At 43.7% G+C, this 143,132-nt stretch overlaps 6 protein-coding genes across 9 annotated transcripts in view; 3 read left to right on the top strand and 3 right to left on the bottom strand.

Annotated features, from left to right (window-relative positions):
• The window catches only part of sfmbt2 (Scm like with four mbt domains 2), a 63,787-nt gene extending 13,861 nt beyond the window's left edge, over positions 1-49,926 (bottom strand). Inside the window, exons 1-13 of one of the 3 annotated variants that reach the window (XM_083934825.1) lie at positions 49,810-49,926; positions 37,254-37,435; positions 35,124-35,218; positions 27,935-28,175; positions 24,159-24,179; positions 11,257-11,345; positions 9,001-9,253; positions 7,474-7,571; positions 6,386-6,487; positions 3,767-3,997; positions 1,060-1,186; positions 831-944; positions 697-739 (exon numbers count right to left, since the gene is read on the bottom strand). In XM_083934825.1, coding sequence (XP_083790951.1) covers positions 697-739; positions 831-944; positions 1,060-1,186; positions 3,767-3,997; positions 6,386-6,487; positions 7,474-7,571; positions 9,001-9,253; positions 11,257-11,345; positions 24,159-24,179; positions 27,935-28,175; positions 35,124-35,218; positions 37,254-37,344 — 1,505 coding nt within the window. In that variant the 5' untranslated portion in view covers positions 37,345-37,435; positions 49,810-49,926. Of the gene's footprint in view, positions 1-696; positions 740-830; positions 945-1,059; positions 1,187-3,766; positions 3,998-6,385; positions 6,488-7,473; positions 7,572-9,000; positions 9,254-11,256; positions 11,346-15,571; positions 15,675-24,158; positions 24,180-27,934; positions 28,176-35,123; positions 35,219-37,253; positions 37,436-49,809 lie in introns of those variants that run through there. The other 2 variants (XM_083934826.1, XM_083934827.1) reach the window with 2 other exon arrangements.
• A 7,319-nt stretch (positions 49,927-57,245) lies between these two features.
• On the top strand, positions 57,246-72,164 carry tmem110l (transmembrane protein 110, like). The gene is made up of 8 exons (XM_083935432.1): positions 57,246-57,638; positions 62,954-63,002; positions 63,265-63,360; positions 63,445-63,566; positions 64,488-64,600; positions 64,986-65,069; positions 65,153-65,284; positions 69,800-72,164. The coding sequence occupies exons 1-8, from the start codon at positions 57,443-57,445 to the stop codon at positions 69,926-69,928; spliced, it is 921 nt and encodes a 306-aa protein (XP_083791558.1). The 5' UTR covers positions 57,246-57,442; the 3' UTR covers positions 69,929-72,164.
• A 369-nt stretch (positions 72,165-72,533) lies between these two features.
• Positions 72,534-89,140, bottom strand: itih5 (inter-alpha-trypsin inhibitor heavy chain 5). Its single transcript, XM_083934752.1, has 14 exons — positions 88,910-89,140; positions 88,784-88,828; positions 88,001-88,164; positions 86,146-86,247; positions 83,674-83,954; positions 83,334-83,503; positions 82,978-83,094; positions 80,705-80,876; positions 80,313-80,622; positions 77,395-78,077; positions 76,366-76,419; positions 74,671-74,787; positions 74,217-74,594; positions 72,534-73,036 (listed from the first exon to the last, which is right to left on the bottom strand). Exons 1-14 carry the CDS (start codon positions 89,009-89,011, stop codon positions 72,777-72,779), a joined length of 2,955 nt encoding a protein of 984 aa, XP_083790878.1. The 5' UTR covers positions 89,012-89,140; the 3' UTR covers positions 72,534-72,776.
• Positions 89,141-90,370: 1,230 nt separating this feature from the next.
• On the top strand, positions 90,371-104,200 carry itih2 (inter-alpha-trypsin inhibitor heavy chain 2; the record flags this gene model as incomplete). The annotated part of the gene is made up of 21 exons (XM_083934828.1): positions 90,371-90,469; positions 91,743-91,775; positions 92,185-92,223; positions 93,903-94,075; positions 94,158-94,262; positions 94,351-94,513; positions 94,593-94,700; positions 96,015-96,143; positions 96,238-96,354; positions 96,536-96,704; positions 96,789-96,914; positions 98,362-98,543; positions 98,781-98,966; positions 99,071-99,210; positions 99,446-99,618; positions 100,059-100,214; positions 100,318-100,431; positions 100,647-100,845; positions 100,922-101,094; positions 101,372-101,483; positions 104,053-104,200. The coding sequence occupies 21 exons, from the start codon at positions 90,371-90,373 to the stop codon at positions 104,198-104,200; spliced, it is 2,844 nt and encodes a 947-aa protein (XP_083790954.1).
• A 15,322-nt stretch (positions 104,201-119,522) lies between these two features.
• kin (Kin17 DNA and RNA binding protein) lies at positions 119,523-124,280 on the bottom strand. The gene is made up of 12 exons (XM_083934917.1): positions 124,068-124,280; positions 123,889-123,983; positions 122,854-122,897; positions 122,619-122,741; positions 122,214-122,398; positions 121,483-121,531; positions 121,337-121,388; positions 121,130-121,250; positions 120,922-121,047; positions 120,079-120,178; positions 119,866-119,966; positions 119,523-119,703 (listed from the first exon to the last, which is right to left on the bottom strand). Exons 1-12 carry the CDS (start codon positions 124,179-124,181, stop codon positions 119,644-119,646), a joined length of 1,170 nt encoding a protein of 389 aa, XP_083791043.1. The 5' UTR covers positions 124,182-124,280; the 3' UTR covers positions 119,523-119,643.
• Positions 124,281-124,928: 648 nt separating this feature from the next.
• atp5f1c (ATP synthase F1 subunit gamma) lies at positions 124,929-129,312 on the top strand (the record flags this gene model as incomplete). Of its 2 annotated transcripts, XM_083934951.1 has the most annotated exons (9): positions 124,938-125,008; positions 125,519-125,553; positions 126,548-126,679; positions 126,783-126,990; positions 127,204-127,347; positions 127,523-127,587; positions 127,674-127,829; positions 128,672-128,768; positions 129,172-129,312. In XM_083934951.1, 9 exons carry the CDS (start codon positions 124,968-124,970, stop codon positions 129,173-129,175), a joined length of 882 nt encoding a protein of 293 aa, XP_083791077.1. The 2 variants fall into 2 exon arrangements, with proteins under 2 accessions (XP_083791076.1, XP_083791077.1); XM_083934950.1 differs by lacking the exon at positions 129,172-129,312 and having other exon boundaries at positions 124,929-125,008; positions 128,672-128,772.
• Positions 129,313-143,132: the final 13,820 nt, after the last annotated feature.

The following is a 143,132-nucleotide window of genomic DNA, read 5'->3' as shown; positions in this document are numbered from 1 at the left end:
TGTCTTACGTAAATACAGTATCAGTAACATGCTTGTGATGAGGAAGCGCTTTGTATTAAACGTATCTGTGTGCTGCCGACACAAAATGCATCTAAACTGGAATTACCAGCTTGTGTTTGTTAAGCCTCAGTCGAACAGTCGAGCTGCATTTCACCGTCTGTCGGGAAGACTTTAAAGGAGTTTAATTAAAGGTATAAAGCGTATGTTTGGGGCGAAACGTGCATGTGTTAGGCAAACATTAGGATGTCACAGTGAAGTGGACCTTCGGCTGAACCTTACTCAGCCTGTTGTTCTCTATTCTATTTTTATTTTAAATTGCCTTTCAAGATGAAATGTCGTTTCTTATCAAATACAATCCCCCATAAAATGCGACTTATACTCTAGTTCGACTTATATATGTTTTTCGGCATTTTTCGGCTGGTGAGACTTTTACTCCGGAGCGACTTTTAATCCGAAAAATACGGTAATTGAGTTCTGGTGACAGCGGACTATAACTCCTGATTCACTTCATCTGTATTTATGTTTCTCCGCTCATTTTCTTTTATTTGTCTGCATATTTTCTGGATGAGGCAAATGAAACGGATGCTGCCTTTAAAAAGTGACCAGATTTAAACTCTTAAAAAACGTCAGTGTGAGCCAAACAGTCAAACTCCACCTGTGATGAGTTGTGATGGATGAATGTTTGTGTTTTCTTACTGTTTCTCTGGCTGCACCACCGCTATCTTCTTCTGCTTCTGACCTGCAGGAAAAACACAAAAAAGAGAGTCTGCAAGAAGTCAACACTCAAATATGTGTGTGTTCTGTGTTTGTGTGTGTGTGTGTGTACGTACAGACAGGTTTGAGCGGAGGGGTCAGAGGGTAAGCGTTGGCCTCGCACCAGCCCACGGGGAAGATGTCCATGGAGTCGACGTCCACGATGCACTCTGACAGGGGCTTCGCCACACCTGGAGACAGGTAGACAGAGAGGAGAGAGAGGAGGAGGGGTAAGGGAGCTGTCACACACACACACACACACACACACACACACACACACACGCACACGCACACACACGTCTGTACCTTCCAGTCGGAGCCACAGCAGGCGTCCTCTGACCTGTGTGATCTGAGCCACACACACCTCCGCTGGCCGATGAGGGTTCACCGCCTCCAGCCACATGTCCTTGGCAAAGCCCCTGTTCTGCCATGTCTGCACACACACACACACACACAGAGGAGGAGAACGGTGGAGGAGAGAGCGGTTGAGTTTATTTTATGCTTGGGACATTTATCTCAGCTCCTGTAACGTAAACCTGGACCTGGATTTACCTGATCCACGGTGCAATAACAGAGATTCTGCAGGTTCATTGTGTGTTACGGTGTACCGCAAGGGTCAAATCACATAAATGTCAGATAATGCAGTGGATGTCCTGCTTTAATTAGGCTCTATTTGGTTTATTTATAATATTGTAATCTGTCATCTTCAGCCGCTTATTCGGGGTCGGGTCGTGGGGGCAGCAGCTTTAGCAGGGGACCCCAAACTTCCCTTTCCCGGGCCACATTAACCAGCTCTAACTGGGGGATCCTGAGGCGTTCCCAGGCCAGTGTGGAGACATAATCTCTCCACCTGGTCCTGGGTCTTCCCCTGAGGCCTCCACCCAGCTGGACGTGCCTGAATATTGTAATAGATTTATAAAATAAAACATACAGAATGATAAAGCCTGGAGGACACGTGCTAGTGAGACTTTATATCAACGTTTCATTTGATCCAACAGACACGCCTCTCAGTCCACAGTTACTCAGGGTGTCTCACTTCTTTAAGCTTAAAATAGTCTAAAATGTCTTTACTCAGATTTACTGTAAGTCTGGCCTGATGTTAAAGACGGGTCCCTCACAGTTTCTGTTGCTGGAGGAAGTCATTGCATCATATTAAAGGCCCTTTCCCTCCAGACAAATAACACAACCACCCACAGAACATTGGCCCGTTGCCTCCGTACATAGTGTGAACAAACAGTAAAAACCCTTAAACGTATTATTTTTGCTCATGAATGTGAAGTCAACTGTCGTCCGCCTCTCCTCTGTGCCAGACGCCAAATTCCTGCAGACATTGCAAACGCTCTGTTTGGTCTCATGAGGCAGCGATGATCTGCTTTAGCTGGATGTTCACCAGGTCTAAGGAGCGACGGGAGGTTTCATTTTCAGTACATATTTTCATTCATTAACGTTATAGCTATGAGTTTCCACTATGTGTAGTTAGCAGAACAGTAGTAGTGTTGTAGGGGAGGAACAAGAGCTCGCTGGAGGAGGAGTTTCCATCTCTCAACAGTCCCCCGTCGTCTCTACAGTGTCTTCAGAGGGGTTGAAGAATATTTTAGTCTATATTTTTAATACACGACTAACATAAGGTAACATATTAGTGTATAATAATGCATAATAATGTTTAACAGCCATCAGTATTAAATGTTTTATTAGGCTGTAACTGATCGGAAGGTGCTTGAAATCCTTGAAAACTGCTTGAATTTTGGATAAAGCACTTGAAAATGCGTGAAACCGTATCCTTATTTCTGTCACAAGAAATATAATATAATATATTTTCTATTTATTCTGGTGTAATGAAAGAATTTTAGTCGTTTGTAACACAATGCCATCTCTCTTCACGTGATTTTTAATGAAATTAAAAGTAAATTTAATAATTTTCAGTGTATTCGTAGAAATACGGTAATTTACCAGGACTGTTAGGTGCTGGAAAAGCTTGAAAATGGACCTTGAAAGTGCTTGAATTCGACCTCGGGGAAGGTGTACGACCCCTGTTCTAATTTTTAGGATTGGGGATTTGGGACAGCTGCTCTCTCTCTACGTCAGACAGCGTCTTTGAAGCCGGTGTGCTCTGTTTTATACCCGTTAGCGCTCATCCCAAGGCTCATCTTTGTATCTTCACACACTCGATAACGAACAGATCCACTGTTGCAAATATGAGATCTATTGTTTAGCAGAAGTGTTTTCGAACAGTACGTTTTGATGTTACAACACAAAAACATTTCGAGGAGGAAGACTAGCTGCTTGGTGTGGTAACCCCCACACTTACCGTATTTTCCGCACTTTAAGGCGCATAGAACAGACGCTACAGTGGAGGCTGGGGTTACGTTCTGCATCCATTAGATGGAGCTGCGCTAAAGGGAACGTCAACACAACAGTCAGGGGAGGTCGTCTTGTTGCTTCCTCCACTTCCGCACCATTGATTGGTTCATGTTAAACTCTCTGGCTCCTGCTCTATTCCCGTGTTCTACTGCGTGACTAATGGCCTTGAGTGTAAACTCTGCGTCGTAAGCGTGTCTCTTAACAGGAGCCATTTTGGGCTCTTTACACAAACACTCACATGGAAATGAAACGGCACGCTTCACGCAGTCGTATATCTCAACATGCACCGCGCGTTACTTCTTCTACGGGGGAAAACAGAGTCGGCGGCTGCTCACCGTAGTTGGAGACCTGTTGTGGCTCAATATTGGTCCATATATAAGGCGCACCTGATTATAAGGCGCACTGTCGGCTTTTGAGACATTTGAAGGTTTTTACGTGTGCCTTTTAGTGCGGTACTCATTTTCTTCTGGGTGTACACACAGATGAGCATCATTACGTGGACTTTTGGAACCTCACGTTATTCCCATCATCGCTAAATCCACTTCGATCTGAGCAAATATTATTAACATCATTCAGACCATGTTACAAACACCTGTGTGAGTGAACACGACCTTCTCAAAATCACATGTTCTCTGTTTAAAGAGCTTCTTACGTCAGGGAAGCAGGCGTCGGGCGCCGCCTCCGTCCCGCCCTGCTTCAGGTAGTCGGCCCAGTCAAAGTCCTGGCCCTCGTAGCCCCGGGGCCGCTCCAGTACCACGCCGTTCTTCAGACACCACTGGACGGGCAGGATGCCGGGCGAGTTTGCGTGTCGCACCACAAACTGCGGCTTTGCGTCATGGGAAAGATCATCCAGCGTCACCTGGAAGTAGATCTCATTGTAGACCTGAAGAGGACAAAAGGAGAGGAGAGACTTCTTTGAATCTTTTTAATGACAAAGGTTAAAGGTGCACTCGCTTGGTGTTTCGGATGCTTTTACCAAAATAAAATACTAAAAATGGTTTGCAAAAAGAGCTGCTGTTTACTTCCGGGTATGACGTGTTGGATAAAGGAGGCCGTAGAAATAAGGAGGCGTGAGGGCGACACCATGAACAGGGACCAGGGGGCACACTTGCTCCCCCACACGACTGGGACACCTTTCTCTGCCAGCGGCACCAGGGCGAGGAACGGACACAACTTCAAAATAAAGTTTCCCCGGCCCGGTCAGCTGTTTTCATAAAGCACGTCACACCCGGGAGAAAACAGCAGCTCTGAGGAAGACTGGAGTAAAGACGAACCTGTCCGCTAAGAAAAGGGAAGAGGACGTCCTTACGTAGAACTAACATGTCTGACAAGAAGAAACTTTACAAAACAAACAGTACAGTTCAGTCCTCCACTTCATCCATTAACTCCTGATAATGGGCTTTAACGCTTCCATTTTTAAGTCTTTACAGATACAAACATACATTTATTGTTATAAAAATATATTATAAGTTAAAAATGCAGTGCCAAATGAATAAAAGGCAGCTGAGGAATTCTCCAGGGTCGCCCCTGACTGCTTGATAAATACTGTACATCTTTATATAGTTTATATAGACACTTTAACACACGTTTATGCTGCTAGAGGACACTTTAACACACGTTTATGCTGCTAGAGGACACTTTAACACACGTTTCTGCTCCTAGAGGACACTTGAGCACACGTTTCTGCTCCTAGAGGACACTTTAACACACGTTTATCCTCCTAGAGGACACTTTAACACACGTTTATGCTGCTAGAGGACACTTTAACACACGTTTCTGCTCCTAGAGGACACTTTAACACACGTTTCTGCTCCTAGAGGACACTTTAACACACGTTTATGCTGCTAGAGGACACTTTAACACACGTTTCTGCTCCTAGAGGACACTTTAACACACGTTTATGCTCCTAGAGGACACTTTAACACACGTTTGGGCTCCTAGAGGACACTTTAGCACACATTTATGCTCCTAGAGGACACTTTAACACACGTTTATGCTCCTAGAGGACACTTTAACACACGTTTATGCTCCTAGAGGACACTTTAACACACGTTTATGCTCCTAGAGGACACTTTAGCACACGTTTATGCTCCTAGAGGACACTTTAACACACGTTTCTGCTCCTAGAGGACAGTTTAACACACGTTTGGGCTCCTAGAGGACAGTTTAACACACGTTTAGGCTCCTAGAGGACACTTTAACACATGTTAATGCTCCTAGAGGACACTTTAACACACGTTTATACTCCTAGAGGACACTTTAGCACACGTTTAGGCTCCTAGAGGACACTTTAACACACGTTTATGCTCCTAGAGGACACTTTAACACACGTTTATGCTGCTAGAGGACACTTTAACACACGTTTATGCTGCTAGAGGACACTTTAACACACGTTTATGCTGCTAGAGGACACTTTAACACACGTTTATGCTGCTAGAGGACACTTTAACACACGTTTATGCTGCTAGAGGACACTTTAACACACGTTTATGCTGCTAGAGGACACTTTAACACACGTTTCTGCTCCTAGAGGACACTCATGCATTTTTCAAGGAGTATATTCAAATACCTTGAAAATATAGCTGTTAAAATTAAAGTTATTTAGAATTACTTACAAGACGGTACAATCCCTGTACTTCCTTATTTTGCTATAGCGGCCATTATCACCCAAAGATCCTTAAGATTTCTAATTGTTTGCATTAAATCTGAATGTCACAACCTTTCAAAATTGAGATTTTAAGATTTAAAGCTCCTATCAACATATTTAAACTATTAATTATTGGCATAAAGTATTGACTATGGGCTGCTTTATTCCCAAAACAGAGAACTTGGATGTCACACAGCAAGTCTATGTTTATTATAATGCGATACATGCAAGTACGGGTTAATGCCCCGTCCATTTAGAAGGTCCTTAATTACTGATTATGAGCACCTTGAAGACATTTATCTGTTTATACCAAGGTCTACTGCCAATTCAAAGTAAATTAAGACCATTAATTCATATTTTCATGCATTTTACAAAACAGTGCAGTTCTGTCCTCCCCTTCATCCATTAACTCCTGATAATCAGCTTTATCTCCATCCAGCTTCCATTTTTAAGTCTTTACAGATACAAACATACATTTATTGTTAAAAAAATATATATTATATGTTACAAATGCAGTGCCAAATGAATAAAGGCAGCTGAGGAATTCTCCAGGGCAGAGACTGCGTTATAAATACTGAATATCCCTATATGATTTTATAGATGAGGCGTTTTCAGTGCGTCTACCTTGGTGACAGAAACGGGGCAGATCTGGAGCCGCTCCCACGGAGAAACCATCTCCAGCTTCATCCCCGTCTTGAAGGAGTGCTCGGGCAGGTCCGCGTGGTCCTGACACAGTAAAGTCAAGACTTAGAGACAAATGTGCTCCACTTTGGTTCATGCACACACGTGCGCGCAACACAATGTAGGTCATGCGGACCCTGCTGGGTGGGCGACGTGATGAAAGCTCGGGATGGTGGCGATCATTAGGGCCAAAAATAAATCTGAATTATTGCTTTTGTACTCATGAACTGTGATTCACAGCTAAGCCATGTGGCCACTCCTCATGCCAACCACCTGGTTCTTCTTCCTTTTCGATTCATTGTGAACCAACTGGAAACATAAACAAATGGCTTTCTGTGCGACGGCACCTTCAAAAGGAAAGTTATTTACACGCCGGAGGGAATATTTTGAACTCTTTAAACCTTTGTGATCTCAGTGACAGCCTGTCGGGGTTGATAAAGCACTGGCACTCGTTATTGTATGAATAAGTTGTACTTGTTCCAGCGAGTTCGTTGGTTGGACCGTGTTTTGGTCACGTTTCCGTCATTTTTTGTTCCAGTTTTTAGTCATTTTTTTATCCGTGTTACCCGCGTCACTTTCAGTTTACCTGCATTCTCTCTAACGTCCAGCAGGGGGCGACTCCACTGGCTCCAGAAAGAAGTGTGATTGTATAGAAGTCAACGAGAAAATGATCTTCTCACTTGATTTATTACCAAATTTAACATTTTCCTTACGAGTTTATGGTCTCAATCTTTAGTTTCAAGTCTTCTCCGATACAGCATCATGTTCATTTAGTAAGTTACGCTCCCGTTCAGAGTCAAATTAACGACCTGTCGACGAAGACAGAGGCTTAGCGATGCGTATCAACGACACGGTGGACATTCAAACAGTCGTGAACTTGTATTTGGATGTTGTCTTTGTTATTTTGAGGACATTGACGCTGATAAATCCTGCAGTCGGGCTCTGAGCCAACACACACACACACGCCCACACACACAGAAAAGCAGAAGTGTAGAAGTGTGTGTGTGTGTGTGTGAACTGTAGCGACTCACCTTGAACACCTCCAGCGGCAGCGGGCTCTTCTGTCCGTCGAGTCGGGCGTCTTCCAGAGCCTGCTGCCAGTCGGGGGCGCTCTTCAGAGCCCTGAGCCCTGAGGAGACGACAGATGATGTGAAAAGTTCAGATTAAAATGAGGAAAGTCAACGTCCCCTTGATACTCAGCAATCTCTGTAAACAGTAACAATTATTAGTAATTATTATTATTAATGACGACTCTTTCTACATTTCAAATTTCCACTGGAATCTCTTTTCAAACAACATTGTTTGACATTGTTTAATATATAATTTGCATTATTTTCTTCAGTTCACAGAAGCTTTACGATGTTGATAAAAAATGTTCAAACCCATTCAAAGATGCCCTGATGCATGGGTGTCAAAGTCAAGGCCCGTGGGCCCTCGAATGAATGATCTCAGCCCCCGGGATGATATTTGATTAGTATTAAAACTGGCCCGCTGCCACAGCCGCCTGCTGGTGTTTTCTTTTCACGCACCAAAACTACCTTACCCACAATGCAACGGTAGCCCGCAAACTCACTGCAACGCCGCAAGTGGGCCGCCTCGGCTTCATTATTCATCAGCATTCAGGGCAGATGTCTACTTTTAGCACCCCCCCCCCCCCCCAATAACGGCTAAAGGGAAGGTGGACGGTGAGAACAGGGTGTTTCAAGCTCGGTGGGAGTCCGAGCACATGTTCACAAAGCTGTGCGTCTTTATCTTGATTTTAAGGAACACATTTTATTTTTCCTTTTTGCTGTTTGCCGTTTGAAAATGTTTTCCTTGAAATAACTAAAGTCATAAGAAAATATTGCTTTATTCATTTAATGTACAGGACAAGTTTGTTTTTGTCTGTTGAAAAATGTTTTCACCTGAAATTACTGCTGGAGCCGTACAAAAATATGTGATTATTCATTTAATCATTAAATAAAATACGGTGCACTGTGTTAGGTCTTGGTTCAATAGGTTATATGCATCATTTTAATGTGTTTTAATAAACATTGAACCAGTCCGGCCCTCGGCTTGTAGCAAATTTGTTTTTTTGGCCCTCTGATGTATCTGACTTTGACATCCCTGCTCTGATGTCTATCATCCCGCATTGTGCATCATTTTATACACAACTCTCCCAAAATTGAGCACGGTTACCTTTAGAGAAGATCAGCAAGCATTTGCCACTCGTTTGATCATTCAAGAGAATTATTTAAAACAAAAAAGAGGGCCAAAGATTTATTACTTTTTAGTTGTTTTTAAGTTTTTCATGACAGTAAATGTATTATATTTGAGTTTGTGACTGTTGTGAATCATGTGAGGATTTTTCACTATTTTGTGACATTTTATGGTCCAAACTATTCAGAGATTAATCAAGAAAATAAAAGGCACCTTAGTTTTAAACCATATATACAAATAAATCACATAAAAACGTGGCCAAACAGAGAGAAAAAGGACTCGATCAAAGTTCCTCCTCGTCCCCACAGCAGTTTCAGGCCGGCGGTGATTGAAAAGCTGCGAGCAGATTAGATCCTCACCTGTGGGCGGGTCTAAAGTGAGCTGGTTCTCCAGAGCCCAGCCGAGCGGGCGGAGCCTGACGTCCAGGTAAAACAGCCAGGTGTCCTGAGCCTGGTGGTCGTCGTCAGAGAGGCCGGCGTAGCGCAGACGGAGCCTCCCTCCGACGTTCTGGATGACTCTGACGGGCCAGTAAAGGGACGGACAAGAGACGTCCTGCAGCTCCAGCACCGAGCCCTCGACGATCAGATCCACGGTGTTCTTACCCCGCAGAGGCTGAGAGTCAGAGACGGAGAGAGAGATTTAAAACACAAAACTCAGGACTTTCACCTGGGGGGAACTGAGCCAGACCACAACCTCTTTTTCTAATCTCCACCAAGTCGTTTCGGTGCCTTAACTCAACTGTCACGGTCACGCACCGGTGAAATAGAAAGCCATAAGCCATATATATTATATGAATAAGGTTTTCTTAGTGTATTATATGAGCCTGTCGATGACGATACGTTGGGTTTATTGGTTGAAAGCGCCAACAGGACTGATCCCCTTCTGCCTGGAGACGGTTTTGGCAGCTTAGGGCGGATTTTTGTAATAGTTTTCAATGTTTTGAGTGTTTTTTTCCGCTCTTTGCACTTGCATGTGTTCGCAGGAGTGCCCTGAACATCTCAAGTTGAAAAAACTTCACATTGGAAAAGCGCCGGATACCATTAAGTAACCCCCCCCCCCCCCCGTTGTCTGATCAGATGCATCTTTGTTGCCGAGGGTGAGATGAGAAGATTGATAGCACCCCCATATCCGTCTGTTATATGTCTGTCTCTTATATATATATACAGCCAGCAGCGGCCTGCAACATGTTTACTGTCCAGACGTGAGCGTGGCATCAATCTTATCTTCCAACTTTCTGCAAGAACGGGGGCAAACGTCCCTTGGTTCAGCTTTCTTGCATGTCATTCCCCAGTTCTTCTCATTTCCTGGCATCTTTCTACTGCCAAGGCACAAAATGGCCAAAGTGTTTGGGTCAGAAAGTGGCTTCGATCAAGGTTCGTTTAACTCTCAGTTGTCTTTAATAGTACAGAGAACTTAACATGAAGTATAATCATTTGTGTAAATCCTTCCTCTTTTCTCTCTCAGGAAACTGAAATAAGAAAAAGAAAACTGAAAGCCGTTGTGTTTAAATCAGGCTGGTTGAATTTATTCTTCCTCCTAATTAACAACTATGATAAAGCAACTTCAGGGAGTTTAGTCCCAGGGAGCACTCCCACTGTCCTTCCGTCCCGTGCCCCGTGCTTTAGGGTCCTTGTCCCCCCCTCCAGGCCCGTTTGTACTCACACTACCTGGGCCTCGGAGAATGCTTCTTGCTGCCTATACGTCATCACGCCGTAACACGTCACACGCATTGATGACGTCATGGCGATGCGTGGCTTTGTTTCCAGATCTTTCCGTAGACCTCGGAGTTTTTGTGCGTCTTGTCGACTGTTTTTGAATCTTTTCATCGACCAAATCTGCAGTAAACACTCCACCTCCGCATCACACCAACGTGAACCTTTCACCGCCATTGTTTTAAATGTCCGCGCATGGTCCCTCCTTCTATTTTCTACGTCCCAACAGGCGCACATAAATTACGTCAGAACCGCTGTAGGCGTCAAGCTCGTACACGTGTACATGTGCAAATGTGCTTTACAAAAGCCCACCTCTCTCAAACGGGCAGCTGGCCGCAGTTATGTGCGGAGCGGTTGCACTCACACTGGTTAAACGCACTAGGCGTGACCCAAAAAACCTGTTTTGGCCCGGTGCAGAAGGACAGTGTGAGTGCAGCCCCAGTTTGATATTGATGCCTCTGTATGATCTACATAAGCAAACAAGACCATCAGTGAGAGGGCCGCCTCTATGTAGTTATTGCGTTGATGTCAAAAACATAGTTGACTTTGTTTCACCATCATCATATTACAGTTAGTAATCTCACATTGTCATAAATAGACACATAACCTCATAGCAAAATGGCTTTGTTTAAACAAAATAGCATTAAAGTTTCAAGTTTTTCTTTCTTTCACACGCTTCCAAAACAAATCTTTACAACACGATGCGGTGGTGCTCACGGAAACACTACCACGTTTGTCCACAGGGGGCGCCAAAATCACCCGGAACGCTCTTTGTAATTTCTTGACTTAAACAACAAAACCGTTGTCTTTAACATATTTAACGAGGAGAACCGTAACATTAGCCAATTAAACATTAATGTCCCCGTCTCCCTTTGAGTTATTCCCAAAAGCGACCACACTCACCCCCTCCAGCAGGTTGGCCGGAGCCGTCCTGGAGCCGGTCAAGTCCTGAACGAGGAACTCGGTCCAGTCGCTGTATTTCTCCTTGATGGCTGCAAAGAGACAAACACACAAGAAAAAAACACACACACAGAGGCGAGACTGAGAAACACAAACAATCAAAGAGAGTGGAGAGCGAACGCACACTATTGTGCTGTCGTGTCACGGTGAATTATTAATTGTGAGCCACTACGTTGGACTGTGAAGTGTAGTCACCAGAGAACAGCATGCGTGAGTCAGTGCATGCGTACACTCGCGAGCACAAACACAGCATTTCTACTGGGGTTTCTTTTCTTTTCAAGGCAGATTTATTTCCATTAAAACTGCAGATGTGAGGTATTTTGACAATGAATATCTCTGCGTTTGCACATATTCTGTGTTTTTGGTCCCCTGGAAAAGCCTCCGCCGGCGTTATTCACACTGCAGACATTAATGCTCAATTCTGATTTATGGCTGAGATCAGATTTTTTTTTCACGCGTGCATCTGGCAGGTTCGTGCAGAAGTAAACACATCAAAATGAAAAACACCGACTAACGTATTGAGCAGCGCCGTTTACATGTTAATGTGCAGAATAACAGCTGCAAATTTGCTCATAAAATTAAAAAATGAGGGTTAGGCAGGGAAAGAAAAACAACTTTTTTTGTCTAATGGCTTCTTGAAGAGCAGAAGTGGCTGTTTGTCTGTGCAGAGTGAGATGATCAGCAGCGGGGACAGAAACAGGTTTCATCCAGAATATCTGGTATCAAAGGTTACAGAGCGACTGGTAACTTCCTCTGGGAGCGGTAAATGGTGCGTGAATTCAAACGGCTGTGGAGACAGAGGTCACACCGCCACGAATCATCACAGTATGTGTCAGCATTAAGACCGGATATGCAAGCCGCTTCAATCAGAGCTGAAACTGTCAGATTCAGGCTGACATTAGTGGGAAATTCTGCTCATTTTCAGGTTCAAACTTGTGTTTTGGGTTTTTACGAGAACATATTTAAAAGATTTAATGTCCAAAAAAAACATTACAACGGTACCGGGAGTCCTATTGTATTCTTTAACGTTGAATTTTTAGTTTTGAATTTGTGAACATTGAAAAATAAAAGGTAAAAAAATTGGGAGGAGGCCTCGGGGAAGACCCAGGACCAGGTGGAGAGATTAGATCTCCACACTGGCCTGGGAACGCCTCAGGATCCCCCAGTTAGAGCTGGTTAATGTGGCCCGGGAAAGGGAAGTTTGGGGTGCCCTGCTAAAGCTGCTGCCCCTGAGACCCGACCCTGGATAAGAGGCTGAAGATGAGATGAGATGATTATATTTACTCATCTGGACCACAGACTGTATATAAAGATGCATCCCTGCTTCACAGTGAAGCCAAAATATCCTGGACACAGTCGTCACCGTGTTGTACTTTTGCAGCTAGAGTCGGCGCAGCAGGGACCCGGCGTAGGAGCCACAATCTCAAAGTCCCCTCCATACACATCGTGAGTCAATCCCCGCAGTCAATCGTGGCGTTTCACTCCATTTTGAAAGCATCAAATAGCAAATTAAAACCAAACGGATAAGCGAATGAAGATGAGATGATTATCTCTCTGGCGATGTATAAATGCGTCGTTATTATGAGGTCGTATGATCTCAGAGCCAAAATAAAAGCATGAAATAAAGTATGTTTGCAGAGACAGTATAGGTGAAAATCCTAATCTGGTCGCAGGAAATGATGTTGCACCTGTTACAGATGTCGTCATTACATGATACGGCCCCTTTTTGCTTTGGTGCATCTGTTATTATCTTTATTTGTACGATTAATTGCGTCTCGTCCCTCAAGAACATTGCACATATTTGCAGCGTTCACATCTTGCATTTCCCGTTTTCTAGTTCTCACTGTTGTGGTCGGACACAGAAATACACACAGCTTCTTAAGATCTATATCCTCTGTTTTTTATAGGTCTGTTTTAGTTTTTGAGACTGTTTTTTTCTCTCTCTGTGCCGTTTGATCCCTCGAATGTTCACTGGACGGTCGGTGCAAACGATGGACTCGCCACAGTGAAAATGAGGCTTTTAGGACGTGAAAAAAAGGTTTTTAGAAAATTAGAATTTGAGAAAATTAGAAGAGTTCATTTCAGAGGCAAAAATATCAGATGCTTAATTTCAATGCATAAATATTTAGTGCTAGAAATTCAATGGCTTTTTAATTTCAATATCCAATGACAGATTTACTTCCATACTTTTGTCTCTTACTGTGTTTTTGCATTGAAAAGAAAAATAAAACAGAAGATTATTGTTACAAGATGACGACAATTTAAAAAACCTACAAAAAAATATGGACTTGTGTGCAAAGCCCTTAATTTAAACAACCTATAATATAATAATACATATTGTTTGTGGCTGAAGAGGCCCGGCGTGCAGCGGAAACACGTTACGGTCTTGTTTTTAATCATGCAGCCGTGATAATAAAGGCTTTCCGTCTCCACACGGAGCGTGAACCTCCACGATGTGACCGATACAAGAACACACAAAGCAAACACACAGACCACGTCTCCAGAGTTGTGCTAAAAAGACAACTTCCAGCTCATTTGCATGGAGACGTGTGGTTTGTACGCGCTTCCTGTTTCCCACAGTGCAACAGTGTTAGAAACCCTGCGTTCGTGTATCTTTGAATGACACTCCTCTGATATCGGCCTTCTGTTTATCCCCTAACCTCCCGAAATTTCAGAGCTGACATTCCAGGGAAGATGCGAGACGAGCGGCCTTCAGGGTCCTGCGTGTTTTTCCTGTTAGTCACCAAAAAACAACAAACCCCAGACACTTGTTGGAGTCGGTGAGTCGTTGCCAAATGAGTCACAGTTACAGAATGACTAGGACACGCTGTGTGAACTGACATTCCCCGCAGCGGTGATTAGCATCAAGCTGAAGTGAAAATGAAATGTAGCCCATACACTGAAACATGCTGATAATGGAAATAGGTTGTTTGGCTCGGTGTGTTTGTTAAAAACATTTCTTGTGTTGTTCTGTTTTCCAGAGCCAAGAAACAGAGTACACACGCTCAATGCCGTGTGCAAGATCTTATTTGGACTTTCTCCAAGTCTTCAGTAAACACACAACATAAAATAAACTTTTCAAAGATGTCTGATGAAGGGATAGTTCAAGTACTGTTACAAGAGGTCCGTAGTCGGTGTGTTACCTACAGTAGATGCCTCCAGTGGCACTAAACCAGGGATGTCAAAGTCAAATACACTAGAGGGCCAAAAAAAACGGAAAGTTGCTGAAAGTAGACATCTGCCCTGAATGCTGATGAATAATGAAGCCGAGGCGGCCCACTTGCGGCGCTGCAGTGAGTTCGCGGGCTATCGTTGCATTGTGGGTAATGTAGTTTTGGTGCGTGAAAAGAAAACACCAGCAGGCGGCTGTGGCGTGTGGGCCGGTTCTAATTCTAATCAAATATCATCCCGGGGGCCAAGATAATTCATTCGCGGGCCGAATCTGTCCCGCGGGCCTTGACTTTGACACCCATGTGATAAAGGGATAGTTTAGGTGCTGTTACATGAGGTCCATAGTCGGTGTGTGGATCCTCCGGTGGCACTAAACTAAGAAATGTGCTGCTGTGGACGAGGGCAGCAGCTAAATATATTCCTAGCACCTCAGTGTCATCTTTGTATGTCCGTGGACTCTCTCACTGGCTGACTTTTATTTATAAATCTAATCCTGGCCTACATATTTGTGTTTACACGTACAGACCTCAGCAGATATGTGGCCTGCGTTCTCAGGACTTCATACAGATGCAGGTCCTGAGACTCCGAACTGAACTGGGGCAAAAAGGGGCTTTTAAATGTTCTGCCCCGTCCACCTGCAACCATGTGTAGAAGGACTTGGAACTGACGCGTCGAGTAACTCTGGGGGAGTTCAAGACATTTATAAAAGACAGAGAAATAAGCTCAATTTGAGCGTGTGGTCGTATTTTATCTGTGTCTTGTGTGTAACCGTTCTGCTTTTGTGCAGCCGTCTCGGCAAGGTCACTCTTGGAAAAGAGGTTTTAATCTCAATGAGGTTTTTTTACCTGGTTAAATAAAGATAATTAATTGGTTGATTGATTGATTGAAGTGTACGCTTTATTTAGAACATTTTCGCCGCCTTACCGTTGCTCTCGTAAAATCCACCAGACTCCATTAACAAAAACAGTAATTTAAGCTCACAGAAACACAGGAGTCGCTGCTCTTACGCTTGTTTGTGTCATTGTTGGCGAAGGTATTTTTAAAGGCACTTTAATTAGGAATTAACAAGACTAACGAGCAAACTCACCGGTCGAGGAAGCACCTGAGCAGCAACTCTGTTCCATGGACCTCGGAGTTTTTGTGCGTCTTGTCGACTGTTTTTGAACCTTTTCATCGACCAAATCTGCAGTAAACACTCCACCTCCGCATCACACCAACGTGAACCTTTCACCGCCATTGTTTTAAATGTCCACGCATGGTCCCTCCTTCTTTTTTCTATGTCCCAACAGGCGCACAGAAAATTACCTCAGAACCACCGTAGGCCTCGTGCTGGTGCACACGCTCGTGCTCGTACATGTGCAAACGTGCTTTACAAAAGCCCAACTCTCCCAAACGGGCCGTGGACGACAACCGTACCGCTCCAATACGCTCCAAGATGCACTCCACTGTTCAATGGAGGCTGGTGGCGTTGACGAGAGCAGAAAGACAATGGCTTCAGTTTCCCCAGTGTGTAAACAGGGCTGTCTGACAGCGAGGCAAAGCGGTGAAAATATTCTAAATATAACAAACACTTAAACTGATATTTATAGATGGGCCTTTTTTTAGTCGGCTCAGAGACGTTTAGCTGCTGCCTCTCTCTTCTCCTGTCTACTTCCCTACTGTAGGTAGAAGTACCTCATACAACCACTCTTCTTGAAGTTTAAATATCCCCGCAGTGGGCAGAAGAATCCACTTTAACAGTGTATATCACTAGAAACGAGTGGGTTAAATCTCAATTGAGATATTTTGCTCCAGCTGCATATCTCTCTGCATATCTCTCTGCATCAGTGGACTCATTTTTCCTGCGTTCAGTGCTACTGTTCAGACGACACTTCAGCTTCTCTCTGTGATTACACTTCAAAATAAAAGTGCTGAGCTGTAATCAGTTGAAGGGCTTATTCTGAAGCACGCTTCAAACTAAGTGCTCGTCAGCGTCCGTCCATTTTCATTGCATTCACCTAAGTAAAATAACTCTGGGGGCATTATCATCTAGTAAGGATGAACCCTGGGCGCCTCCCTAGGGAGGTGTTCCAGGCACGTCCAGCTGGGAGGAGGCCTCGGGGAAGACCCAGGACCAGGTGGAGAGATTAGATCTCCACACTGGCCTGGGAACGCCTCAGGATCCCCCAGTTAGAGCTGGTTAATGTGGCCCGGGAAAGGGAAGTTTGGGGTCCCCTGCTAAAGCTGCTGCCCCCGAGACCCGACCCCGGGTAAGAGGCTGAAGATGAGATGAGATAATTATCTCTCTGGCGGTTTATTAATGCGTAGTTATGAGGTCGTACAAGCATGAAATAAAGTATGTTTGCAGCGACAATATAGGTGAAAATCCTAATCTGGTCGCAGGAAACGTTGTTGCACCTGTTACAGATGTCATAATTACATGATACGGTCCCTTTTTGCTTTGGTGCATCTGTTATTGTTAATGTGGCCCGGGAAAGGGAAGTTTGGGGTCCCCTGCTAAAGCTGCTGCCCCCGAGACCTGACCTCAGATAAGAGGCTAAAGATGAGATGAGATGAGACCGTTTTAAAGGATGATAAATAATGAATAACTCAGATTAAAATGAAATTAACAGATGATAGGGTACAGAGACGATAAGAAGGCACTTAACCAGTTGTTTAAAACTCTATATTTCAACTGGAATCGGACGTTTTTAACTAAAACGAGCTGAGCAAACCTCAGAGAAACTGCTTTATTCAGTGTTTTAATCACTTATTCTGGAGCGGAGGAGCCCTGGGTGGTGAAAACCTCCTGAAGGAATCCTAACAGACTGACATGAAGACAGCAATTCCCATGATCCCACGCTGCTCCACCACGTCCCGTCTTTTGTTATTGTTTTGATCAAAGGAGAACCTCTAGAGGCAGATAATGACATATTTAAACATGATGTCGTTTTTCAGCCTTTTCTGTTTCGGAAACAGTTGTTTACAGAAGTTATTTTTAAATCAGAGCTTAAACTAATAAATATTAAAACACAGAGGCCGCGCAGGATTTTAAATACATAATTGACTCATGAGACCAAATCTCTGGACTCTGAAACAAATCAACAACTGTGGAACTTGGCGGCGAATAAATGAGCGTTTTTTTTTTGTCCTGCGACGTGAACAGAGGACGTCTCTGTGGTGCGGTCGCTCTCCGTACTCCTGTTTAATAATAGTGTGTTTTCCTGTGAGACTGTTTTCTTTCCTTGCTGCTGCTGCTGGACTTTGTAAGAGCGTACACACACGCACGAGCGCACACACACACACGCGCACACACACGTCGATCTCGGGTGTGCGGAAATAGATAAACTATTTTTACAGATCCTGCTGAGATTAGTCATGAAGCCATTTAGAGCTCAGCCGAACGGTAGTAGCAGAAGCTCAAACATGCAAACTTCCACCTCCTTCTCTCTCTCTCTCTCTCTCCTCTCTGTCTCTCTTTCTCCCCCTCCCCCCTTTTCCCTCCCCCATCCTGCACTTCCATTATACTGTAGTGCTTTTTTTCATATAAATAATGATCTATTTTTCTTCATTTCCATCCCAAAGGCAGCAGACACACAGAGGTGAACGCCTGACTTTCACATAACAATAAGTGCATAATTAACCTTGAGGGAGGAGATCCTCAAAACACCCTCCCTTCCTCCTCCTCCTCCTCCTCCTCCTCCTCCCCCACACCGCAGAGCTAAACCTCCTCCCCGGCTGCACCAAAGCTTTGCTCCATGCAAATATCAAGCATTAAAAAAACAAATATGAAAATACATGTATGAAGCCTGACATTTGCATATTCTTCCTGCTCCTCGTCTCTGCAAACACTCCCTGCTCTGTGCACGGGGTTCGTTTAAAAAAAGCTTTACTTTAGATAATCAATGTTGTAATTAACGAAGAAGAAGAATCGTCTCAGTGTTTTGCCTTTTTTTTCTGCCGCGATCACGGCAGTGCAACCGATTCTAATCAGAGTTAATGGGAGCAAATTACGCTTGATTCCCCCTCTCCGTCTCCTCCATTCATTACGCACTGGCATGGAGATGAACGGCCCTGAACGCACACGGGGTAGAGAGCCGAGTCAATTCAAACAATTACCTATACTTCCATTTTAACCGGCGGCCTTTCCAAATAGGCCGTGAGCGTAACGACTGCATGTAGAATGGCACGCAGTGTGTGTACGTTTACTGAGAGGGTTGTGTGTGCAGACAGTTTCAGACGCCATACAGTGATTTTAATAGCTCCCTTCATGACGGGGCAGGGCATATTAGAGCAATTTGTGTAAATATGAATTACCTGAGTGATGTGTTTGCATTAAGTGCTAAAGAGCCCCACGGGAACAGAGCATACAGCCAAGGTGTGTGTGTGTGTGTCAGGTTGCCAGTGATGGAAGAAGCATGTTTAAGTTGCAATACTGCAGTGTAGAGCGCCAATATAAAATGTTACGTAAAGCTGGGGTAGGCATTTTATTTCTGGCCTTAAATTAGCAGCGTAGGAGCTTTTAGTAACCGTCCGAAATGAGCAGGGAGTTGTTGTAGAAGACGGGTAACCAGTTTGCCAAGCGTGGTGTGTAAGGACGCTTTCACACCAGCCTTGTTTAGTTCGGTTCAATCGAAGTTGAGTGCGTTTCCACTCGCTACGGTTCGTTTGTGCAGGTGTGAATGCAGTGATCGAACTCAGGTGAGAACGAGAAGTGGACCAAACAAGCGGACCCAGACAACCTCTTCTACCAGAAACAATTGGTGCGATTCATTTGTGGTGAGAACGCGATCTGACGCGATGGGTCCGCATTAACTGCAGAAAGCCGTGCCACCACCAACCCAGCTCCTGTAGGCAGCTACGGGATTTACGTCATGATGAAGTCCCTCCGGTGTCACCGCAACAACAACAACACACTATGTAACAACCGAGGACCAACGCCAAAATCAGTCGTCTCTCCATTGTGACATCACTCATGGTGGGTGCGTTGTCTGTCGTCACTCTGTTTACGTTCTCAGCGTTCTGACCAATCGGAGAGCAGTTTAGGATCTACGTTATTGTGCCCGCCCCCCAACCATCTGACCAATGAGTGAAGTGCTTTTTTGTCCCAGACCTTTATTGAGCTGAAGTGCAGCTACATTTTGGTTCACTTCAGCACGTCATCAACTGGTTCGGACCAGATTATAGATGTGAAAGAACCACAAATATACACGTATATTCATTTTCACATCTGGGGCGGACCATGGAAGTGGACTAGAAACCGACTATCAGGTGTGAAAGCGCCCTTAAAGTGAGTGTAACACTGTGACTATGTTCCAACATGTTGGAGATAATCATTCGGCCCTTTATGCTCAAGTCTGTGGGAACTAGTGAATGTAACATTACTAAGCTGGACCAAACCAGTTTAAACTGAGTTTACAACGTCCTTCTGTCTCAATCTGGTGGGGGTATGTAGCAGCTACCTGGATGTAACCCCACTTCTTTAAGGACGTGTTCATCCCTCTGTTTTCAATATAAAATAGGCCGACATGTTTTATGTGCAGGACCTAAAGAACGACTGTGTGTTGTTCTCTGACAATAATCGTTCTATCAAATCCTCATTTCCCTCATCCAGAAGCATCAATCATCCAAGACAAAATGTTTCACCTAACAAAGGTCACACCCCAAACTAAAGCAGCCCCTTTGTGTCTTTCTGGCCACAATGCGATTGTCAGCCTGAATGCAGCCTCTTAAACACACACACACACACACGTGCGCGCACACACACACGGAGGAGCAGAAGACGGGTCTATCTGGGAGCATCATCTCCAGCAGGCTCTGGCAGGAAGCAGTGTGGTGAATTCATTATGCAAATGATCTCTGTCGGGATCTGTTCAGCAAGCAGCTACCTTACCACATGACCAAACTTGTGATGGGGGCTTTAAAAAGCTCTTTACATGAACGGATGAATGTCTCTGACACACATGCGCACACATACACACACATGAGAGACTGTCTTAACAAGCTCGCCGGCCCTGAGGCTTCATATACAGTCAAAACACCCTCCATATGTTAAGAAATAAATTAAAAAATAACCTTTTCCTGCCAGAGACTCATAGATCTGCCTTTACTCCTCTAAACTTGTGTGCAATTTCCTATTAAAATGGATATTATCATTATGATAAATACACAATAACAGGTTCCCCTTCATCGTATATTCCAGCTGCAGGAGGAGCAGGAAAGTCATCATAGGTGAGGTGGGAAAATCAACGATGGTTACCCCTTCAAACTGTCTTTCAAATGACTTTTTTACTTTTCTAAAAATGAGCAAACGACACACAACAGAAGCGCTCGCGGCCCCTGCAGACAGAGATGCTGATTAATGCGAGCGCCCCTGATTGGATGAGCACAAAAGCTTTGCTGAACGCATCAGTTAACTCAGCAGAGGAGCAGTTAAAGTGCAGGAGCTGAGAGGGAGACCGTGTGTGTGTGTGTGTGTGTGTGTGTGTGTGTGTGCGCGTGTGTGTGTGTCATGAGTGAGTAAGCAAGTTTGGCGAGGGATTTAAGACTTTGTTATACTGTATGTGGTTTGTCCAATTGTCATGTTTTGCACCTACTCCTAGTGCTGTATCGAGGTATATCACAGTTGCTTTGTGCGTAACTGGTCCTTACTAGAAGAAGAAGAATGACTTTATTTATCCCGCAACAGGGAAATTGAATTTTTTCACTCTTATTATTAATCATGTAACACACACACAGGCCCGAAATACACACACATGCACAGACAGGACCTACACATGCAATTAATGGAGAGATGTTAGAGCGAGGGGGCTGCCAGTGACCGACGCCCCGAACAATTGGGGGTTCGGTGCCCAGGAGACGAACTGGCCACCAGTCCACGCTTCATACATGGTCCACACAGGGACTTGAACCAGCGACCCTACGGTTCCCAGCCAAGTCACCTATGGACTGAGCTACTACCGCCCAAAAAATAAGGTTCTACCGAGATTTGAACTCGGATCGCTGGATTCAGAGTCCAGAGTGCTAACCATTACACCATAGAACCTTTCCTGTCACACATCATCAGTGTTGACACGTGGGTTCATCGGGTGTTTCGGGTCTCACAACAGACACCCTCGCCCAGGGAACCCAGCCGGGGTGATCAAGTCCCGGCTTGACTCTTAAGAGCTTTCGCCCACGACTCGTCCCGCTTGGTGTTTTTGATGGCTCTCCTGTTGTGCAGCCCCTTCACTCCTAGCATCTTGAGCGCCCTGATGAGGGACTGGCCAGCGAATCCTCTGCATCCGACCTCGATGGGGTTGCATCAGGTCCTCCATCCCCTGCTTCGGCATTCACCTGCCAGCTCATTATACTTGGCTCTCTTCCTCTCAAAGGCCTCCTCCATCCGGTCTCCAGCAGGACCACTTGCCTTGTGTCTCCGACACAGTCAATCAGGAGGAAATATCTTTTCCAGGGAGAAAAGACTTCAGTGAACGAGGTACGCGCATGATTTCAGGTTCAGAGAATTCTGCTGCGTTGCAAGACAATCCGTCAGCATTATAATGGAAAAACTATGAATGTTCTCATGTGTCCAGGTCGTCGTTATCCTCAAAGCAATTTCAGTCAAAAGCAAATGGACCTCACCTCTCATCCAAGAGGCTTCATCAGTTCATGTACGCATCTGACCAGGCTGGGACTGGACCAGGACCAGGACCAGGCTGGGACTGGGTCGGTATTTCCATGAAACTTAGTTAAAGGGTGCAGAATTAGCCCAAGTAACTGATCCGGTTCACAGGGCCTATTACAGCGTCATACTCTGAAAACAATAAGTGCAACAATACGCAACCAAGGGCTGAAACGCCGCCTCTACTTAACTAAACATGTCCAGGATTTTCTTTTTAGCACCCTAAGACTTGGAGAGAACGCGTGAGCTGTCAGTAAGCGAATGTTAGCTTTGAGTTAAGAAGCTAACGCACTTGTAAACTAGTCTCGCTTTGCCTGATGCATCTCCACAGCGCTGGAGAAAGGTCTGGCTGCTACAGTTAACGCTCTGCCTCGTTTGTGTTTCTTTAAACCGAAGCGATCCGACAGTTTTCCCGTTCTTCCTGCTCATGTCTTATATGTCTTATATCGCCTGCATCCACTTTTGTCTTTTGCAAAAGCTCAGATTTTCCGTTCAGCAGCTGATGGTTTTTCACTCTGTGGGTCGTGCACCCCACCACGGATGGATCTGACACGGAGGCCCCTTTTGTTCTCTCTCTGTTGCCAGATAGGGCACGGCCTCGGCTGAGGTCTCCGCTCTCTGAATGTTTTTATACGATTTTCATTCACATCACAAGCCAAATAATGTGGACTTCCTCCACACATCCCTGACCAAACCAACCCACTCACATCCTTAGAGAGAGGAAAACCAATATACAAAAAGAAGTGAATGCAATACATAACTTTCTCTGCATCTTGTCTCCACAAAGCACCTATAATATAGTTTATCAGAGACTGTTTATGATTACAGACTAATTAAGAGCCGCAACGATTAAACAATTAGTCGATTGACAGAAGAATTTATCAATATTCTTTTTAATAATCGATAAATCATGAAAAATGGAACGATGCATGCAAAAATGGGAGAACTGCTTCTCAAATATGGAGATTTTCTTTGTTTTTTAATCATATTAAACTGAATTTCTTTGGACAAATCAAAGAAATATAAAGACATTATCTTTTCTATTTTACTGTTTTCTATTTTCTGACATTTTATAGAGCGATCGATTCATTCGAGAAGAGAATCAGTAGATTAATCCATAATTAAATGGATCAGTTGCCGTCAGACACCAAAACATCAGCGGTTAAAAGTCTGCGTGTCTCAGGACAGTTTGGTGACGCGTATGGATTTTATCTTCCAACGACACCCATTACACACACACACACACACACACAGACACACAGACACACACAGACTGGCCACGTGTTTTTCTGATGCAGGACACGGTTTGCTTGAGAGGATCTGTCTTTATCAAAGAACCCCATTTCTCTCCGAGCTGCTGCGTTTTGCACTAGTTATCATACGAGCACAGCTTGGCACCAACCAGTGTGTGTGTGTGTGTGTGTGTGTGTGTGTGTGTGTGTGTGTGTGTGTGTGTGTGTGTGTGTGTGTGTGTGTGTGTGTGTGTGTGTGTGTGTGTGTGTGTGTGTGTGTGTGTGTGTGTGTGTGTGTGTGTGTGTGTGTGTGTGTGTGTGTGTGTGTGCGCGCCTGTGTGTGTCTGTGTGTTTTAACAGACGTAAATAAAAGTGAAAGTAAATAATTTTGACTTAAGGACCAACTGAAAATTGCACATGCATGGATATACATATATATGTGTGTGTGTGTGTGTGTGTGTGTGTGTGTGTGTGTGTGTGTGTGTGTGTGTGTGTGTGTGTGTGTGTGTGTGTGTGTGTGTGTGTGTGTGTGTGTGTGTGTGTGTGTGTGTGTGTGTGTGTGTGTGTGTGTGTTCACTCTGCTAAGACACTCAGCTAGACAGGAGCCACATGCAAGAGGAGGCAAGGCAACTGAGCTGTGAGGTCACTTCCTGTAGAGAGGTGAAAAGAGGAAGAGGAGGAGGAGGAGGAGGAGGAGGAAGCACACTGCACATGCAGCTCTGAGGCCTAAACACAGTGTTGAGTTCATGTTAGCCACTAGTGCAGGCGAGTTAGTCAGAGGCACTGTTAGAGCTGCTTACCTTTTCTTAGGTAAATGTTATCTGAGAAACACACAAAAAAAGGGAACAAATAAAACACTGGGACACAGATGTAATACACACACTCTATGAACTTAGCAACACACACACACACACACACAAGGAAATATGCACATGATGCAAAGCCTTGAAACGAAGCAACAAAGTCCTCTTTTTAAAATGCAGAAAAATTGACGGTATCTTGCCGAAGCATCTTTAGGGATTGAAGAACCGCCGTCGTTACGCGGGTTACGCTTCGGTTTGCATCATTACACACGCCGACGTCAGCTGTCCGTCATTATTAAAAGAAAAAAGGGAAATTAAAGTTTTCTGAGCGGCGCAGGAAGAGACGGTTAATAGTAGCTGAGCTCAGCGGCCACTGAATCACTTCTATATGTCAAATAAAAATTTTTGGATCAAACACGAGCATGTAAAACGTACAATATCTCATTCAAACATACACAAAAGCACACTTTGGATGCTAAAGAATATTCTCAGCTGACAGAGGATCATGTTTATTGTTTTATTATTCTGCCTGGAGTTTAAAGGTGTTATACGAAGCGTTACAGATGTATATGAATGTCGTTTTTAAGAGGCCATGTTTAAAGACACCTGCATTTTCACCAGCAACAGTTTGATCATTTGCTGCGCAAAGAAATTAAAGGTCAGGTCCGTTGAGGTTTTTATATCATTCTGTAGATTTGCAGTAGTGTTTCGTGTATATTTGGGGTGACTGCGGCTCAGTTGGTAGAGCGAGTCGGCCAATGTCCGAAGGGTCAGTGGTTCAAACCCCACCCTGTCCTACTTGTGTCATGATTGTCTCATCCTTGGGTAAGACACTTCACCCACCTTGCCTCGTGTGAAAGTGTATGACTGCCGTATGTTTGAGGAGGTGGTCGGAGAGGCCGTAGGCACTGATTAGTTGCCACGCCTCCGTCAGTCTACCCCAGGGCAGCTGTGACTACTACGTAGTTAACCACCACCATGTATGTATGTCTGTCTGCCTGTGTGAATGAAAGGAACCTGGACTCTGTAAAGTGCATTGAGAAAGGCACTATATAAATCAACGCCATAATAATATATTAAATATTTTGGTCGCAGCACGCATGTTTTAGCCTCAAATGCTTTTTCCTTTTAAAAACGTTTCCCCGCGTGACCTGACGTTGGTTTCTGTCTGATGACGTAGCTTCATGTGATCTTTATCATAGTTATTATCCAGTATCACTACAGTGATTTAGGTGGCGGTCCCCACAAAATAACACAACCTAAACGATCGAGGCAGCTCTAGATCAGCAGCGTCTGTGTTGTGTGAGGTAAAATGACTGTTTTTGTCAGTGGAGTCTGGTGGCTTTGAAGAGAGCGATATGAACTGCTGTGGACGAGGGTGTGAGGAAAGTATTTTAGCCAGCTAAAGAAAGGATCTAAAATATCAATATCTGTTTAAGTTTATGCTTTATTTAGAATATTTCCACCGCTTTACCTTGGGAACTGGAGTCGTAACGCTCTCTTCAAAGCCACCAGACTCAGCTTCAGCTAGTGTGTTCACATCCTTCATAATCTTATTGTTTCGCTTACTGCAGTGACCCTACGTCACTGCTTTTTCCTCGGCTGAGCGGGCGAGAAAACCTACATAACTCATCTCTGCTGCATGTAAATGTGAACGCAGACATTTTTTTGAACCGCCTGCTGCGAATTACAAAAGAGGAAGATGCTGGAAAAGGCCGTCGCTGAGTGAAAAGGACATTCAGAGATGGTGTGACGGCGAGGACACCCGAATCAGGTGGAAACGTATCCAGGTCGTCGCCACAACAACGGAGGCGCGCGCCATCCATCAGCGGGGAAGTGTTGGGAAAATATAAACGGTCTGAACGCGGCAGGGGAGGGTGAGTCATCTATCTGAGGACGAGAGGGGCCGACTGCAGGCGGAAATGTGTCCGATGGCAAAGTTGTGATATTGTGAAAGGGACAGAAGGAAGAAGGGCTGCTGGAGGAGCTTTATTTTGAAAGGTTGAGCTCAAGTTTAACGTCACACCCTCGTCATCACCTCTCTTTTAGTCAGAGAAATGACAGTTGAACCGTCGTGACAATCAAAGCACTTTGAGGGAAACCCGTCTTTCCACTCAAGTTGGTTTAAAGCATTCTTTGAAAGATGAAAGTAGGAAGTGTCACGTGTTGCGTGTGTGCGTCGAGGTCAAACTGACACTCCTCAATACATGTGGTGAATCAACTATCGGCCCACTAAGTGTCTTTTCATGCTCATCAACATCAAGATTTCTTGCATTCAGGATGGAAACGCCTTTGAAAAATCACAAGGCACACATCTTTTTTTTTTAATTTGCAAGAAAAAATAAACTTAAGGGTCTTCATTTCATTTTTTTTACAGATTTATGTTGACAAAGCAATTTTCCTTCAAAGAAGAAGTGCCCTTGAGATTACAGCGCTCCTGAACGGCAGCTTCCCCGGTTGCAACGACCTTTGGTGCACAACATTCTCCTGACATTTATACTTAAAAGACGCATTAAAATGCCCCCAAAATAGAAAGTTTATTCATAAAGCCTCAACCTATTCCTCAAAGGGCGGCGTTTCTATTTTATAAACGTGCAAAAGCCTTATTTCCATTCCAAAAGTTCAACATAAACGGATGTAGACACACCCTTAAACTCTGTTTGCGTATTGAAAGTTGTGCCGCGCTCCATCCATTAGACCATGGGTGTCAAAATCAAGCCCCGCGGGCTGAATGAATGATCTTGGCCCCCGGGATGATATTTGATGAGTATTAGAACCGGCCCGCACGCCACAGCCGCCTACTGGTGTTTTTTTCACACACCAAAACTACATTACCCACAATGCAACGGTAGCCCGCGAACTCACTGCAGCGCCGCAAGTGGGTAAAACTCCCCAATAATGGCTAAACTGAAGGTGGACGATGAGAACAGGGTGTTTCAGGCTCGGTGGGAGGCAGAGCACATGTTTACAAAGCTGTGTGTCTTTATCTTGATATTAAGGAACACATTTTATTTTGAAGGACATTTTCTTTTTTGCTGTTTGCCTGTTGAAAATGTTTTCATTTGAAATCACTGACAGAGCCGTACAAAAATATGTGATTATTCATTTAACTATTAAATAAAATACGGTACACTGTGTTAGGTCTTGGTTCAATAGGTTATATGCATCATTTTAACGAGTTTTAATAAACATTGAACCAGTCCGGCCCTCGGCTTGGAGCAAATTCGTTTGTTTGGCCCTCTGATGTGTTTGACTTTGACATCCCTGCATCAGACCTTTCAGTGAGAAATACTGCACGACGAGTGTCTCCAACAGTGCAGCTTGTATTACACACAGTTGTGGGTATTTGTGGCGTCTGAACCACTAATTTATGACTTTTCTTGCTACAATAACTGCGGTGAAACCTCAATCCTAATTATTATTAAACGTCAGGAGGACGATGAATGATGCGTTTATAGCGCTCATGTTGAAAATGACTTTTTCAAAGTGCTTCAGGATCAGATTAAATGGTTATTAACGGGGAGATGATGCTCAAATGTAGATAAAAAGGACGATCAAATGCACCATTCAATCATTTTTTTGACTTGATTAGATTGTGAACACAACAAAACGACAGAAAACAATCTAAAACGTTTCTCAATGAACCCATTCTCCCTTTAAAAATAACACTATGTGTGTTTGTGCGAGAGTGTGTTGCATGTTTTCTGTGCGTACGCCTCGGGTCCTTGTGTGTGTGTGTGTGTGTGTGTGCGTGTGTGTCTTATTCTTCCTACCTTCGGGGGGCATGAGGGTCTTGTTGTTCTGGGTGCACCAGCCCACCGGGTGCAGCTCGGCCGTCATGACATCGCACCAGAAGTCGGCCTTGCGGTCCTCGCCGTAGCCGCTGAAGCGCAGCAGCAGCAGTTGGCCGCACGTGGTGATGATGGTGGCCACCCAGTACGTGTCCGGGCTGCTCTTATTGGCCACTTCCAGCTTCATGCCGGGCTGGAAGCTGCTCTGCAGGCTGATCTCCACCTGAGAGACACGACAGCAGGACATCAGAGGAATATTCTGTCTTTGCGCTGTTGTTATTTTTTCTAAGGAGACGATCAGAGGACGAGTCATAAGGTCATAAGGACGAGTCAGAGTTCGCACGCGTCCTGAAACATCTGGAAAACAGTTGACGAGTTATGAAAAGCTAATCAGCCATCTATCAGAGCTCCATCTGACAGGACCAAGTTCTGTTCAGGATCATTCAAACGTTAGTTAGTTTAGGACAATAGTGTTTTGAATTTACTGATGTGGAAACTTGTCGTACAGGCTCCTGTTTTAAACAAGCGACAAAGACAAACGTGAAGCTACTTTAAAGTAGTTTTTTTGGGGGGGGCTAAATTACATTGGATTGACTTGTGTACACACGGCAGCATTTCAACAACTCCAGCAAAAATACGAATCAAAAAAGCCTGATATTCAAAAATCATGAATTTATACTAAGGCATCTCGTCTCATCTCATCTCATCTTCAGCCTCTTATCCGGGGTCGGGTCTCAGGGGCAGCAGCTTTAGCAGGGGACCCCAAACTTCCCTTTCCCGGGCCACATTAACCAGCTCTAACTGGGGGATCCTGAGGCGTTCCCAGGCCAGTGTGGAGATCTAATCTCTCCACCTGGTCCTGGGTCTTCCCCGAGGCCTCCTCCCAGCTGGACGTGCCTGGAACACCTCCCTAGGGAGGCGCCCAGGGTTCATCCTTACCAGATGATCCTGAACCACCTCAACTGGCTCCTTTCAACACAAAGGAGCAGCGGCTCTACTCCGAGTTCCTCACGGATGCTGAACTTCTCCCCCTCTCTCTAAGGGAGACTCCAGCCACCCTCCTGAGGAAACCTTGTTCTTTCGGTCCTGATATACTAAGGCAGGTCACTCTTTTTATAGTCAATTTTGATCTAATTTAATTATATTTATTACTTTTATATTATATTATTCAAATCTCTATATATTTGTATGTTATACGTATATATGTCTATATTTTAAAACTTTAAAAAAAATGTTTTTCAGTATAATTATATTAAAAAGAAGAATCCACAGTTAAAAAGACAAGTTCAATAAATGCATGATGTTTCCAAAGTCAGAGCGTAATCGTTTTAAATCATCGTGATCACAGTGTTGATGTTTAAATCAGTGTCTTTTTTAATCCCTTGACTTTTTGGAAATGCAACACTAGGTTGCTGTTATACCCTCTTTCATTTCACTAAGGTAGAAAAGTCAGGAAATCTCTGAAAAACAGGCCAAATCTCTGCAAGTTGCGTTTGATGCAAAGATGCACAATTAGTGTTGAAGCGATGCGTCAATCATCCACAACCATTCTGTTCTGTCAACTTAAGGAAATAAACGGTATAATATGCTGCTTTTTACGCTTTTATCCACTGAAAACAGTTGTAGGTTTTGGATTGTTGGATGAATAATTAGTCAATTAAATAAAGAAAATTAATATTAATGGATAATGATGATTTGGTTGCCCTAAAGTCTCATACACACCCATTTAAAGTGACGTGTTGGCAGAAAAACCTTTACTCTCTCTCTCTCTCTCTGTCTCTCCCTCTCCCTCCCCCCTCTCCCCCTCATGCCCATAGGCCGCTTATACACTTCTTGAGAGCACAACACGCCCGACAGGATGTTCACATTCAACGCGCAGCACAAACGCACACAGTCGCAAGTGAATGGAAAAAGCCAACATCTTAGAAATCCACACAATACAAATGGCCCTGTGACTTCCTGCTACAACAATGCAAACGTGCTGTATCACTCTGGCTGGCTTATGTAAGAGAGCTACAGGGCAGCTAACTCTCTGTGTGTGTGTGTGTGTGTCTGTGTGTGTGTGTGTGTGTGTGTGTGTGTGTAGGCCCAAGAGAAATCACTTTTTCAATTTGTCCAGGCACACACAGAGAGAGAGGGAGGGAGAGGAAGGCTGCACTTTACTGAATCACATTTTTCTGGGGAATTCATGGTCTGTTTCCCAGTGATTCAATCCACTTACCAACACGGCAATTTAGCTCCCTGAGAGACCTCGCCCGCTCAGAATCACCACACAAGACAGTTTGTCCGACAACGCTCATAAAAACCCCCACATCTCCTTAATCCGCCCTTATTACCATTCATCGCTGGGAGTGATGTAAGAATGTGAAACGCTGCCGTCGACACACTCCTTTAAGTCTTAAATTACCGGCGGACACGTCTCCTGCTGGCAGCTGAGTGCTGTGAGCCTCATCGGGGCAGACAGCTGCTCTCTGCGCGGTCAAACGCAGAGTCGACTGAGGTGGATAAAGACCTCGCATCCAGGATAAACTGCACTCGCCACTCGGGCCCTCTCCTGTCAGCTCAACGTGTTCATGGAGGATGTAAATTGTTTGTTTTGTGGGGTGGTGTTTGTTGTTTGTAGTTGTTTGGTTTATAAAATGGTGAAAAATGTGGATTAGATAACAATCTCAAATGTCTTGTTACCTTCACAACTCACAGATATTCAGTTTACTGTCACTCTTAGGGCGCACTCCCACTGTGCGTCCGTCCCGTGCCCCGTGCTTTAGGGTCCTTGTCCCCCCTCCAGGCCCGTTTGTACTCACACTACCTGGGCCTCGGAGAATGCTTCTTGCTGCCTATACGTCATCACGCCGTAACACGTCACACGCATTGATGACGTCATGGCGATGCGTGGCTTTGTTTCCAGATCTTTCCGTAGACCTCAGAGTTTTTGTGCGTCTTGTCGACTGTTTTTGAATCTTTTCATCGACCAAATCTGCAGTAAACACTCCACCTCCGCATCACACCAACGTGAACCTTTCACCGCCATTGTTTTAAATGTCCGCGCATGGTCCCTCCTTCTTTTTTCTACGTCCCAACAGGCGCACAGGAAATGACCTCAGAACCGCCGTAGGCCTTGTGCTCGTACACGTGCAAACGTGCTTTACTAAAGCCCACCTCTCCCAAACAGGCCGTGGTCGGCAAGCCAGCCGCAGCTAGGCGTGGTACGGTTGCACTCACACTGGTCAAACGAACTAGACTTTACCCGTGGAACCTGTTTGGGCACGGTACGGATGGACAGTGTGAATGCGCCCTCAGATTCACCCCTGGCCATTATGAAAATATTCACTTCATTCAACTTTTTGTCTTGGAAAGTAAATTGGAAAAATGGGATTGCGTCACCAGTCGGAAAACTTTCTGTTTAACCTCCAAATATAAATGATGGTGTAATGTTTTGAGTTGATTTAAAGGTGTTAAACTAAAGTCTAACTTCTTATCTTTGGGTCCCAATATCATTTTAACAACATGATTCATCTTTGTGTTTATAAGAGTGGTCAAAGGGACGCCAACACTGGTGAATTAGCCGTGAGCTTCTCTCGGCCCTAGTCGGACGCCCTGATGTCCTCGCCGTAAACACTGGGAGCTGCTGGTCGTCCACATTAACATCAATGCTGTCAAAACATCCAGGACCAAACTTCAGTCCTTCACAATAAAAGCACACACTTTGACAGCTCCAAAATAAACCGTAAAGTCTTTTTAATTTCCATTTTTAATGTAAACCACCACCTGAGCCGCTCAGGCTGAGCGTCGCCCACACGTTCTGACTGCTTTCTCTCTTCAAGGTCACTTTTGTTTACTATTTAAACGTATAAATATTCATGTACAAATATGAAATTTCCCTTGCAGATTCTTAGAAGCGCGTGAATGAATTCTGCCTGCACTTCACGTCAGACGAGATGTGTCCGGGGTGGGAACGGTAGTAGCAGTGAACGGTGTCTGACTGGTGACACAGAGACGTTAATTCAGATACTGAATACTTACGCACTCACACTGTCCTTCCGTACCGGGCCAAAACCGTTTTTTCGGCTAAAGCCTAGTGCGTTTGACCAGTGTGAGTGCACCCCCCGGACCATGCGCGGACATTTAACAACAACAACAATGGCGGTGAAAGGTTCACGTTGGTGTGATGCGGAGGTGGAGTGTTTACTGCAGATTTGGTCGATGAAAAAATTAAAAAACAGTCGACAAGACGCACAAAAACTCTGAGGTCTACGGAAAGATCTGGAAACAAAGCCACGCATCGCCATGACGTCATCAATGCGTGTGACGTGTTACGCCGTGATGACGTATAGGCAGCAAGAAGCATTCTCCGAGGCCCAGGTAGTGTGAGTACAAACGGGCCTGGAGGGGGGGACAAGGACCCTAAAGCCCGGGGCACGGTGCGGAAGGACAGTGTGAGTGCGCCCTTAGTTTAGCTCCTGTTGATGTGTGGGGTCCTGTGAGGCAGCAGCAGCAGCAGCAGGTAGAGATTTAACAGGTGACTCTGACATGTTAAACACGTCGCCCAGTTGGTGATGACAACATGCGGCTCAGCTGACCTCTCAGCCGACCTGGACTGTGAGCGTCTGTCTGAACCGACTCAAGTCCGCAGAAGAGACCAGAGCAGAGAGCACCTTGTCCTCTCATGTCTGTCACAAAACGCTGATCGTGCAGAAACAGGTTTTAAGTGTATTGTGAATCTGATGAATCAGTTTTCTGCAGAATTTCAGCTGTGAGACGTTTCCTGACTCAGGTGTCTGAGATAATTTGACGTCTATCGACTTGAAGCAAAGTCAAGCAGTGATTATGATAATAACAATAATAATAATTTAAAATTATAACTATTTATATATATATTTATCCCATTACTTCATTAATCGATGGAATATTCTGTCGAACGCTCGATTACAAAAAGATTTGATAGCTGCAGCCCTGACTCGTGCCCATCACTACCACCTGCACGCACGCACGCACGCACACACGCACGCACACACGCACGCACACGGACCGGCTATCACAACTGACGGCTGCTCATGAAGCCGTCACTCCACTCTGTTTGTTTACAGCTCTATTAATGTTCTGAATGTTGAGTGCAGCTCCTTTGATTCTCTAATTATTGTTATTATTACAAATTGTTTCCTGGGAAAGAAACATAAAACAGACGGAGCACTTTGGTCCTATTCAGATAACAGTTCCTGTCACTTTCATATACTTTTACTTTCTGTTTTAATCTTGTTTGCATCTCAGGGTTCGTAAACCTTTCACAAAGTCAAATTCAAAGGTCCATTTTCAAGCTTTTCCTGCACCTTACTGCCTATTTCTACAAATACATACCCGTACAATTATTATTTCACTTTCTTATCACCTTAAAAGAGATGGTGTTATGCTTTAAACAGCTAAAATTGTGTTTTTGTAATAACTGAAGGATAAGAAATTAAATTAAATCCTATTCTACAGCCATTTGTTGTGAACTGTGGATAAAATTTCAAGCATTTTCAAGCACTTTATCCTAAATTCAAGCACTTTTCAAGGATTTCAAGCACCTGCATGAACCCTGTATATATTTATTTCTTCTCATCGCGCGTAAACTTATACTACATCTTTGTTTACAATACAGTTTAATCATTTTGCAATTACTGTCTACCACAAATATATACATATATATATATATATATATATATATTTTATATTTTATTCCCATTTTAACACTAATTTATGTGTTAGGGCGCACTCACACTGTCCATCCCTACCGTTCCCAAGCACGACTCACGGCTAAAGTCTAGTTGACCAGTGTGAGTGCAACCGTACCGCGTCTAGCTGCGGCACGGTTGCTGACCACGGCTCGTTTGGGAGAGGTGGGCTTTAGTAAAGCACGTTTGCACATGTACGAGCATGAGCGTGCGCACGTGTACGAGCACGAGGCCTACGGCGGTTCTGAGGTCATTTCCTGTGCGCCTGTTGGGACGTAGAAAAAAGAAGGAGGGACCATGCGCGGACATTTAAAACAATGGCGGTGAAAGGTTCACGTTGGTGTGATGCGGAGGTGGAGTGTTTACTGCAGATTTGGTCGATGAAAAGATTCAAAAACAGTCGACAAGACGCACAAAAACTCTGAGGTCTACGGAAAGATCTGGAAACAAAGCCACGCATCGCCATGACGTCATCAATGCGTGTGACGTGTTACGGCGTGATGACGTATAGGCAGCAAGAAGCATTCTCCGAGGCCCAGGTAGTGTGAGTACAAACGGGCCTGGAGGGGGGGACAAGGACCCTAAAGCACGGGGCACGGGACGGACGCACAGTGGGAGTGCGCCCTCACAGTCTCATTTACTTGCATGATTTTTTCTTTTTATCCATTTTTAATGAGCATTGTTGGACGGAGCTTCTCTGTAATTGCAAATGATGATAAATAACTTGAACTTAACTTGAACTTGACTTTGGCAGCAGTTTGTTGATTTTGTGATTGATCACCCGGCCCCCATTTGCAATATTTGCTTCTTTCTTAAATATTTGATTCACGTTTTACATTTCTGTCTCTATTAGTTTAGTGAAAATATTTGAAATGACCTTCCTCAAAAGCACACGCACACGCACACACACACACACACACACACACACACACACACACACACACACACACGCCCGAAATACACACACATGCACAAACAGGACCTATATACATGCAGTTAATGGAGAGATAGGGGGCGAGGGGGCTGCCAATGGGTCAGCGCCCCGAGCAGTTGGGGGTCCACACACACACACACACACACACACACACACACACACACACACACACACACACACACACACACACACACACACACACACACACACACACACACACACACACACACACACACACACACACACACACACACAGCTTATTGTTTTCTTTTGTTCCTCAGTAATTACCCTTGAGTTTTGTTTTTAAACGCCGGCAAAGGTCATTTTAACAACTTGTGCATCATAAAAAAAGAACAAGGCCGACGGGAGCGTTTTTATTGAGCTGCGTTAGCGTTGTGATGCCGTGGCCCGGCTCTCTCCAGCATGTCCTTAAAGGCTTTCTACATATGGTACTTATGCACGAGGCTGTGTTTAAAGGATCACTGAGGGATGAGACTTCACCCGCAGATCATACGCAGTCACTCACATGTTTGAAGGTGGTGTGAGGGGCGGCGTTAGCCCCCGTCTCCTCCATGTACTCCTCCCAGTTAAACTCCGCCTCTTCCTCCATGGACTCTGCATCTGAATGAACAACAAAAAAAAACATATAACACCCATCAGTCATCACCGATACAGAGAGAAGCTGCCGTGTCCTGAGGCTGAACATGTATTTCATTCACGAGATAGCGTACGGGGGGTAGCAATTAAACACACAGTGGATGTTTGTGTGCACGGCGTGTTGCGAGTCCTCAGATGTGATGTTTCTCCTGAAGGCATTTGTTCATTTTACCTGTGGGACACTGATACATGTTTGTGTGTGTGTGTGTGTGTGTGTGTGTGGTGTCTCTGGAGACTCCTCAGTGTAAAGAGAGCGGTACTGAACCTGCTCTGGTTAATGAGAGGGAACAGCAGGAAGCTGATGTTCCTGATGGAGTTTGTTTTGACGGATTGTAGATGTCTGCCTCTCGTACACACACACACATGCACACACACACACAGCTTAACCCTTAGCACCCCATTGACAAATTTATGTCAAAACTTGCTCCGTTTCTTCTCAGAGTACAAACCAGAACACACAGTTGCACTTTTACTGCTGAAGTTAAGGACGAATTTCAATGTTTGTAGTGTATTGTTTTCACCTTGTGCGTGTGTGTGTGTGTGTGTGTGTGTGTGTCCTTGTGGTAAAACGTGGTCCTGGAGACACTGTAGCAGGAACCAACCCAGACTCAGATTTGAGTATTTTGCTTGTGCAGGGTTTAAATGATCTGTTAAAGCAGGTGTCAAAGAAAAGGCAAAAAAAACAACAACACCAGAATAGTAAAACGCAGCCTCCTCCTGCAGTTCTCCCCTCTCTGTCCTCATGTTTTGGACAGTCATCACTGCAGCCTGAATATGTTATATAGCAGCAATTCTATGAGAATTACCGTCCCTTTGTAAAGGTCTCTGTGACGACAGCCTGAGATTCAAGGCTCGGGCCGCAGAAACACATGCAGTTAGCAGAAGGCTAAACTACGAGCAGCATTTTCTCTCCTTATCTTAACTGCTTTGCCGATACTGACACGTGTTTTATTGCGTTTAATTGTCTTTGCGGTTTAGGCAGCTGCTGCAAACACTGGAACTTTCTCTGCCGTATTTTCCTCCATCGAATCAGGCTTTCACCGTCTGAAGGGACGTGCATCTGCATCTGTAGAGCAGCCAATAGGAACGCCCTCTCTCTCTCTCTCTCTGAAATGACCTGTGATCGGACACTGTCTCCCATCACGGGTTCGATTTCTCCTGAAAACAGCCAAGAGGAGCTGCAGAAGTCCAGTTTTCTCTCAGAACATTTGAATTAAAATATGATGACAGGTTATTATGGATTTTTTTTTTGCCCAATGAAGCAAAAGGTACTTTAAGGGCTCACTCACACTGTCCTTCCGCACCGGGCCAAAACAGGTTTTTGGGCTAAAGCCTAGTGCGTTTGACCAGTGTGAGTGCAACCGCTCCGCGCATAGCTGCGGCCAGCTGGCCGTCCACGGCCCGTCTGAGGGAGGTGGGCTTTTGTAAAGCATGTTTGCACATGTACGAGCACGAGGCCTAGATTTCTGAGGTCATTTCCTGTGCGCCTGTTGGGACGTAGAAAAAAGAAGGAGGGACCATGCGCGGACATTTAAAACAATGGCGGTGAAAGGTTCACGTTGGTGTGATGCGGAGGTGGAGTGTTTACTTCAGATTTGGTCGATGAAAAGATTCAAAAACAGTCGACAAGACGCACAAAAACTCTGAGGTCTACGGAAAGATTTGTAAACAAAGCCACGCATCGCCATGACGTCATCAATGCGTGTGACGTGTTACGGCGTGATGACGTATAGGCAGCAAGAAGCATTCTCCGAGGCCCAGGTAGTGTGAGTACAAACGGCCTGGAGGGGGGGACAAGGACCCTAAAGCACGGGGCACGGTGCGGAAGGACAGTGTGAGTGCGCCCTAAGTGCATTCGTGTACTGACATTTATATCATCATTATGAGACTAAACAGTCAGAATAACGCAGTGGATTTCATCAGAGCTGTTTTTCTAGACCTCCTCCATCATCATCGATAGAAAGATCCCCTCTGGTGTAACGCTTCAGGGCCTCCTCACCTGTTTTCACCTCTTCTTCTTTCCCATTGGTCGGATAGTGTGACTTCAGTGCCGTGAGCGCCAACGGCTGCTCCTGGGCGAGAGACTGCATCCTGCACCTCCGCTTCCTCGTCAGCGTTTAACCTTCGACCTGAGGTGTGTCAGTTCCTCCCTCGCTGCATCTCTCACTTTGCGTGACAGCTCTGGTGCAGAAAAGACACATGCGTAGAGTTAAAGTCCGAACTGCCCTTTGTTCACCACAGCTTCTGCCATGACAAAGAATAAAGACGAGTTCATAAAAGCTTTGACTTTTTTAAAAAACACCCACTGTTTGGCAAGAATTTCCCTGGAAAATGAAAGACAGGAAATGATGCTTGTTGCATTCAGAATAAACAGAAGAAGTGGGTGTTTGTATGAACAGTAACCACCGCCGCTGCTGAAAAAGAGAAGAATGCCACTTCAAGAATCCTTAAAGGGATCGTTCTGATTTTTCCATATTCAGTGTGTTACCTACAGCAGATACTAGAATAGATAGAGACAAGAGGGCAGGCACAGGAGATAAGACATGTACCGCGGAGGACGGGGGCGGCAAGGCAAGGCAGGTTTGTTTGTACAGCACAATTCAACAACAGGGTAATACAAAGTGCTTTAAATGAAACAGAAGCGTTGGTGAAAACAAACACATAAAACATATAAAAGATTTAAAACGCATAAAAGGTCATTTATAATATATATATTTAAGATGGTGATAGTGCAGTTTACTGAAAAGCTGCTGCAAACAGAAAAGGCTTCAGTCTTGATTTAGAAGAACTTAGGTCGCACTCACACTGTCCTTCCGCACCGCGCCAAAACAGGTTTTTGGGCTAAAGCCTAGTGCGTTTGACCAGTGTGAGTGCAACCGCTCCGCGCATAACTGCGGCCAGCTGGCCGTCCACGGCCCGTCTGAGAGAGGTGGGCTTTTGTAGAGCACGTTTGCACATGTACGAGCACGAGCACGAGGCCTACGGCGGCTCTGACGTAATTTATGTGCGCCTGTTGGGACATAGAAAAAAGAAGGAGGGACCATGCGCGGACATTTAACAACAACAACAATGGCGGCGAAAGGTTCACGTTGGTGTGATGCGGAGGTGGAGTGTTTACTGCAGATTTGGTCGATGAAAAGATTCAAAAGCAGTCGACAAGACGCACAAAAACTCCGAGGTCTACGGAAAGATTTGGAAACAAAGCCACGCATCGCCATGACGTCATCAATGCGTGTGACGTGTTACGGTGTGATGACGTATAGGCAGCAAGAAGCATTCTCCGAGGCCCAGGTAGTGTGAGTACAAACGGGCCTGGAGGGGGGGACAAGGACCCTAAAGCACGGGGAACGGTGTGGAAGGACAGTGTGAGTGCGCCCTAAGAGTTGCAGCAGATCTGCAGTTTTCTGGAAGTTTGTTTCAGATTTCCACAGCAGGACATTTAGCTTCTGTACCTGTCCTCCTGTCTGCTTCTCCAAACCGGGGGCGTGTTCACCGGCTTCTTCTGTCGGTAACACACCGACTGCGGATAAGCACCTCATCCAACCACACTTCAAAAAAATCCAAACTATCCCTTCACCCACATAAGATCCAAGGAAAAGACAGCTGATCTCTGGGGAAGTCCAGAGCAAAAAAGCCCCGCAGCCGTAACCACTTAGAAGCAAAAGCAACAACACAGAAAGGAACAAAAGAGAAGATCTTGCGGTTTTCCAACACTAATTTTCAGCCTCATTAAAGCAAAGACGAGAGCTTGTTATTGTGTTTAATTGCAGACCAACCTCTGCCTCTTCAGCCCGTGTTCTGTGATATCAGGTTATGCAGATTGTCTGCCAGGCTGCCTGCATTTGCATACCACAGCAAAACTACATCAGATAACCAATCAGAGTCGAACAAAGTGGAAAGACTGGAAAGGCACGAGCGAGACAACAGGCCCGACAAATTGGAAATTTTCATTCTGGCAACTGTGGAGAGGGAATAACACGGACCTGCAGAATAATGTCGCTGCAGCTTAATATGGAAGGTAAAAGAGGGGGATATGTTTCGTACAGGAGGGACTTGAGCCGTCTCATGTCGGGCTATAATCACCATGACATATTAAGCACAATCAGTTTCACTAATGAGGTCATTAGTGAGGCTAATTAATGCATCAATTAGCAACGTTTCTTTGTCAAAAGTGGGTCTTAAAATAACTCAAACAGGTAAAAGTCTATCAATATGAACTCCCGTGGCATTTTAAAACATTTTATCCTTTGCCATGTAAAGATAACTGTTAGCTTTTTATGCTATTTTTCATTAATTCATTCATCTTCAACCCCCCTCATCTTCGCGGGGGGGCTGGAGCCGATCCCAGCTGACATCGGGCGTGAGGCGGGGTACACCCTGGACAGGACGCCAGTGTATTACAGGACACATAGAGACGACCAGAGACAGACAACCATTCACACCTACGGGTGATTTAGAGTCATCAATGAACCGAACACCTGCACGTCTTTGGACTGTGGGAGGAAACCGGAGAACCCGGAGAAAACCCACGCAGACACGGGGAGAACATGCAAACTCCACACAGAAGGGTCCCAGCCGGGATGCGAACCTGGAACCTTCTCGCTGTGAGGCGACAGTGCTGACCACTACACCACCGTGCTATTTTGGCCAGATATAATTATTTCATCCATAGAGCAGCTGTCCCCTTCATGTTTGGTGTGCGATCGCTCCAAATTAAGCGTTAACGTTGAACTCTGATTGATTATAGTGAAGCAAACGCGATCAACGATGATTCAAACACTCCGCGGCACATCTCATCTTGTTACACGATGACAGTTAAAGCCTCACTCTATAAATTTGCGGCTTATTTTCATTGTAGATTAATCCGCATTATATTATCGATTACTCGATATAAAATGACCATTTTCCCAGAGTCCTTGTCCAAAGATATTTTGTCATATCCCCGTTTTACTAACTTGTACTGTACCTTTTAACATTTTATCTCCATCATGGTTGTTGTATTTCATCCATGCCTTATTGTTTATTGTTGCTCGGCGTGTTTGCACGTGTCAGAAGGCTGTAATCAGTTACGCTCGACTGTGTTTGGGTGCTTTGTGTTCGTGTACACGCACTGAACGTGGATCTCGTTGATGCGTTACTGTACTGATATCTTGCTGTTTCCTGTTGCTCTGGTCTCAAAGCATCACACTAACGGACTAAAGTTGGCTGGAACATTCAGAGTAGTGTTGACTAATGTGCTTTGTCTTTGTAATAAAGAATGAACTGAAAGATATTCAGCTTTATAAAACAGAAAACAAGCAAATCCTCACAATCGTCAAAATAGTTTGCACTTACTTTCTGTCAATCGACCAAATTACTCAAAAAGTTCAAGTTAAAAATCCGAGTATAAACAGGTCTCACTGTAACCACGACCCAACCCGATGCCTCAGCCTTTTATACCTGCGTTTCTCAATTCTCAATTCACTCCGTGTACAAGTTTTATATAAGAAAATCAAAACTTATGTAAAGGTGCATTACAAAATAGCATTTTCAAGTCTTAAAGCAAAGAGTCCGAGGCAGAAACAGACTGAAAAACCGACAAACCTAACTTAAAACAGCTTTTTTTCTGAATAACCCGCACAGAAATCTGTGAAAACAATCAACAGAAATCAAAACTTATCTAAAGGTGCATTACAGGGGGAAAAAATAGCGTTTTCAAGTCTTAAAGCAAAGAGTCCGAGGCAGAAACAGACTGAAAAACAGACAAACATCATCTAAAACTTGCTTTCTTTCTAAATAATCTGCACAAAAATCTGTGAAAACAATCATCTTCACAACAACAGACCTTGTTTGCTACTTGCCTGGTGGTTTTGTCCGACAGTAGGTCATGCGGTAACATCCCCAGTGACTCACTCCCTGACTTCCACCCACTTTCATCACCCTGGCAATTAACACAGAGGCTACGCAGCGAGCCCTCCGTCCGTTTAAGCCACAAAAAAACAACTCCGGGATCAGGTTGTCGCTCTCAGCCTTTCAAATCAACACGCAGAAGAGCAGAAAATATCCTTATTCTGTGATGAGACGACATCCTGAGATGTTCCCAGAGAGGAGAAGGAAAACAAACAAACAAACAAACAAGATGGAAAATGTGAGAATCCAACAATCCTGCGTCCAAAAGACCCTCGAAATCCTAAAGGAAATGAAAACAGACAACTCTCAAGCTTCAGTTTGAGCCGAGTGTATTTACAGAACCGTGCGGCTGCTACGGAGCCAGTGACAGTCTCCACAAACAGCCCCCCCCCCGCAGAGTGTTTGCACCACACACACCCCTGACATCCCACAGTGGCTCCAGCAAACATGCATTGCGTAAACAACGAGCTGAGCTAAATTGGCTCACATGACGCCGCTCGCTCCCCCTCACCCCTAACAGACTATCAGTGTTTCTTACCCAAGAGCCCGGCAGCAGCATTGACACATCTCTGTCGTCAGCACGCCGTCCTCTGCAGCTCATTAAAGCGCACTCTAACACTCCTATCAGACAGTGTGAGGAGAAGTTCACCGCAGCTCTTGAACCTGGTTTTTCCCTTAAATTTCCCCTTTAGCGTCTGTTTTTCCCCTGCTATCACAGAGGTAGAGATCTGCATCTGCTTGTTCTGACACTTCAGTAATGTGATCTGAAGGCTGAGTGACGTGTTGAGACTTTGATGCGGTGTTTTTATTGTTGCATCAAACAGAAATGAACGTTAAAACGATCAGTTGATGAGCAGAAAAGCTCGTTTTCGGTCAAATTGGACTGTAAGGTTAATATTTTGAAGACATTTGAAGAGTTTGAAGACTTCACTTTGAGCTCTGGGAACATTTTTCACTATTTTAGAATATTTTTATTCACTTAACGATTGAATCTATTTGTCAAAAATATAATCATTCATTCATCTTTAACCGCTTATCCCAGGGTCGGGGTCGCGGGGGGGCTGGAGCCGATCCCAGCTGACATCGGGCGTGAGGCGGGGTCCACCCTGGACAGGACGCCAGTCTATCACAGGGCACATAGAGACGAACAGAGACAGACAACCATTCACACCTAAGGGTGATTTAGAGTCATCAATGAACCGAACACCTGCACGTCTTTGGACTGTGGGAGGAAACCGGAGAACCCGGAGAAAACCAACGCAGACACGGGGAGAACATGCAAACTCAACACAGAAAGGCCCAGGCCGTGATGTCGCTGTGAGGCGACAGTGCTAACCACTTCACCAATGAACATGATGGTTATTGCAGCCCGGCCCTAATGGAAATGTCCTCAGGGTTTCCACACCTTCGTACAGTAAACACCATATTTAAGGACTTTCCAGCCCCACTTCCTTTAAATTCAGGAACCCCAGCGTGACGTAGTTTAGACACAGATGAATGTTGTTTACTGTAGAAACTTTTGTAATGAGAACTAGGTTTACAGAAGCTTGAACGTGTTCATATTTCCAGGAATAAATGACCCAAAAACTAGCTTTTTAACCCTCAAATTCACAAACTTTTAAGGATTTCAAGAACCCGTGGGGGGCCCTTTATTCTAGAGCCCTTACATACGCTGACATTCATGAATGTTGGTATTGTTTTGGCTCTGTACTCCATCACGTTAACCTTAAATGAAACGCTGTGTTCAAAGTGCTGCTGAGCTTCGGTACGAGGCTTTTAACGACCACATCAGATGAAAAGTATCAGAACTGAAGCCCTGTCATTGTGCTTCTGCGCTGCCCAGTAATTGGACGCAATATGTATTAAAAAAAAAACAACAGCAGCTGGTCCAACACTCATGGATGGATTACTGAATGGGCACAGGCACAGAGTCACAAAATGTTGCTGGAAAAAAACACTAAATCAATGGTAAAGAGACAATAAATGATTCAAGAGACGACCAAAAACATGCACAATGACTGCAACGTGAGCTACGTCTACAGATAGATGCAAAACAATCACTGGGATGCTAACTTACAGAAATCTGATGCAAAACGATTACAAAGACATGCAAAACAACCACAAAATCACCACAATGAGGTGCAGAATGGCTGAAAACCACTATATAGAACTGTATAACGACTAAAAAACGAGGCAAAACCACCACAAAGGAACGCAAAACTACTATAAATAGAAGAAAACTACTAAAATGCACATAAAAACAACTATAAAGAGACACAGAAACACCAATCAGGGACACAAAGTTACTATAAATAGATTAAAAATGCCTAAAAATGGACATATTACGGCTATAAATAGATGAAAACCACTATGAATAGATGTAAAACGACTACAATGAGACAAAAAACAACTATAAAGAACTGTAAAACGACAAAAAAAGACACAAAATCATCACAAAGGGACATAAAACTCCTACAAATAGATGAAAACTACAAAAAAAGGATAGAAAACGACTAAAAAAGAATAGAAAAGGACTATAAAAAGACATAAAACACCACAAAGGAACATAAAACTACTATAAATAGATGAAAACTACTAAAAAAGGACAGAAAACGACTAAATAGAGACACAAAACCACCACAAAGGGACATAAAATTACTATAAATAGGTGAAAACTATTAGAAAAAGGATAGAAAACGACTAAAAAAATAATAGAAAAGGACTAGAAAAAGACACAAAACACCACAAAGGAACATAAAACTACTATAAATAGATGAAAACTACTAAAAAAGGATAGAAAACAACTAAAAAAAGACACAAAAAGACTAAAAAAAGACATAAAACTCCTATAAATAGCTGAAAACCAGTGAAAAGAGCCTCCGCGGGGCCTCTCTCGTGTCCCACCCGTTCCTTCTCCTTCCTCCACGTGTGAAAACACTGAAAACTGAAAGTTGTTTCATTTCAGATGCGATGAGCGGGATCGAGGTCAGAGCCAAGGAAACAGGAAATGTGTCATTGTCCAAATACTTTTGGACCGCGTTGCTCATTTCCCCAAAATACACCCGACATATTTATCATCCTAGTGAACTTCTGCAATCTATAAAAGGTCACTTATGTCTCTTTTTATGGAGTTTATTCAGCTCCCTGACGTTTTATTAAGAAGTGATTAAGTTTCCATTTCTACTGAAGGTGTGAACAGGAAACATTTAGATGAATTAAAAGCACTTTTGAATCATTTCAAGGTGCATTTTTAAGACTTTTCATGTATATTTTACAGAAGTTTGTGTTTTACAGAAGGGTTCATTCAATTAAAGGAAAACTCAAAGTTTCATGTTTCACATTGGGTTTGTAATTAGACTTGGCTTCATTTATAACCTGAATTTAAAGCACTTTTAAGCATTTTTTAAATAAAAACTACTAAAAAAAAAGACAAAACCACCACAAAGGGACGTAAAATTACTATAAATAGATGAAAACTACTAAAAAAAGGACAGAAAATGACTAAAAAAAGACACAAAATCATCACTAAGGGACATAAAACTACTATAAATAGATGAAAACGACTAAAAAAAACACAAAATCACCACAAAAGGGACATAAAACTCCTATAAATAGATAAAAAACTATTACAAGAGGATAGAAAATGACTAAAAAGAGACATAAAACTACTATAAATAGATGAAAACAACTACAAAAAGACACGAAACCATCTGAACTGTTTATTTTGTGACTTGGCTTCATATATAACCTGAATTAAAAGCACTTTTCACACTTGTTTGTGTAAAAAAAGGATAGAAAACAACTAAAAAAATACAGAAAACCACCACAAAGTGAAATACAATTATTATAAATAGATGAAAACCACTAAAAAAAGATAGAAAAAGACTAAAAAAAGACACAAAACCACCACAAAGGGACATAAAACTACTATAAATAGATGAAAACTACTAAAAAAGGATAGAAAATGACTAAAAAAAGACATAACACTACTATTAAATTGTTGAAAACCACTAAAATAGATGTAAAATGACCACAATGAGACAAAAAAACACTGTATAGAACTGTAAAACAACAAAAAAAGATGCAAAACCTCCATAAAAGGACATAAAACTACTATAAGTAGTTGAAAACCTCTTAAAAAAAGATAGAAGACAACTAAAAAAAGACACAAAACCACCACAAAGCGACATAAAATAACTATAAATAGATGAAAACGACTAAACAAAGACACAAAACCATGTGACCTGTTTATTTAGTGACTTTGCTTCATATAAAACCTGAATTTAAAGCACTTTTAAAGGATATGAAGCACCCAAAAAAGCCTTTTTAGTGCTAAAGTAACGCATCTTAACTAATCACAGTTAGAAAATACCAGAAAAGTCAAGTTTAACCGTATGTTTAAAGCTTCCTGTGCGAGTTTTTTCTAAACTTGTTGCGGAGAGATTCAACTTTGACGCATTTAAACTTTTAAAAGTCCTGGGGAATTTAAAGAAGGTCACGTATTTAACTCTTCTGGAGTCGATGCCGTTTCCCCTCAGGACTTAAAGAATGTTCTCATTCAGACAGAAATGAAACTTTACAGCTGAATCCTCCTCCTGCCTCTAAAATAAGTGACGTTATAACGAATAATTACATTAAAAAGGAAACTTTAAGCATCTTTTATTACATAGTTGCAACAATCGGTCGACAAAGTCTTTTTTTTATGCAAAAATGGCAGAAAAAAGCTGCTTTTCAATGCAAAAATGGCTGAAAAAGCTGCTTTTCAATGCAAAAATGGCTGAAAAAGCTGCTTTTCAATGCAATAATGGCAGAAAAGGCTAATTTTCAATGCAAAAATGGCCGAAAAGCTGCTTTTCAATGCAAAAATGGCTAAAAAAGCTGCTTTTCTTTACAAAAATGGCAATAAAAGCTGCTTTTCAATGCAAAAATGGCAGAAAAGGCTGCTTTTCTTTGCAAGAATGGCAGAAAAAGCTGCTTTTCTTTGCAAAAATGGCAGAAAAAGCTGCTTTTCAATGCAAAAATGGCAGAAAAAGCTGCTTTTCAATGCAAAAATGGCGGAAAAAGCTGCTTTTCAATGCAAAAATGGCAGAAAAAGCTGCTTTTCAATGCAAAAATGGCTGAAAAAGCTGCTTTTCTTTGCAAAAATGGCCGAAAAAGCTGCTTTTCAATGCAAAAATGGCCGAAAAAGCTGCTTTTCTTGATTTCACGTCGTATTAAATTGAATATTTTGAGTTCTGACTGACAAAACAAGGCATTTACAGACTTCACCTTGGACTTTTCTGACATTTAAAACCATTTAATCCAGAAAATAATCCGCAGATCGATCGATAATGGAAACAATCGGGAGTTGAGACGCACGCTGAGTTGGTTAAACCAGTTTTTCTAAACCCTCTGGAGCCGAAAAAGCATCCACGGGCTTCTGTTGAGAAAGGTCGACGTCGACGTTAACTCCGTCTTTATCCCTGAAACCACTTTTTTACTTTGGGCGCAGCAGCAGCAGCGGCGTTTGTGCTCGGTGGAGCTTACCGGCCCTGCAGCGCCCTGGAGGAAGGTCCAGATTGGTCACCGGGGGGATTAAAGTGGTCTGGGAGAGTTAATCTCAGGACATTTGTTGCCCCCGCGGACTCAGATTGAGCCTGTTTTTTTTATTGATTAGCTCCCTGATGGGTCGCCGGGCATCCACATGTTGTCCCCCTGCCCTGCCTTTCCCTAAACCCATCCCTGCCACAGCTCTAATGGGGGATTAGGAGATTAACGAGGGCACGGGCTCGGGGTTTTATTGCATTACTCCCTATTAGGTTCTCCTCTCTTAGACCCATCCAAGAGTTGTTTCCTCTTGGCGACAGGAGGCCCTCGATGCAACAGTTTGCCCTTTGTTTTCGTGTGTGTGCGTGTGTGTGTGTGTGTGTGTGTGTGTGTGTGTGATGGCTCGCTGGGCTGTATGAGATGATGATAAACAGCAAACTGCCCCCATGTCGGACCAGAGACGGTCACTTATGTCGCTCTTTTATGGAGTTTATTCAGCTTCCTGACGTTTTATTAAGAAGTGATTAAGTTTCCATTTCTACTGAAGGTTTGAACAGGAAACATTCAGATGAATTAAAGCACTTTTGAATCATTTCAAGGTGCTTTTTTAAGGTTTTTCAGCATGTTTTTTTATAACTGTTTATTCTGTGACGGTGTTTTACAGAAGGGTTCATTCAGTTAAAGGAAAACTCAAAGTTTCATGTTTCACATTGGGTTTGTAAGTAGACTTGGCTTCATTTATAACATGAATATAAAGCACTTTGAAGCGTTTTTACATAAAAACTACTATAAAAAAGATAGAAAACGGCTAAAAAAAGACAAAACCACCACAAAGTGACATAAAATAACTATAAATAGATGAAAACTATTAAAAAAAGGATAGAAAACTACTAAAATGCACATAAAACGACTAAAAAAGACACAAAACCTCGGCAAAGGGACATAAATTAACTATAAATAGATGAAAACTACTAAAAAAAGATAGAAAACGATTAAAAAAAGACACAAAACCATCACAAAGGGACATAAAATTAATATAAATAGATGAAAACTACTAAAAAAGGATAGAAAACGATTAAAAAAAGACACAAAACCACCTCAAAAGGACATAAAATTAATATAAATAGATGAAAACTACTAAAAAAATTATATAAAACGACTAAAAAAAGACATAAAACCACCACAAAGGGACATAAAACTACTATAAATAGATCAAAACTACGCATTCGGTTTCACGTTGTATTAAATTGGTCAAAAAAGTCTTTTTTTATGCAAAAATGGCAGAAAAAGCTGCTTTTCTTTGCAAAAATGGCAGAAAAAGCTGCTTTTCTTTGTTTCACGTCGTATGAAATTGAATATTTTGGGAGTTCTGACAAAACAAGACATTTACAGACTTCACCTTGGACTTTTCTGACAAACGACTTCCTACACAAACACAAACGCGTACTGCACAACCTGCAGCTTTGACACCCAGGAGGCGGTCAGCAGAGAGTTGGTTTGACCTCTTTAGAGACCTCCTCCTCCTCCTCCTCCTCCTCCTGGTTCTCAGATTAACAGACAATGCCTTCATCAAAAGCAGCTAAATGATGAATTAAAAACAGATAAGTGGCGGCAAACACACAAGGACACAGTCCAAAGCATCAATGTTGTATCGGTGCAGCAGGACTCCTCTTATTGATCTCCCCACGTGGAGAAGACGCATCACATGTCCCCTTATAAGTGCTCTTTTTGGGGCATGTTAGCGCTCACCCGTCCCCACTCCTCCTCAGCTCCACGGGAGAAGACAAAATAGATCTTTGGAGCAACAAGAAGTCCACGGGCTTTATTGTTTCTGTTCATTATGGTGACGGATTTAATCTGGAGGAGGAACCCGCGAATAACGCAAAGCTGTTAAAAAACCCTCGGATTTGCGGAGCAGCCGCGCAAAAGAGACGTAATTACGCAGATAGCCTTTACGCGCGGTTTAACCCAAACATCTGCAAATTTACCCCAAAAGAGAAACAACAAAGTGGGGGGAGAAATATGCAATCATCAACATATTAATCTACTATTAATCTAGATTACACACACACACAAAAGGGGGTGAAATCGCCCTGCTGTCGGGGGGTTTATTGGGATATTAATCCGGGTTTAATGTAACGGACATGAGGCGTGAGCGCGAGCCTTTTTTGGATAAAAGTGAAAGAGGAAACGTGAAGTGCACATGAGGAAGATGAGGCAGTGAGGGGTGTAGCCAGGGCAGGCAGCCGTGCAGCCAGGCAGGCAGGCAGGCAGCCACTCCGCTGGTGTACTTTGCACACTCACAACTGCAGCGGAAAAAAACTCCCACGGAACCGCGGAGAGCACACTTTGGATCTAATTGATTCCGCCCCGCGTGTGCGCATCCAAAGAAACCGAACCGGGCGCGTTATCTGCCGCCGTTGGATTTTTTCCTCGTTCAAAGATTTTCCAAAGGCGCAGCAGCACCCCCCCCTCACACACACACACACACACACACACACACACACACACACACACACACACCTCCTCCGAACACCGTAGTACCCAACCCCGCCATGTTGAAAGTGCGTTGACATTTTTGGCAGTGTCCGGTGTTTTCCCGTGGCACGCACCTCGGGGGTGACGCGCGAAAAAATCCCCCCAAAATGACTCACGTGGAGCAGAAGTCGTTTCTGTACGCGAGCGTGCCAAAAACAACTTCGCGTGCACGTCGAGCAGCAATTGCGTCACGGGCTCTGGACGCTGACATGAAATGACATTTGTGCTGCAGGTTCTCCCAAACGCGCGTTATCTCTCGCGCACTTTAATTGCGCGAGGGACGCGGAACAGTGAGAAGAGGGGAGGGGGGGGGGGGGGGGGTACAAAAAACAACGATGTTAGCAGCGAGTCCCACGAGACAGCGTCCTCGAGCCGGCCGAAAGCTGTTAATGACGGCGCGCGAGAGACACTTTGAACAACTTGGCGACTATTTTTCTGGTTTCCACAGAAACCGCCTCTCGAGCGCTTCGCGTTTTCGTTTCCTTGAGCTCGAGGAGGAGGAGAAACAAAAGTCTGCGCGTGTTTTTATTCCGTCGACATAACGAAATTAAAAGCGACGCAGCGAAACCACGGAAAAAGCCTCCGTCACCTGTCCGTCTTACCTGTCCAAGTTTCCCCCGTCGCCTCTCCTTCTCGAGACCCCCTCTGTTTTCTCTCTCTCTCTCTCTCCCTCTCTCTCTCTCCCTCTCTCTCTCTCTCTTCTCCTCGTTCGCGTGAGCCCGAGCACAGCAACGCGAGCGACGTCTTTCAGCTGCTTCTGCTGCCCCCGTTCCAATATGGCATCTCCCGTCTGCGCATGTGCACAAAAGCCGTACAGATATTTCCAAGGCAACTCCTTCGCGGAGCTTTTTTTTTTTTTTTTTAGTGCAGCAGTAAAATATAAATAATAAAAACTATATTTCAGCCTGTTGTAAAATAAAAAAAGGGAACAAACACAAGAGGCAACTGTGAGCTACACAAAGACACATTAAAGCTTATTTTACACCTTTAATATATTTAAATTAGACCATTAAGAGACACTTTGACACAGATTATTGACAGTAAAAGTACAAATACCGCATTATTAGTACAAATCGTGCATGCAGAATGTAAGAAATAGTTTCCTTTTGTCTGTTAAATAAAGCATCAAAGCGTACTCATTATGCAGAATGCTCCTTTAGTCCTTATTATAGCCTATAACTTGATAATAATGCATATATTACTATTGTTATATTGCCACATTATCATGTTTTGTTATGCAAAAATAAACTTAATGTGTCAGATTTATGTCGCGCAGTAAAACGTGAGTATATGTAGTGCATCACAAGTGTAAAGTAGTGGAAATACTCAGTTATTTATGATTAAATCTGTCGTTTTTTCAGTGTTTACAGGCTGTTATTTGATCCCAAAACAGTTTTAAAGCCTCTTACATGACCCTATAATCATCTAAACAACATTTAAAGTGGCCATATTCTAGTGATGCTATAGCAGCGACACACTTCACCTTATTTAGAGCTGCTTCTGTGCAGGAGTGCAGTCATTTATGATCTCTTATTCACCCCTTTGCGTTTGTTTTTATCACTTTTTTCTCCAGAAACAAAGAAACTTGAGTGGAAAATAACTCATGTTGTTATTTTAATGGGGCCGTGGCGTGTTAGTATCAAAGTCAACAGTATCCTCTAGTGGTAGAAGAGCTCTGCACCATGTTCTCTTTCTGTTTGTTTTGTTTTTGTCATGCGTTTGGTTCAAAGGTTGGCACATATTTCGATACACAGACACACGAACAGCAGCAACCAGCAGCAGTAGAGGTGAGCCGGTGCCAGGGAGATAACCTACATGCTGGGAGGTTTCTGGCACGGCACCAAACCGCAGCTTAACAGAAAGTAAAACCCAAATGTGTGTGTGCGTGTGTGTGTGCAACGTGGTCTCGTGGGAGGGCGTATAAATAGCACGCCACTTTTAATGACTTTGAATGACTTTTCGCGTGCATGTCTACGCATATTAAGCTTTTCGCGTGTCATTCACGCGCCTCTTGGTGATACCAGGCTGGTGTGTGTTTGCTCTTTACGCGTTCACTCCAAACAGGTGTTGTGCCGTATCCAGCCCCCCTGCAGTGAAACGCACCCCCTCGCATTATAGGTGATGTTCTGCATCAGAAGGCTGTTGTTTCCACCTATAGGAGTAGTTTATATATATATATATATATATATATATATATATATATATATATATATATACAGGTTTATATCCAGGTAACCCACAACGGTCTGAACATTGGTTACTTACAGTCTTTAAACTATTTTAAAGTGTTTAAAATCACAAACTTGGATGAAAGCGAACACGAAACAACACCTTTTTGTATGTTCTGTGGAAATAAACTGCAGCCATAATTACTAAATGTATTAAATTAAATCTTTTGAGCAAGTTGAATGTATTTGATTTGGGTTTCCTAAATATAATCCTAGCTTTTCTTGCAATTCACAGGTTCAAAAGTGTGTGTTTTTAATGTGGTTAGCTGTAAATAAACTACTCCTATAGGTGGAAACAACAGCCTTCTGATCCTAAATATCACCTATAATGCGAGGGGGTGCGTTTCACGGCAGGGGGGCTGGACACGGCACAACACCGGGAACAGCGTGTGTCACAAACATTTGTCTCGTTTTGTTTTTTTATATTTTGCTGGGAATCCCCTGAAAAAGTCTCCAAAAGCCCCCGAGTTTCCCCCTCAAGTACCCGGCTTATGAAACTATAACGCGTAATAAATGACGCACGCACCTCCTATGAATAAGTCATTTATATGCATATTAGGGAAAAAAGCACAATTATTAAAAATGGATTTAAAACACCACAAAAAGATGCAAAATGACAGAAAATAAATGCAAAACCACCACAAAAAGATGCAAAATGACAGAAAATAGTGAAAAAGTCTCCCAAAGCCCCCGAGTTTCACCCTCAAGTACTCGGTTTATGAAACTATAACGCGTAATATATGACGCATGCACCTCCTATGAATAAGTCATTTATATGCATATTAGGGGAAACGTGATGGGATGCCTGTGTCTATTTGGCCTGATGAGCCACTGTGTTACGGGTAATATTCATATGAACTTTGGAAGGAAAAAATAAAACCTCGTCCTTTTCTTTTTATATTTTTCGATTGTCAATAAAGAGACGCGGGAAATCCCTGAACTTTTAAAGCTTCTCCAGATAAACAAGATCCACACGAGTAACCTAAAACTCATCTCATCTCATCTCATCTTCATCCTCTTATCCAGGGTCGGGTCTCGGGCCCAACAGTTTTAGCAGGGGACCCCAAACTTCCCTTTCCTGGGCCACATTAACCAGCTCTAACTGGGGGATCCTGAGGCGTTCCCAGGCCAGTGTGGAGATCTAATCTCTCCACCTGGTCCTGGGTCTTCCCCGAGGCCTCCTCCCAGCTGGACGTGCCTGGAACACCTCCCTAGGGAGGCGCCCAGGGTTCATCCTTACCAGATGATCCTGAACCACCTCAACTGGCTCCTTTCAACGCAAAGGAGCAGCGGCTCTACTCCGAGTTCCTCACGGATGCTGAACTTCTCCCCCTCTCTCTAAGGGAGACTCCAGACCCCCTCCTGAGGAAACCCATTTCGGCCGCTTGTACCCGCGACCTCGTTCGTTGGGTCATGACCCAGCTTTCATGACCACAGGTAAACCATAACCTAAAACTATTGCATATTAAATTATAGAGATCTGTGCGAGGTATTTCAGAATAAATTGTGCTTTTAACGCATGGTTCTCAACCCCAAAATATGCGGATAAGAGACAAAAAGTAGTTCCTTTCTGCCAAATTGGGTTCATTTTCTTCTAATCAGAATCAGAAAGGCTTTAATATCCCGCAGACGGGGAAATTCGTTTTGTCACAGCAGCAACAGAATATTACAAAATAAGGTAAAAAAAATTGCAAAAATAAACAATAAAGTTAAATTTAAAAAGGGAAGAAATAGAAATAGACATATGTACATATTCACATGATATAGTGCAGTTGTTCTTGTTTTGTTTGTTTTGTAATAATGTAATATGGAGTAAATAAATATGAGTAAATATGAGTAAATATGTCCAAATAGTGCAAAAACAGAAGTGACCATAGTACAGGCACATTGCACAGTGCAGGGTACAGGATGAGGTCAACAGTCTATTGGTTATTAATAAAATTAGTAAAATTCTGAACACGTTCATTCTAAACAAAACAAACAGACATCATATTAATAAGACGAATCACTCAATGCGTGTTCATTTTTAGGGACCACAAGCAAAAAAAAACCCACAGGGAAATCACCAAAATCTTCCAGAAACAACAAAGCTACAAAATAAATGGCACAATTGCGCAAAACCGCATTAAGCGTTTTATTTTGAAAGCGATAACGGGAAGTCCAGTGATGCGTTCACGGCGGTGGGTCTGATTCATAAAGACACAAAGGGAACGACAGAAAGACAGGAGAGGAGAGGAGAGGAGAGGAGAGGAGAGGCGCTCGTGCCGGTGTGATGCCGCTGGAGGAACAGATGGTTGGAGCGTGCGCCCTGCTCCATTAATCTGCCAGAGAAGAGGCTTTTCCGAGCGCGCGAGAGAAGGGATTATCCCCACCCTCCTCCCACACACACACACACACACACACACACACACACACACACACACACACACACACACACACACACACACACACACACACACACACACACACACACATGCCATTTGTGCATGAGCCTGCAGCCACCCTGCACGAGGCAGAGGACGTTTCTTTTCTTTTGTTTTGCATTAATTTATAATCGATTCTGACTTCAGATGGAAGTTAAAAAAAATAAAAAATCTTCTGCACTCTTTAAAGAAATGATCAGAAGTTATTCTCAGAAGCCAGTCTGAGTCCTTTTATAGATGTGTTTGCAGTCAAATAAAGCTAATAATGTATTTATTCATGCTTGGATCCAACGTTTCCGACCAACACAGAGAAAAACAAAAGTGCAGTAAGAGAGAAAAAAAAGTAGGTCATGAGAAAATTTGATTTGTCTTCAAATTGCATCAAAACATTCTTTTAGACAGTTTAAAATATGTTTTATTGTTCCCAAGAGGAAATTGTGCTCCACAGCTGCACTCAACTTAAAACAATATGTAACAAGACAGAACAACAACACACAGATGCAGTAACCAAGCATCATACTGCAAGGATATGGAAGATACATGATATGTAAAGAGTTATGTCAAATACTGCAAATGTCCTGTGAGATAAATGATACAGGCATGCATGGATTACTGGACGGGCCGACTGGGGATAGGAGCAGGGGCTCTCAGTTACAAAATGTCAATGCAAAAAAACCCAAATAATAACAAATGGACGCTAAATGACTACAGAGATGCAAACTGAGCATGAAGAGATGCTAAATGATTGACACAAATAGATCTGAAACATGCAAATAATGTTTACAAGCAACCAGAAGCATGCAAACGAAAAAGGTGAAAAGGTAAAAACAAAAACAAGGAAGTGCAAAAGGACCAAGAATAGTTTTAAAACCGCCTCAAAAAGATGCACAATGACTAAGAATAGATTTAAAACACCACAAAGAGATGAAAAATGACTAAAAATGACCACGAGCAGATTCTAAATGATTAAAAATAGCTGTAAAATGATCACAGAGAGAAACAACATAGACATTTAAAATGACTAAAAATAGATGGAAAATCACCCCCAAAAGATGCAAAATGAATAAAAATAGATGCAAAACGACTCAAAATAGATTTAAAACCACCACAAAAATATGCAAAATGATTCAAAATAGATTTAAAACCACCTGAAAAGATGCAGAATGACTAAAAATTGATGCAAAACCACCACAAAAAGATGTAAAATGACTAAAAATAGATGCAAAATGACTAAAAATAGATGCAAAACCACCACAAAAAGATGCAAAATGACTAAAAATGTATGCAAAACCACCACAAAAAGATGCAAAATGACTAAAAATAGATACAAAACAATTACAAGGACATACAAAAACAACTCAAATGGACTTTAAATGAGCACAAAGAGAAACAGAATGAGAAACTGTAAAAATAATAATGCACAATGACTTTATTATTATTATTACTTTCTTACATCTTCACGTGAGGCAGAGATTTGCCTCGTGCACGGGCCCTCGCGTGCACGACAAAGTGCCACTTATAGTGACACAATCCCTCGAGCCCATTCAAGGAATGCTGCCGCGAGAGCCGCGCAGACCTGCGTCAAATTGCACGAATCAAAACAGGAAGTGAGATACATTTTACTTCAAAATAAAATAAAAAAATGTGGAAAACAACAACAGCTTTTTTGTGGTTAATTAAATGTTGCTGATTGGATCAAACAGGAAGTGGCTGTGGTGGGGGCTTGGTACAAACAGTTCCCCGAATTCCCTCAATCATCTGTGTTTTTTTTAAGAATATATTAGATTGTAATGGAATTATAGAATAAATTATTTAACAGATACAATAATAACCTTGTAATGTTGCTGTTTTAACAGTTGCTTAGATGGCTGAAAAATGTATTCCCTTGTTATTTTGTTGTACCATTTGTTATTATTAAACTGTTATATTTTATCAAATGGAGGAAAAAAAGAGAAACAAGCCCAGAAAACACCCAAGCACCCACGTCGGTCGACCTCTAATGTGAAGGGTGTCACCTGAGGAATTGTTGGGTCTATGTAAATCATAAATAAGTCATAGAGTGTGGTCTTTACCTGCTCTGTAAAGTGTCCTGAGATCACTTTTGTTATGATTTGGCACTATAAAAAAATAAAATTGAATTGAATTGAATTAAGCCGTTCCGATGGACTCTTATTTTGTAGCCTTTTTTTAAACCCGGAAGCTATCCGGTGTTTTTCTCGAGTGAAAAATACGTTAAAGTCCGTTTTTATCGCACCCACGAGGCAGCGCTCCTGCTCCTTTTGTAAACAAATAAAATTAAATAAAGAAATAAATAAAATTGAATTGAATTGAATTGAATTAATCCGTTCCAAGGACTTTTGTTTTGAAAGCATTTTGAAACCCGGAAGCTACACTTTCCGTTACTGGCTCGTTTCTCGACAGCTGTTGTTTTCGTTAAAATCCTTTTTTTATCGCACCCACCGAGGCAGCGCTCCTGCTCCTATCGTAAATAAATAAAATTAAATAAATAAATGAAAAAAATAAAGTAAATAAATAAAATTTAATTGAATTAAGCCGTTCCAAGGACTCTTATTTTGAAACCCGGAAGCTACATTTTCCGTTACTGGCTAGTTTCTCGACCGTTGGTGTTTTCGTTGTGATAAAAACATGAATGTGAGTCCGTTAATCGGTGTTTTTGAGCCGTGACACGGAACTTAAAGCTGCGGGAACACCGGAGGAAGACTTTAGAGTTAATTTAAATTAAAATTTAAACCCGTCGGTTTGTTTTTCTCCAGTGAAAAAGACGTTAAAGTCCTTTTTTATCGCACCCACCGAGGCAGAGCTCCTGCTCCTTTTGTAAGTAAATAAAATTAAATAAAGAAATAAATAAAATTGAATTAAATTGAATTGAATTAAGCCGTTCCAAGGACTTTTATTTTGAAAGCATTTTGAAACCCGGAAGCTACACTTTCCGTGACTGGCTAGTTTCTCGACCGTTGGTGTTTTCGCTGCGATAAAAAAATGAATGTGAGTCCGTTAATCGGTGTTTTTGAGCCGTGACACGGAACATAAAGCCGGAGGAAGTCTTTAGATTTAATTTAGATAAAATCTAGATATAATTTATCTAATTTTAGATAAATTTAGATAAAATTTAAATCCGTCGGTGTGTTTTTCTCGAGTGAAAAATACGTTAAAGTCCTGTTTTTATCGCATCCACCGAGGCAGAGCTCCTGCTCCTTTTGTAAATAAATAAATTTAAGTAAATACATAAATAAAGTAAATAAATACAATTGAATTGAATTGAATTAAGCCGTTCCAAGGACTCTTATTTTGAAAACCGGAAGCTACACTTTCCGTTACTGGCTAGTTTCTCGACCGTTGGTGTTTTCGCTGCGATAAAAACATGAATGTGAGTCCGTTAATCGGTGTTTTTGAGCCGTGACACGCAACATAAAGCCGCGGGAACACCGGAGGAAGACTTTAGAGTTAATTTAGATTAAAATTTAAACCCGTCGGTTTGTTTTTCTCGAGTGAAAAAGACGTTAAAGTCCTTTTTTATCGCTCCTTTTGTTTGTGTCTCTCCGCCGTGTTTGGACCGTGTCACCATGGACATGTACGGGTACAGCGGGGTGTTTCTGGTCAAAAGGTTCCTGGAAGACGGTGTTTTTGGCGGTGAAGTCACAAACATGTCCGACATCAACAAGGCGAACCCGCACGGCTGCGACAACGGAGCCCTAACGGACCGGTTCGGGGTCCTGATCCAGGCACTGTTGGCCGTGGTCGCCTTCAGCACGCTGATGTGTGAGTATCCGTCACCTGCAGCTCATATTCCTGCAAACGTCAGCCACTTAACAGTCTTTTTTATGTTGTTTTTAATTTAAGGAGAGCCTTCGAGGACCACTAAATGCAAAAACACATGCTTTTAAAAGGTTTCTGCAAGTTAATATAGTTGTAAATATGTGTTTTTCATCATCATATGCAATAATTTTCAATGTTAATACCATGGGCTGCCTGTATTATGTTCATTATCAGGTGCAGTTATGCCATTTGCACTTTACTCTTAATCCTAAAACACTTTAATTTTATATTTCACCTTATTTGACGCTCTACTCTACTGTTATCTTACATCTTATATTGTTTTTGTAATTGTAACTGCAGTCTGAATCCATCTGATCTTATCTTAGTGCAAAAAAACATGCTTTTAAAAGGTTTCTGCAAGTTAATATAGTTGTGAATGTGTTTTTCATCATCATGTGCAATATTTTCAATGTTAATACCATGGGCTGCCTATATTATGTTCATTATCAGGTGCAGTTATGCCATTTGCACTTTACTCCTAGTCCTAAAACACTTTAATGCTATATTTCACCTTATTTGATGCTCTACTCTACTGTTATCTTACATCTTATATTGTTTTTGTAATTGTAACTGCAGTCTGAATCCATCTGATCTTATCTTAGTGCAAGAAAACATGCTTTTAAAAGGTTTCTGCATGTTCATATAGTTGTAAATATGTACTTTTCATCATCATGTGCAATCATTTTCAATGTTAATACCATGGGCTGCCTTTATAATGTTCATTATCAGGTGCAGTTATGCCATTTGCACCCAAATTCAACACATCCTACACATTTCTTAACTGATGGGGGATTTCTTTTGACTTGGGCATGGATTATGTGCTGTAAAAATAACGTTATGAAGGAATTTTAGCCTTTCTTTTGTTAAAAACATGCTCCACGTCCACAAACTAGGCAGTTGCTTAGGGCTATACCCACCTATGTGAACAGCTTCTTTAACCTCAGAGCAATTTCAGTCCAAAGCAACTGGACTTGGTTATTTGTGTAGGAAGACGTTTCACCTCTCATCCAAGAGGCTTCATCAGTTCATGTACGCATCTGACCAGGCTGGGACTGGACCAGGCTGGGACTGGACCAGGACCAGGCTGGGACTGGACCAGGACCAGGACCAGGCTGGGACTGGACCAACTAACTGGCTTCTTTAAGTACATATTGTCATAAAATTGCGTGTGCTTTGTGGCGTATCTATATGCCGAATTTGCCTTTAAGACCCAAATTAATCATTGATAATAAGCTAAACCACCCAACACGGGTATGTGTGGCTGCAAACAGAGCTGCATCACAATGTGTCATGTTTTAAGGAAAAGCCTGTGAATGTTCTCATGTGTCCAGGTCGTCGTTCTCCTCAAAGCAATTTCAGTCAAAAGCAACTGGACTTGGTTATTTGTCTAGGAAGACGTTTCACCTCTCATCCAAGAGGCTTCATCAGTTCATGTACGCATCTGACCAGGACCAGGACCAGGCTGGGACTGGACCAGGACCAGGCTGGGACTGGATCAACTAACGGGTGTGGAAAGCCAGGTATTTATCCTTTCACAAGGCCGATGATGTCACTGGGACCCGTTATGCTCCAAGTGCACACGGAGTCACATGGGGTCATGTAATGGTGGTCAGGTTATGTGACTCCAACGACTGTCGTTAAGACTCAATAGAGCACTAACAAAGCCGAAACCAACTTCCCACCAACGACTGTCGCTCTAACAATGGTTGTCGCACTTGGGGCACAAAGGGTTCCAGTGACATCATCGGCCTTGTGAGAGGTAAAATACCTGGATCTCCACACCCGTTAGTTGGACCAGTCCAAGCCTGGTCCTGGTCCAGTCCCAGCCTGGTCCTGGTCCTGGTCCTGGTTCAGTCCCAGCCTGGTCAGATGTGTACATGAACTGATGAAGCTTCTTGGATGAGAGGTGAAACGTCTTCCTAGACAAATAACCAAGTCTAGTTGCTTTTGACTGAAATTGCTTTGAGGATGTTTTAAGGGAAGTGTCGTCATGGTCTCTCCCTATGGCAGACTGACAGGGTTTTGGATCCAGGGTTTCATTGTTGTTCTTGCAGGTTAATGACCAAAACACCTGCCAACAATATACTGATAAACTATGTTTGTTCAGTGAGAATGTAATATTTAATAAACAGAACAATGGCTTCATGAAAGCTGGGTCAGGACCCAAAGAACGAGGTCGCGGGTACAGGAGGTCGAAATGTGTTTCCTCAGGAGGGGGTCTGGAGTCTCCCTTAGAGAGAGGGGGAGAAGTTCAGCATCCGTGAGGAACTCGGAGTAGAGCCGCTGCTCCTTTGTGTTGAAAGGAGCCAGTTGAGGTGGTTCAGGATCATCTGGTAAGGATGAACCCTGGGCGCCTCCCTAGGGAGGTGTTCCAGGCACGTCCAGCTGGGAGGAGGCCTCGGGGAAGACCCAGGACCAGGTGGAGAGATTAGATCTCCACACTGGCCTGGGAACGCCTCAGGATCCCCCAGTTAGAGCTGGTTAATGTGGCCCGGGAAAGGGAAGTTTGGGGTCCCTGCTAAAGCTGCTGAGCCCGGATAAGAGGCTGAAGATGAGATGAGATGAGATGAGAACAATGGCTGTTGTCCATTAAATACATCACCATTGAATTAAAGACACTTAATAGTTAATAGTCTGTTTTTAATTATGATACATCCTTGTAACTGGTTTGGTTGTAGCAGTTTTAAGTGAAATATATCAGAATTTCAGCCTCATTCACTGTGTCAGAGCGCCTGCGTTAAGCAAAACAACATGCTCTTTTCCACTGTGGACTTCTCTGAACAGCGGCTGTTGACTGCTCCATATCTTGTGATTCTGTAGCAGCTGACTCGGAGAATGCGGGGCATCTTATCTCTTTTGGGGCCACGGGCGGTGTTTAGGCTACAACACTTGTGCGGCAGTCTTTCACAGCCGAACGTTGGGGTTGATAGAGAGCCATTTAGAAACTTCATGTGGTTTGTTTTAATGCATGAGAGCCTCAAATTCAACCTCATTTGTCCCAATAATGACTTCCTTATGACTTCCTGGATTACATCTAAACGGTGGTTTTGGTTCTTTGCCGGTCACTTTCCTGGAATATTCACACTTTATTCATCTAGCAGGTGACTTGGCTCTCACATGTGCTTTACTGTTTTTTATTTTGTCCCAATTCACAGCCTGTAAAAGTGCTTTTATTGTGAGTTAACCTTTTGCGCGGGGTAAATTAATGACCAAACACAAATGCCTGTGCATCCTCTGTAGCGTTCACTTTATGCGTTTGCATATGATCTAATAATTAGACAGTACTTTTAAAAGGTCAGCGTAGTCATTGGGATTTCATCAGCTGATCTAAGCAGCCGGGTTGAAGCCTCGCAGCAGTGAAGTGTTGCAGAATTAGGCCGCACCTCGAGGGTGAGCGAGATCAATGAGCTCTAACCTCCACTCACTCACTTATTAGTTAGAAATCGATACCTCAGCCCTCTCTCTCCTTTCTGTTTTCCTTTCCTTGGTCGAAGCACATGCATCTGTTAATGTTCATAGCGCATCATTAGTGTGCAGCAGAGCCTTAAGAGCCCCTCAGCTGTGATCACAGTGGCCGAACGCCAAGTTAGAGCCGAGCCTGCACTATGCATCCCTTTACTTATCTGAGTGCTCTTCCTCAAAGCTATTTTCATAAGTTTCTTTCCGTTGACTCGTCGTTACTCGTGCACTCGCATAATCCTGACAAAGGCTGAGTATGCAGAGAAGCTGCTACAGCTCTTTAATGCACATTTTTAATTTTTTTTAAAAGAGAAAAGTTTGTCACCCAACAGACTTTCAGACTTTTCATTTGGGAAATCTACTCTGTCTGTTTTTGCAACACCTCTTTTTCCAGTCTTATGAGAGACATTCGACACACTGTAAACAGACTTCATGCCCCACAATTTCCCAAAGTCACATGTTTTGAAAACTCTAGACTTCAGGGCTGCATGTGATTGTTTTCATCATCAAATCTGTTGGTTATTTTTAGGATTGATAGATCTATTGCTGTATTTTACCGTAAAATGGCCGTCTCGTTTTTCTAGAGCACAACCATCTTCACACAACTGTCCAAAACCCAAAGATATTCAGTTTACGATGACCTAAAACCACAGACTGTATAAAACATGGACGTAGGTTTCCAAAAGCCAAATGGAAGATCGAAGTGTGCAGCTTCGCCCGGCGCCATCTTCCCCAAAAATGGGCGAAGAGGTGGCAGGCTAAATGAAGCCTACAGTCTATGCTTGCCACGTGTGACGGCAGCCACTTGTCTCTCAAAGCAGCCAGCTTTATCAAGACCAAAATTGATTTCTGTACCAGGCTTTGAATGTCTTTATTTCTACTGTAAAGTCAAGCATTGTAACATGGGAGGTCTGTCGGGATGGACTCACTTTTGGAGCCAGCCTCGAGTGGTCACCAGTGGAACTGCGGTTTGGGAACTCACGCGTTGGCTTCATTTTTTAGCTCCAGGGATTTTTGCTTTTTCCAGTTATCTCAGAAACCCATCAGCTATCAGTCAGGCAACAATTTTGCCTATGGGGCTGATATTTGGGGCTTTCCGGAGTAGCCAGACCAAGGCTTCCTCTTTCAACCTACGGTCCTATTAACAACCTGAGACGCAAGAATGGAATTGGAGTTGAGAGACGACAGCATTATAAACAGATTTCTGCATATGAATGCAGATAAATATTACCAAAAAGTTAAAAAAAAACATGAATCAGAAAAGGCAAATGAAAAGCTAAATTGTTCCACATTTACAGATTTTTTCTTTTGCATATGTAAAAGAAAAGAGAGAAGCAGCATATCTTCACTTTTTGAGAAGCTGGAATCAGGGAACATTGATCTCGATGAACGACTTAAACGACTCATCGATCAAAACTGATAATAAAAGTTTCGTCCAAGTCTGAATAATTACACCGCGCTCTGAGTTCACAGATGTAAAACACGTCTGCAGGAAGCCTCGCTCCTGTTCTCACATGCTGAGTCACATTCTCTGACCTTGTTAGATGGCGAGATAGAGGAACAGTGGGCGTCTGTTCGCCCTTGAGCCCGGTGGGGAGGAATGAAGTGTCGGGGCGGAAGAGAAAAAAACTAGGATAATATGTGAACGTCTCATTTCATCCGTCCTCGCTCTCCCTCTGCCCTGCAGGGAGATGAGACTCTTGGTGGAGGTCAAACAAACCGCAGAGACACCGCGTTACATGTTAAGACAAACACAAGCGGAGCGGCGACATAACTGATCTATTGTTTTTCGTTTGCAGTGAAGAGGTTCCGCGAGCCCGCTGGGATCAGACGACCGTGGAGGATCTGGTCAGACATGTTTCTTCTTTCCTCTCCTCTGTTATTCCCTCCTTCATCCTCACATTTGACACACTGGTACACAAGAGTAAAGTCTATTAAAGCAAAGAAAATGGTGGTTGAACTCTTAATTTCTCTCAGGGATTAATCAAATGAACCAACCTGGACAATAAAAAGCATCACATTCCTCCTCTAATATTAATCTGTGAACATCATCTTTGGATTTTTTTGACATTACAATGTAAATTTTTTTATTTTTAACCAATTTTTCTAGGTTTTTTGACACATCCAAGCAGGCCATCGGTGCTCTTTTCATCCACTTCGCCAACGTCTTCCTGTCCACGCTCACCGAAGAGGACCCGTGCTCCCTGTGAGTCACAGATCAGCACAAACAAGTCTAGATAAGAATAAGGTCCGAACGCCTCACACATGTTTTTTCCTGTCCTCACCAAAGGTATCTGATGAACTTCCTGCTGGACGCCACGTTGGGGATGCTGGTCATCTGGCTGGCTGTGAAGTTGGTGTCCAAACTCGTGGAGTACAAGCAGTGGACTCTGCTCATGTTTGGAGAATACGGTGAGTTAACAAATCATCTTTTGTCCACATGAGCAGCTGCGGCTCCGTGTTTTTGCCACCGGAGGGCGCTGGAGACCCACTGGAGGGCGCTGGAGACCCACCGGAGGGCGCTGGAGACCCACCGGAGGTCGACGGGAGGAAGGGAGAGCCAGCATCTCCAGCTGCAAACCCCGTCTGGAAAACATTTCCAGTGGCTTCAGTGGGGGATCAACTCCCCACCAAAGATCACACTCACTCACTCTCCTGTTTTTCTTTTGTCTTCCTTCCCTGTGTGATGCAAAGATTCACATTTTCAACAACTCCTGAGGCCGTTTTGTTCCCAATCAGACCCCTCTTTATAATCAGGCTCGAGTTTATATTTGATCAGTGGTTTCTTTCTTCTTTCACCCTCTATTTCCCCCGTTTTCTGCCCCTGTCAGTGTGTCTTTCTCCTCCCTTCTTCCTGTCTTAATGACAGACTTGTCCTCCTTTGTGTCTGCTGTGCTCAGACACCTGTGTGACCCACCTTTTATGGAAAGGTTTAGTTGTATATCCTACACAAGATTCAGAACTGTTGCCTTTCTGAGATATTTTGTATTAAAATGGGGCATGACAGTGCATTCATGAGCTTGGACATAATCATTTATAGTCGTTAAAAGCAACAATACTGCAGTAATAATAAAAAAGGAGCTGAAAATATAGCTTGCGGTGGAATTACGTTTAAGCTACAGAGTTATATCTTTTATTATCTTAAGGTCAATCATAATTAAATGTAGTGAAATAAATAATTTCACAAAATAAAGTGCAGAAAAAGTTTGCATTTGCATTTTTTTGTCTTGCTCTTGATTGAGACCAGAACATGACGGCCGACTGTGCTTGAAATCTTCTATAAATAATTATTCATAACTTCTCACTGATGTTTGTGGACCTCCTCTCCTCCAGGTGACCCCCCTCAGGCGGCAGCATGGCTGGGTCAGTGTGGCATCTACCTGCTCATCATGGTGCTGGAGAAAGGTGTGATCAGCCTGGTGCTGGTCGTCCCCGGATGGTCCAAAGTTAGTACACCATATAGATATGTGTGCTGCTTTCAGGGCCCGTGGGAAAGATGGCGTCCTGTGACATTATCACCTTTATCTCTATCAGTTGCTGTTCGCAGAGAGCCAGAACGAAACTTTCCACACTGAAACAGGACTTAAATATCTTTACTCGTCTATATGAAATATATTTTGTAATTGTAGAAACATTTATAAGCATGAACCTGATATTGACTGATCATTTTAACACCAAACATCAGCATCAAATTAGAGAAATTCAGTGTTTTGTCGAGTTTTATAGCCGTATTTAGATGGTGGTGCTCAAAACCAAGAGTTGCTTCATTTCATTTGTTTAAAAAGCTCCACCTGAAGCCCTGACATTAAAGCCTCCTCTCTTCCGCTCCAGTTGCAGGAGCAGTTGCTGAGCTACATCGCTAACCCTCAGATGGAGCTGGTGCTGGTCATGCTCATCGTGCCCTTCATAGTGAACGTGAGCAGCGCTTCATCAGCCACTTGACACATCACCTTTTCTCTGCAGCTTTAGTGACCCCGGTCTTATGCCTCCCCCCACAGTCCATCATGTTCTGGGTGGTGGACAGCCTGATGATGAGGAAGTACAAGACGATGAAGAGTCTGGATGACTCCTGCGACAGCTCCTTGAAGAAGGGTGATACGCTGCCCTGGGCCAACAGCGAGGAGTCGCGGGTGAGAAGCACTGATACTTTAGTGAGCACCGCGGTCACCAGCAATAAAGTTCTCATTGTGCGTTTCTACAAATGACAGACGTGTTGAATCTCAACACTCTTGAACCGCTGCATCCTGTTCTCGTTTCCTGTACGTCACATTTTGATGCTCCTAGGTCGCACGGTGTTCCTGCATGTCCTGGAAAACCTGAGACTAGTGTTCCAGTCACGGAAACACCTTGCAATTGATTAAAAGGACCAAAAACCCTTAGAATAATCTACGTTGTCCTGGAAGATTTTTTACTTGGATCACCTACGTAAACCTAGGTGTTTTTGGGTTTTTTTTTTAAACATGGCGCCCCGAGCAGGTTACGTGTGTCAGTACTGGGCCTACTGGTAAATTATATGAATGTTTCTGAGCAATTGCTGTCCTGCATTTTAGAAAAAGTCCTGGAACGCTGTGGCAGTTAAAACATGTGGTTAACATTGTGAACAGGTAACGTTACTCAGGCTTAGGCATCAAAACGTAACAGTTAGGTCAAGAAAAAGGTGGCGATTTGTGTTAAAATAAGTATTTTTGTCATTAAAGGTTGAATATGGAGAATGAGCAGAACACCATCATCTAGAGTCTCAAGATCGTAGTCTCAACAACAAAAAATAATTCCAGCAGTCGGGTTGCCAGGTTTGTGATCAGCCTGAGCCACGTCAAGTATAAATCATACAGGGTAACCACTAATTTGGACTAATCGATTAGTTTTACAACAGTATTTAACGTAAGCCAGTCTTCAACTGGAGGTCTTTCTTTGAGTGGTGTGTAACCGATTAGCTAGCTCTCAACTCAAAATAATTCCTTGTTTCTGTACCAACAACAGAAAACCCTAGCAACCCACAATGCTAGCCGCGATTGGCTGGTACAACGTAAACAGAACGTGACAGAAAGTCACTGTCAAACCTGTCATTTTTAACAAAATATTAATTCAGACTAAATATATTTATTTAAGGAAAAGCAATACTTTCATTCTGTATCCCTCAAAGCGCCCCGTGGGTGTATTTTATTTTTTTCAAATATAGCTTTAACAAAGATTCTACATATTCAACCTTTAAGTTTCACTTTCACATGGGACAGGGTGAAAGTCCTGTGTGTGTGTTTAAAACCCAGTTCAGACCAAAGATTCGCTACGCAACAAAACTGTTCTCGAACGTCGCAGGTGAAAGTTGCAGCGGTGGGAACTGACCCGTCTCGTTAGGAATTTAGCCGGCTGATGTCGTCGCCAGTTACTCGACTTGTCAAATCAATGACAGCTGGTTTTAGAACGTAACACACGTTTCATCACAACTAGACATGAAGCAGTACAGAGAGGCGTTGCTATGGAGATGATACATCGTCTCGCCCTGTCTCCTGGGTCTGAACGGGCAGGTTTCAGGACGTTGCAGACTTGAACGTTGCAATTGGCTGCAAATTTCAGCTCGACTCATTACGAATCGCAACCATCCACCCTGACCTCCTCCCTAAGCTTTTTATTCTACGTCACCGGACCTCCAGAGCACTTAGAATAGAATAGAAATACTTTATTGATCCAAAGCTGGGAAATCGCAGCGGTCAGTTGAAAGCCTGCGTTTCTGTGTCATTTTCCTCTGGCTGTGATGAGTCCAAAGTGGGCTGTGGTTAACCGCCTGTTAGCGTCTTCTGTCACTGACGTAATTAAGCCACCTGCTTCTCCGTTCAGGTTCATTAGATCTGTAATTAGGAAATGATACAAACAGGGTTCGCGTCACGACTTTGGTCCAAACTACGAGGGACGGTTTCTTATGTGAAGAATATGAACGTTCGGATTGTTCCGTCTTCTTATGTGCGTCTAAACGTTTGAATGAACCAGAGTAAATACCCTGAAAGATCCGCTCTCTTAGATCAGAAGGAAGTGACTCAGGGGCTTTTAAAGGGGATTACCGTCGATGTTGCTGAAGCCCGTTCCCAAACAAGAATGTGACCATTTAATGTCGTAAGACTTTAATGTGTGTGAAACTGGCCCCTGATGGTTTACGCACCCACACGGTCACGCTGGGTGTCAACTGCACCTGTTGTTTTGGGAGGGATGAGAACAGGGTGTACACACACACACACACACACACACACACACACACACACACACACACACACATACACTCACACACTGCGCATATTCTAATCCAGATGAATTCAGTCCAAGAAACACTGAGTCAGACTGTTTTCTCCCTTGTTGCTGTTGAGTTTGTGGTTTCTGGTGTCCTTCCTTCATTTACGCACATATTCACACATATCAAACAGGAATTAGAAATAAAGACGAAAAAGTACGAAATAGGAATATAAAATATATGTGACGGCCAAGAACTTGCACATTTCTGGGTTGTATTGGCTCTTTACACTACGCCGGTCCCTGGCCAGGTGTAAAGTGGCATCCTAAAATCAAGACGCAGGTTTAAAACAACAGTTTCAGCATAAAACACAAGACTAAAGTAGGACAAAGACCTGAACAACAATAAAAGCAGGACAAACACATTAGCAACAATAAAAGCAGAGCAGAACAAAGCACAGCCGAGCAGGGACACACAATAGCAGCATACATCAGCAGGCACACACACATGTGACATGCACAATACAAACAAAAACACACAAGAGAAATTACAAACAGACTAATCTAACAAGACACTCATGTTAAAGGATTGTTTCACCCAAATAACAGAAACTATAATATGAATTTTGCAATTATTTTGTCAGGTTTTTAGATTTCTGCCTCGGACCCAACAGTCACATTATTTTTGGACGTGTAGTTTATACCTAAAAAGGTCTTCACAGCTGATTCAACACATTTATTTTATAATCTGGTGACTCCATAAATGATTTTACTGCATTTTTACTTGTTTATCTGCATGTAGCCGTGCAGAGAAAGGAAACAAAGAGAAGGACACATGCAATAAAAGTCCCCAGTGGAATCAAACTCGTGACATTGTCTGTGACTTGGAGTGCTGGTTTATCTGGGAAACTCTCACAGGACTGGTGTTGTGTTCAGGGAATCACTCTAATAGCCGCCCCCTCTCCACAGCACAGAAGTCGTCTCTTTTATTCCCCTTCTCTCAGGAAAGATCTAACGAGACGTCAGGACAAATGACTGTCTGGGTTCGTGACCCTCGTGCTCAGTGCGATGAGAGTTTTTATCCCTCCCTCAGTCTTTCCTTTCCCTTGGTCATCTGCCAGGCAGCCATAAATCCAGCCTTCATGCGGAGAATAAAAGTGACATTTACGAGTCGTTTCCACGCGCTGATGTTATGGAAAGCGAAGTAAAGCGGAGGAGGACGACAGATAGAGAGGCATTCACTTGGAAGAGGGGGGGGGGGGGGGGGGGGCAAAGCTAGAGTCACAATGCTGTTGTTGTGGCTGGTGTTGCTGCCGGTGACATCAAGGTTATAGTGGAGATGATCAGGCCCCAGCGCTGGTGGCAAAAGACACTCTGGGAGACAGCGATGCACGAGGCTAGCCCTGACTTTATCCCACTAAGTGCAGCGCCTGTTTGCAGTGGGCCGATTCCTTGACCCCTGGAAGTGCCGCTTGCAGCGTCGTCAAGAACCGCTCATCCGATCAAACTCACACTCAACACTGCACTCCTGTGGGTCCTCGGCAACACACCTGCAGTGTGACATTGACTGCATGAACGGCTCTTGAGAGAATTGAAGGACTGTCTATAGTGCACAGTACAGTAAGATGATGCCGCTACAGCGCTACCTATTGCTAAACTTTGAGGGCAAAACTGTAGCAAAACTGTCTGGAACATCAAAAATCTTAAAGTAGCTTTCCCCAGCTTGATCCAGAGATGTTCTGTACTCAATTTGGTGATGATCGCTCACAATTTGTAGTTGGAGTAGTGGAAAAAAACTGATTTGGACACAATTCAAAATGGTGGGAAATTGATCTAGCTGCAACACATTTTATTTGTGGGACTTAGCCATAAGGTTTTTCTTGTTATAGTGCCAACGTCTGACCAAATCGCACCACAGAGGATTTATCTGGGCTCCTAGCATTACAGCCGCCAAGTGTGAAGGATATCGCATGAACCGTTCTGGAGATATGCAACACATGCACGCACACACACACGCACACACACACACACACACACACACACACACACACACACACACCTTGCTTTGTAGTTAAAAAGTTAGATATGTGAAGCTGTTCTGCAGTCTTTATATCAGCTTTTCCACTTGTCACACTCGAACAGTAAGCAACATATGGAGGTTTTATAATGCCGTAAATGTCATATAGAGGTGGAATTTTGCTCCTCTGGGGTTTGAATCCCTGCTGCTGTAGGAGAGCGTCTTCCAAGCTGCGAATAAATGTGGAATTTTTTCCACGTTAGTCTGGGAATGCAGAACTGAGAGATTTCCCAACTTTTGGTCGAGGACACATAAACCAAACGTGAAACAGCAGTTAGCATATGTGACTGTACTTTGTCTGTTAGCTTATGGTTTGTCCTGTGCATCTACATCTCCTGTCTCCTCTCAGGTCCTGCTGACGGTGGAGACGGACACCGACGAGGCTTCAGAGGGGGAAGAAGACCCCGGCGATGCTGGACCTGTCCCTCCTGTGCAGTACTCTGGAGGAACGCTGAGACCCAGCTGGGTGGTGGTGTAAATCCAGGTGACGCTACCCGCCCATCCTCTATCCACACACGGCACACTCTTAGGAGCCTAAATATGAGCGAACACAGACAAACCTTGCATCCTTAACTCCTCAAAGGTCTAAGTATCAGCTTCTTTATAAGCAAAGGCACAATTAAAGGTCGTATAACCTGTGAATGTGAACACTACAGCCTCAGCTGCCTTCCTCCGCACTGAACTGGAGCTTAACTCACTGTATGCATGTAAATCAAATAGCATTTTTGGGGAGTTAGAAGCTCTTTATCCTCTCACCTCGCTGCCTCCGTTTGCTGCAAGACAACATCAGAGTAACCACAACTGAACGTGTGTGTGGAGAGATTAATAAGGAGGGCAGCGCCCGCAGGGCAAAAATGCACGGGTGTTAATGAGAGAGGGGGAGAGAAATCTGTCCTCTCTTCACAACGGGGACTTTTGGAAATGTTACTCTAAAGAGAGTCATTTATCACGTATCATATTCCAAAGAGTGAGATTTACATGTACTATATAAACCTGTATAAGTGCTCCAAGATTTCACTCAAATATAATTACTTTGAATCAAGGTGTGATTATGGTCGGCACATTCTCCGTCGTTTGATGGTCTTATCTTTAAAAGCACTCGTGTTGATTTGTATTGGCTGCTGCAGTCACGACGGACCAAACATGTTAAAAGCTGCACAGGGACTTTTTAAGTATATGTGGGCAGGAAATGTTATTATGTCATGGTTTAAAGGACCAGGTCGCACTATGTACACGCAATGATTTTCATATTATTGTTTATGATGGAGCACTTAAAGGGCCGGCGCAAAATCATCCCATGGTCTTTTTCCGCACTTACATCCATCAAATAAGCCATCGTTTTTTCCGTGTATGAGCTATTAACGGAGAAAGCTAACACTGATTAGCTCGGGGCAGTACAGTGAAGGCATTCAAAGGTCTTTTTTAACCACTAATGCTGCTGAAAATAACAGCAAACCTCTGCAGCAGCATGAGAAGAGTCCCTACACACACAACAAAGCACCAATGGGCTCCTTCCACTGTAATGGACTTTACTATGAGAGGAGCTGGTACAGGGGCCAGTAGGTAAGTCTTTAAAACACTCTTCTAATAAACTCTGGCTTCACTAACTACGTTGTTGGTGCTTTGTTGTGTGTGTAGGGACTCTTCTCATGCTGCTGCAGAGGTTTGCTGTTATTTTGAGCAGTATTAGTGGTTAAAAAAGACCTTTGAATGCCTTCACCGTACTGCCCCGAGCTAACCACTGTTAGCCACGTCCGGCTGTTAGCGACTCTCCTGGATTTCTCCGTTAATCGTTGATACACAAAAAAACTGTCTCTATGGTTTATTTGATGTGCTGAAAAAGACCACGGGATGATTTTGCGCCGGAATTTCACTTAACTTGTTGTTTAACTGTTGTAAAAAAAATTTAAAAATGGAGGTTTCCAGAATAATGTTGTAATATTTTGAGAAAAGTACGTATAATGAGGAAAAAGTCCTAATTTCAAGAGTCACTTTAAAGTAATAATTTCATGAAGCACTGCCTTGATATTTACGAGGGAAATGAGTCTTAATTGCTTTAGAACAAACTAATATTGCATTTGTTCTTGACTCTCTTAAGCACCAATTATACTTCCAACTGGACGCCAGCTCACGTGAGCGGAGCGGAGCGGCGAGAAAAACGCTGTAACGTTGTTCAAGAAATGGGTTGCCTTTATTTGTCACGCCCCAAATCCATAAAGGGTGGTGATTATTTTTCAAAATAAAACAATCCTTTTCTTGAAATACTTAATTCTCATTATCGGCTTTAAAAAATAAAAAAAGTCTTTATTTTCATTTATTTTTCTCGAAATTCGAACTCCGTCCTTACGTTCCAGATTATTTTTCTCAAAATATTTTGACTTTAATCTCAAACTCTTCCAAAAAAATGGCCCTTATGAGACAATTCAGTAGCTGTGTATTGAACTTTTGCGAGTTCCTTCTATTTATTCTGTTTGTATTTTTTATGTATTTGACTTTATATATTGTGGTAACGACTGTGGTGAGTTTTTAGTTCATTCTCCTGTTAAGGTTTAAGAGTCAAAAGCTCAACAGTTTGACTTATTCCACCTGTTTTGTTTTGTATCTTGTCTGTTTTTTTTTTATAAACCGAATTAGGAACGTGGATAAATAGGCACACCTGTCGTTAACGGGCTGTAAAGTGCCGCGGTGCTTCTTTACCGAATGTATCTCTTTAATCTGTACCATGAATAAAGATGATTGACACATGAACTGGTGTTTGGTGTTGAATTCCTGCGGCGGCCGGGGCGAGGCAGCGCGATGACAGACACCCTGAGCGGAGCCCTGGCCTGAGCACACCTGTGTGGGCGGGGCCAGGAGCCCTGTGACCTCCAGCTGATGACAGGGAGGACTATGGGGCTGTGTGTGTGTGTGTGTGTGTTAGGTGTGTATCTAGTCATTGGCTGTGGGACAAAGGGGTTAGTTACCGGTGCTGGTCTCTGTGGTAACCAGGTGTGATCGTCAGCTCGGGGACGCCACGTTTAAGACATGTTGACATACATATTCGGTGTGTTTTTATGTCTCATGAAACAACCTCAGAGTGTGTGTTTAGGTGTTTTTTATTTACAATGACAAAATTATTGTAAAAAATAACAAACATATCATAAAAACATTTAATTTTCATTAGAAATAGTACAAAAATATATTCAAAAGAGGCAGAAAGAGTGCTGAAATGTGACGGTTTGGGCATTTGGAGATGTTTGTGGATCTGCTGGGATGTGATATGCAACCAGTGATACAGAGTAAAAATGTGTTAAGTCACGTAAACGCCACAGCTGCAGTTTGTGGGATCACACTCTGTTGGTCCCGTGTGGCCAGTCCCCCGTGTCAAACATGTGTGACATCACATAGTCCTCGTACTGTCCGTCTATCAGCTTGGCTGCGTTATTGCGTGCGAACCAGCAGTCCACGCTCTGAGTGCCACTGTAGATCCTTCTGCTTTTCCGAACCACCGGCACCGAGCGGTCCTTCACCTTCAGGACGGACGAGGGCTTCGTGTCTGCGTGTGCAGGAAGCTCTGCTACTCCCACTTCCTCGTACAGGAACTGACCTGAGAGTAGAAATCAACCAAAGTTATTTAAGTCTCAGAGACGACGGATGGGAGTCTTTGAAGGCCAGCCAGCAACTCTTCATTTTGTGTTCAAGGTTCAATGGCAAGAAAGGAAATTTCAAGGACGATACTAAGGTTTTAATCACTTCATCTGAGCAAATCTACGCTGATGACAGTCTACTGACCAAAGTCTTGGCTTTATCCTTAAATCCTTACATTGAACCTCAGTGTACCTCTTTTCCCCAATTTGATTATTTGCAAACTGTGTTTCATGTGACAGTTAGGAAAAACATCTCAGACAGCACTGGGACTAAAACTCTCCTCTGAAAGTCGCATTGATTCGTGTTCGAGCTCCTTAATGCAAAGTGGTGCAGGATTCTCATGCTTAAGTGACACCACTTATTAACTGATGAGAAGAATCCTCCCACACAGTCGAGTGTGTTTGGCTTCTTGTCTGGGCTCAGAGAGGACGCTGATGTTAGCTTGGCTATGACTCATGTGACGGCACACACCTGACACGCCCTCTTATCATGCTAATGCAGAAGTTTGGTGCTATTTTGAACAGTATCAGTGGTTAAAAAAGCCGTTTTAATGCATTCAGCGCACCGCCCGAGCTGATCAGGGTTAGCCCTTTGAGGCCGTTAGCGTCTCTCCAGGCATTCAGTATACCGTACATGGTTGATCAACGAAAAAAATCTCCATGGCTTATGTGATTTTGAAAAAGAACATGGGGTCCATTTTTGCCGGACTTACACTTTAATTATGCAGAACTTTGAGCCTTTGTATTTCAAGCTTGTGAGTTGTTTAATAATTCACCACGAGTACAGCTGTCAGGAATAGTGATATGAGTTACAGAGACTAAAACATGTAAACGTGTTTTTTTCTACTGTAAAGTTAGGCATTTTAACATGGACGTCTATAGGGATTGAACCGCTATTGGAGCCTCAAGAGGCAGTTTGAGGGACTGCAGTTTTTAGCACTTCCGTGTTGCGCTCTAAGAGCTACGATTTTCCCCCGCAAGATCGATCGAGGGTTTATGAATTGCAGTATATTTATTGTTGTTCTGTCCGACACTATTGTGATGTAATATATAGTGTTTCTTCTATTGGCTGACAGTGCCGCCGTAAGGTTTTAGGCTTGTTCAATGACAAATAACGATGGGTTTGTCACCAACACTTACCCAGAAGGCCGTGGCAGTTGTGCGACAGCCCCTTGCTTTCTCCGATGTAGAACCCCAGGTGGTCTCTCTGGTAGGGGGCTGGATTCTTGTACTGATGCAGCAGGATCACAAACACGATGTTTCCTCCGACCGTCACCGTCACGTTTGACTTTCCCACGATTGACACCGACAGAACACCGCTGTCCACCGCGACCGTGGTGTGACAGGGCAGCACCATCCTGTCCCGCCCATCCAGGATGACTTTCTTAGGTGTCACCTCGATGTAGGCGCGTCTGGGACGATCCACCACGATGGTGATAGTGCTGAAATACGTGCGCTGCTGCTTGTGGCTGCCTGGCGGAGCCGGTGCGCCAATTAGCTTCCCGTTTACTGTCACACCTGGAGACGCGTAACAAAAATGAGTCACCAAACGCATAGATGGTGTGGACTTTGATGGGAAATAAAGGTTTCTTACCAGAGTGCTTGTGGTCCGACACCAAGCGAAGGACGTGTCCCGGTTCACCGTTGATGTTGAAGCACACGGTCACTTTGCTGAGCGGGAACTCGACCACAAAGTGGGGGTCGCCATCGGCTGAAGGGAAAGACAGAGAAAGATATAAAGAGCCTTTAAAAACAAGGCGACACAAGAATCAGGTCTGAAAGTAGATTGTTTAGATGAGACACTGTAAACCAGTGATGTCATGTAAAAATCAGGAAGAAGGCCGTTTTATTTAATAGTTTGCAGAAAGACGGATGGACACCTTTCCAGAAAGTTTAATCTAAATTGTTTTGATGCTGTTCGTCTTCAACAGCCTTCATCTTGTTCAAATATTACTCTCCGACAGGCTCAGGGAGGTCACTCCTGGAAATGTTATAGGGTTTGTTACGACATAACGACTTTTCCTCCTATGATTACATACATATAAGATACAGTATATTTGGTTTTTATGGCTGATTCGGATATTTCCAGACTAAATCTGACTGTGTTCAAGCATAAAACATAGAAACAAACACAAAAAAACAAACTGTAAGAAGATGAAATTTACACAAATATAATGGTATGTGACATTTTTATATTTTATTCCTGAAAAATAACTTAACTGCAGAGTTCTGCTTGGTAAACGGGGACTCATGATGAAGGTAGGTATTTCTAAAATCCCCAGTACAGTTCTGCTAAACAGCAGAATTAAAATACCTGCACAGCTTCGGAAACAACAACTTCCGAAAACTGATTAAAGAAGCCCTAAAAAAAGTTTGGCTAGGAAATGGGTTGGACTTTGGCTCTCTGAGTGGCCCAGACATCAGCCAAGACCGAATACTACGTCTTTATGTGTTAAAAGTGAGAAATAATGGATAATAAAAGTAAATGGTTTCTTCCTTTGCCCATGCTACACTCTTCCATCTCGATTCATAAAACTCACACGGGTAGTTTTTCCATAATCCTGCTGACAAACGGACAAACCACCAAACCAAAACAAAACCCTCTCGGTGGTTAATTTTCCACGTCATGATGAATTAAACTTTAAAACTTGAGCTGCGATCTCTTGACATTTCTGTGAAACCTCTACCAAATAAAAAGAAAGGCAACGTCTGATTAATAGCTGTGGATGTGTGTGAAGAACTTCAGATTGTGTTTCACGGGATAGTTCATATCTTCAAGTCTCTTCGGGGCCTGTGAGAACCAGCTCCGATGAATAGAGAGCAACAGTAATGACGGGGTCATTAGCGCTCGCTAACGGCCTCTGATGGGGTCCCTCTCTTGACTGTAACACATGCACACAAACATCCCACTTCTCATCTCTACCTCGGTCCCATTCGACCGTGTGTTTGTGTGTGTGTGTGCGCGCGTTTGTGAACACGCACTCGCATGTTTAAGTGCCACGTAGTGCTTGTGTTGGTATTTCAATTAGACCCTGTGTGTTCTTTCCTCTTTTCAGGCCTAGTTTCAGAGGCTTTTCCAGACTGTCTGACAACATCCAAATTACAGTCCGCCCACACAGAGAGTGTAGAGAGAGAGTCTACTGTACATTCCCCCTCTCCTCTCTTTCAAGTCTCCCTGTAACCCCCTTGCATATGTGCTTACCGTATACAGAGTTCAGAGGCTATCGGATCCAAGAGCTATTGGGGAAAATGTACGACTGCTTACATGAGACAGAGAATGTGGAGTCACCTGATGTTTTGGAGACCGTGATGGATTTCTTGGCTGGTCGTCTCTCAGCTTTACCTGCAAAGGAAGAGAGTATTTATCCACTGAGTCAGAGGGCTGCTATTGTCTGATGCTTCCTCTAAAATCTTCCATACGAGTAACGCTAACTGTTGTTAATGTGAAACAGGAAACAGGGCTCGGAAAAAGTTTGTAGTCGGTGCCTTTTGAAGAGGACAATAGCTGTAGTTCGCATGGGTTCACAACAGTAACAGTGACCCCCAAAGGTGACTTTAAAGTGCATCATGGAAACGTCTTCAGCGTAACCCTCCTCCCTTGTATCCGTCCATATGTTAAGTATCTTGCAAATGCTCATACTTGTGCCAAAATTTGGTCAAATGTAGCAAAATGCATAGCGGTAAACTCGCTAACAGAGCTAGCGATTAAAAGAAACTCCAACACATGGCTACGAAGCAAAACAAAGCTAACCTTGCTAGAAACAAATGTGAGCTGGTTATAGCAACATTTAGGAAAATCTAAGTGTTCTCCAAATAAAGAAACCTTCTACAGGTGAATTTGACAGCCATACCAGTGCACTTTGCAAATTGGAGGTCTGAAACTTCGAACAGCATTTCTCTTTTGCCGCAAGTGTCGGGGGAGGAGGGAGTGTCAGAGGTCAGGCATGGGGAGGGTGATGGGACTCAGGCTGTGAGACATACGGACTGTGTTGAGTCAGATTATGGTGCAGGAATGGTTTCAGAAGATCCAGCTGATATAGACCTTTTCAAAGTTGTAAACATAAACACTCGAAATGTGTCCGAGTTTGATTCCTGTTGCAGTGAATCTGAATGACACCAGCTGACAGGAAGTTAACAAGGACCAAGGCTGTTGCCTAGCAATGGAAAGGCCTATACCGATACTTCTTTTTGGCCATTAAACTCAACCGTAATTTAAATCCAAGCCAACCGCAGCTACTGTCCTCCACAAAGGACCAACTCCTCAGAACCGTATTCTTTGAAAGAAGTCTAAAATCAAATCTAGGAGACACGGCCTCACCAATCCTGTTGCTCAGAGAAGAAGTCTGGCTGCCTGGCTTCCCGTTGGGTTGCTGTGTCTTTCCGTCCTCTGTGTCACCTGGCAGCTCATTGGCAGTTGAGACAGCCTCACCGCCTGATGGGGGGACGGTAGGCGCCGGGGCCATGGTACCGTCAGCCAGGACCTCCGGCTTCTCCACCACCAGGTTGGTGAGGGGCGTGAGGAAGTGGTAGGTCAGAGACAGATTGGTGGCCTGCTGGATGTGATCTTCCCTTTCCCTGCTGGTTTGGCTGCGCAGCCGCGACCTCAGCCCGTCCTTGACGCTCAGGAAACCCCAGACGCGTTCCACAAAGTCTTCCGCTATCAAACCCAGAGCATCTCCTAATCCCTGTGCGCCTGCTGACCCAGGAGGCTTGGCTCCAGCCGCCGTCGCTGCTGTGGCTGCTTTCACGTGTTTCTCTGTCTCTATCTGTCGGCGCCGCAGAGGAACGTCGGTCTCCAGGACGATGCTCCTGTCGTTGTTGCTGGCTGTCACCTGGACGTGGAGGGATTCTGAGCTGTGGTTTGTCAGCCTGCCGGCGATGACGATCTCGGAGCCGTTGAAGTAGTTGGTGAACAGATGCTGAGTGACGTACTTGACGGAGTCCTCTGTGTAGTTGATCCTTATGTCAGACAGCAGAGGAGTTCCTATTTCATCGTAGAACCTAGAAAAGAAACATACAGTGTTGGTCAGCGTTTTGCTCTCGTGCTTTTACGTTGCTGAGCGTCTCTCTCTTTTGCAGGAGCACCCTGAACTCTTCAAGGTGAAACAAGTTCAGCTCAGAGCGGAAAAGCACCCAACATCATTTAACTTCACAGCAAAATAACAGCTGAGGGGCCATTCGGTGGTTGTCTTGTAGCAGGAATAACAAAAAGGCGCAGCAGGCAACCTCACGTTTTCAACCTACGAAACGCACTCCGTCTGAACGGGGCCTGAAGCTTCAATTACACTTTTCGTATCCTCAAGTACACAAGGGTCCGCTAGGGTCTGTGAAGTGGTAGCATAGCAATCTACTGCGTGGAACAAGTCCTCCAAACGAACTCCAGAAAGTCGTAAAAACAGAACTGTAACAAAGGCTAATACAAATGTTCTCTCTCTGAACACTGCCTATGCCGTTAGCTTTATTTCTTATTGCTTGTTTTTACACATTATGCACGCAGTATCCAAACCTGACATCTGCCTATTTTTCTCTCATTATCACCAATCAATCACTTGTTCAGTGCCTTTGCTCAAGGGTACATCAACCATAGTTTTTGAGGCGCAAAAAGAAAGAAGCGTTGTATGACAGATCATCCAATGTCGCGTGTATGCAAACAAGCCATCTTCCGGCCGTAAGCCTTCTTGTCGAACCTCTTTCAAAGCTGCTTTGTGCACACGTTCATAAAAGCGTGCGTATGAAGTCAAGGGTTTGAATGTCTATGTTCAAGTCCTCTGTCCTGTGGTTGTTGTCACACCGCTGTAAACCTCCTCACCTCTTAACCAGAGTGTTTGTTCAAGCAGGACGAGGGCTATTATCTGCGGATTCTATCTGTTAACCCCATATACATACTTAGATGCAGGTTTCACAACACACACGCACATTCCTGCTCAACTGAACAAACACCTTGTGTGTCCGAGTGCGGAAGAGAGGGTTTTGCGGATAAGGATAAGAAAAAAAAATGTCAAATGAGAGAAAGAGGGTGGCTGTTGTAGTCTGTGGCGGTCCCGTGTTGGGAGTTGATTAAAGAGGTGTGTTGTCAGCACCGTCACATTTGCCGTCTTCGTTCCCTCGGAGCTTGATGAGAGATGGAGGGATGTGTCAGAGGGGTAGAGGGGAGGGATTAAGAAGAGCTAATTGCTTAATAAGAGGTGGATTATACACATATGGAAGGGGAAATTGGACAATAATGAGACTTAAATAAGGAATTCTTTGTCTTTTCATTTTGTGTTCTCAACACCTGATGTCTAGTTGGTGTTTTATGGAGAAATCTTTTCAAGTGCAGTGCAAAAACTAAGCACTAAAGGTGGAAACAGATTAGAAAATGATCCTGCGTGAAATGTTTCTTATAGTGGCCTTATCTTGTATTTTTAAAATGACTATGATGGTCGCTGACTGTCACTGCCGAATCAAATCGAATGAAACCCCAAAATAATTAGAAATGGAAAATGAACCTTTCCTCATTCAGTGACTTTGTTCTTCGGGCCGGTGTGATGCAAGTTTAACACCAGTTTTAGACCACTTCATCTAGCGAACGGTTGCAGTCAGTGGGGCTCGAGGTCAAATCACATTCCCACCACAAACCAACCGCTCCAGAACTTGTTTCCTTGGGTCTCAGTCCATATGTAGGCTTTTATGGTGCAGTTCTTTTGGTCCACACCCAAGTACGATCGCCACATTCAGATGCAAATGGCCAGAAGAATACCACTTTCAGACCGCATTGTTAAGGACTAGGAACCCTAAATTGCTCTCAAAGGCTGTGCCATTGGTGCGTCTGAATGGTTGAATTAGATCCTGATGAGCAGGTGGCACCTTGCATGGCAGCCTTTGCCATCAGTGTGTGAATGTGTACAAGTCCCAGTCAATTTAAGCCAGTTTCACTCCTGTTTTGGATCTGTTTAAAACCAGTTTCAGATATAAACTGGTGTTATCAAAACTCAGCACAATGGGATTTATTAATGCTGTAACGTAGCAGGGGTAGCCACCAGTATCTTGAGTGTAGGTCATCTAGAGGGCGGAATAATGAGCAGTCCCCATATTGGTAGCCATTTTTGTTGGCATCCTATTTTATACGTATATCCATATAAAAATGTATATGTTTGTAAAACTCACACCATGGAAAAAATAGCCCGTGATGGGGGAAATATTCCATCAATATAAAACTGGACTGACCGAGACGCAGAACACAAAGCACACTTTTACCCTTTGAGCATCGCGCTGGCGTCAGCGTCCTCGTGGATGCGTCTCATCATCCCGCAGTTTTCCAGAGCCATGCGCTCCAGCAGCCGGTAATCCACGTCATTCCCCATCCCGATGGTGAAGATGCAGAACTTCTCCTGCACGGCTGAGCGAGTGTTCCCCAGGATGGCGGTGGACTGCATCTCCCCGACCGTGGGGCGTCCGTCCGTCAGGAAGATAATGAGGGAGACGCTGTTCGGACTGGCGTCAGGGCTCGAGACGTAATCCCGAAGCAGATTAGAGCCAGTCTGGATGGCATCGTCGATATTTGTGCCTGAGAGAAACGTCAACGATTGGATATACAGTCGATATAGGCACTGTGAGGATGACAACCCATAAGGTTATTAATATCTCACCTCCAGTGGGAACCAGAGTGTAAATAAACTTCTTGGCGTCTCTGACGTTAAGGGGCGTCACTGGTACGAGCCGATTCGGCTGCCAGACTTTGATCCTGTTGGAGAAGCTGATGAAATTAAAGCGATCGCCGGGTCGCAGATCCCTCAGAATGGTGAACAGAGCATCTTTAGTCTGGGAAAGATGGAGAAAGAGTTTAATCTTGTGTCAATCTCACTTAAAAAAAACAAGACATCATATTCCTCAAGCTATATGTCGAATTTCTTACAAAAAATAATAGGGTTTAGGTTGTTTGCTGATGATTCAACGTTATACATTTTAGTCGTTATATTGCGCTGTATCCATTTAAAGCTTTATCCATGAAACCTGATTCCAGGAACTTAAGGTCTCAAGTATATGACATCAATTAAATCCTTAATTGGATAATTACTTTGTTCACACCAAACATGAAGCCAATTTTTCGTCCATACTAAGTCAATGTAAAGACGTGAATAGAAGCAAATTTGTGTGACGCAAAAATTCGCATCAGTTTAAATGAAATGATTCAAACTGGTGTGAGGAATGAGCATGACGCTGTGTCGCGAAAGCCTCTCCGCGTTGAGATTCTCCTGACATAACTGGCGTCCAGACATTGTTGAATCAGAACTGGAGGAAAAAATGATTGTAGCCGTCAGTGGGTGGTGAAATTCACCGCTTTCAGACGAACCCGGGACTTCAACGACAGGTACAAAGCAACAATAGTGGTTATTTTGTCCACAGTACACAGATTCGGCCTACTTCTCTGTTGTGGAGCTTCACAGTGTCAACATCTCTGCAGCCCTGAGCGTGGGTGTGATATATAATTTGGCGCTTGGGGGGGGTTTATAGATATCTATACGGGCTTGTATACAGCAGGGGTCAGAACCACAGTTTGACCCACACTGAAGCCCTCTATTGTGGAGCCGCATCAAAACACACTTGTCGTTCTGTTCCTGCGCCCGCTGGGGGCAGGCGATGGGTGGGGGGACGGATCAAGGGGTCGAGGATGCTGTTGAGGAAGTTCCATTACCCCACAGACGCTGACCTTCCTCCCTCACAGCACGGCCTTGTGCTGTGTGTTTCCACTTTTCTGTCTCACTGCAGATCTGTTTTTTCTCTCCTTCTCCTCTGCTTCTGCACTCATGTGGCAGCTGCAGAGATCAGCTGCGAGTTCGGCCGAGGGGGATTACCGTGCTTTTGTAGCTGGAGGAAAGGAAAGGTCTGATATCGATATTCCAGTGTGGGAGGGAGGAGTTGGGGTGAGATTCTGCTTAAAAACGGCGTGATTTGCTTTGCATGTGAAGCAAGAATTTCCTCCATATTCTCTCGAAAAGACAGAAGTTCTTATCTGGTAAATTACGATCCAAGGTCGAACTTGAAGCTCCCAAAACTTAAAGGTGAAAATACACCAACGTTATCCGCGCAATCCCAAAGTGTTGCAACAGATGAAAGAGCCCAAATTCAGAAAACTGCTCACTGTGAACAGATCAACAGGAAGTAGGAAATCTAAATTTAAAGACCGACAACTGTGGTTTTCCCATCACAGTGGAGTTTGACTCAGGGTCCACTTGCTCTCTTTTTTCCGGAGATTTTAACCCCATATCATGATCTTGTTCAGCAGACGGAGTTTGCTTAGAACCCCATCCACTGATGAAGACCACAAGAGATGCAGTGGTCGCCAAAAATTGTGTTCACCCTAAAACCTTTTATCAACCATTCATTTTGAAGAATTGCTCCATGATGGTGTTCCAGTTGTTCACCGGAGGCGGTGACATCTGACACTTGAGATTAAAAGCACCAAAATTCCCTTTATTGCTTCCTCACGGTTCATGTTTGCTTGGGATTTTCGTAACATCTTTATAATTTAAAGCTCTTCAGCGGTTGAGCTTTAAACCCCAAATGTCTGAGTTGAATGCACCTGTGCAGGAAAGTGTTCAAAACAATCTACATTAGAGGAAACTAGTGGATGAGTCTTTCCGCAAGTTTCCTTTAAAACAATAATGTTAAACCAATGTCACAAAACGCATTTGTCAAAAACCTTAATATTAACCTATAAACCTGATACATGAAGTATACAGGGATTTTAGCAAATGGGCTAAAACATGCAAAAATAATCTTCTTTAAGAGTAAAATCCCAAACAAGTGCACAACGTTCACTTAGGACCAATTAAACTATTGCGGACACATTCCTGCAGCTTGAACTTGCACAGATGTCCACTGAGTGCTGTGTGTGTGTCCACTGATCGTACTGTTTTACCTGTCGGATCTTGGTTCCCAGCATGGAGGCGCTGGTGTCGATCACAAACACCACATTCTTGGGCACAACCGGCAGGTCTTTCGGGGCAAAGTAGTGGACGAAATGACCGTTTAAAACCTGCAAAAAAGGACGTTCACAGACGTGAGTGGCAGTAGTTTAGTGTGTGATTAGCAAAACATAGTTGGTTGCTGAAGACAGGCCGGAGAGTTTGGCAGTGGAGTGACTTTTGTGGCAGTAAACCAGAAACTTTAATCACTAACAGGTGGGGGGGAAGAGATTTTGTGTGCATGCATACTTCTAAAATATGAAAACTAATGCTTTCCCAGTCTGGTTTCCTCCCTAATGTTTGCTTGCACCTGAATGTCTCCTATCCCCATGTCCCTCTGCACGTCGTAGCGGATCACAAAGTCTCCCAAGATGCCGTTGGTGGTGATCTTGGCCTGTTGCACGATGTTGGGGCTGAAGGTGATCTTGCAGAAGTTCTTTTCTCTTTTGATCACGGTGGTGGCGGGAGGCTCGACCTTGGCTGGGGCACAAAGACAGGAAGTGTGTTTGTTGTGTTGAATTGGCTCGAGAACAAAACCACGAAGTTGTGACGTAAAAGCGGTTTTAAAAGGGCTCTCTTATAAGGGAGTGGCACAGCGATTCATCCTGTTTCCACAAATATATCTTTAATAATAAGCCTTATCTGTAAACCTGGTGTCTTGGTTGCACTGGACCCGGTTGCGGTGTTGGACGCACCGGTGATCCTGCTGTTGCGGAGCGGCAGCACCTGCAGGTCCGTGAGGAGTGAGTGGTCGACGATGGTGACGTCTAGGCTGAGGCGGCTGACCAGTTGCAGAGGACGCAGGCTGGTCACGTGCTCGTAGCGCCCCAGTCGTCGCTGCAGGAGCTCCTCGTAGGTCAGCAGGAACACCGCCCGGTTCCGACCCGGGATGCTGGCCGCCATCCGGAACACCTCCACCTCAGGCTCAGGACTGCAGGGGAGGGAAAGGTGACTTTAATGCCGGCAGCACTGCAGGATGTCAGATAAACTCTAATACATCTACTCAAGTGCTGGTCGGACAAGAGCACATCGACCAAACGACCAGAAGCGCTTCTTGTTGGATGCTACCACTGTGCGGCGCCATAATCGGGAACGTTCAAATTCTACACATAGTGACTTTAATATTTAACGTGACTACACCGGATGGATTGATTCTCGTTTTCTCAGCAGATCCATCTGTGAACTCTCGTTGGAGATATTTTGGGAAGGGGCGAAAATACTGGTTGCTGATTGGATAAACCATCTGTCTATCAACAACATACGGGCCAAATCAACCAATCAGATAACAGCGTCGGGGGCAAAGCTCAGAAAGTAAACAACATGTGGGTAAAGGATGTTTTCCGTTTGTGTTAAACGTGAATTTACGGATCAAAGGCCCAATTTCAGGAGCCCGGTCCAGATTCAACAGAAGGATCCAAGAGAAAAAAGAGTTAGTGAGCGGTTTGCTCCATAGCTGCGCTCAACTCATCCGCGGAAGCCGCCATGTTGTTTACACTCAACAGTCGCTTCTCGTTGCGGCACACACGCTTCTCCAAATTTTCTCCGCCGCACGTTACCAGACTGATCTGCGAGTAGAAGACAATGGAGCTCAGAGATCAGGATGGTCGTGCGGCTATTTTTTTTCATTCATTCATTCATCTTCAACCGCTTGTCCCTGTCGGGGTTCAGCTGGAGCCGATCCCACCTGACATTAGGCGTGAGGCGGGGTCCACCCTGGACAGGACGCCAGTCTATCGCAGGACACATAGAGACGAACAGAGACAGACAAACATTCACACCTACGGGTGATTTAGAGTCATCAATGAACCGAACACCTGCACGTCTTTGGACTGTGGGAGGAAACCGGAGAACCCGGAGAAAACCCACGCAGACACGGGGAGAACATGCGACAGTGCTAACCACCAAGCCACAGTGTCGCCCTTATTGACATTTCGAAGTTAATAAATTGTAACATTTTCAGATATTATTCCTGCCTCGACGTACGCAACACTGGTTTCCATTCATTTCTACACAACATCAACTTTCAGAGACTTTCAGTCGCACGATCCATCACCGGTGACTCGCACATCTGCCCGGGCGATATGAAAACACACATTCAAACACGCATGCTTTGAAAAATGAACACCAGTTATGGAAAGTGTAGGTAAATATAGCCCATTTATTCTTGTATTATATTTGCATTATTATTTTGTATAGTAGTATTTACAGTGAGAACCCGGAGAAAACCCACGCAGACACGGGAGAACATGCAAACGCCGCACAGAAGGGCCCCAGCCTGGATTCGAACCTGTAACCTTCTTGCTGTGAGGCAACTTTTAAACTTAAAAATATGAAGTAGTTGACTTTATTTAGTCGAGCTTTTATCTTTTCAATGCAATTCAATTTTATTTACAGTGCCAAATCATAACAAAAGTGATCTCAGGACACTTTACGGAGTAGGTAGAGACCCAACAATTCCCCCGTAGAGGACGTTGGCGTTGAAACCCTTCACTATAACAGACAGGAACGTGGGACAGCTCAGTTTAAGCCGGTGTCCCCTGATGCATCAGCGTCCCTTTGTGTTCGTTCAATAAGGTTTTGAATATTTCCTTTACTCACTAATGTGTATTTTGTTTTATCTCGTACCAACCCTTCGTGTCACCAGGTTGGCGGAAATATGACGCGTGAAAAGAGACACAGACACCATCTCATCTAATGAAACGTCCCTTTTCACGTGACAGCTGGGAACTCGGCGTCGCTCCTTCCGTGTGTCTCAGATTTATACGACGCTCCTCGCCTCCAGAGGGATGATGTTATTCCACAGACACACTCGCTCCCTGTGGCCGTCGTGTGGGGATTTTATCAATCTGTTTGCACAATAGGAGCATTAGAGGGCTGCTGTGCAATCAGGAGGAGACGCCGGACCGTAGGAGGGGCCACACACACACACACACACACACACACACACACACACACACACACACACACACACACACTGAAACACACACACACACACACACACACACACACACACACACACACACACACACACACACACACACACACACACACACACACACACACACTCTGAAACACACGCGCGCACACACACACACACACTGAAACACACACTGTTCTCTTACCTTGCATCACCTGACTCTTTGTTCCTGGCTTTTCCGTCTTCCTGCCTGACCCTCTTCTCCTTGGGCCTGACCTCGCTCTGGTAAACACGCCCTCCGATGATCCTGGTTCACGGGGGTCAAAGGTCGAGGATTAGAGCGGCGCTCGTATTCAGGGACCACCTATTGTGTCGCACTTCCACTCTCAACACAAAAGACAGAATTTGTGGACGAAATTCCCCGAGGTTGTTACCTGTTTATGGGCGTGTGTGTGTGTGTGTGTGTGTGTGTGTGTGTGTGTGTGTGTGTGTGTGTGTGTGTGTGTGTGTGTGTGTGTGTGTGTGTGTGTGTGTGTGTGTGTGTGTGTGTGTGTGTGTGTGTGTGTGTGTGTGTGTGTGTGTGTGTGTGTGTGTGTGTGTGTGTGTGTGTGTGTGTGTGTGTGTGTCTTTGCTAACATCTCCATAGCAACAGAAGCATCATAAATCCGCAGACAGACAGGACGATGTTGTTATTTGGTGACTTTGTTGATCCTTTTTCTTTAATTTCCAAAAAGATTTGAACTCTGCTTTCAGTTTTAATGTTCATAATTATGACTTACTAAAGCTGCATTAATTTGTTATTTATTTATTTATTAAATCATTAATTTATGTATTTCTGTATTTATTTTATGTATTTGTTTATTTATCAAGTAATTCATTAATAAATGTATTTTTAATTTTTTTTATCAAGTAATTAAATAAATATATTTTATCATACATTAATTTATTTATTTACATATTTATTTATTTATAAAGTAATTAATAAATATATTTTTCATTCATTTATTTAAATTAAAGTAATTACATTTATTTTATCATATGTTGATTTATTTATTTACATATTTATTTATTTATTTATAAAGTAATTAATAAATGTATTTTTCATTCATTTTATTACATTTTTATCAAGTAATTAAATAAATGTATTTTATCAAAGTTAATTTATTTATTTACATATTTATTTATCAAGTAACTAAATACATTAATTGCATCATTAATTAATATATTTATTAACATGTTTAATTATCTATATTTAAATGTATTTATTTATTGTTGTGGCAGTTTTAGTCTTGCATACCTAAGAGGACTCAAGAACGTCTTTAAGAGGCATTTACTTAATGAAACTTTCAAAACATTACTGTTTAAAAGTCGGTTAAACAAAGATTAAGCCTCTTTTTATGAATATCCATAACTTCAAACCTCTAAATGTGTAAAAACAACATTAAATTAAACTGATTTGACACTTTCTGGTGCTGCTTTTACCTCATTGTTCCTAAACATCCTTCAGATGTAAACGGTGCTTCTATGAACTGCTCTCAACTCAGGTCAACACTCATAATAATAATAATAATAATAATAATAATAATAACCTGCTACGTAGAGACCCGAGTCAAAGAGGCTGGACTCTAATGTCTCCTCTCACTGAACTGCATAATAATAGTCCTTCTACTCGTGGTTTGATGTCTGTTATGTCTGATCCGCGTGTTTCTATGACCTCATGTCCACTACCCCTGAGTCCCTGCTGCTGCCCAGGTGCCCCGCTGCCCAGGTGCCCTGCTGCTGCCCAGGTGCCCTGCTGCTGCCCAGGTGCCCCGCTGCTGCCCAGGTGCCCTGCTGCTGCCCAGGTGCCCTGCTGCTGCCCAGGTGCCCCGCTGCTGCCCAGGTGCCCCGCTGCTGCCCAGGTGCCCCGCTGCTGCCCAGGTGCCCTGCTGCTGCCCAGGTGCCCTGCTGCTGCCCCGGTGCCCTGCTGCTGCCCCGGTGCCCTGCTGCTGCCCAGGTGCCCTGCTGCTGCCCAGGTGCCCCGCTGCCCAGGTGCCCCGCTGCCCCTGCTCCACTCTTACATGGTGAAGTTGGAGACGTAAGCGCCCGCGGGGATCTGGAACTGGAAGACGCCCTCTGCGGCGGCGGAGTGCCGGTTGAGCATGGCGCAGTACACCGCGGTGAAGGCGTAGCGGGAGATGATGGTGGTCTTGATGGAGAGCTCCTGGATGTGGGGTTTAGTCTCCTGCAGAGGTAAAAACAACAACAACAACAACAACACACAATTACTGCGGAACATTAAAACAACCTGGACTTCCAAGTCACTGTTGGACACGAGACTTTGGGTTTTTACGCACCGCCGCTGTGCGCCGAGATCCCCTCATTTTATTTGTATAGTTAACCAAAGAAACAACAATTTCCCATAGTTACAGTATCCAAACAGAGGCAGAGGAATGTGTTCCCATGAGCTCAGCTCCAGTGCGTTACAGATCCTCTGGCACAGCTGCGCGCTTGGCGGATCTCCTGCGCGTCACGCCCAAAGCGCACAAGTTCAGAATGACACAATGCGCCTGTATACAACTGAAACTGGGTCCTGCATTCCGGGTTACTATTGAAAATGTAAAGTTGTGCTTAAGCAAGTGTTTTCGTAATGGCAGAGTTCACCACAGACTCCTAAACACATTAAGAAACGTCATGATTTGTCCGATGTGCCAAATAATCACGACCAGGCTCAAATGTGGCTTTTTTATCTTTTATTTTAAACAGAAATAAAGTTTTTCACTCCAAACTCACCTTTAACTTCTACATTTAAGGAACATAAATATTCAAACATCTTAATTTCTCTGTAGTAAATTAGACTTTACCTTGGTTAGAAGAGTTTTCACCTGCCGTGGGACCCTGCGTGGCGCCTGTGGGTCAAAGAAACACAGATGAGGAAATCCAGACACCAGATAAAAACATACAGCACCTTTTATCTTTTAATGTCTTACAATGTCTAAATCAAAGTCTGCGAGGTCGAAGTCGATGTCATCGTCCTCCAGCTGCCCCAGTGCGCTCGGGCTGAAGCAGATAAGCAGTAGAGTCAGCAGCATCTTGCAGTCCTGCTCCGGTGAACACTTAAACAGATGAACGGGACATCGTCTCCAGAGTGAGTCCGGATCAGAGTGACCGGCCGGACACAGCGCTGACACACGGGCCAGGAGGAAGCCCAACCCACCGGAGGAGAGGGATGCAGTGTTTCAGTCCCTCTCCGGAGTGTGTGGCACTTAATGCTGCTGCCGCTGCTGCTTTCAGGGAGTGTGGGAATTATTGCAATTATAAGTTAAACCCTGAATAATTAACAAGAAATCATGCAAAACGAGCAAAAACAGATGCAAAATGACTACAAAGGGAAACAAAGACTAAAAATGAATACAGAACCAGCACAAAAAGATGCAAAATGACTAAAACCTAATACAAAACCAGCACAAACAGATGCAAAATGACTAAAAAGGGGGAAAAAATACTAAAACTAATACAAGACCAGCACAAACAGATGCAAAATGACTACAAAGGGGGAAAAAGACTAAAAACTAATACAAAACCAGCACAAAAAGATGCAAAATGACTAAAAACGAATAAAAAACCAGCACAAAAAGATGCAAAATGACCAAAAACTAATACAAAACCAGCACAAACAGATGCAAAATGACTACAAAAGGGGAAAAAAGACAAATTTTAAGACTTATTATAAGCTAAACCCCTGAATAATTAACCGAAAATCCTGCAAAACGACCAAAAACAGATGCAAAATGACTAAAAACTAATACAAAACCAGCACAAACACATGCAAAATGACTACAAAGGGGGAAAAAAATACTAAAAACTAATACAAGACCCGCACAAACAGATGCAAAATAAAGGGGAAAAAGTACAAACTACAGAAAGGCAGAGACAGGCTCTGGCGCCATCTTGTGGCCACAATGCAACATTACACCTCTCTCGTGTAAACTGGGGACATGTGATAAAGTTGATTTCTGTGTTTTTCTGTTGTTTTAAAAGAGCAGAAACATCAGAATGATGTTCGAACTCGTGCGTCATGATGCTCTGTTTTCATCCTTTTAACATCAGAGTCCCAGGTGACCCTAAAACGATCTATCAGATGTGAAATCAGAGTGTGTGTGTGTGTGTGTGTGTTGGTGTTTACCCTGCACACACTGCTGGTCAAGTTTCAAAGTTTCCTTCTCCCGTCGATGAAACACAGCAAATATTGACCGGGGCTCGGGGTCCCGTCAGTTCACTGGAGTTTAACCTCCAGTCTGCAGCCCGGCTGTGTCTCCTCAGAGCTCTCCTGCAGAAGCACCGTGCGTCTCCCAGCTCTGCTTTATTTCTATATTTCTATTTCTACATGTGTGTGTGAGGGTGTGTGTGTGTGTGTGAGCGCGTGTGTTTGAGCCCACAGGCCTGGAAACATGAGGCGTCCGCTGCTGCTGCTGCTCCCGGGGCTCCTGCTGCTCCACCACAGCCGCTGCTTTGAGTTTGTGATTGATGGAGAATGGGAGGAAGAGACAGTGAGTTCATTTAAAATCTAATATATTCTGATGTAAATGGGTTCATTTTGCATCTGTTCATGGTTTGTTTGCTCTTGATTTAGTCTCTGACACAAAGACGAGGTTTCATTTTGTTTTTTACATCTTTGTTTTTAAGATTTTTACACAAATTTATAATAAAAAGTGAGTTTGAGACTTAATTCAAAAGGGAAAATACAGATTTTTAGTCTCATAAATGCAACAAAAGTAATGAATTGTATATAATTTGAGCGCTACGTGACTTTTTTTTGAAATCTTAGTTCTTGACCTTTGACCCTAAAAATTCACCTTTTTATCGCATTTTTTGGGCTAAAATTCAATATTTTTGTTATTTACGCTCATAAATACAAAAGGTTCGATAATAATCTTTAAAAACAAAGTGAACAGGTGCTTCACAAGACAACAATGAATTAAAAAATCTATTTAAAAAACGTATAAAAGTTATATATGACTGTGAGCAACAGAGCCGCACATGAGAAAAGAATGAAATATGTAAATAAAATAAATAAAGGTTCAGAATTCTTTCATTTTAAAAATCAGTTTTTATCACATAAATCTCTCTTTCTTGTGTAAATATATCTTTTTTATTAAATACTCGCTCTGCACTTTGACCATTTTTTGGCAAATATTTAATTATTTTACTTTAAACTATAAAAAGAAGCTTTGTTTTTAAAAATGCTAAATAATCAAAGGTGAGAGGTGCTTTTCAAGACAAAAAATATATAAAAACAATTTAAATAAAGTGTAAAAGTTCAACACAACTGTGAGAAAAGGAGCCGCAAAAATAAAATGTGTAAATAATAAAATAAATAAAAATAAACTACATTTAAAAAAGTCATTTTTATTGCAACAATCTCTCTTTCTTGTGTAAAAGAGGTGCTTTTCAAGACCAAAAAATATATAAAAACAATTTAAATAATGTGTAAAAGTTCTACATCACTGTGAGCAAAATAAATAAATAAATAAAATATGTAAATAAAATATAAAATAAAGGTTAATGGAATAACTTTGTACATAACTACATTTAAAAAAGCCGTTTTTATCGCATAAATCTCTCTTTTCTTGTGTAAATATATTAATTAAAATCTCAGTGTTTTCCCTGAACTTTGACCTTTGAAACTCCTTTTGTCCCTTTTGACCCTGACGTCTGATTGTGACTCAAATCACATGAAAAAAGCAACTTTTTCTCTAAATTGTTGCTGAAAAAATGCAGAATTTCAATCTAATTCAATCCTAATTTCCTTTCTGCCCTCAGTCCCGTGTGCGGGATCCTCAGGAGCGACACAAGGTGAGCTCTTTTCTTACTCCTACGTGTGAAAACTGCAGAAAACACAACGTGAAGCTGCTTTTCTCACTCATGACGCAATAACTCATCCACCCCTGCGTCAGTGCGTCTCACTGACGCCTCTAATCCGGCCTCATCTGTACCTAAAGCAGCAGATTGGGATTCCTAATCTCTGCTCCTCCAGCAGATTAAGACAGTATGATGATGATCAGTGTGTGTGTGTGTGTGTGTGTGTGTGTGTGTGTGTGTGTGTGTGTGTGTGTGTGTGTGTGTGTGTGTGTGTGTGTGTGTGTGTGTGTGTGTGTGTGTGTGTGTGTGTGTGTGTGTGTGTGTGTGTGTGTGTGTGTGTGTGTGTGTGTGTGTGTGTGTGTGTGTGTGTGTCTGTGTGTGTGTGTGTGTGTGTGTGTTGCAGAGAGCCATATTGACCAGTGAGGAGCAGGAAGACTTTGAGGTATGACTCCGGCTCCACTGTGACAGAGTTGAACCTTATCTCAGAGTCAATACGCGGCTGTTTGAAGAGACCCCTGTGACCCGCGGGTTGTTGACTTTGTTCTGCTCTGATCCGGCTCTCGTTCCCCTTTTTCACGGAGTCATGAGGCGCCGTAAAAGACAGTGAGACGTGGTCAAATATGAGGAGGAGTAAGGACATTTAAAGAGAGGCAATATGAAGAGAATAGCTGCAATAATAAATAAGTTAATTTAAAGAAATTGGAAATATAAAGAGAATAAATAAATAAATTAAAAAAATTGGAAATAAAAAAGAGAATAAATATGTAAATAAAAATGGAAATATGAAGAGAATAACTACAATAATTAATAAGTAAATAAATAAAACATTTTGAAATAAAAAAGAATAAATATGTAAATAAATAAATAATAATAAATAAAAAAATGGAAATATAAAGAGAAATAAATAAAAGAATGAATAAATGTGGAAATATAAAAAGTAAAAACAATATAAAAGAACAAAAGCATTAACATTTATTTTCACATGTATGTCTATTTATGTCTGTGTATATTTCAATATTTAATATATATAATAATATTTTTTTATGTTTTTAGTATTTATTTTTCATTTATTTTTACGTAATTTATTTAATTTTGTAATCAGGAATAAATAAAGAGAATATCTACAATAATAAATAAGTAAATGTAAAAAAAATTGGAAATAAAAAAGAGCATAAATATGTAAATAAATGTGGAAATATAAAAAGAAAAAATAATATAAAAGAACAAAAGCACGAACACTGATTTTCACATGTATGTCTATTTATGTCTGTGTTTATTTAAATATTTAATATATATAATATTATTTTTCTGCATAAAATGACCTTTTCTGTTTATATTTTTAGTATTTATTTTTTATTTATATTTACGTAATTTATTTATTTTTGTCCCATATTTTTACTTAATATTCCTCAGTGCTTACGTGTTTCATTATACAGAAATAAATGTAAAAATAAATTAAATACATTTACATACATTTAAATACATTTCTCTGAATAAAATGACCTTTTCTGTTTATATTTTTAGTATTTAATTTTTTTGTTTTTTCACTTAATTTATTTATTTTTATCCCATATTTTTACTTATTATTCCTTACGGCTTCCGCTCGTCCCCTATACAGAAATACAGGAACAAATAAATGTAAAAATAAATTAAATACTCATAATTAAATATTTTAAATTATGTTAAATTCATTCTAACAGATTTATTCGATCTTTAATGGTTAGGGTTTAGGATTAGGGTTAGGGTTAGGGTTGGGGTTAGGGTTTAGGATTATATTATATACAGAAATAAAGGAACAAATAAATGTAAAAATAAATTAAATACTCATGATTAAATATTTTAAATTATGTTTATTATAACAGATTTACTTTATTTTTTATGGCCCACCTGCGGCTCCATGCTGTGTTTCTCAGTGGCACAGTTGTGTGAAGTTAAAGAACCGCCTTTCCCAAAATAGATAAAATAATAAAAGCGAAGTCCAGGTCACAAAAATCAAAGAAGTCAAAGAAACCAAAGTCAAAACTTCCTCCTGTCGCCTGCTGAGCTCCTGCCCCCCCTCCTCCCCCTCCTCCTCCTCCTCCTCCTCTCCTCTCACATCTTCCTCTGTCGTCTCCTGCTCAGGCCGTCCGCGGAGATGACATCACCGTCAAAAGCTACAAGGTGGAGAGCCGCATCACGTCGCGCTTCACCCACACCACCGTCAGGAGCTCGGTGGTCAACTCGGGCTCCAAAGCCCAGAGCATCGGCTTCAACGTCCAGATCCCCAAACGAGCGTTCATCACCAACTTCACCATGTGAGCCCGCGTTCACGCCACCTGCCGGCCTTTTGAACAGAGAGCCTGAAGACGTCTGACTTTTCTCTTTGTGCGCCCGCAGGAATGTGAACGGGATAACATTCACAGGCTCTGTGAAGGAGAAGACAGTGGCCAGGAACCTGTACGCCCAGGCCAGGGCCCGAGGCAAGGCGGCAGGCATCGTCAGGTAACCGGACCCGCCACCTGGACGTCAGTCCTCCGGTCCGCAGTGGAGGTTACAGCCTCGCACGCACTGAAATGTTTCTGCTTCCCAGGGCCAACTCCCAGGACATGGAGACGTTCAAGACGGAAGTCCACGTTCCTCCCGGCAGCAACATCGAGTTCGAGCTCCACTACCAGGAGATGATGCACAGGAGGCTGGGTTTCTACGAGCACTCGCTGTACCTGCAGCCCGGGAGGCTGGTGCCACAGTTCCAGGTGATGGTATCGCCCTAAATGTGTATTTCTGTGCGCGCACGTGTTCCCGCAGCCGTCCCTGAACCCCTTCTCTCTTCAGGTGGACGTGTACATCTTTGAGCCCAAGGGAATTTCCACGGTGCTGACCCCGAACACCCTCGGAGAGCAGTTTGCAGAACTGATCAAAGTTACGTCAACCAAAGACAAGGTAAGACTGGAACAAAGGCTCTACACTTGGTGTTTTAGTCTTAGAAAGGGTTCAGAATTTAGAAATCTGGATCAAGGCTCAGACATCTGCCCGGGATGCTTTGTACAAGTTGAGCAAACACCTGAGTGAGTCAGACGCAGAGTTCAGGACATTTAAAGGACCTGTGGTGCTCGTTCGGATCAGGCCGATTACTTGGTTCCTGGTATTCTCAAGAACCGCTCGTACGATTGACTTCACACTCAGGTCCATACGCCTGCCAGGTGTGCGGCTGATCGGATGAACTTTTCTGGAGATATGTGAAGGACAGTCATACTGTACACACACACACACACACACACACACACAGAGGTTGATACCTTTTTGGCCGAACGGCACCAAACCACAGACTGTATTAAAAAATGGACGTAGCCCGTCATGGTCCGTTCCCTCAACTGGATCCAATCGTACTCGATTGAGACTCCGCCTCATTTCCTCTGACCAAAAAAGTGCATGTATGTGACGTTGGGAGGAGGGAGATACGTCCATCTGGCTGACGTTCACCTCCGAGGAGAAGTGAGGGCCAGAGGCTAGTTGTCACTCAAGAGGCCACGCCCCTAATTATTCATAAACTTTAACCTCGAAAAAAAAATAAAAACTAGCCTGGTATAAAAAATCCATCCCCCTCAGTGTTGTCATGGAGATCTGAGCTAAACATACAGACTAGAATGTTCTTTTGTCCTTAAACAGGTTTAATGATGCTGTGTAAACGGCCTGTTTAACATGGGGGTCAATGAGAAACTGCTCTGTTATGAAACCTGCCCCTAGTGGACACTCAGAGAACTGACGTTTTTGGCACTTCCTGATTGGATCAAACAGGAAGTGGCTGTGGTGGGGGCTCGCACCAAAGTTGCAATGTCCACTCAGACGTCATATGTACACATGTAATATCATTAAACAAGTGAATGAAATACAAGTAATAGAATAAAAGTAAATAAAAGAGTAAAAAATACACGAAGACGAGCAATAAAAAGGAGCTAAATGTACCTAATTAGTACAACCTTGGTAAAGCATCAGTGCAATATGATCGTAAAGTTTGTAGTTCTCCAGAAAAAAATGATTTAAAAAAATTATATATATGTATTAAAGGCCCTGTGGGGGACTTTTACGTGGATTCTGCGTCACAAATTATTCACCAAAATGACTATAAGTGGCCACACGATGGCGCCATTTTGCATCAACACCCATCTTAACCAACATTTCCGCCCAATTTCCCTCAAATCCGCTCTGTCACTTTTGCGGTATTATGAAAACGCACTGCTCTGTGTCCGTGTCCAGGCTCATATCGTCTTCAAACCCAGCCTCCAGCAGCAGAGGAAGTGTGAAAACTGCACCGGCAGCGCCATAGACGGCCCCTTCACGGTCCGATACGATGTGACCAGGGACAGCAACGCCGGGGAGCTGCAGGTATCTCAGAGCTTCATGAATGAACTCAAGGTCAATATCACAAACTGCTGGAGACAGTGTGGAGACGATGGCTCGCTGTGTGTGTGTCTTCCAGGTCTCTGACGGACACTTTGTCCACTTCTTCGCTCCGTCCAACCTCTCACCTCTCCCTAAAAACATCGTGTTTGTCATCGACGTCAGCGGATCCATGTGGGGAGTCAAGATGAAGCAAGTGAGTTGTTTGTTTGCGGTGGAGTTATTTTACACTTTGACCCCTCAAACCAACCTCACACACGCGCACACACACACACACACACGCACACACACGCACCCCTGGTCACTCTCCACCCTCTCCTTTGCGAAACGCTGCCACCGCGTGGTCATTCTGCAGAGTGCATGTCATTCTCCCGCAGACCGTGGAGGCCATGCAGGCGATCCTGGACGACCTGACCATAGACGACCACTTCAGCATCGTCGACTTCAACCACAACGTGCGCTGCTGGAGCGAGGAGCTGGTCGCCGGCTCGTCCATTCAGGTCGCAGACGCCAAGAAGTACATCCAGAACATCAAACCCAACGGAGGTGTGTGAGGATATCACTCTGCGCTGATAACCTGCTAAAAAGAAAGTGTCAAAGACAGTTTATCCTTTTGACCTTTGACCCCAGGTACCAACATCAACGAGGCGCTGATGAGAGCGGTTCAGATGCTGGTGAAGGCGTCCAATCAGGGGCTCATCGACCCTCGCTCCGTCTCCATGATCATCCTGGTGTCTGACGGAGACCCCACTGTGGGTAAGGCTGATTCAGACGCTGGTAAACAGGTCTGAGGTGGGCCCTGTGGTGGACCATGTTCATTCTTTAGTCATTTTGCGCCTCCTTGTGGTCATTTTCTTGTTGTTTTGCACCTTTTTAAAGTTTTTTTTTGTAGTTTGTGTGTGTGTATGGATGTTTTTGGTCATTATGCATCTATTCTTTTTGACATTTGACATTTCTATGTGGTTGTTTTCTCCGTCTGGGATTATTTTACGTCTGTTTTTATTCATTTGAGAGTCACTAGAGTTGTTTAAGTCCCTTAGTGTCTTTTTGTGTTTTTTTGTCACCATCATTTTGTGAGTCAGAGCCCCTTTAGTAATCTATCCATGCAAGGACTCTTTAGTCAATAAGGGCGCACTCACACTGTCCATCCGTACCGTGCCCCGTGCTTTAGGGTCCTTGTCCCCCCCCTCCCTCTCCCCCCTGCGGGCCAGGTCCGTTTGTACTCACACTACCTGGGCCTCGGAGAATGCTTCTTGCTGCCTATACGTCATCACGCCGTAACACGTCACACGCATTGATGACGTCATGGCGATGCGTGGCTTTGTTTCCAGATCTTTCCGTAGACCTCGGAGTTTTTGTGCGTCTTGTCGACTGTTTTTGAATCTTTTCATCGACCAAATCTGCAGTAAACACTCCACCTCCGCATCACACCAACGTGAACCTTTCACCGCCATTGTTTTAAATGTCCGCGCATGGTCCCTCCTTCTTTTTTCTACGTCCCAACAGGCGCACAGGAAATGACCTCAGAACCGCCGTAGGCCTAGTGCTCATTTGTTGAGACCTTGTTGAGACTTTGCCTACCCCCCTAATTATGGCCACGCGCTTTCCATTGGTACCAAGATGGAGTCTCTACGACATTCCTGTCAAAAGTTATGGCCTATTTAAAACAAGGTTAAGGTTTAGGATTAGGGTTGGGGTTAGGGTTAGGGATTAGGGTTTAGGATTAGGGTTAGGGTTAGGGTTAGGATTAGGGTTTAGGGGTTAGGGTTAGTTTAGAGACTTGAAACTTGGGCTACCCCCCCTATTTCGTAGGTGCCGAGTTCACTCGTGCTGGTTTCGTTGCGATCGGACATCGGGAACCCTTTGATCTTAAACAATTGTGTGCCTATCTTTTTTACCTTAGGTGCTAATTTGTTGAGACTTCGCCTACCCCCCTATTTATGGCCACGCGCTTTCCATTGGTACCAAGAGTCTCTACGATGTTCCTATCAAAAGTTATGGCCTATTTAAAATAGGGTTAAGGTTTAGGATTAGGGTTAGGGTTTAGGGCTAGGGTTAGGGTTGGCAACCGTACTGTGCCTAGACGTGGTACGGTTGCACTCACACTGGCCAGATGAACTAGTCTTTAGCCGTAGAACGTGCTTGGGCACGGTACGGATGGACAGTGTGAGTACGCCCTAAGGTGATGTGCTGATTTCTGCAGGGGAGATCAAGCTGAGCACCATCCAGAAGAACGTGAAGCGGGTGATGAGGGAGGAGTTTTCTCTCTTCTCCCTGGGCATCGGCTTTGACGTGGACTATGACTTCCTGGAGCGCATCGCCATGGAGAACAGGGGCATGGCCCAGAGGATCTACGCCAACCACGATGCAGCAGAGCAGCTACGGGTACGACGACTTCAGCAAAAAGACTCGGATCTTTGACTTCATTTCCACTCAACCAACAACGACTCTGAAACATTTTTGCTTATCTTAGACTTTGTCAATGCTTTCATATGTTTAACTGTCCAAATTAAAAGCTAGTACAGATTTTGGACGATTAACTGTGACACGGAGGCGCCCAGGGTTTAGTTTCGTGATGCCCTTCAGCATCTTCTTGACTCTTCCTCCCCTCTGCCACTGCAGACGTTTTACAGCCAGGTGTCCTCTCCTCTGCTGAGACGGATCGCCATTCAGTTCCCAGAGGACTCGGTGTCAGACGTCACCCAGAACCGCTTCGATAAATACTTCAGCGGCTCAGAGCTGGTGGTGGCCGGGAAGGTGCTGCCGTCTGAGAGCAACGTGCTGACCAGCTTCACCACCGCGTCCGCCGTGAGTGTAACGCACACAACCAGGCATTCATTAGGGTTTGAAGGGAAGTAATGGGAGCTAGTACGACCGGTGTCCTCTGCTGTTTCCTCCACCCCGTCCTGCAGGCGCGCCTGGACATCACCCTGGAGACAGAGGGTGACGTCGCAGAGCTGGACACTGAGCTGGCCAAGCAGCAGCACTCGTTCACGGGCTTCGCCAGACAAATGTGGGCCTACATCACCGTCAAACAGCTGATCTCTGAAAGGTGAGAAGGTCCCGAATTCAGAGAATAGCGAGAAACTAGAACTTTGATTGGAAACGAATACAGATAAATGAGCTTAAAATGTCTTAACGTGAATAAATCACATTAAACAGCAACACAATGAATAAATAAAAGAACACCAAGGAGCCTGTACCATCAGGGAACTTTGTAGAATGTGATATAATATGAATTTGCATTGTTGTCAGTATTTGACAGCTGCAGCGTTGCCCTCCTGCAGGTCTCTGGCTCCCACCGCCGCCAAGAAGAGGAAGATCACCCAGCGGATCATGGCGCTGGCCGTGGAGCATCAGTTCGTCACGCCGCTCACCGCTCTGCTGGTGGAGAGCGAGGACGCCAAGGAGAGGCTGCTGGCCGACTCCCCGAAGGACCCCAAGCACGGCTGCTGCTCAGGTGCCTGTCAGAAGATACACTCTTTAATGGTGTTCGATTTGAATTTAATGGAGAGATTTGAAAGCAAATTTAGATTTATTTTTTTCATTTGATCGGCATCAGATCAGGAGGGTTTCACAGATTTCTGCCTCAAACGGTAGAACAATTATGTTATGTCGGATTTACGCCTTACTAGATGCCCGAACCACCTCAACTGGCTCCTTTCAACACAAAGGAGCAGCGGCTCTACTCCGAGTTCCTCACGGATGCTGAACTTCTCCCCCTCTCTCTAAGGGAGACTCCAGACCCCCTCCTGAGTAAACACATTTCGGCCGCTTGTACCCGCGACCTCGTTCTTAGGTGGTTCGGGCATCTAGTAAGGATGCTGTGCAGGAAAAGTGCTGTACAGATAAAGTTTTGATTGATTGATTGGTTGATGGATGTGTGTGGTGTGTTTACAGGAACAGGACTGGGAGGGGGCTCGGCGTCCTCCGGTCTGGCTCCGGTGCGTGTGGTCTACCAGCCTCCACCCTGGGTCCAGATGACCACTACGGCCCCCCCGAGTCAGGCTGCGAAGGGCCCGGAGGAGTGGACACTGCCTCAACAGGTCAACTTAGGTAACACCCGCACACGCACGCACGCACACACACTCCATAAAATTACGACCACTCCTCCAGCTGCAGTGTTGAATGTGTGACGAGCTCCGTGTTTCTCATCCAGTGGATAACGACCCTCACTTCATCGTGCACCTGCCCAGAGGCAACATGGACGTGTGCTTCAACATCGACTCGGCACCGGGACACATCCTCAACCTGGTGTCTGACAGCGGAACAGGTACCTGAGCGTCTTAGTGCTACATGTGCTGCACGTTAGAGGTGATGTGTACCATAGATTATTGAATGACACATGTACTGGATTTTAAGGCATTAGTTTACTGTAAACTGAGGAATGGAGAAGGAGGAAACCCTCTGAGGGTTGAAGCGGATTTAAAGGAATAGTTCAACATTTTTAGTTTGAGCCCCTCTCTGACCCTTCCTCCCGTCCTGAAGGTGTGGTGGTGAACGGCCAGCTCATCGGCTCGAAGCAGGCACACAAAGGCAAACTGAGCACCTACTTCGGCACCATCTCCGTCTACCACCAGCCCGACGGAGTCAGCGTGACCGTCACCACCGACAGCATCGCCATGACCGACGGCAGGAGCAACCACTCCTTCACCTGGGGGGCCACGGCGGAAATCACACAGGACGGGTAAGCAGCCGTCACACACTCTCACACACACACACACACTTTGATCACAGCCTTTAATCTGGTGTTTCTGTTCCAGTGTGAGGATTTCCATCCAGAAGAACTCTCATGTCTCCATCACAATAAACAACAACATCCAGGTGATGGTGTTGCTCCACCGCGTGTGGAAGAAAAACCCCGTCAGCGTCGACTTCCTCGGTATCTACATTCCCAACGACAACCAGTACTCGCCCCTGGTCCACGGACTCATAGGTACGTCGCTTCTGATTTCAGTCTTGTTGAAGCTCATGACATCTGTCAGACAGAAACTGAAATGGTTGCATTGTCTTGTGAACGGTATGGCTGCAACTAACCATCACATCATTGTTTCATTGTTGATTAATCCGTCAGTTCTTTTCTTGATTGATTGATAAGTTGTTTGGTTTATAAAATGTTAGAAAATGTCCAAGATGATGTTCCCAAATGTCCTGTTTTGTCAACAACTGGGTGGCAAATGTGTGTGTGTGTGTGTGTGTGTGTGACGTCTCAGGGCAGTTTTCCAGAGAGCCTGAGGTGAGTGTGTACGACCTGCACGAGGGAGTCGACCCTCTGAAGAAGGAGGCCACCATGGAGGTGAAGGGCAACAAGCTGCTGGTCACCAGGTACGACTTAAAACACACACAAACATACACACACTTTCTCTCTCTGTCACACACTCTCACTCTCACACACACTCTCTCTCTCTCTCACACACTTATGGCCTATTTAAAACAGGGTTATGGTTTAGGATTAGGGTTAGGGTTTTGGGGTTAGGGTTGGGGTTGGGGTTAGGGTTTAGGATTAGGGTTAGGGTTTAGGGGTTAGGGTTGGGGTTGGGGTTGGGGTTAGGGTTTAGGATTAGGGTTAGGGTTTAGGGCTAGGGTTAGGGTTTAGGGTTAGGGTTGGGGTTGGGGTTAGGGTTTAGGATTAGGGTTTAGGATTAGGGTTAGGGTTTAGGGCTAGGGTTAGGGTTTAGGGTTAGGGTTGGGGTTGGGGTTAGGGTTTAGGATTAGGGTTTAGGATTAGGGTTAGGGTTTAGGGGTTAGGGTTAGTTTAGAGACTTGAAACTTGGGCTACCCCCCCCTATTTCCTGGGTGCTGAGTGCACTCGTGCTGGTTTCGTTGCGATCGGACGTCGGGAACCCTTTAATCTTAAACAATTGTTTGCCTATTTTTTTTTCCTTAGGTGCTCATTTGTTGAGACTTTGCCTACCCCCCTGTTTATGGCCACGCGCTTTCCATTGGTACCAAGATGGAGTCTCTACGATGTTCCTATCAAAAGTTATGGCCTATTTAAAATAGGGTTAAGGTTTGGGATTAGGGTTAGGGTTTAGGGTTAGGGTTAGGGTTGGGGTTAGGGTTAGGGTTGGGGTTGGGGTTGGGGTTTAGGATTAGGGTTGGGGTTAGGGTTGGGGTTTAGGATTAGGGTTTAGGATTAGGGTTAGGGTTGGGGTTAGGGTTGGGGTTAGGGTTTAGGATTAGGGTTGGGGTTAGGGTTGGGGTTTAGGATTAGGATTAGGGTTAGGGTTTAGGATTAGGGTTGGGGTTAGGGTTGGGACTAGGGTTAGGGTTAAGGATTAGGGTTGGGGTTAGGGTTGGGGTTTAGGATTAGGGTTGGGGTTAGGATTAGGGTTAGTGTTTAGGATTAGGGTTGGGATTAGGGTTAGGGTTTAGGGGTTAGGGTTAGTTTAGAGACTTGAAACTTGGGCTACCCCCATTTCCTGGGTGCTGAGTTCACTCGTGCTGGTTTCGTTGCGATCGGACGTCGGGAACCCTTTGATCTTAAACAATTGTGTGCCTATTTTTTTTTCCTTAGGTGCTCATTTGTTGAGACTTTGCCTACCCCCCTATTTATGGCCACGCGCTTTCCATTGGTACCAAGATGGAGTCTCTACGATGTTCCTATCAAAAGTTATGGCCTATTTAAAATAGGGTTAAGGTTTGAGATTAGGGTTAGGGTTAGGGTTGGGGTTGGGGTTAGGGTTAGGGTTTAGGATTAGGGTTAGGGTTGGGGTTAGGGTTAGGGTTGGGGTTAGGATTAGGGTTAGGGTTGGGGTTTAGGATTAGGGTTAGGGTTTAGGATTAGGGTTGGGATTAGGGTTAGGGATTAGGGTTGGGGTTAGGGTTGGGGTTAGGGTTAGGGTTGGGGTTGGGGTTAGGGTTAAGGTTTGGGATTAGGGTTAGGGTTGGGGTTAGGGTTGGGGTTGGGGTTAGGGTTTAGGATTAGGGTTAGGGTTAGGGTTGGGGTTAGGGTTTAGGATTAGGGTTAGGGTTGGGGTTAGGGTTTAGGATTAGGGTTAGGGTTTAGGGGTTAGGGTTAGTTTAGAGACTTGAAACTTGGGCTACCCCCCCTATTTCGTGGGTGCTGAGTTCACTCGTGCTCGTTTCATTGCGATCGGACGTCGGGAACCCTTTGATCTTAAACAATTGTGTGCCTATCTTTTTTTCTTTAGGTGCTCATTTGTTGAGACTTTGCCTACCCCCCTATTTATGGCCACGCGCTTTCCATTGGTACAAAGATGGAGTCTCTACGATGTTCCTATCAAAAGTTATGGCCTATTTAAAATAGGGTTAAGGTTTGGGATTAGGGTTAGGGTTTAGGGTTAGGGTTGGGGTTGGGGTTAGGGTTAGGGTTTAGGATTAGGGTTGGGGTTAGGGTTGGGGTTAGGGTTGGGGTTAGGGTTTAGGATTAGGGTTGGGGTTAGGGTTTAGGATTAGGGTTAGGGTTGGGGTTTAGGATTAGGGTTAGGGTTTAGGATTAGGGTTGGGATTAGGGTTAGGGATTAGGGTTGGGGTTGGGGTTAGGGTTGGGGTTGGGGTTAGGGTTAAGGTTTGGGATTAGGGTTAGGGTTGGGGTTAGGATTAGGGTTTAGGGTTAGGGTTTAGGGTTAGGGTTAGTTTAGAGACTTGAAACTTGGGCTACCCCCCCCCCCCTATTTCGTGGGTGCTGAGTTCACTCGTGCTGGTTTCGTTGCGGTCGGACGTCGGGAACCCTTTGATCTTAAACAATTGTGTGCCTATCTTTCTCTGCCACACTTTCTCTCTCTCTCACACACACTTTCTCTCTCTCTGTCACACACACTCTCTCTCTGTCACACACACTCTCTCTGTCACTCTCACACACACACAGAGTTCTGAACACATTTCTTATTAAAACCATACACTGGTGTGTGTGTGTGTGTGTGTGTACTAGGGGCTGGCAGAAGGACTACAGGCGCGATAAGAGGCGCGGCTCAAACGTCTACTGCTGGTTCATACACAACAGTGGGAAGGGCTTCATCGACGGCCGCTACACCGACTACATCGTCCCAGCTCTCCACAGCTTCCTGCAGCCGCTCTGAGCACTCACACGCGCTGCTAAGATTGATTATCCTCTGGTGTTTATGTGCATCTACGTACATTTTCTGATTTGTTTTTTATATTTTAAAATCACAAAAGTTTATAATTACTTCCCAAAGAACACCAGAAGTTTTGCTGAATTTATTTGGACAAAAAATGTACATCTGCAAAGTTAAGATCAACCTGAATATTAATACAAAATAAAAGACTAATTAAACACATTCTTCTGAGTTTCTCTGCGGGGTGTGTGTGTGTGTGTGTGTGTGTATGTACAGGTGAATCTTCATCCATTCATGCAATCCATCGGTACCAAGATGGAGTCTCTACGATGTTCCTATCAAAAGTTATGGCCTATTTAAAATAGGGTTAAGGTTTGGGATTAGGGTTAGGGTTGGGGTTAGGGTAAGGGTTGGGGTTAGGGTTAGGGTTAGGGTTTAGGATTAGGGTTAGGGTTTAGGGTTTAGGATTAGGGTTAGGGTTTAGGGGTTAGGGTTAGTTTAGAGACTTGAAACTTGGGCTACCCCCCCTATTTCGTGGGTGCTGAGTTCATTCGTGCTGGTTTCGTTGCGATCGGACGTCAGGAACCCTTTGATCTTAAACAATTGTGTGCCTATTTTTTTTCCTTAGGTGCTCATTTGTTGAGACTTTGCCTACCCCCCTATTTATGGCCACGCGCTTTCCATTGGTACCAAGATGGAGTCTCTACGACGTTCCTATCAAAAGTTATTGCCTATTTAAAATAGGGTTAAGGTTTGGGATTAGGGTTAGGGTTGGGGTTAGGGTTGGGGTTAGGGTTAGGGTTGGGGTCAGGGTTAGGGTTGGGGTTTAGGATTAGGGATTAGGGTTGGGGTTAGGGTTAGGGTTGGGGTTAGGGTTTAGGATTAGGGTTAGGGTTGGGGTTTAGGATTAGGTTTAGGATTAGGGTTAGGGTTTAGGGTTAGGGTTTAGGGGTTAGGGTTAGTTTAGAGACTTGAAACTTGGGCTATCCCCCCTATTTTGTGGGTGCTGAGTTCACTCGTGCTGGTTTCGTTGCGATCGGACGTCGGGAACCCTTTGATCTTAAACAATTGTGTGCCTATCTTTTTTTCCTTAGGTGCTCATTTGTTGAGACTTTGCCTACCCCCCTATTTATGGCCACGCGCTTTCCATTGGTACCAAGATGGAGACTCTACGATGTTCCTATCAAAAGTTATGGCCTATTTAAAATAGGGTTAAGGTTTGGGATTAGGGTTAGGGTTGGGGTTAGGGTTAGGGTTGGGGTTAGGGTTAGGGTTGGGGTTAGGGTTGGGACTAGGGTTAGGGTTTAGGATTAGGGTTAGGGTTAGGGTTGGGGTTAGGGTTTAGGATTAGGGTTAGGGTTGGGGTTTAGGATTAGGTTTAGGGTTAGGGTTTTGGGGTTAGGGTTAGTTTAGAGACTTGAAACTTGGGCTACCCCCCTTATTTCCTGGGGGCTGAGTTCACTCGTGCTGGTTTCGTTGCGATCGGACGTCAGGAACCCTTTGATCTTAAACAATTGTGTGCCTATTTTTTTTCCTTAGGTGCTCATTTGTTGAGACTTTGCCTACCCCCCTATTTATGGCCACGCGCTTTCCATTGGTACCAAGATGGAGTCTCTACGACGTTCCTATCAAAAGTTATTGCCTATTTAAAATAGGGTTAAGGTTTGGGATTAGGGTTAGGGTTGGGGTTAGGGTTGGGGTTAGGGTTAGGGTTGGGGTCAGGGTTAGGGTTGGGGTTTAGGATTAGGGTTTAGGATTAGGGTTGGGGTTAGGGTTAGGGTTGGGGTTAGGGTTTAGGATTAGGGTTAGGGTTGGGGTTTAGGATTAGGTTTAGGATTAGGGTTAGGGTTTAGGGTTAGGGTTTAGGGGTTAGGGTTAGTTTAGAGACTTGAAACTTGGGCTATCCCCCCTATTTTGTGGGTGCTGAGTTCACTCGTGCTGGTTTCGTTGCGATCGGACGTCGGGAACCCTTTGATCTTAAACAATTGTGTGCCTATCTTTTTTTCCTTAGGTGCTCATTTGTTGAGACTTTGCCTACCCCCCTATTTATGGCCACGCGCTTTCCATTGGTACCAAGATGGAGACTCTACGATGTTCCTATCAAAAGTTATGGCCTATTTAAAATAGGGTTAAGGTTTGGGATTAGGGTTAAGGTTTGGGATTAGGGTTAGGGTTGGGGTTGGGGTTTAGTATTAGGGTTTAGGATTAGGGTTAGGGTTTAGGATTAGGGTTAGTTTAGAGACTTGAAACTTGGGCTACCCCCCCTATTTCGTGGGTGCTGAGTGCACTCGTGCTGGTTTCGTTGCGATCAGACGTCAGGAACCCTTTGATCTTAAACAATTGTGTGCCTATCTTTTTTTCCTTAGGTGCTCATTTGTTGAGACTTTGCCTACCCCCCTATTTATGGCCACGCGCTTTCCATTGGTACCGAGATGGAGTCTCTACGACGTTCCTATCAAAAGTTATGGCCTATTTAAAATAGGGTTAAGGTTTGGGATTAGGGTTAGGGTTAGGGTTGGGGTTAGGGTTGGGGTTGGGGTTGGGGTTAGGGTTTAGGATTAGGGTTGGGGTTAGGGTTTGGGTTAGGGTTGGGGTTAGGGTTTAGGATTAGGGTTGGGGTTAGGGTTGGGGTTTAGGATTAGGGTTTAGGATTAGGGTTAGGGTTGGGATTAGGGTTAGGGTTGGGGTTAGGGTTTAGGATTAGGGTTAGGGTTGGGGTTGGGGTTAGGGTTTAGGGTTGGGGTTAGGGTTGGGGTTAGGGTCTAGGATTAGGGTTGGGGGTTAGGGTTGGGGTTTAGGATTAGGGTTATGGTTTGGGATTAGGGTTAGGGTTGGGGTTAGGGTTAGGGTTGGGGTTAGGGTTAGGGTTGGGGTTAGGGTTTAGGATTAGGGTTAGGGTTGGGGTTTAGGATTAGGGTTTAGGATTAGGATTAGGGTTGGGATTAGGGTTAGGGTTTAGGGGTTAGGGTTAGTTTAGAGACTTGAAACTTGGGCTACCCCCCTATTTCGTGGGTGCTGAGTTCACTCGTGCTGGTTTCGTTGCGGTCGGACGTCGGGAACCCTTTGATCTTAAACAATTGTGTGCCTATCTTTCTCTGCCACACTTTCTCTCTCTCTGTCACACACTCTCTCTCTCACACACACTTTCTCTCTCTCTGTCACACACTTTCTCTCTCTCTGTCACTCTCACACACACAGAGTTCTGAACACATTTCTTATTAAAACCATACACTGGTGTGTGTGTGTGTGTGTATTAGGGGCTGGCAGAAGGACTACAGGCGCGATAAGAGGCGCGGCTCAAACGTCTACTGCTGGTTCATACACAACAGTGGGAAGGGCTTCATCGACGGCCGCTACACCGACTACATCGTCCCAGCTCTCCACAGCTTCCTGCAGCCGCTCTGAGCACTCACACGCGCTGCTAAGATTGATTATCCTCTGGTGTTTATGTGCATCTACGTACATTTCCTGATTTGTTTTTTATATTTTAAAATCACAAAAGTTTATAATTACTTCCCAAAGAACACCAGAAGTTTTGCTGAATTTATTTGGACAAAAAATGTACATCTGTAAAGTTAAGATCGACCTGAATATCAATACAAAATAAAAAACTAATTAAACATATTCTTCTGAGTTTCTCTGCGGGGTGTGTGTGTGTGTGTGTGTGTGTGTGTGTATGTACAGGTGAATCTTCATCCATTCATGCAATCCATCGGTACCAAGATGGAGTCTCTACGATGTTTCTATCAAAAGTTATGGCCTATTTAAAATAGGGTTAAGGTTTGGGATTAGGGTTAGGGTTAGGGTTGGGGTTAGGGTTAGGGTTGGGGTTGGGGTTAGGGTTTAGGATTAGGGTTAGGGTTGGGGTTTAGGATTAGGGTTAGGGTTGGGGTTTAGGATTAGGGTTAGGGTTTAGGATTAGGGTTGGGATTAGGGTTAGGGATTAGGGTTGGGGTTAGGGTTAGGGTTGGGGTTAGGGTTGGGGTTGGGGTTAGGGTTAAGGTTTGGGATTAGGGTTAGGGTTGGGGTTAGGGTTAGGGTTAGGGTTGGGGTTGGGGTTAGGGTTAGGGTTTAGGATTAGGGTTAGGGTTGGGGTTTAGGATTAGGGTTAGGGTTTAGGATTAGGGTTGGGATTAGGGTTAGGGATTAGGGTTGGGGTTGGGGTTAGGGTTAAGGTTTGGGATTAGGGTTAGGGTTGGGGTTAGGATTAGGGTTAGGGTTGGGGTTAGGGTTAGGGTTGGGGTTAGGGTTTAGGATTAGGGTTAGGGTAGGGGTTAGGCTTAGGGTTTAGGATTAGGGTTAGGGTTTAGGGGTTAGGGTTAGTTTAGAGACTTGAAACTTGGGCTACCCCCCCCCCCCCATTTCGTGGGTGCTGAGTTCACTCGTGCTGGTTTCGTTGCGATCGGACGTCAGGAACCCTTTGATCTTAAACAATTGTGTGCCTATCTTTTTTTCCTTAGGTGCTCATTTGTTGAGACTTTGCCTACCCCCCTATTTATGGCCACGCGCTTTCCATTGGTACCAAGATGGAGTCTCTATGATGTTCCTATCAAAAGTTATGGCCTATTTAAAATAGGGTTAAGGTTTGGGATTAGGGTTAGGGTTGGGGTTAGGGTTAGGGTTGGGGTTGGGGTTAGGGTTAGGGTTTAGGATTAGGGTTAGGGTTGGGGTTAGGGTTAGGGTTGGGGTTAGGGTTTAGGATTAGGGTTAGGGTTGGGGTTTAGGATTAGGGTTAGGGTTCAGGATTAGGGTTGGGATTAGGGTTAGGGATTAGGGTTGGGGTTAGGGTTAGGGTTGGGGTTGGGGTTAGGGTTAAGGTTTGGGATTAGGGTTAGGGTTGGGGTTAGGGTTAGGGTTGGGGTTAGGGTTAGGGTTGGGGTTGGGGTTAGGGTTGGGGTTGGGGTTAGGGTTAGGGTTTAGGATTAGGGTTAGGGTTGGGGTTAGGGTTGGGGTTAGGGTTTAGGATTAGGGTTAGGGTTAGGGTTAGGGTTAGGATTAGGGTTAGGGTTTAGGGGTTAGGGTTAGTTTAGAGACTTGAAACTTGGGCTACCCCCCCTATTTCGTGGGTGCTGAGTTCATTCGTGCTGGTTTCATTGCGATCGGACGTCGGGAACCCTTTGATCTTAAACAATTGTGTGCCTTTCTTTTTTTCCTTAGGTGCTCATTTGTTGAGACTTTGCCTACCCCCCTATTTATGGCCACGCGCTTTCCATTGGTACCAAGATGGAGTCTCTACGATGTTCCTATCAAAAGTTATGGCCTATTTAAAATAGGGTTAAGGTTTAAGATTAGGGTTAGGGTTAGGGTTAGGGTTAGGGTTAGGGTTAGGGTTGGGGTTAGGGTTAGGGTTGGGGATGGGGTTAGGGTTTAGGATTAGGGTTAGGGTTGGGGTTAGGGTTAGGGTTGGGGTTAGGGTTTAGGATTAGGGTTAGGGTTGGGGTTTAGGATTAGTGTTAGGGTTCAGGATTAGGGTTGGGATTAGGGTTAGGGATTAGGGTTGGGGTTAGGGTTAGGGTTGGGGTTGGGGTTGGGGTTAGGGTTAAGGTTTGGGATTAGGGTTAGGGTTGGGGTTAGGGTTAGGGTTGGGGTTAGGGTTAGGGTTGGGGTTGGGGTTAGGGTTGGGGTTGGGGTTAGGGTTAGGGTTTAGGATTAGGGTTAGGGTTGGGGTTAGGGTTGGGGTTAGGGCTTAGGATTAGGGTTAGGGTTGGGGTTAGGGTTAGGATTAGGGTTTAGGGTTTAGGATTAGGGTTAGGGTTTAGAGGTTAGGGTTAGTTTAGAGACTTGAAACTTGGGCTACCCCCCCCTATTTCGTGGGTGCTGAGTTCATTCGTGCTGGTTTCATTGCGATCGGACGTCGGGAACCCTTTGATCTTAAACAATTGTGTGCCTTTCTTTTTTTCCTTAGGTGCTCATTTGTTGAGACTTTGCCTACCCCACTATTTATGGCCACGCGCTTTCCATTGGTACCAAGATGGAGTCTCTACGATGTTCCTATCAAAAGTTATGGCCTATTTAAAATAGGGTTAAGGTTTGCGATTAGGGTTAGGGTTAGGGTTAGGGTTGGGGTTAGGGTTAGGATTAGGATTAGGGTTAGGGTTGGGGTTGGGGTTAGGGTTTAGGGTTGGGGTTAGGGTTGGGGTTAGGGTTGGGGTTAGGGTCTAGGATTGGGGTCAGGGTTGGGGTTTAGGGTTAGGATTAGGGTTTAGGGGTTAGGGTTAGTTTAGAGACTTGAAGCTTGGGCTACCCCCCTATTTCGTGGGTGCTGAGTTCACTCGTGCTGGTTTCGTTGCGGTCGGACGTCAGGAACCCTTTGATCTTAAACAATTGTGTGCCTATCTTTCTCTGCCACACTTTCTCTCTCTCTGTCACACACTCTCTCTCTCACACACACTTTCTCTCTCTCTGTCACACACACTCTCTCTCTGTCACTCTCACACACACAGAGTTCTGAACACATTTCTTATTAAAACCATACACTGGTGTGTGTGTGTGTGTGTGTATTAGGGGCTGGCAGAAGGACAACAGGCGCGATAAGAGGCGCGGCTCAAACGTCTACTGCTGGTTCATACACAACAGTGGGAAGGGCTTCATCGACGGCCGCTACACCGACTACATCGTCCCAGCTCTCCACAGCTTCCTGCAGCCGCTCTGAGCACTCACACGCGCTGCTAAGATTGATTATCCTCTGGTGTTTATGTGCATCTACGTACATTTCCTGATTTGTTTTTTATATTTTAAAATCACAAAAGTTTATAATTACTTCCCAAAGAACACCAGAAGTTTTGCTGAATTTATTTGGACAAAAAATGTACATCTGTAAAGTTAAGATCGACCTGAATATCAATACAAAATAAAAAACTAATTAAACATATTCTTCTGAGTTTCTCTGCGGGGTGTGTGTGGGTGTGTGTGTATGTACAGGTGAATCTTCATCCATTCATTCAATCCATCGGTACCAAGATGGAGTCTCTACGATGTTCCTATCAAAAGTTATGGCCTATTTAAAATAGGGTTAAGGTTTGGGATTAGGGTTGGGGTTAGGGTTGGGGTTGGGGTTAGGGTTAGGGTTGGGGTTAGGGTTTAGGGGTTAGGGTTAGTTTAGAGACTTGAAACTTGGGCTACCCCCCCTATTTCGTGGGTGCTGAGTTCACTCGTGCTGGTTTCGTTGCGAACCCTTTGATCTTAAACAATTGTGTGCCTATTTTTTTTTTCCTTAGGTGCTCATTTGTTGAGACTTTGCCTACCCCCCTATTTATGGCCACGCGCTTTCTATTGGTACCAAGATGGAGTCTCTACGATGTTCCTATCAAAAGTTATGGCCTATTTAAAATAGGGTTAAGGTTTGGGATTAGGGTTAGGGTTGGGGTTAGGGTTAGGGTTGGGGTTAGGGGTTAGGGTTTAGGATTAGGGTTAGGGTTGGGGTTTAGGATTAGGGTTAGGGTTTAGGATTAGGGTTGGGATTAGGGTTAGGGATTAGGGTTGGGGTTAGGGTTGGGGTTAGGGTTAGGGTTGGGATTAGGGTTAGGGTTGGGGTTGGGGTTAGGGTTAAGGTTTGGGATTAGGGTTAGGGTTGGGGTTAGGGTTAGGGTTGGGGTTAGGGTTAGGGTTGGGGTTGGGGTTAGGGTTTAAGATTAGGGTTGGGGTTAGGGTTAGGGTTGGGGTTAGGGTTAGGGTTGGGGTTAGGGTTAGGGTTGGGGTTGGGGTTAGGGTTAGGGTTTAGGATTAGGGTTGGGGTTAGGGTTAGGGTTGGGGTTAGGGTTAGGGTTGGGATTAGGGTTAGGGTTGGGGTTGGGGTTAGGGTTAGGGTTTAGGATTAGGGTTAGGGTTGGGGTTAGGGTTTAGGATTAGGGTTAGGGTTTAGGGGTTAGGGTTAGTTTAGAGACTTGAAACTTGGGCTACCCCCCTATTTCGTGGGTGCTAAGTTCACTCGTGCTGGTTTCGTTGCGATCGGACGTCGGGAACCCTTTGATCTTAAACAATTGTGTGCCTATCTTTTTTTCCTTAGGTGCTCATTTGTTGAGACTTTGCCTACCCCCCTATTTATGGCCACGCGCTTTCCATTGGTACCAAGATGGAGTCTCTATGATGTTCCTATCAAAAGTTATGGCCTATTTAAAATAGGGTTAAGGTTTGGGATTAGGGTTAGGGTTGGGGTTAGGGTTGGGGTTGGGGTTAGGGTTAGGGTTTAGGATTAGGGTTAGGGTTGGGGTTAGGGTTAGGGTTGGGGGTAGGGTTTAGGATTAGGGTTAGGGTTTAGGATTAGGGTTAGGGTTTAGGATTAGGGTTGGGATTAGGGTTAGGGATTAGGGTTGGGGTTAGGGTTAGGGTTGGGGTTGGGGTTAGGGTTAAGGTTTGGGATTAGGGTTAGGGTTGGGGTTAGGGTTAGGGTTGGGGTTAGGGTTAGGGTTGGGGTTAGGGTTAGGGTTGGGGTTAGGGTTGGGGTTAGGGTTTAGGATTAGGGTTAGGGTTGGGGTTAGGGTTAGGATTAGGGTTAGGGTTTAGGGTTTAGGATTAGGGTTAGGGTTTAGGGGTTAGGGTTAGTTTAGAGACTTGAAACTTGGGCTACCCCCCCTATTTCGTGGGTGCTGAGTTCATTCGTGCTGGTTTCATTGCGATCGGACGTCGGGAACCCTTTGATCTTAAACAATTGTGTGCCTATCTTTTTTTCCTTAGGTGCTCATTTGTTGAGACTTTGCCTACCCCCCTATTTATGGCCACTCGCTTTCCATTGGTACCAAGATGGAGACTCTACGATGTTCCTATCAAAAGTTATGGCCTATTTAAAATAGGGTTAGGGTTTAGGATTAGGGTTAGGGTTGGGGTTAGGACTAGGGTTAGGGTTTGGGATTAGGGTTAGGGTTGGGGTTAGGGTTAGGGTTGGGGTTAGGGTTAGGGTTGGGGTTGGGGTTAGGGTTAGGGTTGGGGTTGGGGTTAGGGTTGGGGTTGGGGTTAGGGTTTAGGATTAGGGTTAGGGTTGGGGTTAGGGTTGGGGTTAGGGTTTAGGATTAGGGTTAGGGTTAGGGTTGGGGTTAGGGTTAGGGTTGGGGTTGGGGTAAGGGTTTAGGATTAGGGTTAGGGTTGGGGTTGGGGTTAGGGTTTAGGATTAGGGTTAGGACTAGGGTTAGGGTTTAGGATTAGGGTTGGGGTTGGGGTTGGGGTTAGGGTTTAGGATTAGGGTTGGGGTTGGGGTTGGGACTAGGGTTAGGGTTTAGGATTAAGATTAGGGTTTAGGGTTTAGGTGTTAGGGTTAGTTTAGAGACTTGAAACTTGGTCTACCCCCCCCCCCCCCCCCTATTTCCTGGGTGCTGAGTTCACTTGTGCTGGTTTCGTTGCGATCGGACGTCGGGAACCCTTTGATCTTAAACAATTGTGTGCCTATCTTTCTCTGCCACACTTTCTCTCTCTCTGTCACACACTCTCTCTCTCACACACACTTTCTCTCTCTCTGTCACACACACTCTCTCTCTGTCACTCTCACACACACAGAGTTCTTAACACATTTCTTATTAAAACCATACACTGGTGTGTGTGTGTGTGTATTAGGGGCTGGCAGAAGGACTACAGGCGCGATAAGAGGCGCGGCTCAAACGTCTACTGCTGGTTCATACACAACAGTGGGAAGGGCTTCATTGACGGCCGCTACACCGACTACATCGTCCCAGCTCTCCACAGCTTCCTGCAGCCGCTCTGAGCACTCACACGCGCTGCTACGATTGATTATCCTCTGGTGTTTATGTGCATCTACGTACATTTCCTGATTTGTTTTTTATATTTTAAAATCACAAAAGTTTATAATTACTTCCCAAAGAACACCAGAAGTTTTGCTGAATTTATTTGGACAAAAAATGTACATCTGTAAAGTTAAGATCGACCTGAATATCAATACAAAATAAAAAACTAATTAAACACATTCTTCTGAGTTTCTCTGCGGGCTGTGTGTGTGTGTGTGTGTGTGTGTATGTACAGGTGAATCTTCATCCATTCATTCAATCCATCGGTACCAAGATGGAGTCTCTACGAGGTTCCTATCAAAGGTTATGGCCTATTTAAAATAGGGTTAAGGTTTGGGATTGGGGTTGGGGTTAGGGTTAGGGTTGGGGTTAGGGTTAGGGTTTAGGATTAGGGTTAGGGTTGGGGTTAGGGTTAGGGTTGGGGTTTAGGATTAGGGTAAGGGTTTAGGATTAGGGTTAGGGTTGGGGTTAGGGTTTAGGATTAGGGTTAGGGTTTAGGGGTTAGGGTTAGTTTAGAGACTTGAAACTTGGGCTACCCCCCCCCCCTATTTCCTGGGTGCTGAGTTCACTCGTGCTGGTTTCGTTGCGATCGGACGTCGGGAACCCTTTGATCTTAAACAATTGTGTGCCTATTTTTTTTTCCTTAGGTGCTCATTTGTTGAGACTTTGCCTACCCCCCTATTTATGGCCACGAGCTTTCCATTGGTACCAAGATGGAGTCTCTACGATGTTCCTATCAAAAGTTATGGCCTATTTAAAATAGGGTTAAGGTTTGAGATTAGGGTTAGGGTTAGGGTTAGGGTTGGGGTTGGGGTTAGGGTTAGGGTTTAGGATTAGGGTTCGGGTTAGGGTTAGGGTTGGGGTTAGGGTTTAGGATTAGGGTTAGGGTTGGGGTTAGGGTTGGGGTTTAGGATTAGGGTTAGGGTTTAGGATTAGGGTTGGGATTAGGGTTAGGGATTAGGGTTGGGGTTAGGGTTAAGGTTTGGGATTAGGGTTAGGGTTGGGGTTAGGGTTAGGGTTGGGGTTAGGGTTTAGGATTAGGGTTGGGGTTAGGGTTTAGGGTTAGGGTTTAGGATTAGGGTTAGGGTTTAGGGGTTAGGGTTAGTTTAGAGACTTGAAACTTGGGCTACCCCCCCTATTTCGTGGGTGCTGAGTTCACTCGTGCTGGTTTCGTTGCGATCGGACGTCAGGAACCCTTTGATCTTAAACAATTGTGTGCCTATCTTTTTTTCCTTAGGTGCTCATTTGTTGAGACTTTGCCTACCCCCCTAATTATGGCCACGCACTTTCCATTGGTACCAAGATGGAGTCTCTACGATGTTCCTATCAAAAGTTATGGCCTATTTAAAATAGGTTAAGGTTTGGGATTAGGGTTAGGGTTTAGGATTAGGGTTGGGGTTAGGGTTAGGATTAGGGTTAGGGATTAGGGTTGGGGTTAGGGTTGGGGTTAGGGTTGGGGTTGGGGTTAGGGTTAAGGTTTGGGATTAGAGTTAGGGTTGGGGTTAGGGTTGGGGTTAGGGTTTAGGGTTAGGGTTTAGGATTAGGGTTGGGGTTAGGGTTGGGGTTAGGGTTGGGGTTAGGGTTTAGGGTTAGGGTTTAGGATTAGGGTTAGGGTTTAGGGGTTAGGGTTAGTTTAGAGACTTGAAACTTGGGCTACCCCCCCTATTTTGTGGTCTCTGAGCCCACTCGTGCTGGGTTCGTTGCGATCGGACGTCAGGAACCGTTTGATCTTAAACAATTGTGTGCCTATCTTTTTTTCCTTAGGTGCTCATTTGTTGAGACTTTGCCTACCCCCCTATTTATGGCCACGCGCTTTCCATTGGTACCAAGATGGAGTCTCTACGATGTTCCTATCAAAAGTTATGGCCTATTTAAAATAGGGTTAAGGTTTGGGATTAGGGTTAGGGTTGGGGTTTAGGATTAGGGTTAGGGTCTAGGATTAGGGTCAGGGTTGGGGTTTAGGATTAGGGTTAGGGTTAGTTTAGAGACTTGAAACTTGGGCTACCCCCCCTATTTCGTGGGTGCTGAGTTCACTCGTGCTGGTTTCGTTGCGGTCGGACGTCGGGAACCCTTTGATCTTAAACAATTGTGTGCCTATCTTTCTCTGCCACACTTTCTCTCTCTCTGTCACACACTCTCTCTCTCACACACACTTTCTCTCTCTCTGTCACACACACTCTCTCTCTGTCACTCTCACACACACAGAGTTCTGAACACGTTTCTTATTAAAACCATACACTGGTGTGTGTGTGTGTGTGTGTATTAGGGGCTGGCAGAAGGACTACAGGCGCGATAAGAGGCGCGGCTCAAACGTCTACTGCTGGTTCATACACAACAGTGGGAAGGGCTTCATCGACGGCCGCTACACCGACTACATCGTCCCAGCTCTCCACAGCTTCCTGCAGCCGCTCTGAGCACTCACACGCGCTGCTAAGATTGATTTTCCTCTGGTGTTTATGTGCATCTCGTACATTTCCTGATTTGTTTTTTATATTTTAAAATCACAAAAGTTTATAATTACTTCCCAAAGAACACCAGAAGTTTTGCTGAATTTATTAGGACAAAAAATGTACATCTGCAAAGTTAAGATCGACCTGAATATCAATACAAAATAAAAAACTAATTAAACACATTCTTCTGAGTTTCTCTGCGGGCTGTGTGTGTGTGTGTGTGTGTGTGTATGTACAGGTGAATCTTCATCCATTCATTCAATCCATCGGTACCAGGATGGAGTCTCTACGAGGTTCCTATCAAAAGTTATGGCCTATTTAAAATAGGGTTAAGGTTTGGGATTAGGGTTAGGGTTGGGGTTAGGGTTACGGTTTGGGATTAGGGTTAGGGTTTAGGATTAGGGTTAGGGTTTGGGGTTAGGGTTTAGGATTAGGGTTGGGGTTGGGATTAGGGTTTAGGGGTTAGGGTTAGTTTAGAGACTTGAAACTTGGGCTACCCCCCTATTTCCTGGGTGCTGAGTTCACTCGTGCTGGTTTCGTTGCGATCGGACGTCGGGAACCCTTTGATCTTAAACAATTGTGTGCCTATCTTTTTTTCCTTAGGTGCTCATTTGTTGAGACTTTGCCTACCCCCCTATTTATGGCCACGCGCTTTCCATTGGTACCAAGATGGAGTCTCTGCGATGTTCCTATCAAAAGTTATGGCCTATTTAAAATAGGGTTAAGGTTTGGGATTAGGGTTAGGGTTAGGGTTGGGGTTAGGGTTAGGGTTGGGGTTGGGGTTAGGGTTTAGGATTAGGGTTAGGGTTGGGGTTTAGGATTAGGGTTAGGGTTTAGGATTAGGGTTAGGGATTAGGGTTAGGGTTGGGGTTAGGGTTGGGGTTGGGGTTTAGGATTAGGGTTGGGGTTAGGGTTGGGGTTTAGGATTAGGGTTTAGGGTTAGGGTTGGGATTAGGGTTTAGGATTAGGGTTAGGGTTAGGGTTGGGGTTGGGGTTAGGGTTTAGGATTAGGGTTGGGGTTTAGGGTTAGGGTTAGGGTTTAGGATTAGGGTTAGGGTTGGGGTTTAGGATTAGGGTTGGGATTAGGGTTAGGGATTAGGGTTGGGGTTAGGGTTGGGGTTAGGGTTAAGGTTTGGGATTAGGGTTGGGGTTAGGGTTAGGGTTAGGGTTGGGGTTAGGGTTAGGGTTGGGGTTGGGGTTAGGGCTTAGGATTAGGGTTGGGGTTAGGGTTTAGGATTAGGGTTAGGGTTGGGGTTAGGGTTGGGGTTAGGGTTTAGGATTAGGGTTAGGGTTTAGGATTAGGGTTGGGGTTGGGATTAGGGTTTAGGGGTTAGGGTTAGTTTAGAGACTTGAAACTTGGGCTACCCCCCCTATTTCCTGGGTGCTGAGTTCACTCATGCTGGTTTTGTTGCGATCGGACGTCGGAAACCCTTTGATCTTAAACAATTGTGTGCCTATCTTTTTTTCCTTAGGTGCTCATTTGTTGAGACTTTGCCTACCCCCTAATTATGGCCACGCGCTTTCCATTGGTACCAAGATGGAGTCTCTACGATGTTCCTATCAAAAGTTATGGCCTATTTAAAATAGGGTTAAGGTTTGGGATTAGGGTTAGGGTTAGGGTTGGGGTTAGGATTAGGGTTAGGGTTTAGGATTAGGGTTGGGATTAGGGTTAGGGATTAGGGTTGGGGTTAGGGTTTAGGATTAGGGTTGGGGTTTAGGATTAGGGTTTAGGATTAGGGTTGGGATTAGGGTTAGGGATTAGGGTTGGGGTTAGGGTTGGGGTTAGGGTTAAGGTTTGGGATTAGGGTTAGGGTTGGGGTTAGGGTTGGGGTTAGGGTTTAGGATTAGGGTTAGGGTTGGGGTTAGGGTTAGGGTTTAGGATTAGGGTTAGGGTTGGGGTTAGGGTTAAGGATTAGGGTTAGGGTTTAGGGGTTAGTTTAGAGACTTGAAACTTGGGCTACCCCCCCTATTTCGTGGGTGCTGAGTTCACTCGTGCTGGTTTCATTGCGATCGGACGTCGGGAACCCTTTGATCTTAAACAATTGTGTGCCTATCTTTTTTTCCTTAGGTGCTCATTTGTTGAGACTTTGCCTACCCCACTATTTATGGCCACGCGCTTTCCATTGGTACTAAGATGGAGTCTCTACGATGTTCCTATCAAAAGTCATGGCCTATTTAAAATAGGGTTAAGGTTTGGGATTAGGGTTAGGGTTGGGGTTAGGATTAGGATTAGGGTTGGGGTTAGGGTTTAGGGTTGGGGTTAGGGTTGGGGTTAGGGTCTAGGATTGGGGTCAGGGTTGGGGTTTAGGGTTAGGATTAGGGTTAGGGTTAGGGTTTAGGGGTTAGGGTTAGTTTAGAGACTTGAAACTTGGGCTACCCCCCCTATTTCGTGGGTGCTGAGTTCACTCGTGCTGGTTTCGTTGGGGTCGGACGTCGGGAACCCTTTGATCTTAAACAATTGTGTACCTATCTTTCTCTGCCACACTCTCTCTCTCACACACACTTTCTCTCTCTCTGTCACACACACTCTCTCTCTGTCACTCTCACACACACAGAGTTCTGAACACATTTCTTATTAAAACCATACACTGGTGTGTGTGTGTGTGTGTGTGTACTAGGGGCTGGCAGAAGGACTACAGGCGCGATAAGAGGCGCGGCTCAAACGTCTACTGCTGGTTCATACACAACAGTGGGAAGGGCTTCATCGACGGCCGCTACACCGACTACATCGTCCCAGCTCTCCACAGCTTCCTGCAGCCGCTCTGAGCACTCACACGCGCTGCTAAGATTGATTATCCTCTGGTGTTTATGTGCATCTACGTACATTTCCTGATTTGTTTTTTATATTTTAAAATCACAAAAGTTTATAATTACTTCCCAAAGAACACCAGACGTTTTGCTGAATTTATTTGGACAAAAAATGTACATCTGCAAAGTTAAGATCAACCTGAATATCAATACAAAATAAAAAACTAATTAAACACATTCTTCTGAGTTTCTCTGCGGGCTGTGTGTGTGGGTGTGTGTGTGTATGTACAGGTGAATCTAGGGGGAAGTAACTCTGACACAGTAGAGTCCCTGAGGTTAAACAGGTGTCTCAGACTGATCCAAGAACACACCTGATCCAACAAATCCACCTGCGTGAAGGCGATTCAGTTGGTTGAATGAGTCGAGTCAGGCGTGTTCTTGCCTGCAGCCACAGCGGCCCTTCACCGGATCAGTGTGAGACACCTGCGTTAGAAGGAGGGCGGTTGTTGTTGTCGCTTCAGGCCAGTTTGGAGAAGTCCTCATAGGCGACGTCCACTCTCTTCCCCTTCTGTTGACCCTGAAGACAAAAGAGAGAACGCGAGGCTTTAATGAAACGTAACGCAAAGAAAGTAACGACACCTAACGAAAGCTTTTACAGCTACAACACCTGAGGCGTGGTGTGCTCGCAGTCTAAGGGCTTTTATTGTGAAAGGTAAGGACAGCGTCTTGAAATACTCACAGATTCGAGCGTGAGCGTCGCGCTGAAGTTCTTCTCGTCTATTCCCTCCAGCAGAGCCTCGGTGTCTCTGTGCGGGCCGTTCAGGATCAAAACCCGTTTACCTGCAGGAAGTTTGACAACAACATGCTGAGGAGGATGGAAGGAAGAGTGCCGCTCTTGTGAGGAACCACATGTTCCCACCGTTAATATTTATATTCAATAATCTGGGTTTACCCGGAGCAGGGATGACCGTCTCCACGTGGTTCTGGTCCAGTTTCAGTTTGTCCCCGGAGTCGATCATCTTCACCACGGCTCCGTATCTGTCTCGGACCTCCTACGACAAAACCATTCACGGCTATTAGCTACAGAGTTATGAGTGACATTAAATAATAATAAATGTGTCAAAGAATAAAAATATGTGAGAAGATTTTTAAAAATAATATTTAGAAGCATTTTAATTTTTCACATTTGTTCATTTATTTTAAAAGCAAAGCAAATACGGAAAATGGGAGAATATATATAAAAATAAAAGGCATAATTTCTATGCAAAAATGTATATATTTAAACATTTTTTTACAAATGTAAACACAATATTTTGTATTCTGATATTTGTTTTTATATTTTCACATTTGTTATTTTCATTTATTTTTTACATTTCTATTTTTTCTCATCTCCTTTATTATTACTTTTTTATTTATTCTTCTTTATATTTCTATATTTACTTATTTTATTTACTTCTCTTTATATTATTACATATTTATTCATTTTTATTATACATTTGTTATAATTTTATTTGCTGTTTCTGCATTTTTTATGTATTTATTTGATATATTCCTTTTTATATTTCCAAATATCTATATTTACTTATTTTATTTACTTCTCTTTATATTATTACATATTTATAAAGGGTTATTTGTTAATCATTCATGTTATAAATATATTAGCCGTCTTTATATTTCTGCATCTTTTAATGTCCTTATTGTTTTTTATTTATATATATTTATTATTCTTTTATTTATTCATTTACGCTGGTCTTGTGTCGCCCCACACACACACTCCCCTGCGGAGCCTGGTTACCGTGATGACGGCCTTCTTCTTGTGGTACTTCTCTCCCAGTCTCTTGGTGACGACTTTGACCACGATGTTGGGCTGCAGCCAATGATCCGTTCTGACCGGCTCCTGCTTCTTCTTCTTCTCCTCCATCTGCACACAAAAAAGCATCGAGTTTGAATAAACAGTGACTGAAAACACCCAAAGGAGACAAGAGGAGATCCTCCCCTCTCACCTCGATGATCTCCTCCAGAGCAGACTTCTTCTTCTTCTCCCCTCTGGAGTCTGAACTGGTGTCTTTCCTCTTGGACGACGCTGCCGCCGCTGCTTTCAGGGCGCTGACGCCGAGGGCGGAGCTACAGGAAAACACAGACACCAACTTTAATGAGACTCGCTTTGATGACTCAGCAGCAGAATTAGCAACGCGCTAAGATCTCTGTACCTGGATTTGGACGTCCCGGCTACGGACGAGGAGGCGCCCAGGTTAAAGGCGACTGTGAGGGGGAAAAGAAAGACGTGTGAGGGTGTGTGATAAGAAATGCAGCAGAGAAATGAGAGCGATCAAACAAGAAAAGAACAAAAACACACCTTTTTCTTCTTCATTCTCACGCTTCAGCTCCGTGAAAACTGGAGTTTCCTTCAAAATAAAATACAGAAGACATGATTTTTATTTATTTTCATTAAGCTGAATTCAGGAGGAGCCAGTTGAGGTGGTTCGGGATCATCTACTAAGGATGAACCCTGGGCGCCTCCCTAGGGAGGTGTTCCAGGCACGTCCAGCTGGGAGGAGGCCTCGGGGAAGACCCAGGACCAGGTGGAGAGATTAGATCTCCACACTGGCCTGGGAACGCCTCAGGATCCCCCAGTTAGAGCTGGTTAATGTGGCCCGGGAAAGGGAAGTTTGGGGTCCCCTGCTAAAGCTGCTGCCCCCGAGACCCGACCCCGGATAAGAGGCTGAAGATGAGATGAGATGAATTGAAAACAGGGTTCCTACACCTTTTCAAAAGTCAAATTCAAGCCCTTTCAAGGTCCATTTTTGAGCTTTTCGAGCATCTCACAGCTGTGGTAAATAATGTATTTCTACAAATACATACTGAAAAACAGTTATTTCACATGTTCATTTATTTCTACTCTATATCTAATTATTATTATAACTGCAGATAGAATTTCAAGCCTTTTATCCAAAATTCAAGCACTTTTCAAACCTTGAAAACATTTAAAATTCAAGGACTTTCAAGGATCTCAAGCACCCGTACGAACCCCGTTAAAAGGTGTGTGTGCGTGTGTGTGTGTGCGTGTGTCTGTCCGCGGCTGCTCACCTCGACCTCCTTGCCGTCGCGGCCCCTGCGGACCTGCTCCTCGATGAACCTGGCGCTCCTCTCCTCGTCGTCCAGTTCCTGCTTCTTCTTCCTCGCCTGCTCCTCTTGGCGGCGGATGGTCTCGGGGTCGCGGTCGATGTACTGGACGTACCAGCCTTTAGGGGTCTCGTCCACCTTGCAAAAACCTGACGGCGACATTTAACCCGATTACCGCACGCTTTCAAATCTTTTAAGCAGCACCTGCTTCGGCTGAGATTGAATCTTCACAAATATTTGAGCTCACGTTTCTTTTTTGGGTTTTAAATCAACACCAAAATCATTTAAATTACTTATTTAAAGAGACAGAAAATGTTACACACACACACATTTACATGATTGACCTTTAGTCAAATGTCATCAGATTACCTTCTCTGCCCAGCCACTTGGTGAAGTCGGTGAGAGTCTCCCACTGTGTGGAGTTCATGTGGACGTGCTCTCTGTCACTGATGTATTCGTTGTAGACGATGTTGTTGTGCACTCTCTTGGTCCCTGAAGATAGTAAACAAACAAACAAACAAACAGACAAACAAACAAACAGAATCAGTTTGCTGCCAGTAAAACATCTGCTGTGAACTCTAATCCGTGTGAAATCAGGACTCACCGAAACGTCTCCGGAGCAGCTCCACGAAGTCGCTTCTGAACTCACTGGGAGGAAAAGACATGAGAATTACGGCGAGCGGTTTTCACATTAAATAGCCCCGTCAAATTAGTTACTGTCTGATTCGTTTTATGTTAGCTTTCTTTTGGTTTGATTTACGTTTGCTTATTGATGGAGATGGAGTCTCTACGACGTTCCCATCAAATGTTATGGCCTATTTAAAATAGGGTTAGGGTTAGGGTTTAGGATTAGGATTAGATTAGGGTTTAGGGCTAGGGCTAGGGCTAGGGTTAGGGTTAGGGTTAGGGTTAACGATTAGGATTAGGGTTTATGGTTTAGGGTTAGGGTTAGGGTTTTGGGGTTAGGGTTAGTTTAGAGACTTGAAACTTTGGCTACCCCCCCTATTTCCTGGGTGCTGAGTTCACTCGTGCTGGTTTTGTTGCGATCGGACGTCGGGAACCCTTTGATCTTAAACAATTGTGTGCCTATCTTTTTTTCCTTATATGCTCATTTGTTAAGACTTTGCCTACCCCCCTATTTATGGCCACGCGCTTTCCATTGGTACCAAGATGGAGTCTCTAAGATGTTCCTATCAAAAGTTATGGCCTATTTAAAATAGGGTTAGGGTTTAGGATTAGGGTTTAGGGTTGCGAGGGAGCCGATCCCAGCTGACATCGGGCGTGAGGAGGGGTACAGCGGGAAGGAGAAAACCCAAGCAGACACGGGGAGAACATGCAAACTCTACACAGAAAGGCCCCAGCTGGGATTGGAGAAGTTAAGGTTTTCACAGAGTGGATCTTCGACAGCATTCAACCAAACCTGGGACCCACTGCTGCTGTTATTAGTAACAGTGTTAATGTTTAATTTAAAATGCTATTAAGGTGGTCAACAAGTACACATAGAGAACCTGACTTTAAAACTTAAGTAACATCTTTGATTCTGTTCATTTTCTGGATCTTGCTGGGGTCAAATTGACCCCGAGGATGAATGATGTCAGTACATTTTGAAGGGAACAGGAGGGTTAAGTCATGAACTTACTCAGAGAAGTAGTCCATGAACTTGTTGGGGTCCTCTGAAGCCAGCAGCAGCTGCCTCTGGTGGGACTCGGACATGCAGTGACATTTGAAGCCATTCTGCAAAAAAACAAATTCAGTCATTACATAAACAACAACAACAACAAATACATTAAATCAGACGGATTTAAGAGTACATCTCACCTCATCTCTGCATTGTTTCTGACACATCTGACAATACCACCTCAACTTCTGCAGCCCTTTGGACTTTATTCTGTTGGCTATCGCCTTTGGGGACAGAAAATCCGCCTTCCCCATCCTGACACGCGACAATAAGCATAAACCAGCCGAGTTTTATTTATTTATAACGTTTAAACCGCTCACACCTCGAGTGAAACGGGGACAAACCGTGAAACACATCCGCTACCGACGTAAACACTCGGTTTCCGCGTGTTTAGCGTCATAAACCTCGCGATAGAAGCTGAAAACACGCGATAAGTAGAGATGCGTTCAGGGACTCGTTATAAGCTCGGAGTTTTGTGTTGCTGAATGAAAAGTGGCTAAATCGGGATCAGAATCCACTTTATTGCCAAGTATGTAAAAAGGAAGTTTAATTTTGTGATTAGCGGATACACATATATAAATATACACATAAAAACATAGAATAAACAGAATTTAGCGTAACGACTAAACTAAAAGAAGACATTAAATATTATAACGAATATTACATATAACAAATAAAATAATAAATTATACACATAAAATAAAAATACAATACTTTAAAAAATTCAAATAACAGGTCTCTCTCCTGTTTTGTTGTATATATTATTATAGTTTATTGTTTATAGCACACTGTGCAGTGTATAAACACACGATGTATATATTGGATTCTATGTATGTTGTGTACAAAGTGTTTTATCTGCTGTAACAAAATAATTTCCCAGTCTGGGATCATTAAAGTCATTCTATTCTATACTATTCTTTGTAGACCTGTGGGTCTCACCTCTACGACATTTCCGGTAGTCCGTAAACGCAACATCCGTCCATTTTGCTTTTACTCAGCGCATGCGCAGTCCTGCGTGTCTGACCTTCATAGGAGTAATCATGTTCGCCAGGACCAGCGCGTTGGTTTTCTCCCCACAATGGTAAATTCAGGACTCCTGACCTTCACCACCGCCTTACATGTTATATTCTGTGTTTGTTCTTTATTAGAAGTGTGAGCAGAGTAAATGTGCAACTTCTAGTCTGTTAAAACACACAGTTATTGAAGCAAGGACGTGCTAAAGTGGAGGCCGCAGCTAATGAATGACAGCGGCGAATGCTAAGCTAACCTAACATGTCTTCTGACATTGGTGAAATGTCTTTCTCTCTTAACTAACATCTCACACACTCAATTAGTACAGCACTACGTTGTTTAAGACACTTAACAGTCTTTTAATTGGGGCTAACTGCCAAGGCTTATTTGTGCAGGCTAGCTTGCAGCGCTAGCTAGTTAGCAACATAGTGAATGTTCTTCAAGTGTCAGCTCAGATTTGTCTATGATGCAAACACAAGATGCTGATATTAACTTTTGGACTTTCTTAATAATGCTGTTGGATGTTTGTAAAGATGTGAAGGCGGCTGCTGAAGCTCACATGCACTATTTGTGTCCACAGTGGGCAGGTCAGGAACATGGCCACCCTGAAGGACAGTAAGTACTTGTGTGATCTCCTCTCTGAAACATGCACAGATGAAAGTTTACCCCACAGATTATACAAACTCACACAAATGCAACATTTGAACACTGAAGAGCAGAAGCTGGTGCGTTCTGGTGATAAGGTCAAATATCTGAAGTTCACAACAGAAGCTGCAACACGTTTTTTAAAGTGTTTTTATAAAACCACTGCACCTTTTTACATGAAAGATACAAGTTTACAGTTAAAAAGAGCTTAACTTCATCAGGATCACTGTCTGTTTTGGTTGAAAGTGATTACACAGGTATTAGACTTTTACATTTTTGTGATTTTCTTTAAACATCTTTCATTCATTCATATTTGATGTTAAATCTTATTCAATTTTATTTAATGTATTTTATTAATTTTGTATTTTTCTTAAGGTTTTAGTCGAGCTTTGATTTTACAATTTTATCATTAGTTATTAAATCTATATTTTGTTTTTAATCAACTGCCTGATTCTTAGTCTAGCTTTGATTTAACTATTTTATTATTATAACTAATATAGTTATTAAATCTATATTTTTTTGTTTTTAATCAACTGTCTGATTCTTAGTCTAGCTTCTCTTTATACATTATAATTATTATAATAGCTATTTAATCATAATTTTTTTGTTTTTTTAAAGGACTATTTGTTTGTCTAGCTTTAGTTAATTTCATAATAGCTACTAAATAATTAAATAATTTTCTTTTTAATCCAATGTCTGATTTTTAGTCTAACCTTTATTTAGTTATTACTTTTATTTTTGTCTTTTTTTATCTGTTTTTATCTTACTCTAAAATCTAATTTAAAAATCTAAATCTAGTTCACTCTGTTTGACCACTTTTGCTACAACTTTTAAATCTCTTATGACATTTTCATAAGTTATTATCTTGCGTGCATTGGTCTTAAATAGTTTTGTGTTGTGTTATTACAGTGGTAATAATAAGGTCACAGGTTGGTGCTACAGTTGATAAACGTCTTTTCTTTAGTCACCATCAGGTTGAAGTCCATCAAGAACATCCAGAAAATCACCAAGTCCATGAAGATGGTGGCCGCTGCTAAGTACGCTCGTGCTGAGAGGCAGCTGAAGCCAGCCAGAGTCTACGGCACCGGTGCTCTGGGTACGTACACTTAACCTCCATGTATCTCTCACGCGGTAAGAATCTTTACTCTTGATGTTGTTTACATCTTTTGACACCGTTTCCTCTCCGCGCCGCTCTCCAGCCCTGTACGAGAAGGCCGAAATCAAAGCGCCGGAGGAAAAGGGCGGCAAGCACCTGATCGTTGGCGTGACCTCCGACCGTGGACTCTGCGGTGCCATCCACTCTGGCGTGGCCAAGGCCATTAAGAGCGAGATCGCCAGCCTGACCGGCGCTGGCAAGGAGGTCATGGTGATCAATGTGGGAGACAAGCTGAGAGGCCTGCTGAACAAGTACGAATAGAAATCAGAGCAATGATGAAAAACAGGTTTTTGAGCAGCTGTTTCTCTGTATTAGTGTCAAATGTGTAAATGTTACATCTTTGTAACCTAATTTTAGACGGGGTCATGTGTATGAAACGGTTGAGAGCCTGATTCACAACATGGGACGACATATCATAACTCATGTTAAGTAAAAAATGTCATTTTTTCACTGTCCCTGCTCAGAACTCATGGACAGCACATCATAATGAACTGTAAGGAAGTCGGCCGCAAGCCCCCGACCTTCACCGACGCTTCGATCGTCGCCAGCGAGCTGCTCAACCTCGGATATGAATATGACCAGGGTGCTGTCTTCTTCAACAGTTTCAGGTACGAGACTTTCAATCTTTACCTTATTTGTTTTGAATTCGTGTAAGAAACTTCTCGTTGTATGGGGCGGCTGTGTTTAATCGTCGTAATTGATGACGTTGATATACGTTGAACTTTGTATTGTTTACTTTTTCTAAAACGTATGTTTATATTCATTCTTTTTTCCCCGTTGCAGGTCTGTTATCTCATACAAGACGGCCCAGAAGCCTTTGTTTTCCACAGACACAGTTGCTAACGCAGGTAATGTTGTTGTTGTGAAAGGTCTTAAAGACCCTCAGGTGTCCTCCACAGAGAGATACTGAACTTGTGTGTCCCCCTTACCACAGAGACCATGGGCGTCTACGATGACATCGATGCTGACGTGCTGAGGAACTACCAGGAGTTTGCTCTGGTCAACATCATCTACCTGGCCATGAAAGAGTCCACCACTGCTGAGCAGAGCGCCAGGATGACCGCTATGGACAGCGCCAGCAAGAACGCCTGTGAGACTTTTATTCTGAAAGAGACAATGTTCTTACTAAGCTGTTTGAACGGCTAAGGAGAATTAATATTACACCAATATTCACATTTACACGCAAGAGTACAAAAATGGATTGACTTTAGAGTTTGTTTGTTTTCAGCTGCAGATATCGGGTTATAGAGATGCCGTCGCTCAACTCCGTTCTCGCTTCTCACGTTGCTAATCGGAAAGTCCGAATATTAGCTGTTGAACCCCGAGGTTAAATAGTTGTCGGACGGATAGCCTGTGGGTTTCCGAGAATGCACAGGTCAAAACCAGAGCATCATAAAATAAAATTGGATTAATCGCCCGGCCTTAGCCCCGACCTGTCTGACATTTCTTTGCTGCTTTGCCGGCGTCTTTGAAACTAACGTTACGAACAGCTACATCTCGCCACCGGTCGGACAAGCTGCTAGTTTTGGATGGTGGTTATTGAAGAGATACGAAAGCGGGAAATATGCATTTTAGATAAACGAGATGAGTATACCCAGATGCTCCCCGTCGCCTTTTTGCTGAGCACTGTTGAATTGTTTGTGCGTGAATCGGGAGTTTTCTAGCTGGACGTCGTGATTGGAGATTTTATTTCCTGTCTATTGACTAGTGTACGACGTAATATTGATCAGTTATGTAATGATGCTTAAACCAGCTGTAGTAAAAACAAGCTTCTCACTGGTTTATCAATCTGTAGACAACAGTTTTAATCCTATATTCACTATATATTTAAGTTCACTTCACCTTTAATGGAGTATAACTCATTATGGTCATCACGTTTCACACCTTTTGATGTAGTTTTAAACCTTAAACGCTTCTCTCCCTTCCCTTCAGCTGAGATGATTGACAAGCTGACCCTCACCTTCAACCGTACCCGACAGGCCGTCATCACCAAGGAGCTCATCGAGATCATCTCTGGAGCTGCGGCTCTGTAAGTCCTTTGCCCTCAGCGACTCTCCCTCTTTACATTATGTTCCTCCATCACGACTTCCTTTTGTTCCTCTCCCCCAAAAGATTCTCTCAACTATGCGTGTCTTTTTAAATAATAATAAAAAAGCCATCACATTCACATTCTCCCCTCTGACTTTATCTGCTCCTCCTCACCGTCCGCTGACCTCAGGACCTGAGCCTTGTTTTAACAGGAGGTAACACTGTAGACTGTAATGTTAGGAGCCATTCTGAGCTAGTTTGACGAGTCTTATGTAGAAGTATATATTTAATATAATAGTCTAGATTCCCTTTAGTGTTTCCAGTTTCACCCTGTCCCCAAGCCAAGTCAAAAAAAGCTCTCTCTGCTTCGTCTTCTCACCTGTGTTTCTTTTCCCTCTCTGCAGATAATCGGGCGAGATCGTTCGTTTCCATCACATACAGCTCTTCAAAGTACTTCAGAGAGACTCGTGTCGTCGAAAGTCTGCGGACATTTGTGCTTCTATTTGTAAAATATATGGAGAAAATAAACCTCTTACAGAATATGCTTTTCATCAGTCCCTGTCTTTAATCACAATAAACGCTGATGACGAACAAAATCTCGTGGAATTCATCAAACAACGTTGTTCAGGGCCTGAGCTCTGTAGGTGTTTCTCTGCATATTAACAAGACATACACAAGAAGGAGGAATTAGATATGAAATGAAACATGCAGGTGACAATTTATAAACTAAATCCTTGTCCGACCCTGACTTAGTTTGACTTTTTCAACAAACTATGCTATGACTGTTTTGGACACGCTATTGTACGACTGGTTTAAGCATTTTTGGGACATTATGTTTCGATGTTTTTTGACTTTTTTCAACAAACTATGCAATGACTTATTTTTTGGCTTATATTTTGGTTTTCTTATGTTTTTTCCTGACTTTTTTCAACATAATGACGACGGTTTCAAGCATTTTTTTGGACATATTTTGACTTTTTTGACATACTACTATGACTTTTTTTGGGCTAATTCTTGGAAACACTGTTCTATGACATTTCCTGACCTTTTTTTTAAACAAATTATTCAAGTCAATTTTATTTACAGTGCCAAAACAAAAGTTATCTCAGGACACTTTACAGAGTAGGTAAAGACCACACTCTATGACTTAACTATGATTTACACAGACCCAACAATTCCCCCGTAGAGTACGGTGGCAACGAAAACCTTCTCTATAACAGAGGCTGAAAAAGACCCTGAGTCAGTTTAAAATGCCCTCACGATGGTTTGTTAGTGCAAAATGTTATAAACAAGTCCTATCAGTCACTTTAAAATGGTTTACGTGTTTGCACTGCTTGATCTCAATACTGGTGATTTCAGTGTTTTTGCATTGTACTTACAGTTTATGCTACCTTCTGTACACATGCGGCTCTTACAACAGGCGTTATGCTTTGACAAACACACTTTTGAGGGAATCAATAATTGTTATCTGCAAAATCCCCCAAAATATCAGGATATTGATCTTTGTCAATATGAGACACATCTAGTTCAAACCTACCATCGCCTTTGATCCACCTGAGGTTCAATGAGGTTGAAAATGTATTGTTTTTATCTCTCTTACAAACACACTGCATGTTTTGACATCATTCTATTGATAAATATGCATTGAATTGAAATATGTAAATATAACTTGTATTTCCTCAAATGTAATCAAATTTATTTGTATAAACCAAATACTCACTCCTGTGTTTGACCGTATATTAGCACACTGAGGTCTTCTCCTAATATTTATTTTATTTTATTACCACAAAAAACTGATTGGCAGAGGGCGAGGCTATTACCGTATCAATTCTGTATCACCAATAAGATTAAGGAAGTACATATAAAACAAAAGAACTCACCATCAAACCAAGGACGCGAGCGATCCACCTGAAACTCCTGTGCTCATTAACGGGGACTCCATCTCCATCACTGTCACATTCAAACTCCTTTGAACCCACATCAGCAACAAACGCAGACCACGTCGACAATAAGTCCCAGCAAAGACTTTTACACTCTCCGACAGCTCAAGAAGTTCAGGGTAAGGTCTTGTCTCATGCTCCGCTTCAACAGCCATCATCGAAAGCATCCTTGCCTCATCCATCACAGTCTGGTACGGCAGCTTCCGCTCACTTTCCTGGAAGAAATTACAGCGCATCGTCAACAGAGCATCCAAACTGATCGGCTTCCATCCATTGAATCACTTTACCGCAAACGGACACTTCGCAGAGCCCGTAAGATCGTCTCTGCACACCATCACATCATCAGCTCAAGAAGTCCAGGGTAAGGTCTTGTCTCATGCTCCGCTTCTACACAGCCAACATCGAAAGCATCCTCGCCTCATCCATCACAGTCTGGTACGGCAGCTTCCGCTCACTTTCCTGGAAGAAATTACAGCGCATCGTCAACAAAGCATCCAAAATGATCGGCTTCCATGCATTGAATCGCTTTACCACAAACGAACACTTCGCAGAGCCCGTAAGATCGTCTCTGCACACCATCACATCATCAGCTCAAGAAGTCCAGGGTAAGGTCTCGTCTCATGCTCCGCTTCTACACAGCCAACATCGAAAGCATCCTCGCCTCATCCATCACAGTCTGGTACGGCAGCTTCCGCTCACTTTCCTGGAAGAAATTACAGCGCATCGTCAACAAAGCATCCAAAATGATCAGTTCACCCCTTCCATCCCTTGAATCGCTTTACCGCAAACGGACACTTCGCAGAGCCCGTAAGATCGTCTCTGATCCCCATCACCCTGCACACTTCGCCCTCCAAGTCCAAGTGTTAGGGTAAAATGTTTTTGTATAGTTGCACTGACGTTATTTGCTGCTCTGTGTGCCCTGAATGGCCCCCCGGGGACAAATAAAGTTTTTTGAATTGAATTGAATTGAAGTCCTGAGGCGTTACGGGACAATCGCCAAAACAAAACAACACAGTTTCATTCTCTCTGCAATTTTCATTTTAGTTTTAGTTTTTTAGTTGAGTTTATATAGTTTATTTTGAATATTTGGAAAAACAAAATGATCATACATTAATGTGCAGTCATAAAGAAAAGAAAAAGAATAAGAAGAGAAAAATAAATATATAGAAAAATAAATATATAAGTATAACAAAGTAAACTGACAAATATAAATTGTGTTTACATATCCGAAAAGGAAAAGGGAAGAATTATAAACGTATTTAAGTTTATTTTTACCCTTTTAAATAAATATTACTGAAATATTTTGCCTTCTATCTATAAAGTAATAACAATAATAAAAAAACTTCCATTTGTCATTCTTCAATTATCCTCGTTCTGTATCTAACAAAGCATAATTCTACTACAAAGATATTTATCTTAATAAAATTTTATATTATTCTTTATATTATTATAATATATAACATACACTCACATACTGGAGATGACACAGAGTACAATATAGCTACCCATATAAACATACATACACACACACACACACACAAACATACATACATACACACACACATACATATATACACACACACATATACATATATACACACACACAAACATACATACACACACATATACATACTGTATATACACACACACATAAACATACATACACACACACACACAAACATACATACACACACACACACACACGTATCCACATACAAACATACATGTAATCCTCAAAACGCCCCCATTTTAAACTGTGAAAGGTGAGGAATATGAATAAGCATGGACCTTATGTATTATGTAATGTGTCTGTATGTATATCTGTGTGATATGTTTAATATTTGATTTGATGTTTGAACCTGTACCAAGCTGTACTGTTAAAATCCCACCAGCCAGGCTGTGTGGTCATTACAATTCAATTCAGTTTTATTTACAGTGCCAAATCCTAACAAAAGTTATCTCAGGACACTTTACAGAGTAGGTAAAGACCACACTCTATGACTTATTTATGATTTACAGAGACACAACAATTCCCCCGTAGAGTACGAAACCTTCCCTATAACAGACAGGAACGTATCAATCAATTAATATCAAAATTTTACACATTCATCCTAAAAAATCTATATTTTTCCAAATTCCCAGATATTAGGAAGTTATTAAGTACATTAAATTATCGTAACTTTTTGCAAAAATGAACCAGAATCGTTGACACATGTATAATTGTTTACATTCTGACACCTTTTGGACGTGAATGTCACAGTATGTATTTGGTAAAATGAACTGTAACATGAGAATTTGATGGAGAAATGTAATTCTATGTTTTAAACATGATACATACATATACTGGATTTATTGTTAACTTGTTGATTTTGTATGGCAAAATTTATTTGCACAGATGTAAGGTAATAAAAAATATCCCCTACTTCATCACTTTCCACATCGAATTACAGAATACAACTCTCCAAGCCTTAAATTTCTTCATAGAAAATGAATAATTTTATATAAATATACATATATAGTTTGTTATACAGAAGCATGTTTATACCCAGATTTATTTCTTTTCTTTTTTCGCCAATTTCATGTTGAATACAAGTCTGGTTTGTTGTAAATGTGAAGTTTTTAAATAAAGATTGTTAAAAAAACAAAAGAAAAAATAAATATAATTCAGAATAAATATATTTTTTTATGAAAAAGCAATACTTTCATTTTGTACCGCTCAAAACGCCCCGTTGGTTTATTATTTATTACTTTAAAAAAATAAAAATAAAGCTTTTAATGAATGTTCAACCGTTAGCATTAGCTTGCTAACGTTAGCTAGGTAGCTAGCTGCATTTACGCACGAGGATGCGTCTGTTGTGGCCGTTAGTTGACGTCACGGCGACTTTAAATCAATGAGGCCGCCATTTTGTAAAGCCGTTAAAACAAGAAAATCCCTCTCCGGAGTCTTAACAAGTTAAGAAAAGTAGAAGACAGGAGACTCAATCATTCACACGTTAGCTAACGTTAGCGTTAGGTGTTAGCGGTGTGTGTGTGTGTGTGTGTTCACCTGTGCCGTTGCCGCTGCCTCTGCCTCTGTCACCAGGCTGAAGTTAGTTTGGTATTCACCGCCCGTTGGTTAACGGCCATGACAGTTACGGCTCACAGTGAACGCTAAACTGACTTCACTTGCTCACCTGGTCAATTACAGACCAGCTAACCGGCTATAAAAAATACTTTTTTTAGCTTTACATCAGTGACTTAACCCTCTTCTTATACAATACACTTGCGTAGTGCTTTTAGTAAATTAAACAGTTATGTTTTATATATATTAGAACAAAAAAGGTTTTTAAGTATGGAATCCACAAAAATAGACGGCAGTCACTCAAGAAAAATAAATAACTAAAGACTATCTTTTCTATAAATTGTTTATTCAACAACAACTCAAAGCTTTTACATACTGAATACATACTGACATTGTTTGGTCCTGTTGGCATTTATTCAGCTTATTCTGTGAGCAGCGGTCTTGGATTTTTTTAAAAAGGGCAGTTAACCAGAACTTCTGTCTCTTGAGCAAACGTAAAGTCAGCACATTTTTAGACAGGGATCCATAAAATAATGTTTTAACCATTTGTAGCATCATCCGTGGTGTAACCAAAAGGGTCGCCGGTTCGAGTCCCTGTGTGGACTGCCGATGTGCTGTTAAGCAAGGCACCTAACCCTCAACTACTAATCAAATCAACCTTTATTTATACGCCGCTTTTCATACAGAAAAGTCTCGCAAAGTGCCTCACAGAGATGTACAGAAAGAGAGAACCCAACCCTCCCACCCCCACAGTCACGCACAGAGACACACACATTTGTATACGTTAATACACACATTCACACACACACACACAGCCACGCTGACACACACACTCACACCTACACGAACACTAGCTGTCACTACAGAGACATTTGCAGCCCCCTCGCTCTGACATCTCTCCATTAATTGCATGCATATAAGTCCTGTTTGTGCATGTGGCCTGTGAATGTTCTCATTCGTCCAGGTCATCGTTATCCTCAAAGCAATTTCAGTCAAAAACAACTGGACTGGTTGTTTGTCAACGCAAAGGAGCAGCGGCTCTACTCCGAGTTCCTCACGGATGCTGAACTTCTCCCCCTCTCTCTAAGGGAGACTCCAGACCCCCTCCTGAGGAAACACGTTTCGGCCGCTTTTCTGTATGAAAAGCACCGTATCAATAAAGGTTGACTTGATTTGATAAGTAGTTGAGGGTCCGGTGCCTTGCTTAACAGCACCTCGGCAGTCCACACAGGGACTCGAACCGGCGACCCTTTGGTTTCCAGCCGAGTCACCACAGATGATGCTACAAATGGTTAAAACATGATTTTATGGATCCCTGTCTAAAAATGTGCTGACTTTACGTTTGCTCAAGGGACAGAAGTTCTGGTTAACTGCCCTTTTTAAAAAAATCCAAGACCACTTTTCCACAAAAATCCACAAAATTAGCTGAATAAATGCGATCATACTGGAAAATGTCAGTATGTATTGTATATATTCACTATGTAAATGTATGTACAAGTATTTGAGTTGTGCATGTGTGTGTATTTAAGGCGAGGGGTATAATAACAATAATATATTCACCTGTATAATAACAATAACAGAGTGAAAAAATTGAATTGAATTTCCCTTGCGGGATAATAGACTGGCATCCTGTCCAGGGTGGACCCCGCCTCACGCCCGATGTCAGCTGGGATCGGCTCCAGCCCCTCCGCGACCCCGACAGGGACAAGAGGATGAAGATGAATGAATGAATGATAAATAAAAAGGAATTCTTCTTCTTCTGACTGCTCACTGCTCACTGCTCAGTGGAGACTCTTTGTATGCACTTCCTGACGTGTCCACCAGGCTGCGCTGTCTGATAAGAAATGCGTCGCTCCTGAGCGGCAAACCCTGCATCAGAGAGGCCACCAGTGTGCATAATAGCAACATAGCATAATCTTCTTGGTTTACTGTATGACAAAAGGTTTAGTTCTGGTCAATTGAGCCCCTATATTCAGACCCGATATCTGATCTGAGTGCAGTGTTTTTGCATGGATCCGGTGGTTTAACGTTAATGTAGACGACACGATGAGACAGTTAGGAAACAACTCACAAGGTGATTGGGGTTTGCATTATTTTGTGTGTCCACAGTGTATACTTTTGTGTGTATGTGTGTGTGTGTGTGTGTGTGCATACATGTCCTGCAGGCCTTGTTTGTCTATTGTATTTGCGCTTGTTATTGTTTACTCCTGAGGGGAGCGGCGAGCGATTGCATCTGAACACTGAAATTACAGCGATGCCAGACTCTGATAAACACAGTCAGAGAGCAGCAGCCTTCTCATCTCCCCCTCACCGGCGAGGCCCTGCAATCCAGCGTCACATGGATGTGGGTGAGGGAACAAAGGGAGGAGGGGGGGGGGGGGTACAGAGAGACACGGTGCACAGTGGTTTACTCTCCTTTGTGGCAGGATAGCACCGTGGCACCGAGTTATCTCAGCTGCAATTATTTCCTTCTCTGTCTTTACGTGTCAGGTATTCCACCTGCTGTCAGAGACGTTTCTAAGTCCTCAGAAGTGAGTCCAGGTCCAGATACAGGGTGCAAGTCTTTCTGCTCTGAATGCAGACCATTAAAATGAGAAATGGACTTTTTTTTGTAGCTTTGTATCGTTTCTATAAGTGTAAAGCAGTGCTTCCCAACCCCCGGGGCTGTAGACTGACACAAGGCCTCGGAGCGTTTTCTGCCTTACGGCGAGGAAACAATAGGATTTAAAAAAATTAAATTATTATGTAACTTTACACATGATTTCTCCAGTAATTACCTTGACCCATCACTCTCCGCCATGTCCACAACAACCAGTTTGAAGAGAAGTCATTAATAAACTAAGAAATCTACAAATAAATAAACTGGGGGAACCGTAAGGTCGCCGGTTCGAGTCCCTGTGTGGACCATGAATGGAGTGTGCCAGTTCATCTCCTGGGCACTGTCGACGTGCTGTTGAGCAAGGCACTGAACCCCCAACTGCTCGGGGAGCCGATCCATTTGGCAGCCCCCTCGCTCTGACATCTCTCCATTAACTGCATGTATACAGGTCCTGTTTGTGCATGTGTGTGTATTTCGGGCCTGTGTGTGTGTGTGTGTGTGTGTGTGTGTAACATGTATAATAATAATAATAATAGAGTGAAAAAATTGAATTTCACCTTGCGGGATTAATAAAGTAATAATTCTATTCTTCTAAAATCTGAAACTAGAGTTCGTGCACACGACGACAGCACGTGTCGTGGGTCAGTGTTGAAGCAGAAGTCTGTCTGTAAACTGAGATGGACTGTGGGTTTGAGCCATTGTGCGTCTCTTTGTGGTGGTTTTGCACACAGGTTATTCTTCAATAGTTCATATTCCCATGTTGTCATTTTACCTCTATTTTCCAGTCAATATGCACCTCGTTGTGGCTGTTTGTGGTTGTTTTGAGCCTCTCTTTTAATTTAGCATTCATCTTTTAGTAATTTTGCATCTTTTTGTGTTTGTTTTGCATCAATGTTTAGTCATTTTGTAATTTTTCTGTGTGGTTTTATTTACTTTTGCATCTCTTTGTGGTGGTTTTGCATAAATTCTTAGGTGTTAAACATTGTCTTTGGTCGTTTTACGTCTATTTCTAGTCAATATGCATCTCCATGTGGTCATTTTGTAGTTTTTCTAGCCTCTCTTATAAATTTGCATTTATTTTTTTAGTAATTTTGCATCTTTTTGTGTTTGCTTTGCATCAATTTTTAGTAATTTTGTAATTTTTCGGTGGCAGTTTTGCATTTATTTTTAGTGGTTTTGCATCTCTTTGTTGTGGTTTTGCATATATTCTCAGATGTTTAACATTTTCTTTGGGCGCTTTATGTCTATTTTTAGTCAACACACACCTCCTTCTGGTCATTTTGGGGTTGTTTTGAACCTTTGTGATCATCTTGTATTCATTTTTTGTAATTTTGCATCTTTTGTGGCTGCTTTGCATTTATTTATCATCGTTTTGCATCTCTTTGTGATCATTGTCGGTCATTTGTACGTGTATGTTTTGGGTTATTGTGTAATTTAGCGTCTCTTTAGATAGTTTTGTAATTTTTTTCAGCAACACTGAGTGAGTCAGGGCCCCTGACCCTACGGACCCCTGTGCCCAGTAGGCCTATTCAGTAATCCCTACATGGTTGTACCGTTTGCTTTTATGATTGTCTCACTGCATTTACCTACCCCACTTATACAATGTTATCATAACCCACAGTTTAATGACCAAGTTGGGTCAGATGTGGAGTGTAGAGGTGAGAAATAGGCACTGAGATATTTTGCCACCCTGCCTGGACTCGAACCAGCAGCCAGTTATAAGCCACTAACTCGACTACTTCCAACAATGCGGAGAAAAAAACTCCTTCATTCTTTTGTTATTACGGTTTACGACAAAACTGTGTATAAAGTGTGTAACTGTGTGAGGACGGTTTGACAGCTGGCACCCTGATGAAATGGCTCTTACATATGCGCGTGAGTGACTGAAGAAAAAAGACATAATGTGTGTGTCTGTGTGTGTGTGTTTCTGCATTAGGGAGTGTATTTGAGGTATAAAGGTGTATGAGTGCGCAGAACGAGTGAAGACATCTGAACATTGTGTTCGGGGGGCCCTCGCCGCTGCTCTGTATTAGCTCACCTCGTTATCGTTATCGCCCTCCTCCATTGTGGCATGAAGGGCGGAAAATGATTAGAGGAACAGGTGACAATGGAGGCAGAGATTTCTGCCTTTACCCGGGGCAGAGCCACTGTCAGGTACAGCGGCATTACACTCAAAAGAAAAGAAGAGGGGCGCCGCACAAAAGAGCTCCTTTCTTACTTTAAAACACTCACGTCTTCTTCCTCAGGAGTGCAGAATGGGCGTTCATGGGAGCCAATTGACTTCCTCCATTTCCTTCCTTCTCAGGTAATCACAGAAAGAAAGAAAGAAAGAAAGAAAGATGAGAGGTCTGAGGGGAAAGACTTCCTCCTCTCCACTCTCAACTCCCTTCTTCTTTCTGATCAGAGAGGAAAAAGGAGGGAGAGATAGCGACGAAGGAGGGGGAGACAGGAAGCGAGTACGAGTCTGTTTCCCACGGCGGCATCTGGGAGTGTGCGCGTGAGCGACATGGACTCTGATGTAGTAACGCCAGGGCATTATCTCATTCACCCCCCCCCCATCACCCTTCTTATCTCAATGCGTTCTCCTCCCTCCTTTCTCCCCCCCACCCCCCTCAGCCTTACACAAAGCTATCAGCTCTGTGGACTTTTCTGACTATTTATGTCGGACAAGGTCAGGATCGTTTAAACCGCTCTGCCTCTCTCAGCCCCTGCAGATGAGATAGCGCGGGAAAAGGGAGGGGAGAAACGATCGATTCCCGCCGCCACGCAGATTTATTCCCCTCCTCTCCTCCATCTCATTCTCCCTACAGGGTTTCTGCACCAAGCCCGGGAGGGAGGGAGGGTCACCACCGCTGCCTCCGACGCCACCGCCGGCCTCATCAGTCTCTTTAACACCCGTGGCGTTTTTAAAATACAGTAGCAGCCCTTAAACTGGCCACTTTTCTCCAGGTCCAAATGAGAGCCATCCTCCCATCAATCTGAGCGGCTCTGGTTTCAGAGGGGCGTGAATGGTGAGGCCTGTTAAGAGAGAGAGAGAGAGAGAGAGGGAGGAAGAGATTTAGACGGGGGAAGTGGCGGTTTGTATCATTCACAGGGGTGTTTTACAAATGAAGTAGGGCTCTTACTCAGGCTGAAGGCTTGATTGTGAAGTGGGCTGGGAACTGGGACATTATCCAGTTAAGAATATGGGTTTTTTCGAAGGCCGATAAAGACTTGATATTTAGGGGTGATATAAGTGAGTGCCACGGTTCACTACCTGTAATATGGTGCCCATGTTGTCAGTCTGCTGCTTAATAATGTGTCAGTACGGTTTTGTACGTGGCATTGTGGGTCTGTTTAGCCACGGTGGCCACTACAGCAGGTTCTCAGGTTGCCACCACAACACCATAACATGCCAGATGGTCTGTTAAACAGAACCACCTGACAGGCCGTCATTGGAAACCATTTGGAAAAGGGCAGACACTTTCAAACAGAATACCTGGCAGGTGATTGGAGGAACCATCTGTCAATCAAATCAAAAGAGCAGGAAACATCTTTGACATTGAGAAATAAGCCTTTGGAGCTACTCTTTGCACTTTTTTCAATAAAGAAATAATCTTCAGTTCTGATATAAGGAGGCTATTGCAGCAGCTACGCTAACCTTATTCAGGAGCCGCCACTGTTTTTGTCAACAAACGCAGTGCACATCGCAGAGAGTCCAATGTGACGTCTTCAAATGTCTTGTCCGACCAGCAGCCCAGAACCCATTTCTTTAGGTGCAGAACCACACCATCTACTGGTGATTTCATATACGTTCACCCTCTGTTAGCAACAACATCATGTGGAAAGTTAATAATGGTGGAAGACCACTAGAAAAAGGGTTGTGTCCATATGGGAACCCTAGATTTATGAAAACTCACAAAAACTCTTAACCGTACTAACCGTAACCATTCAAGTCCAATGCCTAACCTTAACCATACTAACCATCACCATTAGATTTTAATACCTTACCTTAACCATCTTGTGAGACTTCTGTTGATTTACCATCATGATCATGAAGACTCAGGCTGGATCCGGTGAATTTTTTGTCATATTTGCTTAAAAGATTATTAAAACGATGGCAGTTGCAGATTCAACTTCAGCTCTTGTTCACTTAAACATGAAGAAAATGATTTGAGAACAAACTAATGTTGAAATTAAGAAATCCAAATAATTACAGGGTATCTCGTCTTCGGCGCAGGACACTGAAACTCTGCAGGATAACACTGACGCTAACAGTGAATCCCATTCATGCGTACGTGTTACATCTGATCAAAACGTCTCATCACCAGTTCATACTGAAGGTCGCTCACTGACAGCCAGTGTAGCATGATGTAGCGTGTTGTCTGCTTTGTCTGAGTGAGTGTTTTGTTTGTGAGAATACTGACATATGTCTTTGTCACCGTGTGTGTGTGTGTGTGTGTGTGTGTGTGTGTGTGTGTGTGTGTGTGTGTGTGTGCTCCCCGCCACTCATGTCTTGGGTTACTGTGTTTCTGGCTGTATGATAGATGGCTCAGCCCAACCTCAGAGCCCCGAGTCTGAGCTGCCGGACAGCATGTCACTGCCAGTTTCCGCCGACTCAATGTGTGTGTTTGAATATGAGGATGTCTATGGTTCTGTGTGTGTGTGTGTGTGTGTGTGTGTGTGTGTGTCTGGCTGGTTCCGACCCCCCACTGCAACAGGATAGGTGGGTAAGGACGGCCTGGCAGCGTGTTTGCATGTGTGTGTGTGTAGTGTGAACCGCCTGAGGTCCGTGTCCTGCTGAGTGTGGCGGCCCCAGCCCTTTCCTGTCCAGACCACACGTCTAACCAAAACCCAATGTGTGTTTACATGTGTGTGTATGTGTGTGTGTAGTGTATCGAAGACAATCTCAACCATTCATAATTCCACTTGAGGCTTCAGCTACAGATTATTTTCCTTATTATTGAATCTATTCTGATTATTTGATCGATAATTGAATCAATAAAATGTCAAAACATTGTGGACAACTATCTGAAACCTAAATATTGATGATTTCTTTCTTTCAAATGAATAAATTGATCGTCAAGGACAGTGACGTCTTTAAGATGCTTGTTTTTTTCTGACCATCAGTCCAAGAAAAGATAAACAAAAGCAGCACCCTCATATTGGACATCCTAAACATGAGCTGGTGTAACCACTACGAGAAATGTTGATAACGTCTGGCGCGGCTGGGCATGCTAGTTAGCTGAATGAGCTAACAGGCTAGCATTAGTGACATACTTCAATTGGTAGTCAATGACGATAGCGTTTGCAGCTGCAGAGCTGTGAGTCACCAAGTAAACACCAGTTGATAATTTGGTTTTGTGTGTTTTCTACCAATCCCTGAATCCATTTCCAGTTTGTGATCTGTGAAGGTGATGCATTAGACAACTTCAAAGAGAGAAAAGACAGACAGATGGACAGAGAGAGACAAAGACAGACACAAAGGCAGACAGAGAGACACGTCCAGAGATGCAAGCGACCACAAAAGTAACATTAACTATAAAAATATCTATAGTCATGTGAGTATGATTTATGTTGTGACAGTTAATATGATAGAATAGTAGAAACAAGCACAGCTAAGGTGACAGAAAACCATCTAATACAACTTTTAATGGTTCTTCTGCCTCCTATTCTTGCAACTTCAACTTCACCTCCTCACCCCAAACTGGGATTTTTCCCCAGAAAGAGATTTGGAGATTCACCCGCCGATATCAGAACAGCACCGAGTTTGGGTTTGTTTGTCTGTTTGTCAGCAGGATTACAGAAGAACTACAGGTGTGACTTACATGAAACCTGGTGGAAGTGTGTATCACGGGCCAAAGAAGAGCCATTTCCATTTTGCAGCAGATCCACAAATTATTTTTCAGTGTTGTTAACATACGCAGGCCGGAGCATGGCCTTGCCCCTGTGTCGTCTGCGCTTTAAACTTCCTTAGAGATTAAGAAGAAGAAGAAGAAGAATTCCTTTATTCGTCCCGCAATGGGGAAATTCAATTTTCACTCGTTTTCCACACACACAGGCCCGAAATACACACACATGCACAAACAGGACCTATATACATGCAATTAATGGAGAGATGTTAGAGCGAGGGGGAGACCAGTGACCGGCGCCCCGAACAGTTGGGGGTTCGGTGCTTTGTTCAACAGCACCTCGGCAGTGCCCAGGAGATGAACTGGCACCTCTCCAGCCACCAGTCCACGCTCCATTCATGGTCCACACAGGGACTCAAACCAGCGACCCTCCGGTTCCCAGCCAAGTCACCTATGGACTGAGCTACTGCCGCCCCATTAAATCCCTTCTGCAGGATAAACAGAAGTACATTTTCTATTAATTGATTCCTTTTCCATCAGCTAAACCTTCAGCTCTCGAAGGTTCATCTCCTTGGCCCTCCTTCACGTCTCCATCCTCCTTTTCCCATCGAATCATGTCATTTAAAAAACTTTCTTCCCGATTCGCTCGTCTCCCTATACACACACTCCAACTCCTCTCCTCTCCCCGATCTGTGATTCCTCTTAAAAACAGATTCGGAGATTTCACCGCCGATATCAGAGCAGCACCGAGTTTGGGTTTGTTTGTCTGTTTGTCAGCAGGATTACAGAAGAACTACAGGTGTGACTTACATGAGACCTAGTGGAAGTGTGTATCACGGGCCAAAGAAGAGCCATTTCCATTTTGCAGGCCGGAGCATGGCCTTGCCCCTGTGTCGTCTGCTCTTTAAACTACCTTAAAGATTAAAAGTCCTTC

This window comes from Echiichthys vipera, assembly GCF_963691815.1.
Source record: "Echiichthys vipera genome assembly, chromosome: 20".
NCBI classification, from domain to species: Eukaryota; Metazoa; Chordata; class Actinopteri; order Perciformes; family Trachinidae; genus Echiichthys; species Echiichthys vipera.
This window is presented reverse-complemented; position numbering and strand designations above follow the sequence as displayed.

Coding starts and splice junctions, on each gene's coding strand:
- tmem110l (XM_083935432.1), top strand. CDS start 57,443: ATGGACATGTACGGGTACAGCGGGGTGTTTCTGGTCAAAAGGTTCCTG. Junction 63,361..63,444: donor GAAGAGGACCCGTGCTCCCT/GTGAGTCACAGA, acceptor TCCTCACCAAAG/GTATCTGATGAACTTCCTGC. Junction 64,601..64,985: donor TCGTCCCCGGATGGTCCAAA/GTTAGTACACCA, acceptor CTTCCGCTCCAG/TTGCAGGAGCAGTTGCTGAG.
- itih5 (XM_083934752.1), bottom strand. CDS start 89,011: ATGCTGCTGACTCTACTGCTTATCTGCTTCAGCCCGAGCGCACTGGGG. Junction 83,955..86,145: donor AAAGAGTCAGGTGATGCAAG/GTAAGAGAACAG, acceptor CCTCCCCTGCAG/TCCTGAGCCTGAGGTGGAGG. Junction 83,095..83,333: donor TGGGGATAGGAGACATTCAG/GTGCAAGCAAAC, acceptor CCTTTTTTGCAG/GTTTTAAACGGTCATTTCGT.
- kin (XM_083934917.1), bottom strand. CDS start 124,181: ATGGGGAAGGCGGATTTTCTGTCCCCAAAGGCGATAGCCAACAGAATA. Junction 122,742..122,853: donor GCTGCTCCGGAGACGTTTCG/GTGAGTCCTGAT, acceptor TACTATCTTCAG/GGACCAAGAGAGTGCACAAC. Junction 119,704..119,865: donor CGACGCTCACGCTCGAATCT/GTGAGTATTTCA, acceptor TTTTGTCTTCAG/GGTCAACAGAAGGGGAAGAG.